The 136,262-nt window shown below is 45.9% G+C and overlaps 4 protein-coding genes and 1 non-coding gene across 7 annotated transcripts; 3 read left to right on the top strand and 2 right to left on the bottom strand.

Annotated features, from left to right (window-relative positions):
- Window positions 1-21,132: 21,132 nt before the first annotated feature.
- ERH (ERH mRNA splicing and mitosis factor) lies at window positions 21,133-33,372 on the bottom strand. The gene is given in 5 exon segments (XM_016223877.2): window positions 21,133-21,629; window positions 27,435-27,555; window positions 30,963-31,050; window positions 33,153-33,212; window positions 33,214-33,372. Coding segments are annotated over 5 exon segments (510 nt in total). The 5' UTR covers window positions 33,352-33,372; the 3' UTR covers window positions 21,133-21,526.
- On the top strand, window positions 27,726-27,832 carry LOC148094061 (U6 spliceosomal RNA). The gene has a single exon (XR_015716279.1). It is a non-coding gene; the product is annotated as a U6 spliceosomal RNA (small nuclear RNA).
- Window positions 33,373-33,626: 254 nt separating the features above from the next.
- On the top strand, window positions 33,627-69,062 carry SLC39A9 (solute carrier family 39 member 9). Its single transcript, XM_016223857.2, has 7 exons — window positions 33,627-34,414; window positions 53,528-53,636; window positions 58,304-58,501; window positions 61,796-61,864; window positions 63,779-63,864; window positions 64,378-64,512; window positions 67,277-69,062. The coding sequence occupies exons 1-7, from the start codon at window positions 34,319-34,321 to the stop codon at window positions 67,505-67,507; spliced, it is 924 nt and encodes a 307-aa protein (XP_016079343.1). The 5' UTR covers window positions 33,627-34,318; the 3' UTR covers window positions 67,508-69,062.
- A 10,673-nt stretch (window positions 69,063-79,735) lies between these two features.
- Window positions 79,736-100,870, top strand: PLEKHD1 (pleckstrin homology and coiled-coil domain containing D1). Of its 3 annotated transcripts, none has more exons than XM_016223785.2 (13): window positions 79,736-79,884; window positions 87,687-87,780; window positions 88,113-88,202; window positions 88,431-88,507; window positions 89,335-89,426; window positions 90,395-90,447; window positions 95,440-95,534; window positions 96,935-97,028; window positions 98,510-98,688; window positions 99,257-99,389; window positions 99,726-99,870; window positions 100,250-100,399; window positions 100,701-100,870. In XM_016223785.2, exons 1-13 carry the CDS (start codon window positions 79,736-79,738, stop codon window positions 100,868-100,870), a joined length of 1,521 nt encoding a protein of 506 aa, XP_016079271.2. The 3 variants fall into 3 exon arrangements, with proteins under 3 accessions (XP_016079271.2, XP_087670170.1, XP_087670165.1); XM_087814044.1 differs by having other exon boundaries at window positions 88,404-88,507; XM_087814039.1 differs by having other exon boundaries at window positions 88,404-88,507; window positions 100,250-100,405; window positions 100,677-100,870.
- Window positions 100,871-129,582: 28,712 nt separating this feature from the next.
- On the bottom strand, window positions 129,583-132,501 carry CCDC177 (coiled-coil domain containing 177). Its single transcript, XM_087814027.1, has one exon. It carries the CDS (start codon window positions 132,499-132,501, stop codon window positions 130,396-130,398), a length of 2,106 nt encoding a protein of 701 aa, XP_087670153.1. The 3' UTR covers window positions 129,583-130,395.
- Between the last annotated feature and the right edge of the window lie 3,761 nt (window positions 132,502-136,262).

The following is a 136,262-nucleotide window of genomic DNA, read 5'->3' as shown; positions in this document are numbered from 1 at the left end:
GAGGGTCAGTCACTGCAGTGGGCGGGAGGCTGGCTGGTGGCTCCTGATTGTGTTGAGAGGTCCCTGTTTCTTCTCACAACCACTGGGCCCTTCCCCTGCCCCATGGCCTGGTCTTGGAACCACTTCTGTTATTCCCCGTGCTCCTCTTCTCCCACCCCACTGGCTCAGGCAGTGTGATCTTGGGCAAAAGACTGGTGGTACCAGGTCCCCTAGGGGTACCCTTCCCAAAGCAAACCTGAGATCCCTTAGGAGTTCATGGATTCCAGGGGGCCTAGGAATCTCCTGAAATTGTCCCCCCAATAGTGCATGTGTGTGCATATATGCATTTTCCTGGGGAGAGGGTCCATGGACTCCCCCAGCTTCTTACAGAGGCCCTTGATCTCCAAAGGGTCTGAACCTCTGCTCTGGATCGGAGCTCCCATTCACCTGAGCTGCCACGCCCCATCTCTCTCCCTGGTGTGCCTAAACTACTGTCGCCTGCTCCTTCCATGCAGCCCTTGGGGCCAGGAGCCAAGCGTCCCTGGTCCACGGCACCCACCCTGGAGGGTTCTTAGTGGTTTCCTCTCACCCCCTGGCTCTCACCGGCATCCTCTGGGCAGTGCTTCTGTGCCCCAGCGTGCACCCTGTGCGTTCACCAGCTTGGGGGCCACACTTCTCCGGTCCCCTGTTGTGATCATCCACTGCCATCTCTATGGTGCGTGTCCACCCTGGCGGGCAGCGTGGACCTTTAGGGGAGTGAGGGCTTCTCTTGAATGTAAAGGGACTGCTGCTCAGAGAGCCATAGAGAGGCCCCTCCTTCCCTGTGGTCAGACTGGGCTAGGCACTTGTCAGCCACCATTTGTGGGATTCAGCCCTATTTCTGTTTTTGCTTTTCCTCTTCTTGACCAAAGCATGTGCCACTAGCTGTCCTTGAGGACCTTGTCTTTATGAAACACACACCTGGAATAAAACCACTTCTCACACATACACGTGCACCAACGCCTTCCTTTCTGACTCCAGAGTCCAGCCCTTCAGCGCCACCCTCCCGTGCCTCCGAGAGGAGTTGGGGCCTCTATTCTGTAAAAGTGAAACTGAACACTCTCAAGTCTAACCCCCTCCTGCCCCTGAGAGCTCGCTCCTCAGCCTGCGTGCCCCATAGTACCCCAGGGACTCCTGTACAACAGGCTGGCTGTTTTGGGGGCAGCCTGCAGGTGGCCCTGCTGCTGGGGCAGGCTGGGACCAGGGCCCAGGCTCCAGTGACAGACACTACTTGGGACTTCGAAATGGAAACCAAGGGGCTTCTCCAAATGCTTGCCTTTTGCCAGCACTCTCTTCCCTGAGCGCCAGCCCCGGCCCCTCTGAACTGCCCTTCGCCTCCAACCCCACAAGAAGGCTGTGATAAAACGCAGCTGGGGCCCTCTTCCTGGGTAGAAACAGTGAAATAATTCCAGACAGAGTCCTACCAGCCTAGCTTTGTTGGATTGGGTAGTGGATGCTCTGCCGAATGTTTCGATGGAAACCAATGGGAAGTCCTTGCCATTTGTATGATTAGAAACCAAACCTACCCAGGTAGAAATAAACACTTCAGTGCACATATGAACTGTAGGGGGCAGGCCAGTGTGAGACTAAACCTCTCCTGAATGCAGCCATTTTCATCCCTGTCACCACCTTGTCTCAGGGCTGCTCATCTGGATTCCCCAGAACTTATGATCACCAGGCCTGAGGGGCCTGGAGCAGAGTGCTGGCTGGTGACTGTTCCAAGCACACAGCATGGCTGCAGAGCCAGCTTGGGCAAAGCTGGGCAAGGTGGCAATTTGCTGTAAGACTCTAGCCGCAGTCTGTCCATCCATCCGTCCTCTGGAGGAGCACGGCCCACTGCCCACTGCCTTCTTGGGCCTCCCTCCTGGCCAGGCTGGGTCCGCTTTCCACTTTTTGTCCATTCTCACTCCCACCTTGCAGAGCCCTGGTGCTGCTTCCCCTGAGGCACGCTCTTGCCCTCCTCCAATCCTACCTTTCCAAGGCCCATTCTCCCTCCCACCTAACCATCCCCCCCACCCCTATTTTTCCCCTGGAAATGGAGGCTTATTAGCCTTTAGCCAGCTCCTGGAGGAATAAGCAAACGCCCTCGGGCTGGCCAGTAACAACAGGTCTTGCATAACCCAGCAGAAGAGTGAGCCTCCCAGAGCACCCTGGGGTGGGAAGGGCGGGAGGGAGACTGTATGGAGCCAATCTCCAGCAGGGAGGGCTTCCTCCATCCCTGGGCCTCTGTGACTTGGTTTTGATTTTCACAAAGGTTCTTCCCAGGCCCCTCAGCCTCCCCATTTGCAGTTGGAGAAATACCTAGCAACAGGATTGTCCTCTGAGGGGTCTGGCACTCCCAGGCCTGCGGAGTGTCTTCCAGCACTGAACGGGGTGTGGTCCTCTCCCACAAACAGGACAGGAAACCTGGAAGGGAAAAGCTGGACTTCATAATGTCCACAGCTTCATTCCCGACACTGTTCTCAATGTCTGGTATTTCTGTGTGTCCCCTGTGATGCTCTGAGTCAGTTTCCTCCAGAAAGGAGGTGACCCAGGCAGCTTCTCTAGTCTTAATTAAGAGGTCTTCACTGCCGGGCACTTAGCAAAGACCTCGAGGCGGAACAGGGTGGGGCCCTCTCCCCTCCCAGGCCAGGTGAGAGGGCCCCTCCCTGGGAAACCCAGGGGAACTGAGGCCCCAGAGCCACCTGAGGACAACTCTCTGCTGTAGAATCCAGCCCCATGAAGTGTGGAAGAGGGTCAGTCTGAGGAGTATGGACTCCAGAGACCTGATCGGCGGGATGGACCCATCCCACTTTGCCACTTACTAGCTGTGTGGTGTTGAATAAGTTATTTCCTCTCTCAGCCTCAGTTTTCTCACCTGTAAAGTGGGTGTACTCAGAGCCTTAGAAGGGTTTTTGTGAGGACTGATTTATTAGTCCCCTTCTCAGTGTTTAGTAAACAAGTGTCACTGCTATTGTGAATAAATGGTTTTTGAGTGCCTGTCGAGTAACAAGGCACTTTGCTAGGGGCGATGACACAAGTGTAAACAAGACAGAAATCGTCCCTGCCTTAAGAAATTGTCTCCTCAGAGGAGATGCACAAATGAGCAGGGAACCATCATACCACGTGATAGAGGCTACAGGAAGGCAAGAGCTATGGGAGCAGCTGGGTGGGCCTCTCCTGGTGAAGGGTGGGCTGGGTGCGGACCGGTGTGGTCAGCTGGCCATTCTAGCCCAGCTGGCAGCTCAGTGGGCCAGTGCTGAGCGACCCGGCCTTTATACCCCAGTGCCCACAGCGCTGTGGTGATGTAGAGCAGTCTGTAATCATAGAAGAATTCTAGAAGTAAGCTATGCGAGCCACTTAAACCCAAACAGATGTGACTTCTGCTTCTTGAGCCAGTGGCTGGTCCTCCAGAGCCCAGTTTTCTTTGTTTGGGACGATGAAAGAAAGGGTGGGGCTAGATGGCCTGGAGAACTCAGTGATGCAGATCTAGAGAGCATGGATGCAAACGACCGGGAGGTGTTCCAGAAGGCTTGTTTTCTCCTTCCTCCCTGGCTCAAGTTATATTGGACCCCCTCAAATTATTTGAAAACTAGGCTTGTCTTTCAACAATTTGTCTTTCAAAATAAGTGTCTCTCAGGGTGTGTTCAGATAACCTGCTGGGATCGCTTGAGGTGTTGTAAGCACGTCTATTCCTGGGCTCGGACCCAGACCTGCTAACTCCGAATTTCCATGTGTGATGAGTGGCCTGGGTGAGTCTGGTGTACATTGAGCCTGCCTCCCTCTGAAACAGGAGGGAGAGGAGCCACGCAGGGGACAGTCAGGACGGGCCTAGGCTCTGGACCGAGTACAAGGGCGCTCGACCTCACGGCGAGGGGAAGCCAAGGGCAAGGATGGTGGCCCCTGCGCTCCCCGTTACACTCCCCCTGGGAACCAGATGAATGTGGGGACCGTATCGAGGAGCCAGAGGTCTGAGTCAGAACCAGTACCCGAGGGGAGCACTGATGGAGAAGTTTCCCAGCGAGGGGACAGTTCCCTAGTTGGACAGGAAACCAGGGCTGCAGTCCACCAAACTGCCCTGCATCCTGTTTCTGGAAGCTTTCTGCCTTCTCGTTTGTGCTTTGCTGTTCCTTCTGCCCGCTACCTTCTCATCTCTATGGGTCAAATGCTACCCATTTTTTCAGATAAGGGAATCTACCCTGATTCCCCACCTGTTCGAAAGCACCCGTCCAGGTTATTTCTGCAACGTCACTAATGTTCCTCTCCAGCTCCAGTGAGCACCTTCCTCCTTATGCAGTGATGTGGACTTATCTTCTCTAGTCTTTATTTTTCCTCCCTTGTTTTCTGTGGCCCCTCGATAACACAATCTATGTTTGCTCCACCTTTAAACTTCCCACAGCTACAGCACAGAACCTGGTTCTCCAGACTGTCAGTAATTGTTGGCCTGCCGAGTGAATGAAATAAAAGATTCTAGGCCCTGACTGGGTAGCTCAGTGGGTTAGAGCGTTCTCCTGATACGCCAAGGTTGTGGGCTCCATCCCTGGTTAGGGCACATATGAGAATCAAACAATGAATGCATAAATAAGAGAAACAACAAATCGATGTTTCTCTCCCTCCGTCTCTCTCCTTCCCTCTCTAAAAACCAATAATTTTTTTTTTTTTAATTAATAAAAGATTCTAGCTGGGATTTTGTGTGTGTGTGATAAAGCATTTAGTAATTAGTGCATTGCATTCAGAAAGCACTCAATTTATATTTGTTCATTTTCCCTTCACTTCTTAAAAGCTTGGGATCTTCACAACTCCACCCTTCCTACTTATTTGTTGTCCCTAAGCCCTCAACAACCATGCATTGGTGCTGCTAAGGACCGACATGGATGGAGCATTTCCTGGGTACGCAGAACTTATACCACGTGCAATTCTCTCATTCCGTCTCCAGCACCTCAGGGTAGGTTCTGGTATGCCCCCTTTTTGGAAAGAGCGGAGAGAAGAAACTTGCCCAAGGACAAATAGCAAGGTTTATGCTCACTCCCCCAGAAGTGTAGGTCAGTGGTTCTCAAATTGAGGTCCCACAGACCAGCAGCATCAGGATCACCTGGGAACTTAGTAGAAATGCAAACTCTTGGGCCCCACCCAGACCAATTGAATCAGAAACTCTGGGGGTGGGGCTCAGCCATCTGAGTTTAAAAAGCCTGGGGTTGGGGAGAGATTCTGATATACACTCAAGTTTGAGAGCCACTGCTTTGGTGACTGAGGTGGGCCCTGGTTCCCTGACTGCAGGGCATGGGTCACCCCTGGCACAGAAGGCTCAGCAGATGCTGTGTGTTGCAGGCCATGTCTCTGCTAAGCAGGCTGGCTCCTCACTCTGGGCTGGGCTGGGTCCCTCCGGGGTGGAGGACAGTAGGCATGAGGCTGGGCCAAGGTTCACTGCTGAGCCGGATGCCACATGCCAACCTTGCTTCGTGTGATTTATGAGTTTCTTCCCAACACCAGCCACATGTGGCTGATTTCATTATAGAAAATCTTCCACCCCAGAAGAGTCATTAATCAAGAATCAGCCCTGCACCTCACAGCCCTCAGGATGGGCACACATTCCCATGAGTTATGTGGCTAAGTCCTTTCTATGGGTCATCCAATTGACGACACAGCCAGCACTGTCACATGTTCACCAGTCACTGAGGTTCACACATTTTAGCTTCTTTAATCCTTACAACAACTCTATCAGGTAGGTATTTTCATTGTCACCCCATTTACAAACTAGGAAACTGAAACCCAGAGAGGTTAACACACTTACCCTAGATTACCTGGCTAGTAAGAGGTGAAGCCAGGATTTCAAACCATAAAGTCTGACCCAGAGTCCATGCTCTTTCCTGCCCTTTATTGCCTTTTGCATATTAGTTTGTATACTCATCCCAACCCTGACACTTTTATATTGTTATTTCCCCGTCTTGCACTTAAGGAAATGGGGCCCCATGCAAAACTCTGTCTCAGGCTTGTCCCCCTAGACCCCACATCCTTTCATAAGTGATTCTCAGAAGCCTGAGAGGTGGGACGGACCAGGATTGGCTCTACAGAAGTAGAAATAGGCTGAGAAATAGGCCAATACGCCCGAAGCCACAGAGCAGGAAATTGGGAGAACCAGGACCTGGCAGAACCAAGAACATGACACACTGACAGATCCGTTGCCGAGGTGTCTTCTCCGAGCTTAGGAGGGTGAGACCCCCTGAATAATCTCACCCATGGGTGTTGCGCTCCCATGTCTGCTTTCTCCCACATCTCAGCCAGAAATCTTGTTTTCTGAATGTGTTCCTGGCATTAAGGTTCTCTGTTCTGCATTATTTCTCTTCAGATGCTAGTTTTGTACTTGTTCAGGTGGACTCCCCTTTTGCAGACCTGCCCCCGTGGCTTTGTCAGCCTAAGGTGGGGTCTTAAGGGTGTTTAGTGGAGCCCAATGGGTTCACCCACAGGTTTCACAAGGCACCAGGGACTTGCATGCTCATCAAGCAGTTGGGCATATTTTTATTTGTTTGTGTGTTTTTTTAAAATATGTCTGTATTGATTTCAGAGAGAGGAAAGGAGAGAGAGAGAGAGAGAGAGAGAGAGAGAGAGAGAGAAAGAGAGATAGGAACATCAATGATGACACAGTCATTGATTGGCCGCCTCCTGCATGCCCCCTATTGGGGATCGAGCCTGCAACTGGGGCATGTGCCCTGACCTGGAATCAAACCTTGATCTCCTGGATCATAGGTCGATGCTCAACCACTGAGCCACACCAGCCAGGCAGCTGGGGATATTTTAAATTTATTATCACCACATGTGTCCATCCCAGTTACACCTTGGCCACTTTACTGGGTGACAGCAGGGGTGGGGAGCTCTGGCCTTACAGTGAGATAACAGTTGCTCCTAGCCCAGCCATTTATGAGCAGGGTGACCTTCAACAAGTCACTTAGGCTTCCTGAGTCTCACTGTCCTCAACTGTAAAATGGGGGTGATGTGGGAGAAGATCAAATGAAAAAATGCTGTGGTCCAGCCTTGTGATCTGGTAAGCCTGTGCAGTGGTCCGGGAATGTCAGGGAATATTTATTTCTCTGACCCTGGGCCAGGCCAGAGCTGTTAGACCCAAGGCTGAGGGTTTTCCAGCTGCTCAGGACCTTCTCCAGCCATTAGGGCAAGGAAAGTAGATTCAGCTGGGGTTCCGATGTTGCAATAAGGCTTTGAAAAGCTTCAGACTAGTGGGGAGGCTAGGATGGGGGCCAGGAGGGAGGGCTATGAAGCAGGAAGAGTGGTTGCTTCTGGGGTGTTCGGAGCAGAGCTGGCCCTCTCTCTCATTTGCATCCCCTGCCCAACATGGATTAGGGCTCTCTGGGCCTGCCCCACAGAACAGAGGAGATGGGGGCTGTAATGACTGTCCTAGGCAGGTGGCCTCTGTCTGTGGAGACCACACAGGGCATGGCCTTGCTGCTCTCAGGAGAGCATCCTCTGAGGGAGGATGTCACAGCCACATTGTTGAAAAGGCTCCGCAGATATTCATCAATGACACAGAAAGCTGCGGTTGGGAGGCTGATTCCCAGCCCAGAGTCCACTCTGCCTGGCAGAGGAGAAAGAGGCAGGGCTGTGGAGCCAAACATGGAGCTGAAGCCTGGTTGCTTCTTTTACTAGCTGGGCAACGTGTGTCAAGTTACTTTACCTTTCTGAACCTCAGTCCCCTCACTCGTAAAAGAGGGATAATACTAGCTACTCCTTAGGGATGCTGTGAGATTTGAATGTGACATTTATGAATGGGCTGGAATAAAGAAAAGGGGACATGGTACCCAAAGGAATGCCAAACTCTGAGGACATACTTATCTTGTTTGCAGCTGGAGTACTAGAACTAGATCCACAAGTATTTGTGAATGCATGAGTGTAGCTTTGTGTGAAGCAAAAGAGACTCTCTGGAAGGCCTTGACTCCAACCCCAGCCTCAGCCCAGGGTCTCCCGGATTCAAAGTGGGCATGTGTTCAAGATAGGTGCATATCAGGCTTGTTAACCCTGCAGACAGAGGGGGCTGGTTGGGCATGGGGCTCAGAGTTGGACATATGGATGTAATTTGTGGGCAAGAATCACAACCTCAAGCTTCCCTGAGATTCCCCGCCTCCATCTCTAGCCATGGGTGAGGGGCTTCCTAGGGGTTCCCTGGGCGTCCATATTTCCTCCCTTTACCTTGCATCTACAGTTCTACACTCCCCTTAGATTTTTTTACTGCATGAAAAAAAGGACCTGTTCACATCAGCCAGTGTGGTGCCTAGCGCATGGCAGGTCCTCAGTGAATGTGTGGTGTTCTTCCTCAGTTCTGAGAGTCTGGTCTTGTGCAGGGTTGGGGATGCATGTTCTTAGCATCTCTTCTAACCTGGCTGCTGACTGGGGTTTTCCAGGAATCAGGTGAGGTTTGACCAGTGAAAATTCCTTTTCCTCAGGCACAGGAGACCCAGCATTTGAAAGTTAATGACAAATCAGTGCCTGATTAAACAGACAGCAAATGTGAAAACAAAAATCACACAGCAGAGATGGTGCAGCACATACAGGTGGGAATGCACCTACCTTGTGAGAAAACTACTTACATACTAATGAATTCGTTAAATTTAGGCTAAGGCAGTGAATATTGCAGCATTGGGATTATCTATGGTTTTAGTTTAAACTGGCAGCAAAGAGAAACTGATGAAGCCTTTTCTGTGGTCCAAGCCTCGGTCTTCTTGAAGTTTTTGCCCAGGGCCATGTCTCTGTTCAGATATAAGTCTTTAGTTTATTTGCATACAAATTGAAAACATCTACAAAGTCTTCAGCTCAAGCAATTTTTAAGTAAAATGTTATTGCTTCCCTGAAGGCTATAATTCCTTGTTTTTTTCTCAATATTCTTCTCATTTAGCAGCCACTAACGTTAACCCAGATTTTCCACCCCAGAGTGTCTCCAGGAGAGTGGAAGGAGCCAAAGGGAGGGAGAGCAAAGAGGGGGGTAGACAGCTGTTCCATCGAATCTGCTTTTCAGCACACCCAGAACCTGGCCCAGAACCTATTTTGTTTAATTCTGAAGCTAACTCTGTGGAATAGACACTATTATTATCTCCATTTGTAATGAGGAAATCAAGGTTAGATGTTATGTGAGTTGCCTAAGGTCACATGGCCAGGAAATGGCAGAGTCTGAACTCCAAGGGTGTCTGGCTCCTGAAATTATACTTTTTTTCTTCTTCTGCAAAAAGCTTTATTGTTTCCATTTGGTCCAATGCATGGGAGAGGGCTCCAGGATGGTTAAAAGAATGGCTAGTGGTCTCAGGGCGAGGCTCAGGCAGAAGCCAGGCACCCGGGGATGCAGAAGGGCCCCTCAAAGTCCTCTGGGCCCCAAAGGCTCCCAGTCGTGCTTGAGGGGGAGCCTTTCAAAGAGATACTCGCCCAGCCCGGCCTGGGGGCCGCCAGCTGTGGAGGTGAGGCAGGTGTCGCCCGTCTTCTTGATGAGTTTCACCTCCGGGAAGTGACTCTGCAGAAAGTCACGGAGATGAGGGTCTGTGCGGGCAAGCAGATCCAGAGGGGCCTGGCTCGGGATCCTCTCCAAGGCCACGCGGCTTCCATGGCGCCCTGAGTTTTGCCCCGCTCATCCTGGGAAGGCTTCAGCAGGTCCCGGAGAGGGTGAGGCCGCTGCACCCTCGGGCTTCTCCGTGGCCAACTCAAATACCACGCCCTGCGGAGCCACACTGTCAAGGTAGGTTAGGAGGCCCGGCGAGACGGGTTGACCAGGCGGCCTCCATCTTGGTGGGATAATTCTGATGAATTTGGGAGCTCATGATTGATCGGCAATAAGAAGTTGCACTAAAAAAACGGTGTTGGTTGGTCTCGGAGGCTGAGAATGGCTGAGGTGGTTCTGAAGGTGGCGACTGGAAAAGAGGTTGGAGGGTGGTCGGAGGCTGGAAGAAGGGGCGCCCCTGGGTCTGTTCTGTCCAAACACTGAAGCAAGAGACAGATCTGGGGGACTGCGGAGGGCACTGACCCAGAATTATATTTTTAAACTATACTATCTCTTAAATCACTTACTCTTTAGACAGTTTTAAATATATAAGGCACTCTGTTAAATTATTAACAGTAGTGTACAGGGTCTACTGACTTGTCCATGAACTGTTTTCAAATCTGAAAGTGCTAAGGAGGTTTCTGGAGTTATTGTCAGGATAGGGTTGGCTACATACTTCATGGGGTTTAGTGCAAGATAAAATTATGGGTCACCTGATTCATAAGCTATTAAGAATTTTTAAAATGATGGCAGGAGTGTAGGGCCCTTCTAAGCACAGGGCCCTGTACAATTGCACAGATTGGGGGCCCATGAGGCTGCCTGCATCGGGATTCTCAGGGGAAACATGTCCATTTTGTCTGGGTACCTGGCACTGGGTCTGGCACATGATAGACATTAAAAACCTGTTGACTAATTGAATTACCCAATGCAATAAATATTCATCTACTACTATATACCAAGCAGTGTTCTGGGCACAGGGCATATAGCAGTAGGCAATACAGACAAGGTCCCTGACCTCATGAAGCATGTACCCTGGAGGGACAGGAAAACACAAGGGCACTACTACCAGGTGGTGGGGATCACTGGGGGTCATCTTAGAGGCTTCCTACCACATAGATCCCACCCCTTCCTTAGGTCAGGTGATCCAAGGAAACATTTCCAACCAGAACATTTCTTTAGGATTTGTGAACTCAGCTAGAAAGGAGGAATCTTTCTAAAATGGTGAAAGAGGGAAGGGGGGTGGAGGGTGGAAAGAGATTAACTAAAGAAGTTATATGCATATATGCATAACCCATGGACACAGTCAATAATGGGGTGAAGGCATGGGGAGGGAGTGGGAGCAAAGTGGAGGGGGTCAATTGGGGGGAAAAATGGGACACCTGTAATACTTCCAACAATAAAGATAAATTTTAAAAATTAAAAAATAAATAAATAAATAAAATGATGAAGCTTGTCCCCCACTAAGTGGAAGAAGCTGGTCCATGGGAGGAATAAAGCTGACACTAAAAGGGAAGCAGAAATGGTAGGCATTCCTGACTAGCCAAACCATGTTTCTGGTCCATTTGACCCTGAGATTCACCTGTGCTCTGGCCATTCCTGTAGTTTGGTTACACGAGTCAATTAGCTACACCGCCTTTATTATTGCCGCCTAAGCTAATTCAAGGTGGGTTTCTGTCATTTTTAATAAGAGAATGACAACCAGCTAATGGACCCAGAGTCTCACCCTGAGGCAGGCAAGTCAGTTAGGAAACTACTGCAGTAATTCAAGTGAGAACTAACTGATGAGGGCCTGAACTAAGGCACTGGGAATGGTAATTAGGGCCTAACAGGAGAACATATAAGAACTAAAGGCAGGGCGCTTGCGGGACTGCCTCATTCACTATTGTATCCCAGAGGTTAACATTGTGTCTGGCACAAAGAAAAGTGCTCAGTATTTATGGAAATTAATGATTAAATGAATGAATGAAGGCAGGAAGACAAAAGTAAAAGGGAGACTTGCTGACCAATAGGAAATGGAAGATAAGAAGGAGGGTGTGCCCAGCCAGCGAGGCTTAGAGGTTGAGCGTCGACCTATGATACAGGAGGAGATCGAGGTTGGATTCCTGGTCAGGGCACATGCCCGGGTTGCACACTCGATCCCTAGCACAGGGTGTGCAGGAAGCAGCCGATCAATGACTCATCATTGATGTTTCTCTCTCTCCCTCTCCTTCCCTCTCTCTGAAATCAATAAAGATATATTTAAAAAAAAAAAAAAAAAAAGGGGAGAGCCCTGGCCAGTTTGGCTCAGTGGTTAGAGCATCGGCCTGCAGACTGAAGGGTCCCGGGTTCGATTACAGCCAAGAGCATGTACCTCGGTTGTAGGCTGGATCCCCAGCCCTGGTTGGGGTGTGTGCAGGAGGCAACCAGTCAGTGTGTCTCTCTCACATTGATGTTTTTCTCTCTCTTTTTCTCTTTTCCTTCCATTCTCTCTGAAAAGCAATGGAAAAATATCCTCCGGTGAGGATTAAAAAATAAAGGGGGAGAAATACAACCTTACTGGCTGGCTGGGAGCCCTGTTCAAGGCAGGAAGAGCGGCTCTGGAAGGGTCACTGAGTGAGAGTCCGTCACTGGGGTGAGGAGCTCTGTTCTGAACTACTGGCATGTGTTTTCAAGTCTAGTGGTTGGTCTTAGGGAACAGAGGAGTTAACCCATCTACATGAGGACATCCCTGTCCTTGGCCTCCTTAACTCTGACCATGTAACCAACTGAGTGACTCCACTGTGCTCACTCAAAGCCTATTCGCCAGCCGGAAAAAGACCTAATTTTGCAAATAGGCAATGATCACAACCGCCTCGGGGACTGGTGGTCCTTGATTAGGAACGGTCTAAAGTTAGCCTGACAAGATCAGCTGTCGAGTGTCAGCCTAATGAGTCCTCCCGACTCCCAGCACAGTTCTCTAGGGTCCCTGCATGACAGCTTACTTCCCAACCAGCCTGGGGGAGATTATGGACATGAGTTGAGAAGCTTAAAATTGGGTATTCAGAAAACACGTTTGCTTTTCTCCTTTGGGGATGCCCACACCGAGGCTGAGCGTAGATGGCAGCTATTTAAAAACTGGCGTTATGAAGCTGTCAGAAGTGGGAAATGCCCCTTATTTCGGCATTCCGTGTCCAGTCAGAAGCCGTCTAGGGACATGGTTAAGCAGAGGTTGTTAAATTCCACCAGAATCTAGTTTGAAGTGCTGTGTTTACATCCCTGGGCAGAGCTCATTAGCATGTGTCAGAAATGCAGCTTCAGCGGCTCCACACTCCCCTGCTGCTCCAGGCTTGCAGAATGCCAGCCTCGCTCCAACCAGCTCAGCTTCCTTAAGTTCCTCCAGCCTGAGTAGCCAAATAGTACAGAGCAAAGACTTTTGTGACCCAATTATGTGCCGCTTTGAGAATACCTCATTCCCTCTTCTGAGTTCAGGTTGTGGGGAGGGAGCTGGGCAGAGGATCCAGGTCGAATGGAGTAGTGACGGTGAGATGCTGTAATAAATGGCAAAGCACTCAGAGGGGTAAGGGACAGACAAGTGCTCATCGCCAGCCTCCAAAACGATCGTATTGGCTTCAGCATATAGCTACGCAGCAGTCCAGACAGGTTATAACTGTGTTATCATCATGGAAATTTCCAAGCATATAAAAAAGTACAGAGATTAATAACCCACCACCCAGTTTCAACAACTATCAGTTTATGGCTAATCTTGTTTCATCTACATATTTCCACTTGATTACTTGGAAAAAACATCACAGCTATGTCATTTTATCTGTAAACATTTCAGTACACACTCTTCAACAATATCGTTATCAAACCTAGAACAGTTCACAGTAATTCCGTAATACTGACGGAATCTTATACTGGAGAGAGGAGGTGGCTCCTGCACTACCTTCTTTACCCTTGATCGCTAACAGAAACAATGTGTCAGTTGCAAAGCCATGAAAAAGTCAAAGGATCAAGGCAAGGCAAGATGATGCCCATACTCGGGTCACACTGATGAGCTTATGTTTAAAACATTTCTTGAAGTAGCCTAATAGAGAAATTAAAAGAAAAACAAAAACAGCAGTCCTCACATTTTAAAAAAATATATATACCTTTATTGATTTCAGAGAGAGGGAGGGAGAGGGAGATAGAAACGTCAATGATGAGAGAGTCATTGATCGGCTGCCTCCTGCACGCCCCCGACTAGGGATCGAGCCCGCAACCCGGGCATGTGCTCTAACCAGAAATTGAACTGCGATCTCCTGGATCCTAAGTCGATGTTCAACCGCTGAGCCACACCCGGCTGGGCCTCACTTTTTTTTTTTTTTTTTTTTAAATATATCTTTATTGATTTCAGAGAGAGGAAAGGAGAGGGAGAGAGAGAGAGAAACATTAATGATGAGAGAGTCATTGATCGGCTGCAGCCCACAACCCGGGCATGTGCCCTGATCGGGAATCGAGCCCTGATCGCCTGGATCCTAGGTCGACACTTAACCGCTGAGCCACGCCCGGCTGGGCCTCACATTTTTAATAACCAGTTCGCATTTCCCAGTGCTACAGGACAACCCAATAGACAACAGAGAAGTGTTGGGAGGTGAACAAGATGCCTTCTCTGATTAGCTGGTGGCCATACTGCCATAGGGTCGTAGGCCTCTACCAAGATGCGGGGGTAACTCCATGGGAATATGAATTTTTTAGACTTTTTTCTGGTAGTGTTAATAACAGTATGAGATATTTCTGGGAAATAAATTTTATTTAAGTATAACATATATATAGAAAAGTACACAAAACTCTAAAGTTCCCTATTTTATAATAATCATCATCACTGAGCTCTATGCTTGTCCTGAAGATTAAGTTAAACACTGAAAATGAGATGTAAACAGAACAACCGCTATTAGGGCAGCCAGTCATATGTTTACCATGTGAAATCATCGCTATGGGTGAGCAGGATGGGAAGGGCGTCTCTGTGAGGAGTGGCCTGGAGTGGGGAGTCAGAGGATCAAGTAGGGGGAGATGTCTATGCAGAGGGTGGCCCGGTGGAGGATACCAGAGCCCAAGTGGGGTGAGGAGGCCGTCCATGTGGGGGACCGAGCGATCCTACTACCCATGTGCTCTCAGGACAGCATGCTCCGCGTTGAGCAGCAACACTGACTCACTTTTGGGTGGTGTGTTGAAGTAGTGATACTGAGTCTTTTATAAAAACTGTATAATCCCAGTGTAGGTTGCTCGGTTCCCAAAATTACTGGTCAATATTACAGAGATGGTGATTGTTCACATACAGCTCACACAGGCCTCAAATACTCTGTTGTTTAAGGAGTGATCATTAGCCTTTTACGTCAAGGAAAGATGTGATTTCGCAGTCCAAGCATTTGCATAGATCCTGAGAGCCTGGCTCGGAGAAGCCATGAAGGGGGCGTATCAAGGCTTTCCACCGGAAATCCCTCAGACCTGCGTCAGGACCACATGCTAGTGAGCATTTGCCCTCAACAGCCTTTTAGAACCTGTGCCTTCAAATCCTTTCATAACACCTCTCTGACAGGAGTATGAAGCAGCGCCCCTCTCTCACAACTGCAAACTCTTGTTGGGATTTGCTTAATAACTGGGAAGAGCATGTTGGTGATCCTTCCTGGAAGGAAGTGGGGTAACCACGCCTCTAACGGGAATCTGGGCTCACAGAGGGTGTCAAGGACAAAGTTATCTCTGGAAGGGCTACTAGGGCCACTGAGAAGAGGCCCAACGTTATTGGGTGTTCCTCAAACTGTTTATCCTGGAGCAGGTACTAAAAGACTCAACCATATTCTTTTTCCCCAAAGACTAGAGGGGTAATATAGTTGGCCAAGGCTGGAGGGTCCTGCAACAAACTAGATACTCCCCAACAAATGCCTTAGGTGAAGGGAGGAGTTAGCATTACCATGGCAACCCCTCCAATCTCAGGCTTCCAAGGAAGAAACCATGATCTACCCCATTTCTCTTAAATTACAATCTTCAGGCCTTAAATTCAAACATCTCTTGACAAGGATAGAGGGCCTATCTCAGCTAAGTGATGTAATCTGTCCTCATTAGCCTTCTCCCTCTCTTGAAAGGCATAAAGAAAATTACCTTTGGCACAGAAAAGGCCTTTAAACCAAACTCTTTCCAGTATGTCTCAAACTGAACATCCAGTTGAAACACATAATTACCAAATAGAAAGGAGTGTGCTAGATAAGTTGACACAAGATCTCTAAATGTAGCTGACGGGATGACTATTGCCTTTGAAGGTAAAATATCTTTCTTAGATCAGGCTTACAAGTCAAACAGTGTAATGGAGGAGACAGAAAAGTGAAGCACTAAGAAATTATGCCCCTCTAAGGTTTCTCTTGCTGATATTCCCCTTAGGCCATGATCTAGCTTCTTCCAACTTCCCCATCTCTCAAATGTCCTCATGATTTCAGTCTCTCAGGCCCTCTGTATCTCTTAGCTACCTGTTCTCAATGTCTGAAAAAGTCCCTTCACTGTTCGTCATTTTCCAGCTGTTAAGTCTGGTCCTTACTCTGTTATGGATAGAAGTAGAAGTCCTGGGGAGCTTTAAGAGAATTCTCATTTTCCCAGGTCCTGATCCAGATGGACTGAACCAGATTCTCTGGAGCAGGGGCTGGCCAACTACAGCTCGAAGTCCAAACCCAGCCTATAGTCTATTTTTATCTGGATGGCAGGCTAAGAATAGTTTTTACATCTTTGGAGGGTTATAAAAAATACAAAGAATGTGTGACAGAGACCGTGTATGGCCCGTAGTCTAAAATATTAAAATGTTTGCTGATGCCCAATCCAGAGGAAGGGTCTGGGAATCTTTTAAAAAGCTTCCAAAGTGACTGTTGGTAGACCAATATTTGGAATCCATCACTGTGGAGGAAAGGATGTGATCTCTGGAACCAGAGAGATCCGGACTTTACTTCTTGACCTTGGATAACTGCTCTTAAGTGGCTATTTCTACAGTTATAAAATAGCAATTGATATGAGGAAGAAAGATGAAAGGTAAGGCATTCAGGTGAAGTGCCTTGTATGGTACAGCCTTGGCCATAGTACGTGGTTATTCTATTTTACAGAGTAAGAAGCGGTCTCTCTCTTTTTCTCATTGGTTGAGTGCTTCCGGGGAGTCAGGTGTGCGGATTAATTCCACTAAGAATGAGTTCACCTCCCATTTGTTCTAAATGTTTCCTGCCATCTTCAAGGCCCCTGATATGTCTACTCCTCCCTTTCCAAAGATGGTGACTTATTCTACCCATTTAATGGACTGAGACAATCTAGCATAAACCCCTTCAACTTTCCATTTCAATTTCTCCTGTCATTATTGCATCAGTACACTTAAAACATTTTCCCTCTTCAACCAGCTTTGCAATTTTCACTATTAATTATCCAATTATAACATACTTATTGTCTTAGACCCCTCTACTTTTGTGAATAAAATGTATCCTTCCAACTTATCCCATATTACCACTTTTCTTTCCTAGTTTCTAGTGAACTTTGCTTTCCTTGCCTATACTTACTCCATTTCCCTTCCTCTTTACCTGCAAATTTTTTGTCTTCGTATTACACTACTGACAAAGACTTCTTAAACCCCAAAGCCTTTTATAATTCCTCATCTTACCTGTTTCACTGAAAATCCTCAACTTGACTTCTGGGACATTATATTTTTTCCAATCTAGTCTACACAGAACAGAGTTTAATCCTCTTAAATGCCAAGATTTGACGGGCAATGCCTTAAAAATCTTGACTATCCACAGCCTATGAAGTTAAACTCTAGCTTCATGGTCAAGGCACTCCAGTATTAGCTTTCCTGGCTCCTTTGCCCCTCCTCTCCTAAATGCTCACTTTACTCCAGCCATGGTGGCTTACTTGCTGTTCCTCAAACATCCTGTCCTTTACAACCCTCACTATTCCTGTCCTATTTTCTTATTTTCAAATTTCAGCCATTCTTCAAGGCCCAGCTCAAATGTTTCCTCCTTCATGAAGGCAGCTAGATATGCCATCTCACACTTCTTAAACCCTGTGGATAAAAGATTAACAAAGCTCCTGCTGTATGGACAAATCTGACCTTGGGTTAACTTTTAGCTCTGGCTATGTTCCTAAGGAGAAATGATGGAATGTACTAGGAAAGATTGCATATTGTACAGACAACTTCTAATGGGTAACTTGTACCTAGACTGAGTGAAAACTGTAAATATCTGGTGGGAAGAAATAGCTTTGTGCTTTTCTGATGCAGTGACTCATAACTGGAGTATATCTCTTACAGCAACCTAGAAGCTGTCTATGGAGTTATTTCAAGAGATTGTGGCTGCTGTTGTATACTAGGCTTCGAAGCCAGGGTAGCTCTTGAACTTCTCTTCTGAGCCACCATTTGTCGTGTGCGCAGAGAATAATTCTTGGATGGCTATGTTAACTGCCACAAGGACTACTCATTCCCATGAGAGAGAAACACAATGATGCTGGGTTGGTGAGCTGTCTTCTGTGTCTATATGCCTTCTTAAAAAAAATTTGTATTTTAGAAATTTTAGAAATAGATTTTAGAAATAGATTTTAGAGGGGGAGAGGGATAGAAACATTGATGAGAAACATTGATTGGCTACCTCCTGCATGCCCCTCACTGGGGATCAAGCCAGCAACCCAGGCATGTGCCCTGATCAGGAATAAAAAAGGCCTCCTGGTGCACAGGTCGACACAACCACTGAGCAACACTGGCCAGGCTCTATATACTTTTGAGTAAACGGGTGACAAATGTGACCTATTCAGGTCTTGTGAATCCAAATACTTGAATTTAAAGTTTCCTTTGATAGGCAAGAGACCCCATTACTTACCTCACACCTATTCATTTTGTGGGGCTCCCAATGCCCCTCCAGATCTTTTATTTTTTTAAATATATCTTTATTGATTTCAGAGAGAGGAAAGGAAAGGGAGAGACAGAAACATCAATGATGAGAGAGTCATTGATCGGCTAGCCGGCAACCTGGGCATGCGCCCTGACCGGGAATCGAACCCCGATCGCCTGGATCCTAGGTCGACGCTCAATCACTGAGCCATGCCCGGGCCGGGCACCCCTCCAGATCTTTTGAAGTTAAGACCATGTCTTTCTCATCTGCAAAGTTTTTGTGGTACTGCTGTGTGATCTGGGTGAATCACTTGAAGAATCTGAACCTGTATTTTCACCATTAATAGAAAAATAATTATTTCCTACTTCAAAGAGTTGCCGGCATGATTAAATATTAGCTTTCCTGGATTAAATATCAAAATGTTTCCTAAGCAGTAAATACCTGGTGGGAAGAAATGCCAAGTGGCAATGCCAGTATCATTATGCTAATATATGTTAATATTCCTTCTTCTAAAAGGATCTCTACAAATTCAGTAATATTTATTGAACAGGTCATATATTAATCCTGATTTTCATTCCAGTCTTCAAAAACAATCTGATATAAGATGGGCCACACTGGTATGAAGCTGATGCCATACTAACAACTGCCCTGCCCTCTTTCTTCCAACTCAAAGTCTGGTCTGCTTTTAGGACAGTAAAAAACTGTCTGCTCATCCCTTGTGAAAGTAAAACAGTTCACCACCATTTCCACCCAAACGGGAGTGAGATATATAACTTGTTCAAACAATGCGCAAGGCATTTAGTGAGTTGCTGAAGTATTTTAAGCAAGAGAACTGCAAGTGAAGTGAGCTGGTTAAAACCTCCCTTTCCCTGGGCAGTTCTTCTCAGTGGTTAGAGCATCAGCCCTCGGACCCAAGGGTTGAGGGTCTGATTCCTGGTCAAGGGCATGTACCTCAGTTGCAGGAGGCCAATCGATGTTTCTCTCTCTCCTCCCTCCCTTCCACTCTTTCTAGAAGTCAATGGAAAAAAATCTCAGGTGAGGATTAAAAAAAAAATTATAACAAAATAAAATCTCCATTTTATACTCCTGAAACCTCTTAGATCAAATGCTAAAAGAAAGCAGTATTGTGTAGGAAATATCTTAGAAATTTCCAAGCACATAAAATCAGGTGAATTAAGAGAACCAGGAACTTTTTAACTTGTCTGGTAGGTTTCACCTTTACATACCAGCATAAAATATCACTTTATAAACAGAAATCAAACCTATTTTACTTGTGGTCGGGGAAAGGCCACACAATCAATACTCCGACTCCCTCACATGGGAACAGTGGCTGTAGCTTGGCCAAACCACTAAGAGTTCCATCAGACATCACCTTAACAAAGAAAAGGCTTTTGCTTCTCCTCTTCTGTGTAATACTAGGTACAGTTAAATGTGTATTTCTCCATTATTTGTTACAGCTCCATTCTTCCTTAAGCCTTATAAAGTATGATTCAAAATGCTTACCTCCTTTTTGCTCTCATCACCCAACACCTAGGACCCAGATTCTTTTTAAAAAAAGTCTTTATTGATTTTCAGAGAGAGGAAGGGAGAGGAAGATATAGACAGAAACATCATTGATGAGAGTCATTGATTGGCTGCCTCCTGTAGGCACCCTACTGGGGATGGAGCATGTGCCCTGACTAGGAATCAAACCACAATCTCCTGCATCATAGGTCGATGCTCAACTGCTGAGCCAGCTAGGACCCAGATGTTTTCTCACATTCCACAAAAAATTTTACTTTCTTCTGTAAGCCTAATACCAGAAACTGTATTGTATCTAAGAATCAAGGGACCCCATTCTCTCCAGATGTGCTCTAGAGTATTTTTCAGAAATAAAAAAATAATCATATCTGTTAGAAAAATAAAACTATATTTATAGGAGAGGCCAAGTGAAAAGTAAGACAATCTCATTTGCTTTTGGATCTATTTTTTTTCTATGGAAACATTTTGGCTTTAAAACTGGGCTGGTTCACATGAAATAACTACAGCTATACATAATTTTGGTGAGGAACCCTAATTTCAATAATCCTTTGATACAGTGATGACATTAATAGAATTATTATTCTGTAGAAAAAGTGAGCACACACAAATACTAACTTATAACTTGATGCTGCATAAAGCAAGAATAATAGTTATGGCCCTAATGTAGAAGTGGGATTGGGGACAAGGGGAATATAGGGACATTCATGAAACCTCCAAAAAAACCCTGCCAAACTTCCAGCATATAAAGATATTATTGGTTAACAGCAGAATCAGGAATTGTCCACATACTCAGTGACTGGAGGTATAATATAGTGTATGTTCAAGTCACAATGTGACCACACTTTACATTAAAAGTACATTATCTTGTACTTTTCTGTGGTCTTTCCCTCATCCTTATACTGCCATACAAGAGTGGTAATCAGCATTCTACTGCTGAAGGCTATGAGAAGGGCACAAGGACTTCCCACAGAGAGTACGTAACCAAAGATAAGCCAGGCTGCTGCTACAGACAAGCCATGTCATCAGAAAGTCTTTCATAATGTTTTCGTCCACAGTGGGTACAAACCTTGGGTCTACAAATGAAACTCACAAGGCTAGGAAAATAAGGTGAAAGCTTGCTAGCTTCACATAACTCATAGCAAAATTAAAATTAAAATTCTGCAGCAGTCTATTGGTTTGACACTAATAATGCTTTGCAAGAAAATTCAATGCTCAGAGACAAAAAAAAATCAATCGGAAAAAATATAACTAAAGAACATTTATTTGTTTTTCACTAAGACTTTATCTCAGGACATAATTAAACTGTGTCACCACCTCCCACTCCAACTTGAAGAAGGGTTAGTACAGTGAATGTTATAAAGCAGATATGAAGTTTTTAAAGGATTGTAACCAACATTAACTGACAAAGAAAAACTTCCTTCTAAATCATAACAATGTTTAAGTAAAAAAAGAAAGGAGAAAAAAGGGGGGGATGGGAGTTCAGATTGAACAAGATCCTCACATTTCATCTAACACATTCAATCCTGGCTAGAGTGTACCAAAATGGAAACAGGGTTACTATAATACAAAACTTCCACTACAGATGGCTGTACACACCTGTGTTCCAAGCCCACCCCAAACCCCAATGCTTCCAACACAACTATTTCCCCGCCTGTTGGGCCTGCCGACGAAGGAGCACGTAGATCTTCTCTTTAATCCAATCTTTGTTATAAGGCTGGTATGTCTGGGTATCAGCTCGGTAACTGAGGAACAGAAAAGTAATAAGCAAAGTTATGATGACTGACTATTGTCATGTGTTGTTTTTTTTTTAAAAAAGAAAAAACCCAAATTACAGCTGCTAAATGCTGGCACAGATACACACATATTCATACATGAACTTAATAGAAATGTAAAAGAGCTGATTACATAACACATTAAATTTTTAAGCAATATCAACTGTAGATCACTTAGTACAATTTTTTTTTTTTTTTTTTTTAACATGTCTTTATTGATTTCAGAGAGAAGAAGGGAGAGGGAAAGAGAGAGAGACAGAAACATCAATGATTAGAGAGTTGTCATTGATTGGCTGCCCGCAGCCCGGGCATGTGCCCTGACCAGGAATCAAACCTCCATCTCCTGGATCTTAGGTCCATGCTCAACCACCTGGGTGGGCACTTAGTACAATCTTAATAGCAGAAAAAGAAACCAAGGCCTGGAGATCCTGGAGATCTTAAATGAAATGCTCAACGCGTTTATCCATCAACTTCTTAAAAGAGTATGAAGAGTATTACCAGAAACAGTGTTCTTTCTCCTACCTAGTTATTATTTTTATGGTTCCTTTAGTGATTAAAAAATAAAAACCAAACAGTAGTACCACAACTTCAGATTTGCTAACTTTTTTCCAAATTAACTAACAACCCTTTAAAAACATGTTACTGCCACAAAGATTTCTTCCCCAAAAAGAATTAACAGAAAGAACCTCTTAACCTATATTTTAGGACTTGCTTTTCTAAATAAACAATGCTAGAGGCCGGCCAATAGGGAATTATTAGAAGACATGGCAAGCTCAAAAATGGCTCTTATCAGTAGAGAAGGGTCAGGAACAGCATTAGCAATGACACTCCAATGGGACTCTAGGGTTTTAGGAGTGCAAAGTATCACTTAATAGCCAATAAGGTATCTTTAGAGGACTCAAAAGATAGAAACATTCATCTGATCTACAACTGAAAACTAGCTGGGTAAGCAATAAATTCATTTTTGGAGTAAAAAACTAAAAAAGATTGCACAAATAAAAAGCATATCCCAGTGTTTCAAAGCCATGTATACCATCTGGTAGAAACACTGCATGGCATCCAAGAGAGGTAAAGGTGCAGTTTGCCTAAAAAAAAAATACCATAGGGATACCTTAGGACAGCCATTTTTGACTGGTGTGCCGCAAGAATTTTTAGAACTTGCAATACCTGACTATTTTAGGGGCACTGACCTCTTTCCCCTTAGACTGTCAAATAAAAAAATGACAACAGCCAACAGTATAATAACCGTCTGGTGGGAATGAATCAAAATTATACTTTTTTTTTTTTGGTCAGATAAGCAAAAAGTATATTTTTTGGTGTGCCACAGAATTTCAGTTATTAGTTTATGTGTGCCATGAGATAAAAAAGGTCGAAAATCATGGCCCTAGGAAAACAAAAAATCTAATTTATCAATTATTATTTCATTTTAGCCAGAAGTTTCATTTTTTACCTTAGCAAAAAGTTACATAAATACCTATTAAGAAGTTGACAACTTGTGGGTATAGCTTTAAGTGCTTATCTGAATCAACTCAATCCTTTTTACAGCCCTGTGGGAGTAGATACAATTATTACCCTTTTATAAAGAGGAAACCAAGGCTCAAAGAAGTACAGTGACTTATTAGCTGACTTTGGGCAAGTAGTAGAAGATTCAATACTCCTGAGCAGAGTCCTCACTGATAACCACTGAACTCCAATTTTTGGTAAGAGAAACAAACTCCAAAGGCATTGTCATAGTCTTCCCCAGTGGGTTATTAAAAGTGCACAAGCTTTCTACTTTTACAAAATGCTTAATCAAATAAAAAGAAACATTTGGCTTTTTATTAATGCCTGTTTGTTACAATGAAAAAATTCTAAAAGGTAAAAAAACCAATTTTCTTTGAATATCTCTTTTTCATGCTTCCTAATTTAAAAAGTACTAATCTAGTCTACTTCAAGGAATGGTAGAATAGACAACAATATTTATATTAAAACTGGAAAAGAACTAAGATCACTTTAGTAGTGAACATTTATGAATCCATCAACTTGCGGGCTATTTTCCAACTCAAGAAAAAGCAATAATGCTTTCTTTATGGAAAGCTGTGTGTTGATGGCTGTTAACTGGTGCTTGAAAACGAGACAATTAAATGTTAAGTACATTTATAAAATCCCAAGCTGCTGACACAGATGAATCATTTAGCCTAGTGTTATGCTCAATGACCGCAGGTTCATAGAAGAACAGAAGCTATGAGGGCTAAGAGGTGAAACTAGCCAGTGTCTTCACTGCTATCAGGTTGTCTTCCTCATTAGGAGTACCTCCTCATTACAATAACTAAGACTAAAAATGTCCCTTTTATCTGTAAACAGATAAAAACAGCCTACATATTCAAACAGCTGTTATTTTCAGATGTCACCACCAAGTAAACTTAATAACAAGTACACAATAATTTACAAACCAAAATTGGACTTGCCCTGGCCAGTGTGGCTCAGTTGGTTGGGTCCAGTGCACCTAAAGGTTGCCGGTTCAATTCCCCATCAGGGCACATGCCTGGGTTACAGGCTCAATCCCCAGTAAGAGGGAGTATAGGAGGCAGCTGATGGATGTTTCTCTCTCCCTCTCCGTTCCTCTCTTTCTCTCTCTCTAAAAAAAAAGGAGTAATAAAAATATATTTATTTTTTTTTTAAAAGTCTATTGATTTCAGAGAGAGGAAGGGAGAGGGGGAGAGAGAAACATCAATGATGAGTCACTGATCGGCTGTCTCCTGCACGCCTCCTACTGGGGATTGAGCCAGCAACCCTCGCATGTGCTCTGACAAGGAATCCAACAGCCATCTCCTGGATCATAGGTTGATGCTCAACTGCTGAGCCACACTGGCTGGGCAATAAATATATTTTTAAAGAAACAACAATGAACAAACCAAAAATGGACTCAATTCCTGGTCTAAGGAGTAAACAGCTTAAGTCACAATCCCTGAAAAAGGGGAGGAGCAGGATGTGCTAATTATCATAATGACATACTTGCAGTGTATCTCTTAAAACCTTTTTTACTTTGTGATTTTCACTGTCAAAAAACCCCAACATAACTCCTCTTTATTAGTTAAAAGTACAATTTAACTCACTTGTGGCATTTGAAAACTATCATTCTAGTTGCGGCAAATTTTAAATAACCAATCGACCGGTAATTAAAAACCCTGCTCTGACTTTGTCACTCTATGTAAAAATAGAGTTCCTCCTATCTAGCCAATACTGCTGTGCTAAGCAAATACTAGATCCTCACAGGTAGCCCTGTGAGGTAAATGTATCTAAATTTTCCCAATGAGCAAATTAAGGATTAGCAATATTAAATTAACTTGCCCCAGGCAGCCAGCCAAAGACAGAGTCAGCATTCAAACACAGCTATGGCTAATTATGAAACTCCAGCTAGCTCTTAACCAAAACCTCAAGGTGACTAAACCATCATCCTTAGCTTTAAGTAACTCATCACCCCATTCCCTGTTCTCAACATTAAATTCTAGAAAGTATGTATGTTATGGGTGATTTCATATTCAGTAGAGGAGTCTGCCAACATCGGGCCTCTCAGTTCCTTGAACTCTTCTTTCAATGATCTTGTCCCTTTTCCTTCCTTGGTCAGGTTCCTATGCAGTGGAACCTTGGTTCTTGAACTTAATTCATTCTGGAAGGCTGTTCAAGAAGCGATTTGTTCAAAAATCGAATCACTTTTTTCCATTAAATAATGCAAATTGAATTAATCCATTCCAGACCCCCAAATGAGTCCGTTTTAACCTTTCTTGTATATAGTACATGTCTAATATACTGTTTATAATCTATAAACAAACAGTTATTTTCTTAAAATTATCAAACCCCAACCTACTAGCCTTAAACGAATCATTCAACACTCATTCCAGGGGTGTCTTTCAGGAGGTCAGCATGCAGCATTTTCACTTTTTCATATAACACTGCCTTCTGAATGCTATCACTAGTTGCTTTTCGTTTATCCAAACCAATTACTATTTTTCTACTTCAACTGCCAGTGATGTTTCATGAGGACTTTCACACCCTTAGCAACATCAGCACTCTTGATGGTTCTTTACCTTTTAAAATTGTGCCCATTGTCCATTTCTCCAGCAACAAAAAGAAGAAGAAAAAAAAAAAAACCACGAAAATATTCACAGCACATTTCCTGAGATGTTAGTTTAGCTGCAAACCAACTTGCATCCTCTCCTTTGTGGCCTGAGAGATGCCTTTTGTCATGCTAACGTATCAGCATGAAAGAGTTGTCTGGTCTTGTCCCACAACCAACCCCAAGTGAGACATTTTTTTCCGTGAACTTGGTGGAGAATCGAAGAGATGGCAGACCTTCGAAGACAGAGATTTGACTACCTTGTCATTACTATCAATTTCAATATCCCAATTTCAATCATCTCACATTCAACAAACCTTTGACCCCACTGGGACCTATAATTAATTGATCCTACCTCTGTCTCCACCCCACCCCAACCCCCACTTACATTTATTTCATGGTCACTCAGTCCCTTGCATATACCCTCAACTTTTAACAATGTATTTGCTAATTATCTACCTGTAACTATAGGGTTAAGAGTCACTAGGCCCTGGCCAGATAGCTCAGTTGGTTCGAGTATGGTCCTGCTATGCAAAGGTTTCGGGTTCAATCCCCAGTCAGGGTACATACAAGAATCAACCAATGAATGACTAGGTGGAGCACCAAGTTGATGTTTCTCTCTCTCCCTAAAATCAATCAATAAATAAAAAAAAGTGACTAGGAAAAAAACCATTATCACAATGACTTATTTCATTTTAAATTCATTACCAGATACCTCATAAATCACACATTTCCCTAATCCCTCCACCCTCCTAGATTACTTCCTACCTCTTTTCACAAACCTGTAACACCTCCTCCCTCACCCTTAACTCTAAATGGTGTCCATGCTTCCTATTTTCCTGATAACTAATTAACAATCAGAAAATAATTTCCCCAAAGTTCCACATCTGCCTGCACTCCCTACTTTAGTATTAATTAACTGTCCAAGATCCTAACTAAAGCCATCAGTCTCTCACTATCTACTAGATCATATACCATCATTTCTCTGCTCTCCTTGTTGGCTGCCTACAATTCTACTTTTCTCATTAGCATAACTGCAGCTTTGTTGGCCTCTTACAGCTTTCTGAGCTTTTTATATTAAAATTAGGCCCTACATATTTTTCACCACTGAAAAACATTTACTTCTAGCACAGTATCTGGCCCAAAAAAATTTTAATTTGACAAATTTCTGAAAATAGAAAACACATGGGTTTAAAAAGTCCCTAACATACCAAAATATACACGGTTAACATTGGGTAGGATTAAAATTAAATTCCATATCAGTCCTGCATATACTTACATTTTAAAAATAGTGTTATGAAGACAAAATAACCTTAGTTTAAATCCAAAGTCAACTGTGTTAAGGACAAAGACTATAAGGCGGAAAAAAACTAAGAAAAAAGATTGTTTGGTTTAAGAAACAAAGAATCAGGACTTTGAACTTCTTAGTTTGTATCCTCTCTGCACACTAACTGTATTAATTAGCAAAGTTCTTTAGATTTTCCTGTGTCTTTATCATCTTTATATTGCCAACTTAACTTATGAGCCATATGTAGATGAAATATTAATTACTACCTAGCAGTCAAAATGCAAAGATCAGTGTCAGGCATACAGTTAGCTCCCAATACCATAAACCACCTCAAACAGATGAATAAACAATAGAAAAATACAACTTAAGAGACATGGTGGTAAATACTTACACAAGACAGCTGAGGTCTGCCAGATCATCAATAAAATCAAACAACTGGCTGATATCGTATGTGATAGAGGGGCTGTTGGGATTCATTCTCTTCAGATGTTCTTCATACATTTTACAAACGCCTAAGAGAATGGGGGAGAAACCAAGATCTTACAATTGCATAGACTTTGGATATCAGTAGTGTTATATGATGGTATCACAATACTTATTTTGATAAACTTGGGCTGGGAAAAGAAAGTAAGCTGGTCACATCTGTTTTAACTGTTACTAGTAATTTTATAAAAAGTGTACAGTGCTTGCTTTGGCAGCATATATACTAAAATTGGAACGATACAGAGAAGGTTAGCATGGCCGCTGCGCAAGGATGAAACGCAAATTCATGAAGCATTCCATGTTAAAAAAAAAAATTTATAAATTCACCAAAATGTTGGTATTTTGTGCCTTGATAATAAAATAAAATGATTACTTCGAGCCACTGGATCTAAAAGGACTTTAAAGACTTGTCATATGATGGTTCAAACAAGTGAGGACTAAATTATGGGTCTTATCAGGTTTTTCAATAAACAAACATTCCTAAAGCCTCAGAGTAGAGAAAATTACCACACTTGGGAATGATAGATATTTTTCTATTTTGCTTTCAAAATTTGATGCAATGCAAAAAAGATACCACACAGACAACAAAAAACAACCTCCCAAACAAAAAACAAAACAAAATTGGCAATGAGGAGATTATCATAACAGTATCTAACATCCTTGATTCCAGATTCAGAGACTTGACTCCATTTCCTGAACCCTGTCAAACGAAGATAATAGTATCTTCATAGAGCTGTTGTGAAGAGTGTGAAATAATGCATAAAAAGCACTATCACATGGAATAAGCACGTAAGTATTCAAATGTAAGTAATAAGACAAAATGAGCGAAGTCACTGATAGAAATCTTACAGTAATATAATTATCTAAAGAGTACATTAACTTTTTTACTCAGTGACACATTCCTCTCATTCCTACAAAATGCAAGCGTAACCTTTCAGTCCATTCCCACTTCAAACACTTACACTGTCCCACAGCTACTATCGTACTTAATGGTGAAAGACTAGATGCTTTCCCACTCAGATTAGGAAGAACACTACAATATCTATCTGTTCTTGCCGCTTGCATTCAACATTGTACTAGAGGTGTTGGTCAGGGTCATTTGACAAGAAAGAAGACAAAATAACAGGCATTCAGATGGGAAAGGAAGAAGTGCAAAGATCTCTGTTCACAAATGACATGATCTTGTATATAGAACATCCTAAGAACCCCCCCCCCCCCACACACACAAACCTATTAGAACTAATGAATGCAGCAAAACTGAAGGACCTTTTGTAAGATCAATACACAAAAATCAATTGTATTTCTATATCCAACAATAAACAATCTGAAAAGAAAATAGCTCCAGGCCCTAGCCGGGTAGCTCAGTTGGTTAGAAGGTCGTCCCCATACACCAAGGTTGTGGGTTCAATCCCCAGTAAGGGCATATACAAGAATTAGCCAATGAATGCATAAATAAATGGAACAACAAATGGATGTTTCTCCCCAACCCCCGCTCCTCTCTAAAAAAAAATTAAATAAATAAAAAAAAAATCAAATTTTTTTTAAAGAAAAGTTTCATGTATAATAGTATAAAAAATGAAACTCTTAAAAATGAATTTAATAAAAGAAACAAAACATACAACAAGAACTACAAACTGTCATTGAAAGTAAAGATTTAAATAAATGGAACAGTATCTTGTGCTCAGGGATTGAGAGACTTAATGAATATTATGATGGTAATACTCCCCAAAATGATCTATAGCTTCAATGCAACCCCCATCAAAAGTCTAGCTATTTTTGTAGAAATAGACAAGCTGACGCTAAGTTTGATAGGAAATAAAAGGGACTCAGGATAGCCAAAACAATTTGTTCCAAGAACAAAGTTGGAAGACTCAAACTTCCTGATTCCTAAACTTACTATAAAACTACAGTAATCAAGACAGCATGGTAATACTTATGCATAAAGACAGGCATAGAGATCAATGGAATAGAAACAAGAGTTCACAAATAAACCCATATACTTATGGTCAACTGCTTTTTGACAAGGATACCAAGATAATTCAATGGAGAAAGAATGCCTTTTCAACAAAAGGTACTGGGACAACTGTATGTTCACATACAAAAGAATGAAGTTGGGCTCATATCTCACAGCATATATAAATATTCACTCCAAATGGCTCAGACACCTAAATGTAACAGCCAAAACTATAAAACCTTTGCAAGAATCCTCATGACTGAGTAAGGCAATGGCTTCTTAGCTATGATAGCAAAACCACAAGTAACAAGAAAAAAATATATAAATTGGAGTTCATCAAAATTTAAACCTTTGGTGCTTCTAAGACACTATACACTGGTGAACAAAACAGATCCAGAGACATTGAAGCATGCAACAGACTGATGTATTGGGTGGGTGGGGGGCCTCAGGTAAGAGATTAACCAAAGAACTTATAGGCATATATGCATAACCCATGGACACAGACAATAGTATGATGAAAGCCTGGAGAGGGGGCAGGAGGGGAGGGTGTCAATGGGGGTGGTGGTGGCAGGACATCTGTAAAACTTTCAACAACAAATTTAAAAAAGAAAACCTTTGCAATAAATATATCTGATAAAGAACTGTTATCCAAAATATACAAAGGACTCCTAAAACTCAACAAAAAGAAAACAACTCGCTTGGCTGGTATGGCTCATGAACCAAGAGGTCACAGGTTAGATTTCCGGTCAGGGCACATGCCTGGGTTGCAGGCTCAATCGTGCAGGAGGCAGCCAGTGTTCAATGTCTCTTTCTCACTGATGTTTCTATTTCTCTGTCCCTTTCTCTTCCTTTCTAAAAGACCAATAAAAACATATTGAAAAGAAAACTCAATTAAAAAACTGGCAAAAGGCATGGTGCCAGCTACCTAGAAGCTGTCTCTAATTATTAATAAGCAGCTTTTCCCCCATAGGTCTATCCATTGTTGGACCCCAAAGAACAGATTTTAAGTAGAATCCAGTTAGCTTTGGATAGCAACAAATTCAGGACATGCCTAGCAACCCAGCAGCAGCAAAAACAGTGACTATAAAATCTTTATATGAAAAGAATGGGCAATTTGTTAGGAAGGATGCAAGGCATACACAACTGGCTTAAGTGATGTAATGATTAAATATAAGAATGAATGCAATTAGTGATGATCTAATCTATGTGCTCTCATCTAATAGTTCACTAAGAGCTAATGGTTCTTTTCAGGATGGTGTAAGCTTATCAAATGCACAACAATTATACTAATTTGGTTCCATTTGCCTTTATTCTCTGATTTTTATTTTCTAACACCATTCCTAAATATCTACTTCCTTTGCTCAAATGAAGAATCCAAGAAATCTGAAGGAAAAAACAAACCCAGTTCCTAAATGAGATATATTCTAATAGTGAATGCCAGGAAAAAAAGATTTCTACCCCTTGACTAGTGTTTAAACTCACCTTCCATGCATTCATTCACTGATTCATAGTCAGCATAAGTTCTGCCTTCAGGCCTCTTCGTAGGCTGTACCAGTAAAATGGTGTGAGACTGCAAGGGAAAATGTTATTTCAATATAAGGTTCTAATTCATACTTGAGAAATGCATAGTATGATATAAAATCCTTCATGGCAAATTTCACTATTTTCAATATTTACTGCATAAAAGCAAGGATTATAAATTACTAAAAACAAATGACCAAATTTACAAAACTGTCGTCAAAATGATTATTTTTAAGTGGCAGTGCTTTCCTGTTACCAGTTTAAGATCATACTACTTTCCAAACCAGTTTTGGTTACTTTCTTCTTATTGGAGCTATTTTCGGAACATTTTGGTTTTATTAAAAATCCATATATACTTGTCTTACAGTTTTTTTCTTCTTCTGGACAGATTTAGTCCCTGATTTCCTTATGGTCCTCTTTCTTGGGAGAACAACCACTACAAAATATATGTTTTAAAGTTATAAATATATGCACAAAATATAAGTACATTTAGGCAAATATACATATTTATATAAACTTATTTGCCACAATAGAAAAATAAGATTGTGAAACCTGGTTAGAAAAAATTTTTTTTGCAGAATTACCTTAATGAAATTCCTATTCTCAGGTTACCAATCAGCTGTGATTCACTCCAATGAATGTTAATCTGGCTGTTAACTTTTTTCAAGTCTCACAAACATGAACCCTATATTCTCAGTAGTTCTACTGAGGAAGAAATACTCCAACACATTTTGCTCATTAGCTTTGAAAGAACCTAAAAAGTAAAAGTATTTAAGACTTTTGAACCACTAATAGTTCATTTTTTAAAATGATTTTAAAAAAAGTTTTTATTGGTTTCAGAGAGAGGAAGGGAGAGAAACATCAATGATAAGAGTCATTGATCGGCTGCCTCCTGCACGTCCCCTACTGGGGATCTAGCCTGCAACCAAGCATGTGCCCTGACCGGAATCCAATCGTGACGTCCTCTCAGCCACTGAACCATGGTGGCCGGGCAGTAATAGTTCGTTTTACATACGAATTCTAATTTTTAATCCTATAAAGAATTATCACTGGTATTTATCCAATGAGAATGGGTTGATATTAACTGCCGTCACTTTCTCAGATTTTAATCTAAGCACTTTAACACAATACCAAACAGTGACACAAATGGCAAAGAAGGAAACTCAGAGATAAAATGACTTGCCCAACGTCACATAGCTAGTTATGACAAAACAGGAACTGGAAACACTTAGTAGTCCTCTTAGACTATGTTGGGTCAAATATTGAACTATCTTAATTTAGAAAAGTACAACCTGAAAAAGTGCCTTCTTAACAATAGCTGCATAACTTGTGAACAGTAAGTAACTGCAGCAACCAGGAAACGAAAGTTGAAGTAATCTCTTCAAGTTGAAGATGCCCTATGAGCATCTCCTTTTTGTGGATTTAAAAAAAAAAAAAAAAAAAAAAAAAAAAGCCCCCTCACCCACCCACTCCACTAGTATTTGGGTCAGAGTCTAAGGAATCTGGGCCCTCAAGCTGAGCCTATCTTTTCAGCCTCCATTTCCAAAAGAATGCAAATGCGGGTAAGAACAGGCTTGAGGGCTGAGAGTAACTCCACACCAGGCATCTAGGGAGTATTGGAAAAGAGAAAAAAAAGTGTGTGTGTGTGTATGTGTGTGTGTGTGTGTATATATATATATATATATTTTTAAAGGCAGAGCACAGAAAAGTGAATAGTTGCGAAAGCACACTACAAAGCAAAGACGACCTTTCCTGGCCCACACCCTGGGTGCAATAAATTCAAACTGTTAGCTTTGGGAACAGGTTTTCAGACATTCCCTGGGCCATTGTTCCCACAGTAGGCTAGGGCGTTTGAAAGGAAAGAACAGCATCCCTACGTGTGCCTCTACCAAGCAGCCATCGGGAGAAAGCGCATCCTTGGCACCGCACGCCCCGCCCGACCCAGCAGGAGGGCGCGCAACCATAGGGCGGACCCGGGCTCCAGGGCCTAGTGCCAGGCCCAGAGTCTCCGCGGCGGGAAGGGGAAGGGTCGACCCACAAGCCCGAGGGCCGGGAAGCAGCACGCTCGCGCTAGATGGGTTGGGTAAAAGATGTAAGGGGTAAGGGGTACCGGGGAGGTTAGGGGTTCGGGGAGCCGCAGCCCTTTCTCACCATCGCGCCAAACTCTTTCGCTACAGCCGCCGCCGACACCACCGCCACACACGAGCTTAACCACAACGCCGCCAACAGCCAACCCCCGCGAGAGGAGCCGCCGGAAGTCGTCAGAAACGCGCCGTGAAAAGAGTCTTTGGAGCATAGAGTCCCACATACTTCCGGCAGCTAGAGGAGATTCCGGCTCTGTTTCAGCCATCTTGGATAAGGGCGATGAGATACACAGGAAATCTTTCGGAACGTGAAAAATAATTTATTTTCAACACTCTTGTCTTCCGTACTCTCGTTGTTAAACAGACGGCTAAAGTGATCACCGATGTAGACAGTGGCGCAAGTCAAGTAACTGAAAGATTTCAGCAGCCCTGCTCCAAAATGGCGGCAAGCATGAGACTCCCGGGCCATAGGTCGGTTGTTACCCGGAAGTACCCTGTTAAAGGAGGGGAGGGGAGGCAATCCGGAAGTGGATGTAATGAAGGGGTGCCACTTGGCGGCCATGGCTGCCGTAGTATCGGCGGCTCCGGGTCAAAGCCCAGCGGAGTGGAGTAATATGGGCAGCACCAGCTATAGGGCAGAGACAGCTTTGTATCGGATTCTCTGCTGAACCCCTAAGACCCTTCGTTAGAGACTTACAGGACTCCTTTCCTCATTCGAGACTCAAAGGAGAGTTTGCCGGGACTGGTGGGCTGGTCCCAGCCTGGGGGGGATCACCGGCAGGGTGCCCTAAAGAGCTAGGGGTGCCGGGAGAACGAACAAGTTCGCTTGGGTTTTCCTCCTTTTCCTGCTGCTACCTGCATCGTTGTCTGTGGAAAGAGTGGGTCCGTTGTGCCACCCTCATTCCGACCATAGAAGATAATCGTTCGCGTGTTTTCCCCATTGACTTTTCCCCATCTCTTTTAACCCACCGGAACCTAGTGACCGGCATCTGAAAACCCAGGGGCTGGGGACCTAAGGTTGCTGAAAGTTCTCTCTGGTGCTAATATCAGCAAAAAGGGGCTGTTCCCAGGTACGTTGAAGAGAAAGGTACCCCGTGAACACATCTGCTGTTGGAGAGGACGAAAGAACCGGAAAGCCCCTCCTGTTCTCTTGGAATCTACACACGCGTTTAAGAACCTTTTGAAACCACTGAAAATTTGTCCGGTGGTGGTGGGTGAATAAAGGAGGGCAGAATGGATGATTTCATCTCCATTAGTCTGCTGTCTCTGGCTATGTTGGTGGGATGTTACGTGGCTGGAATCATTCCCTTGGCTGTTAATTTCTCGGAGGTAAGAAATTCGCAATTTTTTGTCAGCTGTCAGGATGGCTGCTAGGAAGTAGTGACAGTTGTAAAGGGAAACTGCTTCCCTAACTGTATGTACTTGGGTAACAAACCCAAGTACATACAGTTAGGGAAGCAGTTCCCTCTGATCTCAGAGCTAAAGGTCTTATTAAGGAAGACTGTCTTTTAAAAAGATGCGTAACATTTAATAATAGAAACAAACCTCATATACAGCATTAGAGTTCTTATTTTGGGTGGGTGGATCCACTACAGATCCTGGAGTACTCCCAACTCTCTGAAATTGCATACAAAAATTTGGAGCTCTGCATTTTCCTGGAGAGAGGCACCGTAACATTCTTTTGATTCTCAGAAGTTTCAAGGAATGAAGATTCCGGATTGCTATGGAGACCTATAAATGGTTAATGTTGTTTGTTCATATGAATTAAAATCAATATAACTTCTCTTTGAGAAAATGAAGCATAGTATTTTTGGAGAAAGGTAGTTTTTTGGATACATGTATTAGGAAGAAGAAAAAGTACTCTAGAAAACTTAAATTAGGGCCTGGCCGGGCATGGCTCAGTGGTTGAGCTTCCACCTGGGATCCAGGCGGTCGGAGTTCGATTCCCGGTCAGTGCACATGCCCGGGTTGCGGGCTCGATCAATGACTCTCTCATCATTGATGTTTCTATCTCTCTCTCCCTCTCCTTTCCTTTCTCTGAAATCAATAAAGATATATTTTTAAAAAAATTAGGTTCTTAACTCACATTTCCTTTTTGTTGTTGTTAATCCTCACCAGAGGATATTTTTTCTCTTGCTTTTTCTGAGAGAATGGAAGGGAGGGAGAAAGGGAGAGAGAGAACCACATGTGAGAGAGACACATCGATTGGTTGCCTCCCACACCAGCTCCTACTGGGGCGGGGAGGGAATCTGAAACCCAAGTGCATACCCTTGACCGGGAATCGAACCCGCAACCCTTCTGTGCACAGGCCAAAGCTCCAACCACTGGGCAACACCACCCGGGCAACTCACATTACCTTTTAAAGAAGAGCATTAAAATGAATATTCGTAGTTGTTTTCAAATCTATTTGCTTAGAAATGAAAGTTTTGTTAATGTGTTTTGACATTTTGGGTAATTATTATTACTTGAACAAACTTTAACTAAGTGGGGAAAGAAAGATAGATGAAAGCATTGTTCAGTGAAAATGGAAATAGGTTCTTCAGGTTGCCATAAAGGGTGCACAGTGTGCACAGTGCTCAAGGATTTAGGGAGAAGAACTGCTACATTGGGGGGAACAGGATTTCATGAGTATGACCTGGGTTCAGTAAAACATGCCCTGGTTTTACTGCCAGCCCTGAAAATGCTTTCACAGGACGGGGAAAGAGAATGGCCTGAAGTAGAAAGGAAAGGTATAGACTAGGTTGAGGTAGGCCTTGAAGATAGCCTGTGGATGGGAAAGGTGAGACGAGGCCAGATGATTTTGAGACATAGTTAAGCCCACAGGCAGATGGAAGGGAGGCTTGAGTTGCTGCTGCTCCTTTTCCATTTCCTTTTTGTATCTTTATCCCTCAGCATCTAATACTAGCATTGAGCTAAATTTTTTGAGTACATACATTACCTAACTTCATTTTATTTATTAATTTATTTATTTAAAATAATATGTAATTCTCTTTCTTTCTCTCTCTCTCTCTTTCTTTCTTTCTTATTTCAGAGAGCGGAAGGGAGGGGGAGAGAGAGACATCAGTGATGAGAGAGAGTCATTGATTGGCTGCCTCCTGCACACCAGCCACCCTGCCATGTGCCCTGACTGGAAATCAAATTGTGATCTTCTGGTTCATGGGTCCACATTCAACCACTGAGCCACGCCGGCTGGACCCCTAACTTCATTTTAAAATTGCAACGAGATACAAATGAGGAAATTGAGACTCAGATTATGTAAATTGGATAAATTCATGAAATATGTTAGCGTCAGGGCTGTGTGTTGTGTTGTTATTTTTTTTTTACTTTTTTATTGAATTTATTGGGGTGACATTGGTTAATAAAATTATATATGTTTCAGGCATACAATTCTATAACACATCATCTGTATATTGTATTGTATATTCCCCACCCCGAGTCAAGTTTCCTTTCAGAGCTGTTTTTTTTAAATCTAGGTTTTTCAGACTCAGCAGTTTGTAGCTACTGTCCACTGTGGCAAAGGTAGCAGACTGGTAGCCCATGTACCGGATGTAGCTGGCAGACTTACTCTGTTAGATTAGCAAAGCATTTAAGTTGATTATTGTTGTTTTGTCTGTGTTCCCTCAAGACAACAGTTGGCTAGAGCTGAGTAGCGGTAGATTGTTGATGTACTCCTGTGAGGCCTGCTGAACTCCTTTCAGCTACCTGTCTGCCAAGTACTTTGTGAGCTGCTGTCCTTCCTCTCAAATGAACTATATTTTCTTATAACTACATTAGAATTGAATTGACATTAATAGGGCTGACATTTGTGAGCTTAAGTTGGTTCATATATTTAAAATTTATTGAGGTGACATTTATCAAGAATTATAATTCAGTCCTGGCCTGCGTGGTTCAGTGGTTAGAGCGTCAGCCCGAGCACCAAAGGGTGGAGGTTTCAATTCCCTGTCAAGGGCATGTACCTGGGTTGCGGGTACGATCCCCGCCCTGGTTGGGGAGCATGCAGGAGGCAACCTCTCAGTGAGTCTCACATCCATGGTTCTCTCTCCCTCTCTCTCTCCCTGCCCCCCTCTTTTTTTTCTCTCTCCCCCTCTCTCCCTCCCTTCCACTGTCTCTGAAAAGTAATGGAAAAAAGTATCCTCAGGTGAGGATTGACAAAACAACAACAAAAAATTATAATTCAAATAAGAAACTGAGAAAATTTCTTATTTCTGTAAAATGCTTAGGAGTTTTCCAATTTCAGTATTTTCTCTAACTATCTTGAGTGATTTTTGCAATATGCAGATATATACTATTTTCTTTTCCACTGAAAGGAAATGTGTACACGAGTGGTATGATTAACCAGGCCATTAGTAAAGATAATTAGTACATTATGTCATTCTAAATTGATGGTCCTGTGGTTTTTTCCAACTGTAGGTCTTAAAATGCTATAAATCAGCATTTGTAATATCTTTATTACAGCAGGAGCAATGCATTTTGAGCTGTTAGAATAAAATGAAAGTAATATATGTTGGAGACATTTTAGAACTTGTTTTCTATCTCCTAGGAATTAAGCATTTTTTCTAGATAAATTATACTATTATTATCGACCAAAGTATTGTGAGATTAGTGAGATGATAAATTTGTAAAAATAAACTTTGTTCATGAGTCTGGGAAGCACAATTTCTACCCTTAGAAAATAGCTCCCCAGATTTCTAGCATTTCTTAGGGATGAGTGTTATAAATAGGAAGACCAATAAACCTAATTTGTTTTACAGTTCACTTTCATTTACATGAAAAGATACGCTTTTTATTCATGTTCTTAAGCTAGACTCTAACCACTGAGCAACCCAGCCAGGGCAACCAGCACCTCAGTTTAAAACATGCAAATGTCTCAGCAACTTGTTTGTAATAGGAGAGGCCTTGCTGGGGCCTGGCATTCCTATCCGTGAATGTTACATTTGCAGTGGTCAGGGCTAGTCCTCTAGTCTCCCTGCCTGATAGTGCTTTTCTTAGTATTTAACTTTATTTTCTTCATTATACTTATTCTCATTTTAAGCTGTGTTTTGTTTTTCATGTGTAATAGTTTTGTGTCTAATTACGTTAACTGATTCATTCATAGTAAATATTATTAGGGCTTTGAATTACCACCAAATCAAAGGTTTTTGTCTAAAGAACAGATTTGTTCAGTATGCTTTTTTCTGGTATTTGGTTCATTTTAAAATAGGTTTGACAGAGTTGCACTTTTAAAGACTTTTGCATTGTCTGGTATGTTATCCTTTTATTCTCTTATGATCATGCAATAGATTTTACATCTGTTTGGAATTTGATTTCTAAATTCTAACATTTTAAAGTTTTCATTCTCTGTAGTTTACTCATTACTGGAAAGCAATCAGTAACTTTATGTCTTTTTTCAGATTATTTTCTTATAAGGTTATTGCTTCATAAGTATCTTTGCTTGATTAAGTTTGGATCAAATAAAATCTCAGTACAATCTGATTCAGTATTATTTTCCTGAAAAACTTTCTTTTCTCTAGGGTATTATATGGATAAACATCATTGAAACTTATGTGCACATTAGTATTAATAATAGTTATTGCTTATGGAGCTCCTTCTGTGCACCAGGCACTGATATGCATTATCTTATTTAAACCTCAGGATGAAACTGAGAGATACTTTTAAACCTCACCTTGCAAGTCAGCACACTTGGGGCTTGGAGAGATCACAAACACTAGTAGAGGTGGGATTAGAAAATAAGTCCGTTTGATTACCAATCCAAAGCACTTGATCATTAGATGACATTTCTTTTCCTAATGAACTCTTTGCAAAAAAGGAATGAAATGGATCTAAATTGGCACCTTTAGCTCCTCAAATTAGGAACTTTTAAAAAATATTCTAAAAACCTTAAAAAAGGTTTTTTTGGAGGTTAGTAGCCTGAAATGTCCAAGTGTAATACATCTGAAGCCCAGTAGGAAAACAGTCATTGACATTTTGGAGTTGGAACAAAACAACTGGTCATCTTCCCAGGCCATGATGAGAAAATTTTGGCTTACCCATCGGCTTAACCACAAATCTCCAAGCTGAAGCTGAGACCCAGGGGCCACATCTCCGTTTTTCTTAGTCGTTGCCTTTTCACTGAATTTAAGAGGCTCCAGAAACCTCAGTGGCGACTCCTTGTGGGCCTCGGTGCGCGATCACCGGTGGCGGGAACCAGGGCTCTAAACCACAGAGCCCATTTGCAGAGAAGACTGTGGGAAGCAGCTCCACGACCCAGATGCCTGGGGGTCCCAACTTAGCAATATTCTTAACATCACTATCATGTTATCTTTCACAATACCTCTTATGCGTTGTGCTTAGTGTAGCAGAATTGAAACTATAGAGGTAAGCAATCTTCAGTTAGCATTGAAGCCTATAAGAAAGAACTGTCTTAAATGCCCTTTAAATTAACACCTGCCAAACTGGAATCTGAAGCAATTTCTGTTTTCAACTATCCAAGATTAATTTCACACTTTATATTTTCATAGTCTAGTCATTTTTAAATTGTGCTGTTTAAGAATTGACATACTTTTTGAGGGTAGAAGACCTGAAATGGATTCAGAATGCTTCTGTATGTGACAGTCTTAACCTTTCCTTTAATTGAAGAATTCAGATGTGAAACTTTATTAAATGATAAGGTTTATGATCCTCAATAGCTCATTTTGGGATTCTAGGTAACAAGTAGTAATGCTAAGTGTATTTTAATCCTCCTTGAATACTAATATCCAGTGTTTAACTTTATTGAAATAAAATAGAAACAGGTGTCAGTTGGTCTGGAAATTGAAATTCTTCCCCAATTACATGGATTTTTAAGTGACAGGGTTTGGGGGTTAACTACTAGATAATTACATCAAACTATTGCGAACCTTATATTTACCTGGGGGTTAATTTTCTATTAAGCAAAAAATTTTACTGTAGCTTCTGCACCTTGTTGTATATTCCTTTCATTAATTCTTTATGCATTTGACAAAGGCAAGTTGGGGAAAGAAGACAGGTGCTAAGAGCAAAAAATGAAAGTGAAATGGGTTTTATAGAGAAGCAGTTTAGCGTATTGCTTGAGAGTAAAGATTCTGGAGCTAGACTACCTAGGTTCAGATTGCGGCTCTGCCATTTGCTGGCTGTGTGAATCTGGGCAAATTACTTGAACTTCCTATGCCTCTGTTGTGAAGTAGGGATAATAGAAGTACCTACCTCATTGGATTGAGTTAATATATGTAAAGTGGTTATAACAGAACATGCTTGGCATAGTAAGTACTTAATAAATATTAGTTATTATAATAGAGATGAAGGAGAAGAATATTGTTAGCACCTCTCTTGTGTAGAACTTGTTGATCCAGAAACCTCATTAATCTAAAGGGCTAGAAAAGTCTGATTAGCTAAATAGCCTGAAGAGCAAGCGTTTTCTTGCTCTCTGCTGTCCTTGGCACTCACTTGGTTCCTGTATAACTTTTTATGTAATTACAGTAGGCTAGTATGCCAGTCATCAATTTATTGCCTCTCAGCTCCATGTTCACTCTCTATTAACTACTTTGTAAAAATAGATATGGGCCCTTTAAATATTTTTCCTTTGCCAAGTGACACAATGTTGAGCCTTATCAATAGAGGATACTGGAGAGGAAGGGGTTTTCCTTCTTAGTTCTGCCTGCTTGCTCAGCAGACTCCTAGACAGCTTCTCTGGCACCAGTTCCTTCATACAGGCAGCCTCTACAGTGTTCACCTTCCCCAGTGCAGGCTTCTGCAGCACGTGTGGCTTCTCAAGCCTCCAGCTAGGCTTCTCCAGTGCCCAGCTCCTAGACTGCAGGCAGCTTTTCAAGCCCCTGACTCCTGCTGACAGTACCTGTCTTGGGAGGCATTATAGGAGTCTTTAGTAAGACATTTTACCATGAACAGCTTTCCCTGAAAGCCTAGAGTGCAGATTTCTAGCAAGTTCCACCACTGTGGCACCACAAAAACTTCTTTGCCTGTAATACTGTCACTTATAATAAGAAATATATATTTGGTCTTCATCCCTGATTTTGGCATGGAGCATCTAACATCCTTGGAATTTCCTAAGTGATGAGCGCCATGAAGGTGTCTTTAGTTATGTGAATGAGGTGACTTCTCAAAGGCCACTAGGTAACCTAAGGATAAGGGCTGGTTGGAGGACTGGGAAACTTCAGTCCCACTGGGGAGGGAAGAGGGGCTGGAGGTTGACTTGATCTCCAGTGGCTAATGATTAAATTAATCTCACATATGTAATGAAGCCTCCATTAAAAAAACAGCCAACCACCACCAAAAAATGGGGTTCAGAGAGCTTTCAGGTTGGTGAACACATGGAGGTCCTGGGGAGTTTCACACTTGGGGAGTATATAGAAGCTGTGTACCCTTTCCCCATACTTTGGCCAGTGCATCTCTCCCATCTGGATGTCCCTGAGTTATATCTTTTAATAGTGAACTAATGGCTAGTAAGTAAAATGTTTCTCTGAGTTCTGTGAGCCATTCTAGCAGATTAATCGAACTCAAGGAGAGGGGGTCATTGGAACCTCCAGTATATAGCCAGTCAATCAGAAACACAGTCGACATCCTGGACTTTTGACTGGCATCTGAAGTGGGGGGACTTGGGCAGTCCTTTAGGACTGAGTTCTTACCCTGTGGGATCTGATGCAGTCTCTAGGTAGGTAGTGTTAGAATTGAGTTGAATTGTAAGACCCCCAGCTGGTATCCCAGTGTTACTGGAAAGGGGACTGGAAAGAGGGTTGGCCTAAGGCTGGTGGTAGTGTGTGGGTTCTTGACTTCATGCAGGGAAGATTTCACAATACGAGTCCAGGTGATTTTGAGAGTATGTTTATTAAAGTTGGGGACAGTGAAACAAGGAAGGACCTAGGATAGAGGAAGCAACTGGAGAGAGCCTAGGCAGAGCTGCTTTGGCTCCCTAGAAATGCTATGGTAAAGAAGTGAGCTGAGGCGGGGCTGCTCTCAGCTCACTGGAGAGTCAAAGAAAAGGGGGCTTTGGGGACAGGTTTAGGAGGTTAGCCCAGGATAAACTGCCGCTGCCCGTTACTCCCCTGGTTGCAAGTCTTATGGGGTCCTTTAGAGTTTTGGAGATGAATTCCTGTGGAAGAAGAAGACGGGGGAGGGAAAGGTGTGGGCCTGCTCCCAGGAGGGAGAACAGGAGGGAGAGGCTTGCTGGGTCCTTCATCTTGCTGGGTCTCTTCATCTGAGAGTTTGCCTGGCCAGGCAAGGCTCAGTGGATGAGCTTCAGCCTAGGATCCAGGAGATCGCAGTTCAATTCCTGGTCAGGGTACATGCCCAGGTTTCAGACTCGATCCCTCGTGGGAGGCGTGCAGGAGGCAGCCGATCAATGACTCATCATTGATGTTTCTCTCTTTCCCTCTCCCTTCCTCTCCCTGAAATCAATGAAGATATATTAAAAATCAATCAATCAATCAATCAATCAAATAAAGGCTGGGAGTTTAGGGGAGATCTTAGGGGAGGTTCTCAATAGACTATTCATCAGCTTTTCCAGGTGCCCCCTTTCAGGGTCATGGTATCCACTGATTGGTCAGCACCAGGGCAGGGAGTCTAAACCTCATGATCAGCAATATGCCAGGGGAGGAAAGGCCACTCGGGGGGGTAAGGTCCAGCACCACTTTTGCCTGTTGCTAGGCACCCGGAGCTTTCTGCCCTGCTGACCTCCTTTATCTGGTTGTAAAATGCTTGGCCAGTTTGTACAGCTGCTCTGCCTCAGTTTCCCCATTCCACTTGCCAGGGAATTTTCCTAGTTTCTTACCTGCCTCACCAGCATTACTTGGTGTGGGGAAACATGCCCCTCACACGTGTCAGAATTGGTCCCAAAACCTTTCACTGCCGTTCGTTGAGCCCAGCCATGCCTTCTCCAGCAGGGTTTACACCTCAGCTCTGGTGGGATTTCTTTGAGCACTCTGTCTGGGCCCTAGGGTAGTCACTGCTCCTTTTATATGACACTCTTATATTCCTTAGAGTTCTCTCTTACAAGCTAATTTCTCATTACTTCACTCCCCAGTTATGGTTCTTTATATTAAATTTTCCCTGTTCAAATTACTTTATAATTTCTCTTTCTTGATTGGACCCTAATACAACTAGGTAATGGGTCATAAGATCAAATAACTACTGAGGCTGAACAGTGAATCAGGCCGGGAGTAAGATAAAACAGTTAAAGTTTAATCAAGATATGTGGTAATGCCCTAGCCAGTTTGGCTCAGTGGTTAGAGCGAGGGCCCGCGGACTGAAGGGTCCCGGGTTCATTTGCAGCCAAGGGCATGTACCTCAGTTGTAGGCTTGGCCCTGTTCAGGGTGCGTGCAGGAGGCAACCAATCCATGTGTCTCTCTCACTTCGATGTTTCTCTCTTTTGTGTCTCTCTTCTTTCTACTCTGTCTGGATAGCAATGGGTAAGGATTAAAAAAAAAAATGTGGGAGTTGGCTATCAGTGTCATTAGGGAATAGTGAGAACTGTGGTCAACTGAAGAGCATATGCCATTTGATGACACCAGTCCTGCTGTTGCCAAATCTTCCTACTTTTCAGAAGCTGGAAATAATGGATTTTTACATGAAACAACCCATGACTACATGATTTCTAAGCTCTTTAAAAATTAGAAACAGCAAACTAGAAGGGATAGGGGAACAAGTAAAGTACATAACAAAAAGGGGGAGATTATAAAGCATTTCAAATTAGTACAAAAACTTAAAGTGCAGTTGTTTAGAACCACTTAATAAAGGGGACAACATCTCTGTTTACATAGGGGCCATTGTGCTCTCTAGTCCAACCACAGTACAATATTTAATAATAGCTGCAGTGTCAACTTAAGTGTTAAGTTCTGTGTTTCTCTTCGCAGTAACCTTGGAAGGGAAAAATTCTTGTCCTGTTTATAGATGAGGAAATTGAGCCTCAAAGTTTACCAAGTTCAAAGTCTCTATATAGCTTCTAATTAAATGATCATTCTGTTTTTTAATAACACCTGATTATATAGTAGAAGCTCTTTGGAAAATTTAGAAAATATGATAATGGGTGAAAGAAAAATAAAATCATCTCCTATCCCACTGTCCAGTGAGAATCACTAGTAACATTTTTGTTTTCTTTCCATTCTTCTTTTTTCTGTGTATGCATTTTCAACATGGTTGGTTATGTGGTATATGTATAATTTTACATTCTCCCTTCTTTTACTTGGTAGTATATATAACATAAGCATTTTTCTTTATTTTGAATGTATTCTATGCATTTTTTTTTTTTTAATTCTCACCTAAGGATATTTTTTCCATTGCCTTTCAGAGAGAGAGAGGGAGAGAGAGACAGACAGACAGAGGAACATCAGTGTGAGAGAGACACATTGGTTGCCTCCTGCATGTGCCCTGACCGGGGCCAGGGACGAGCCTGCAACCGAGGTATGTGCCCTTGGCCAGAATCGAACCCGGGACCCTTCAGTCCACAGGCCAACGCTCTAACAACTGAGCAAAACTGGCTAGAGCTGTTCTAGGCATTTTTAATGCCTGCATTACACTCATTTATTGTGCGCTTAATTCGTTTTCATAATAGTGTTGAGTGAGTATTTTTGTGTCTGATGCTATCACCATATTTCAGATAATTTCTGTAGTGGTAGAATGACAGGATCAAAGGGCATAAATGTTCTTAAGAAGGTTCTTAATCTATATCACCAGGGGTTTTTTTAAATGTGTTTTTCCCCCCCAAAAGTGCAAATGACACTGTAGTCTCACTAACATTGGGTATTATTGTTAATTTTTAAAACTCTGTTTGCTAATTTGATAGAGAAAAATGTATTTTTGTTATTTTAGTTTTCTCAGTTGAACATCTTATATATTAATAACACGATATTTGTTACTAGTGTTTTCCCAGGTTCTTTTCCAGTGGGCTTTTGCGTTTGTTTTTGTAGTCACATCGAACAGTCTTATGGCATTTCCATTTTTGTTTAGTTCTTTTATATTTAGAAAGGAGTCTTATACAAAAAGAAAAGGAATTAGTTTTGTTTTCCAAAATTGGAGGAAGTAGCATTAATAAAATATTGCTTGTTATTACCTCTATGTTAAATGAATTAGGAAAGGGGAAGCCTATTTGATGCTGGCAAAATGGCAAATATCATGGCATTGTTCACTTGAACTTGTAGCCTAGTATCTGGGTTTTGTTTTGTTGTTGTTGTGGGGAAGGGGCTTAGAAGCTCTCCTCTTCACGCATGCTACTGATGGTGTTAAAGATTAGCAATAAAGGCAGTTAACTCTGTGCTAAGTGTGCTAATATCCTACTCCTACATGATGATAGTAGTAATAGTAGTCATCATCTCAGCTCCTTATAGAGAAGGACACTGAACTTGCTCAGGGTCACACATATGCTACCCAGAGGCAGGAAGCTTTTGACATCTTGTCTCAGTTGTAAGGAGTTGAAGAGCAAAGTTCATATTTGAGTTTCCTTCATTGCCCATTACTGACACTTAGCAGATAATGTAGTTAAGTTGACATTAGGAAGTATCTCCTTGAAGCAAGTTTGTGAGAATATGGAGAAAGCCTTTGTTGCTTCAACAAGAGTTCTCTGTACCCTATGTTTCATCTTTTCAGTGCTTAGAGCTTTGAAGGGATCAGTTTTATAACAAAAGATGCATCTTTAATTTTTTAGGAAACTACAGTTGATGATTTGAGTACTAAAGTGAGCATGGTACAAGGGGGGTTGAAATAAACTATTTTCAGTATTAAAAGCTTTAAAAATTATTTGCTTATACTTAGTGTAACCAAACAATTTACCGACTGTTTCTGTGAACAAGGAAAGAAAAACCACTTAACTATCTTGGTGTCTGCCGGAATAAACTGACTTCAAAGCTGCACTGATAGTTAACGGCAAGGAGTACAAGCTGTTGCTTTAAATAATACGTCTGGTCAGTCCTTTGGCTCAGTCAGGCTGCAGCTGTGAAGTTGTAAGATGAGATGCATAAAACCAATGCATTGCACAGTTCATACCTCTCTTGGGCAAATATTTCATTCCTCTGACAGAAGCCATCGTTCTGGGAACGCACTTTTCATCTTGAATTGCACTTGGAATTTGTAGTTTTTCCTTCAGATACACCCTTTTAGTGATTTACGATAAGCAAAGGAGAGACCCTGTCAGCATTTTAACTGTGACATACACACAGTTTTGAGATTGAGTCCCAAGTCGTGAAATTGTATGAAAGAATACAGCTATACAAATAACATGGAGCCATGTCTGTAGTGCTTAAAATAAGTCTGATTGCAAATAAAATGATTTAGGTAGTTAAGAATTTTTAAAAAATATATCTTTATTGATTTAAAGGAGATGGGGGGAGAGAAGTAAAACATCAATGATGAAAGAGTCATTGATCAGCTGCCTCCTGCACTCCCTTGACAGGACTGAGCCTGCAACCCGGGCATGTGCCCTGACCAACAATTGAACTGCCATCTCCTGGATCCTAGGTTGATGCTCAACTGCTGAGCCACGCCCGGCCAGGCAGTAGTTAAGAAATGAAAAACAAAAACAAAAAACTGAAATGACAACCCATGGCAATGATGTTTATTTTTTTGACTACTGATTCTCTTCATGAAAACTGTTGTCTGTAGTATTGGTCACTGTGAGGTTAGTAGACATTTACCAAGCTGATAAAAGTTAGATAAGATAAAAATGTTTTATATCACTTTGCTGAAGATTGAAACAGTGGCTGAACATGTTTTGAGCTCCTTGCCAAAATAGATGTCATTTAAGGTATTTGCATTAATGGGACAAAGGACAACACGTTTACTGTGATGGAATCCTGTAGTTCTTTATTATAAGTACTTGAATAAGCATAAATTCTAAATCAACCACTGAAAATTCTTGATATGATTATACTTAGAAGGAATATGTTTAGGCCTATTTTCCAGCACAAGTATTCTAAAGAGGTTCCACTATATTCATTTATCTCTTGATATCAGGGCCACTGAAGTGGTGGGTACCAAGTCCCTAGTGCCTTCCGTGGTGCTGGGCATTTAATTCTTTTTTTGTGTGTGTGTGTTAATCCTCACCCAAGGCTATTTTTTCCATTGGTTTTTAGAGCAGAAGGGAGGGAGGGGGAAGAGAGAGAGATATGAGAGACACACATCGATTAGTTGCCTCCCACATCCCACACATGCCCCGACTGGGGCCAGACATCAAACCTGCAATCCAGGTATGTGCCCTTGACCGGGAATCGATGCTCTAACCACTGGGCACACCGGCCAGGGCAGTTCATTCTTTTAGTAAATACTTAGGGAGAATCTGTTGTGCACCAGATACTATCCTATAAACTACGGGTTCAGCAGTAAATTCAAAACAAAAATCTCTGCCCTCACATAACTTAAAATTTTGGGGAAAGCTGTTACAGGGACATAAAAACACAGTGTTCAGTGGATGTTTACCTTCATTTGGTAAATAACTGTGCTGTACTTAATTTCAGAATAAACTGAAAGCATAATACAGTAATTTTAGCTCACATTGCTTTCCTCCAAGGAAAAGATGATTCACTCATGTTTACCTTGATAATCTCTTCCTACAAATTCTTATATTCTTTGTTTATAAAATTTGCGTATTATAACACAGTTCATGCTTACATTGTAGATCAGGGTTTATAGACCAGTAATATTTTTGAAATTGGGCAGATAGGGTTGCCAGTTTTTAATTTTGCCAAATAAGGACCCTAAAAATAAAAACTATTCTCATTATTTTTTAAAAGAAAGGATATTTTCAGATGAAAAAGTAGGTAGGACAGACGTAATCTTAGAATGAGGAGGAGTCCTCTGCATTGAAAAAACAAAGCCTTGTGGAAAGCACATCACATTGTCCTTATTTCTCTTATTTTGCCATGGCCCTTTAGAAACTATCAATAGAGTACAATTATAACTAGTTAAATTTTGGTTTTCGTCTTGGTGTTGCTCAAGGATTCTGCTGACTCTCACTATTTAAAGAGGTTGTATGAGTGAATGTTATCTTTTTTCAGAGGTAAATTTTATATGATGCATTGTATGTGTTGTGCCATGTGATGGACATTGTCTTGGAATGTACAGGGCAGCAGAGTGCAATGTCAAATCAAAATATGCCTCTACCTTTGAGTTTCCATCTATATATTGAGAAAGGGTTATTTCTTACATTTTCTTCTAGTTCTTAAAAACTTGGATTCTATTTTGATAACTTTGCTAGTTAGTTTTTTTAAAATATGTGTCTAAAGATTAATAAAAATTTTTACTCTGTCTTTCTAAAAATTTGCATCAAACTCCTGTTCATGTTCCTTCAGCTTAGCATTTAATTGTTCACACATGATTAACAGTGTAATTTTATGACTATGTGTCCTAAAGATTTACCACTATCTGTAATGACATTAGCTCCATATAGAGATTCAACTATTTTCTAGTGTGCAAGGGCCTTTGAGAAATTCTTATGAAATCTGTTGCAGTAGATAATAGTGAAAATTTTTGGAGAGACTTTTAGTATTCTGTGTAAACCTCTGACCTTGGTTTTAAAGAGCTGCCATGAAGAAACTGTTAAAATTGAATCGTTTTAAAATGAATCCTTTCAGAGGTTTTAGCTGAGTAAATTTCTACCCAGGAAAATTTTTTTTTTGGTATGTAATTTTGTAGAGTAAAAGGTACAAATCTTAATACAGTTTATGAATTTTGACAAATGTATGGAGGGATAACTCACATTCCAATCAAGATTTAGAACATTTCCATCATCCTGATGAAACAACCTGGTGCCATTTTCCAGTTAATCCCCCCTGTGTCCCCTCACTCATCCCTCCTGCCACTGTTGAGATTTCTGTTGTCATAGATTCATTTGGCCTGCTTTTAAACTTCATGTAAATGAACACATACAATATGTATTTTTTTCCTGTAAGGCTTCTTTCATTCAAACAACAAGATAATGTTTTTGATCATTAATGTATTTGTATGTAGCAGTAATTTATTTCTTTTTGTTACTGAGTACCATTGCTTTGTGTAAGTATACACAATTTGTTTATCCATTCTCCTATTGATGGACATTTGATTCAGATAAAGCTTCTAGGAACATTTTATACAAGTTTTTTTTTGTGGGCACACATCTTCATTTCTCTTGGTAAATGCCCCAAAGTGGAATCTCTGCTTTAACTTTATAAAAGATTGGCAGTTTTTCAAAGTGGTGGTACCATTTTATGCTCCCATCAGCATTGAATGAGAGTTTTAGTTGCTCTGTATACTTGCTATCATTTAGTGTTGCCAAGTCTTTTTTTTCCATCCTCATTAAGGATATTTTTTCTTCAATTTTTTCATTGATTTTCAGAGAGTAAAAGGGGAGGGAGGAGGGGGAAAGAGAAGGGGGGGCGGGGAGAGAGAAACATCCACTTGAGAGAGACACATCGGTTGGTTGCCTCCCGCACGAGCCCTGAGCACAAGCCCTCACCATCCAGGAATCGAACCTGAAACCCAAGTAGGTTTCCTTGAGTGGGAATCAAACTCTCGACCGTTCAGTGAATGGGCTGGTGCTCTAGCCACTGAGCCACGCTGACCAGGGCTAGTGTTGTCAGTCTTATGAATTTTAGCCATTCTGGTAGGTGTGAAGGGATGTCTCATTGTAGTTTAAATTTGCATTTTCCTGATGACTAAATGATGTTGACTAAATGAAGCCTTTTCATGGGCTTATAAGCCATTCATATATCTTTTGTGAGGTATCTGTTCAATGTTTTACCTATTTTTCATTGTTTTAAATTTTTATTTTACTAAGTTGTAGACATTTTTTATATTTTGAATACAAGCCCCTCATCAGTGTCTTAGGTTGGGTTTCCAGGGAAACAGACTCTGACAAGGAGCTAAGGCATGTGGGAAGTTCACTGGGGAGTGCTTTTGGGGGTAACACCTGTGAAAGAACGAGCAGGATGAAGCGATGAAGTTGAACAATAGCTCCGTTGCGGTAGTGCCCTCAGCTCGCCCCACAGCAGGCTCTGGAGCTGGATAGCCCATCAGAGATATCCTGAATTAAGGCAAGGGGATCAGGCTTTGCACCTCCCTCCAGATAACCCAGTGGACTAGTCAGTGGATGCGGACTGCCCAGGGAGAGGGAAGTCACTTCTCTTTGGCCCAAGGTCAGTTCCTTAGAGGGATTCATCTGTGAGCCATCAACACTCCCAGCAGCTGGAGGAACAGGTGTCTCTGAACTGAAGGGGGCTGATGTGGACAGTGTTACCACAGCATCCACCCCAGATATATGTATTGCAGACATTTTCTTCCAATATGTATTGTCTGTTCATTTTCTTAATGGATCAGCAAACATTTTAAATTTCGTTGAATTTTTTTTCTTACTGTGTGTGTTTTTGTGTACTTGCTAACAAATTTTGCCAACCCAAGATTGCAAAGGTATTCTGTCTACATTTTCTAGAAGTTCTTGAGTTTTAGGTTTTATATTTAGGTGTATAATCTATCAAGAATTAAGTTTGTATATGATGTGAGCTACCATCAAAGTAATTCTTGAGGACAGTCAGCTTTTTCTCTTTCAGGTACATCATCACTTCCCTTAATTTGCAAGAGCAGGGGCATCTTTCATTTCCATTGCCCACAGTAGAGCATAGCCAAAATGCTGACAGGACAACTGTCTAGCAATTTATTCATTAGTTTGAATTGTGCAGTTCTGAAACTCAGTCCCTAAAATGAAACGCTGTGCTCAGTCCAGTTCAGTTTTATCATTTTTTTGTCCTTCCTTAGGAGTAAAACTTTACATTCATGAATTTTTTTTTAAAAAGTGACTTTATGAGTTGATTGGGGAGAATGATTAAAAGATTAATTACCCTATCACTCCACACAGAATGGAGCTGTTTCTCCGTCTTGTGTTGTTCATGCTCTGAAAGTTTGTCTGAAATGAATGCTGTGATTAGCAACATTGGTGAGTTCAGTAACTTGGAAAAGGCAAAGACTCTTAGGATAGCTCAGTATTAAATATTAAAATAGTAACACCAGTTGTTTGTTTTCGTTTTTCTGAAATGCTTTAATCACTTTCTTCTGTTTCCTCTTATATCTTCACAAGACATCTTGAAGTATTGTTACTTTACAGGAGAAAAGTTGAGGTACTGAGTTGTTAACCACGTTGGCTATGGAGTCAGTTGTATCTCCCACGCCAGTGCCCCAGCCACTGGATGCATTCAGAATACTCTCCGTTTATTAGTTAATAATGGCCATCCTAAATGTATGAAGGGCTCACCTGGCCTGTGTGCTTGGATTGTGGGGATTCCTCTCTTGCTATATGGCAAGTGTTAGTTGGTGCTGACAAGCAACTGTACTTCTCTGGTTTTCAATAGACACACAGTTAGCTGTAGATCCCTTCCTTCTTCCCAAACGAGGAGGGAGTATATTTCAACCAGCCTTTCAACCAGACACACAGTTAGCTGTAGATCCCTTCCTTCTTCCCAAACGAGGAGGGAGTATATTTCAACCAGCCTTTCAACCAGACACACAATTAGCTGTAGATCCCTTCCTTCTTCCCAAACGAGGAGGGAGTATATTTCAACCAGCCTTCATTTTCCCATAAAGACTACATATATAGGGTGTCCCAAAAAATGCATACACACACTTTGAATCATTATAAAGGCGATGTTTATTAAAATACATTTCATTTTCAAAATTGAGCTATCAGCTATTAAAGTGTGTATACACTTTTTGAGACATCCTGTATATTTCCCCAGCTTCATAGACACAAGTTCAGTAGTACACCAGAGGTAATACAGCCACTATTATTTTTGCTAACCTCATAAAGGAAACTAAAATAGAGAAGTGAAGTACGTGATATACCATTAAATTATTGAAACTTTTTCATAAGCAGCATACATAATTACCTCATATAGTTTTTAATGTCATTTTTTACACTGCTAAGACTCCAGGAAGCCATATAGGCTGCACCATTGCTTCAAGAAATTTTGAAACGTAATCCTTTTTATTGTGTATATCAGATGGCAGTTCTCAAAGAAATCTGAATAAAAAGAAAACTTGGGATTAAGTTGGATTAAAACTCTAGATCATTTACCTCATTGCTTTTGATGATGGTTTTTTACATGTATCAAGTTGTTTGTCTTCATTAAATATCTGCAGCTTTTTGTATGTCAATCATACCTCAATAAACGTTTTTTTAAAAGACTTTGGAACATTTTAATATTGAACTAAATACAATTTTTTGTTGTGTGAGTAATACATGTTCATTTTAGATAAATTATAAATGTTTTATAAATTATGTTGTAGCCCTGGCCAACATGGCTCAGTGGTTAGAGCATCAGCCGGCACACCGGAGGGTCAAGGGTTCGATTCCTGGTCAGGGGCGCTTACCTGGGTTGCAGGTTCGATCCCTGCCCCCAATCAGGGTGCATGTGGGAGACAACCAGTGGATGTGTCTCTCTTGCATCCATGTTTCTCCTTTCTCTCTCTTTCTCCCTCTCTTCCCTCCCTTCCATTCTTTAAAAATCATTGGAGCCCAGCCGGGCGTGGCTCAGCAGTTGAGCATCAACCTAGGATCCAGGTGATTGGGGTTCGATTTCCGGTCAGGGCACATGCCCGGGTTGCAGGCTCGATCCCCAGTCAGGGGCGTGCAGGAGGCAACTGATCAATGACTCTCTCATCGTTGATGTTTCTCTCTCTCTCCCTCTCCTTTCCTCTCTCTGAAATCAATTAAGATATATTAAAAAAAAAAAATCAATGGAAAAAATATCCTCACTCCTCAGGTGAGGATTAAAAAGAAAAAAAGTTATGTTATAAATTATATTTACATATTATGTTTCTAAATTATAAAGAAATGTTAACATTTAGTTTACACTTGTACTTACATAAATACTTTTTGTTAAAAATACAAAAACCATGTTGTCTGCCACCAGCTTTTTCCTCATAGCAATACATTATGACTTTTTATAGCCATAAGTAGACCTATATCATAATTTTTAATGGCTGAGTTTTATAGTACTGTGATGAAATTTATTTAGCTAATCTCCTTTCTTAGACATTTAGGTTATTTTAGGGTTTGCACTCTTAAGTGTAGTGGTCATCTTTGCATAGTGATTTCTTCCTTAGGGCAAATTTCTAGAAGTGAAATTGCTAAATCCAAGAATTCACATTTTGAGACTTTAAATCTAAATTGCCAAATTGTGGTCCAGATAGGTTGCAGCAGTTTACATTCTTTCCAGTGTTAGACAAGTATGCTCATTTCTCCCTATCATGGATAGTAGACAAGTTTTCCTACATCATTGCCATCTGATAAATTTTAAAATAGCACCTCCATGTTTTTAACTGGCATTATTCGTGAAACTGACCCTTTTTCATTTTCACTGGCCATTGTAGATTTTGGTCTCACAAATGAGCAGAACTCACAGTCTTGATTAGATACTTCAGAAACTTTTTTTCCATGCATTCATCAATCTTTTCAACAGTTTCTTTTATTTTCTTTCCAGGAGCGACTAAAGCTGGTGACTGTTTTGGGTGCCGGCCTTCTCTGTGGAACTGCATTGGCAGTCATCGTGCCTGAAGGAGTACATGCACTTTATGAAGATATTCTTGAGGGTGAGAGGGAAAGGCCTTCTTTCAGATATGTTATTGACATTGAGGGTTGAAAGGAGCTTAATGATATTTTTTTCTGAAGTAGAATTGATATTTGCCATAAAAGTCTACCCTGAGAAGAGTTCTTAAAATATATCTTTTGACATCTTTGACATTGAACACATCCTTAGCAGTTTGTGATTTGAATGCCCCAATTCATGAGTAACATTTAAGATTTATTTGCAGTAATGCATGAATTTCAGGCTTTCAAAGTATGACCGACCTTTTTAAATGCCTACTCAAAAACTTCCCAAATCCTACATGATAGGTATTTTCAGTGTTTTTTAATTGAAAAACTATGTAGATATACACATTTGGATTTAAAGACTCTTTATAGTAAACTTTGCAGATAATTGGTGACGACCCCTGCAGTAAAGGACAACTGAAAAACTGAAGAGGACTCTCCTGACGCTAATAACAAGCAGAGAACAGTATAGCTGTGTGAGAGTAAATGCCGGACGGTCGGCTTGGTTCACTCACCTGCGAAATAATTTGGTCCTTCACACCAGCTTGAAAACATGACTTGATTCAAATTTGTGATTCAGCAAAATCAGGTTACTACTTGTCATGAACCTTCACAGATACCTGTGAAGGATTAGAAAGCAAAACTTTTAAATTGGTGAGCTGAATCTTCTAATGCCAAGAGTCTACTGGACTTTAAGAATAGTATAAAGAGGTGTGCACCTTCCAAATTTTGTGCTAGATACCCTATAACAAATAGTTTTTCAGATCTCAGTTGAGGAAAAGACCTGTGTCCTTTATCCAGAGTGGTGATGCTCTTATACCTGGGGTATGCATGTGGGCATAGTGGTAAAGTGTAAGGATTTGGGGGATCTTACTGCAAAGTAAGACTGAGGCTGAGGATTTGTCAGCTTTAGGGGGAGAGAAGTAACCAATCGGAAGCCTTGGAGCAGTGGTTTCCACTCTTTTTGATCACACATCCTACTGGGAAAAAATATATACATACACTATTCTATTGATTTACTGTGTACATTATAAAACACATGGCTAAAATTATAGAAAAATGTAAAGTATGAGATTTAAAGTAAATATGTATTGATCAGTATTTTCTTTCATATCCCAGTGGGTCAGCCTGACTTTTTCTGGGTGTGATTATTGCACTGTAGTGATCACATCCTGGTATACTAGGAAACAAAAAGGGGGAAAGGAAAAGAAGGGAAGGGACTTCCCTCCCCACCAATACCTCTCAGCAGCCCCTTTTCTTGGTCCTTGGGCCAGAAGGACAGGGTTTCTTTTTGCTGCCTTCTCTCCTCATGATATTGTTACTTTATGTAGTAGTCTTCAGGTACATTTTTTGAACACTTTTTGTCTTAATCAGTACATGATTGCGGCTATAGTGGATTTACTCCATTTGGACCAGCACCAAATGAGTCCCATCATTCTTTATTAAAAGTAAATACTAATACTCCACTCTATTAAAAAATTTTGAGGTAGCTCAGCCATGATACTAGCTTGCTTAAACTAAACTGTCTACAAATTTTTCACATCTCTCTTCATACTGATGAATTTAGTCGCAATCATTTTCGTCTCTGCTACTTTATCTTTTTCTCACCCCACCTTTTCCCTCTCTTTATTTGTATATCAAACGAACTTTTCTCTAAACTACAAGAAAGGAGTTTGTTTATATGTTACAACAGCCTATGGTTTAGTTCTTCCATGGACCTTGCAATTATGATAATTAACATTTTTTCAGAGCCCAGTATACCATGTTAATTAACTGAGTGCTCTGACACTTTAATAAGCACTATTAAATACTAATTTATGTAAAAAGGAATCTCTCACATGTTCTTCTCATAATTATAGTTCTAAAGCCACTGGAATTAGGTGATTATCATCATTCATGTGAGAAAACTGTTTTTTTATAGAAACAATTTTTAAGAACACAGTTTCTTGAGTACTGCAGTGCTTGTTTACTGTGGAGCTAAAATTTGAAACCACCATAATTCTTTGCAATGGGTTTAGGAAGGCAGGCTTTTGGGTCAAAGATCTACATATAAATGTGATGTATTCGTAAATAGATAATCATCAAAACTGTTGTCGTCAGGAATGATTCAGCAGTCCCACTAACTTCTCCAAGAATGCCACATACCAGATTCTTTAGAGAGGTACACTTACCATCTTATGGCTTTTCTTTTTTTTTTTTTTAGAAGTATGTGTCCATCAATTTACTTTTTTTGTCTTTATATATATCTTTATTGATTTCAGAGAGAGGGAGGGAGAGAAAGAAATAGAAACATCAATGATGAGAGAGTCATTGATTGGCTGCCTAGCCCACAACCGGGGCATGTGCCCTGACCAGGAATCAAACTGCGACCTCCTGGATCCTAGGTCGATGCTCAACCGCTGAGCCACGCCAGCTGGGCCATTCTTACCGCTTTTCTATGTCATTTTGCTCTACACTTAAAAGGATTGGGTTATATTTGCAATTGTATTTCATTCTTATCCTATCATTCATTAATAAAAATGGAGCTCTTTAAGAATCTTGTTATACTCTGCTCCAGCAGCTTTCTTTTTTCCCCCGTCTTCACCTGAGGATATGTTTTCATTGATTTTAGAGAGAGAGGAAGCGGGGAGAGAAAAAGGGAGAGAGAGCGAGAAACATTGGTTGGTTGCCTCCCGTATCGTAGGTTCCCTGACTGGGGATTGAACCTGCAAGCTGGGCATGCGCCCTGCCTGGGAATCGAACCTGCACCCTTTTGGTGAACAGGACAACACTCCAGTCAACTGAGCTACCCAACCAGGGCTACTCCAGTGATTTTCAACCGTTTTCATCTCATGTCACACATAAATTCATTACTAAAATTCTGCAGCACACCAAAAAATTTATTACATTTTTTGCCAATTTAACAGAAAGAATAGTTATAATTTTAATTCACACCAGATGGTTATTGTTATGTTGGCTGTTGTCATTTTTTAAATTTGACAGTCTAAGGGAAAAGAGGTCAGTGCCTTTGACTAAATAGGTATTGCATGTTTTATAAGTTCTTGCAGCACACCAGTTGAAGATAGCTGCTCTACTCTCAGGATGCTGAAACATGGATGATCATGGGCTAATAAGATCTATCTCCTCTACCTCTTATTTTGTCTGCTAAAATTTGTCTGGTGCCTGCTTTTACCCTGTCTACTCCTCTTCCTTTCCCCCAGCATTATTTTGTTGCTCAGTATTATATGTGACCAGAAATATTTAACACAAAATATTTAAAGATGATTCTCCCAAATGAGTTCCATTTAATAATAACTATGTTCCTGAACATTTAGTGAGCACTTAACATTTACTACATACCATACTGATTGGAGATAGATGGTGGTGATGGTTGCAGAACAGTCTGAATGTACGTAATACTAGACACTGCACACTTAAATATGTTAAAATAGTAAATTTTGTTATGTATATTTACCACATTAAAATAAGTTTTTTTTAAAAAAGCTATGGAAACAAATCAAAAATATCTTACAGGAATTAGAAAAATATATAGGTTTTTATTATCTTCAGATGACATGTACTTTGGTGCCCCTCAAAAATGACTTTTAAAGAATTAAGACAGGGTCTAAAATATTACAACAGACTTGTTCAATTTCTTTGATTAAAGGTAAAAATGCTTAATCTAATTATAACTGATAAATGTCTAGTATGTTGGTCTCTATTCATGAAACACAGCAAAGATGAGGATTCTGGCCTGGAAGCATTTTTCAGATATGAACTAGTAGTATTACTTGGCCAGGTGTTACTTACTATAATTCCAGATCTCCCAACAATCATAAGAATTCTAGAACTGAATTTAGATTGCAGGATGTCCCTTTAAAAAAAATAAAAGTTTTTATTGATTTTAGAGAGAGAGGAAGGGAGAGAGAGATGCCTCTGTTTTGGGGTTTTTTTAAATATGTTTTTATTGATTTTAGAGAGAGAAAAACATCCATGTAAGAGAGAAACATCGATTGGCGGCCTTCTGCACACCCCCTACTGGGGATGGAGCCCACAACCCCGGGCATGTGCCCTGACCCGGAATCCACCTGGCAACCTTTTGGTCCATGGGATGATGCTCAACCAACTGAGCTCCATCATTCAGGGCACATGATGTGCCTCTTGTAAACTGCTCTTCCCATTTGGTTTCTAGTTAGTGATTGCCCCCTGATATTTTTTAAAACTAAAAGTTTTACATTCGGTTTGCTCTTTGTTTGCAATTTTTATATTGACCTAGGTATAAAACTAGATGAATTTTATTGTAACTGTTTTTGTTACTGCTCTTCATTCACCTGTTTTCATCAGAATAAAACTTACTGTGGTTTCTGATGAGATTGGCATGAATTTCTCAGCCAAAAAGGAGGATTTGGGATTATGATTGCTTTCTTGCTTGGTGATTTGCTTCCATTTCCAAGGTTTTGAGATAATAGGCAGCTGAAAGGTCTGCATGCCAAAAGCAGGAGCTTGGGAATTTTTCATCTTGAGCTTTAAGTTGGAGGAGTTTATGACCAGCTGGATTACAATATAGGAAATGGATGATTTTGCGGTAAAGTAAGTAGAGCTTGAAATATAAAACAGTGGCAGCTTCTACATGAAAATGTTTTAAAAGGAAAACATTTTTTTCTCTTTATGGTTCATTCTGCTCTAGGAAAACCCCACCAAGCAAGTGAAACACAGAATGTGATTGCATCAGACAAAGCAGCAGTAATACCAGTTGCCCACGAACATGAACACAGCCATGACCACACACAGCTGCATGCCTACATTGGTGTTTCCCTCGTTCTGGGCTTTGTTTTCATGTTGCTGGTGGACCAGATTGGCAGCTCCCATGTGCATTCTACTGATGGTAAGTGATTCCAAGGCTTTCTGGGTAGTGCAGTAAATACGCAGTTTAGAAAATCACAAATGATTGAAAATTTTAATGTGTCACTGGCCTGATTTAGTGCTAAAACTTGTCTTCTTCAGGTTCCTGTGAACGTTTTACTCAGTTGGGGGAGCTGGTGAGTTGTGTGAACATTTTATTCAGTTGGGGGAGCTAGTGAGTTGTGACATGTAACACAAGAGAGTGTTTATTGACTATTACCCCCATTATCTTAAAACTGTCAAGTTTATTTATTTAAGAGTCTGGGGCAGAAGCTCTTAGATAGTCTAGAGCTTATGGACCTTTTTTTGGAATAATGTTTTTAAGTATGCAAAGCATAGTTCATAGGGTTACAGAGAAAACCAATTATATTGAAATATAGTTACCAAAACATTACATTTGTGACCTGCTAATGTATGTCTTTTTTACCAATGCATTAAATAATGAGATAATTTAAATCAGCAGCAAGATTAAGTGTTATTTTTTAGGCTATCTGTATGACAGCTACTACTGTTGCTTAGCTTGACTGAGAACATTAAATTGTGAGATGGGCTTTAACAAGGCAATATGAGTGTCAAGTTGAACATCCATTTCATTTGGGTGTGTTTTCATGGTTACTAGTGTAGAAAATTCTGATTCACAAGGATATTTTCTTACAAATATATGTAAGCACATTTGTAGCTTGCTTATCAGGGAAAGATAAGCTTCTTTCAAGGACAACTGGAATTCCCTAGGACTTTTTAAATTTACTCCAGTAATAGTAACTTTTTTGTCTTAAGATCACTGAATTCATCTTTGGTGAGGTCAACATCTTTGATCTGTGATACAACTTTGAATCCATCATAATATAAATAAATTTGAAAGAGTTATAATAGACATAGGGGTTTACAAATACCTCTTTTCAAATACACTGACAGAATTTTGCAGATAGGAACTGCTGGAAAGCAGCATAGATATCTTGATCCCCAGTGGGCAGCTATCCCATGACTTTTACTGTTTGGCGGCTGAATGACTGTTAGGTACAGAGATGCCTGATAGTTGCTCCGTTCTGTCACATGAGCATCCGCAGACAGGAAGACTAATCATGCAATATAGTGGCAGTCCTTTAAGCCCTTAATTTAAAGTAGTGATGAGTGAAAGCAATAATATCAAGAAATCTACAACAACTGTAAAATAATATGAAATTACCTGGGTTCTGGCAATAAAGTATAAGTAGTACAAATATTATTTATGGATTATTGTCTCTGCTCATAATGAAAGGAAATGCTAATTTTTAGTTAAAGGTTAGTAAAAATAAAAATGCATTTTTTTCCCAAGGTGAGGTTACAGTCACCCCTGCATTCTACCTTTGTTCTCCTTTGTTGACCCCAGGCTAAGAATCCTTGAACTAAAAAGAACTGTAGAAAGTCAGGCAAACAGATAGTTCATAAAAAGATAGAAAAATGATCCTTAAGCATATGAAGAAATGAGATGCTCACTTTCACTTATAATAAGAAGAATGCAAATCAAAACTTGACTGAGATGCCACTTGCTACCTGCCAGGCAAAAATTCAAAAGCCTGACAAACAGTTTATTGGCAAAGCTGTGGTTGAACAGAGGCTTTTACCTACTGCTGTGGGAATGCAAAACGACAGTCCCTGTACGGGGGAATTTGGCAATATCTAAGAAAACTACATATGCATTTACCCAAAAATCTCATTTTAGGAATTTAATCTGACCATGTGGCTCCAATATGAAAGCACTTATGCACAAGATTACTCAGTGCAGCACTATTTATCATTGTAAAACCACTAACCGTCTAATCCTGGAGACCAGCGGAGTGAAGCGCAGTGTGTACGTGTAAGGGAGTTCTGTGCAGCTGTGAAGAAGATGAGGCATCAGCCCTCTGAACCGATAGGGAAAGATGTCTAGGAGAGATTGTTAAGTGAATAAAAAGCAAAACTGTAAATTCACTTCTATTATATACTGTATTTTGTGTAAGAAAGAAGGGAAATTAAGAATATATATGTTTGTTTTTATGAAAAAGGGAAAGGATCAGCTAGAAAACAGTTGGTTACCTGTGTGGGGTGGGGTGGGGCAGGGCGCATGATAGGACAGAAGGGTTTTAGGAGGATGTGACACTTCCTGGCATGCCTTTTTGATATAGTTTTTAGTTTTGGAAACATTAATATTCTCCATATTAATAAAATGAATCATATATATATACACACGTGTACATATATACATATATATTTTATATATATGTTTATGTATACATGTATGTGTCTCCTAGCTCTGTCTGCAGGGAGGGTTTAGAGGGAGAGACACCCCACTAGCAATGAGCATACTAGGGCTCTTCATAGAAATGGCAATTCCAGGACAGGGGAAAGGTAGGTACAAAATGAGCTTGGAACATCTAGGGCTCAAAGAAAGCAGGAACGAAGAAGTTGGAAGCTTGTCACAGAATATATGAACTGGCTTGAAGGAGCTTCCACTTCCACTGGCCAGGTATAAGACAATTAGAGCACCAAAATAATGAGGAATAGTAATTAAGAAATGTAAAGCACTGAAAAAATGGGACTCAATGAGCACATCTGAGGGGGTGGGGATAGGTAGGTAGGAGATTGGTGGGGAGGAAAGGAAATCAAAGGAGGAGGGAGGGTATTTGCTCACAGTGGAATGCTACATGTGAACTGGTAAGTGTAGAAGGAATGCACGAGTTGGAAAATCATTTTTGCAGTCTTCATAGTAAAAATTGTCTCAGGAAATTATCACCAGTGCATATTAAATCTAGGGGGTACATTTTTATTTGCTTATTAGTTGTAAGGGAAAAAGAAGTAACTAAGTCAAGAAATCAGACAGTACCTTAACTAGATGAGCAAAATTAATGGCATTGGTGTTCTGCGCTCGGTGTGGGCAAGTAAAGTCCCATCAGACCAACCTCCCCACAGATAACTTTGAACTCTGGACAAAATTAAAAAACAACTTCCTAGAGACACAGGAGAATGACCTAAATCAGGCAAATTCTGGGGGGGAGTCAACACTTGAAATGGTGAGCAGTTTTTATAGCTTTGAGCAGTCAGCATGTGGGAGGTAGCTGGGTCAACTGAAGACTTTCCCCGTATGCACCTCTTCAGGACAGGGGAAGCTTCTAAGTGTGTGAAGCAGAAGGAAAAAGACAGGAGTGAGAAAAATAATATACTTTAACAGCTTTCAAAGAATTCTTCTACCTCCAGGTCCATGGTCTAATAGTTTTTGTTTCACATTGCTTAATGGCTGCCTTGCTTATTTTTACCTCAGATCCAGAAGCAGCAAGGCCCAGCAATTCCAAAATCACCACCACGCTGGGTCTGGTCGTCCATGCTGCAGGTAGGGAACCCTTTTCTTTTCTGTTGCACAGTGGGAGGCTTAGTGTTTACATCACAGGGACCATCCACATGAACCACTCTTGGGGCTGGCCTTCAGGGAAAGGATTGGTTAATGAAGTCCTCCAACATAAGCACAAGCCCTGGTGTACTTAGTGTCAGGTCTATAAGTTAAGAATGGTTTTTACATTTTTTAATGGTTAAGAAAAAAGATGATTTCATAGCACATGAAAATTACATAAAATTCAAATTTCAGTGTCCATACATAAAGTTTTATTGTAACAAAACCATGCCCACTTGTTTACATATTATCTGTGGCTGCTTTCATACAATAATGGCAGAGTTGAGTAGTTGCAGGAGACCAAATGGCCCGCAAAGCCTAAAATATTTCCTACCTGGCCCTTTACAGAAAGTTTGCTGATCTCTGCCCAAGTATCTCATCTCAAAGAGAGCCCCAGCACTTTTGTAATGAATAGCACTGCTGACCAGTGTATACCCAAAGTGTCAGTTTAGGCAAAGGCAGGCTTTAGAGTGCAGAAGTCTCACAGCATTGCTTACTGGGCATGCCTTAGAATCATAACCCAAAACTGACAGTAGGTTTCTGTCAGTGACAAAGACTGAAAGGTGGCAAACTATTATCTGGACCTTTCTAGTGTCACATGCTTTTCTAACAAAAAATTCACTCATCCAACCAACATTTACTCATTATGTATATATCAGCTATGCAGAGTCCTGTGTCTTTATTTTGTTTTTGCATCTGCAAGATGCAGAGATGCCTCCTTTGAAAGTCTTTGATATTTCTCTTATTACAATTTGATTATCATTGGATATTAAAAAATTGACTTTAGAAAGAGAGGGGAAGGAAGAGTGAAAGAGAAACATCGATTTCTTGTTCCACTCATTTATGCATTTATTGGTTGATTCTTGTATGTGCCCCAACCAGGGATTGAACCAGCAACCTCGGTGCATCAGGACGATGCCCTAACCAACTGAGCTACCTGACCAGGGCCTATCAGTGGATTTTTTGAGCATCATACTTTTTTCCAATAACATCAACAGTAGTGGGTAACATATTAATATTCTGGGCCAGGTGCTAAGCTCTTTATATATGTTATCTCATTTAACCCTCAGGAACACCCTAAGAATAGGGTGTCCCAAAAAAATGTGTACCTACTTTAACAACTGATAGCTCAATTTTGAAAATGAATGGTATTTTTAAATACGTTTTTATTGATTTCAGAGAGTGGAAGGGAGAGGGAGAGAGATAGAAACATCAGTGATGAGAGAGAGTCATTGATTGGCTCCCTCCTGCACGCCCCCCGCTGGGCATCTAGCCTGCAATCCGGGCACATGCCCTGACCAGGAATCTAACCGAGATCTGGATTATAGGTCGATACTCAACCCTGAGCCATACCGTCTGGGCGAAAATGAAATGTATTTTAACTTTTTTTAAAAGCCTCACCCGAGGATATTTTTTTTTCTAGAGAGAGAAACATTGATGTGAAAGAGACACATTGATTGGTTGCCTCCCGCATGCGCCTTGACCCGGGACCAGGGATTGAGCCTGCAACCGAGGTATATGCCCTTGGTCAGAATCGCACCCGGCACCCTTCAGCCCATGGGCTGATGCTCTAACCACTGAGCCACACCGGCTAGGGCAAAAATGAAATGTATTTTTATAAGCACTCCCTTTATAATTATTCAAAGTGTGTGTTTACATTTTTTGGGACACCCTATATACTTTATTGAGCCCATTTTAGAGATTAGAAGGCTAAGATTCAGAAAGGTTAAGTAACCTTTCCAGAGGCAAATCCAGCTCTACTTAACTCTGTAGCCCACACAGTCAGCAGTGCACTGTTGTTGTTATTTATAGTTGTTGTTGTTATAGTGTTTTATGTTTTGCTTTTTTCAAATTTAGCTGATGGTGTTGCTTTGGGAGCAGCAGCTTCTACTTCACAAACTAGTGTCCAGTTAATTGTGTTTGTGGCAATAATGCTACATAAGGTAAGCAAAATTTTGGTGTAAGATTTAATATTGAATATATCTATAATTAAAATTTCTCTTTGATCATGATGTTTTTCTGGAATGGGAAATTTGCTTAGTTATTTTTATGATTGCTGTTCATTTTCGAGAATCAAAGTCTGTCTTAGCTGGTTTTTTGCTATAATTTTCTTAAGCTTTTACTTGAAAGGGTTTTATTTTTTATGGTCATACACAAACTGTTCAAGTCTCTCTAGATTTCTATATTTTATGGTAATTTTGGTTTATAAATATTTTTTCTTATACCTTTTCCTTGACTATTTCTTTTTCTACTATCCAAGAAACGCACATACACACACACACACACAGAGGATATTTTCTTAGCTTAGAACATTAATTCCTAAAAGGCAGAGTCAGTCTTGGTACTATGCTTTTTTTTTCTTTTTTTGTACAAAAATTCAGTCAAATGACATGTTTTTCTTAATGTAGAAGCAGTTCACACTTCTGGAGTAATAAGGGGTAATTTTTCTTTTCCAGGCACCAGCTGCTTTTGGGCTGGTTTCGTTCTTAATGCATGCTGGCCTAGAGCGGAATCGAATCAGAAAGCACTTACTGGTCTTTGCACTGGCAGCACCAGTTATGTCCATGGTGACATTCTTAGGACTAAGTAAAGTAAGTCTGACTCTTTTCTAGCTTATCTGGACAAGTATCTAATTCTTTTGTGATCTACTAGAACTTATGGTCTCTTACATTGAATTTTTTAAAAATAAGTTTTTATTGCTTTTTAGAGAGAGAGGAAGGGGGAGAGAGAGAGAGAAATGTCAATGAGAGAAAGATCAGTCAACTGCCTCATGCACGATCCCCAGTAGGGAATCAAGCCCGAAGCTTGGGCATGTGCCCCAGCCTGGAATTGAACCAGCAACCACTTGGTGTTTGGGACATCGCTCATCCAACTGAGTCACACCAGCTGGGCTACAATGAATTTTTAATTTAATTATTCCCTCAAACTAAAGATGCAGTTAGGCCCTGGCTGGTGTGGCTCAATTGGTTAGAGTGTTGTCCCATACACCCAAAGGTTTCGGGTTTGATTCCCTGTCAAGGCACATACCCAGGTTGCGGGTTCGATCCCTGGTCATGTGTATAGGAGGCAACTGATTGATGTTTCTCTCTCACATCAATGTTTTTCTCTTTCTCTCTCAAATCAGTAAAATCAATCAATAAAAAAGATAAAATTAGGAGTAAAACCCTATACAAAGTAAATGTCTTAATTCCAAGTTAATCCTCTTTGTAAATTTAGCATTTCCTTAATTCACTTAATTTGAAAACTTTTTTACATCAGTTCCAAAAATATTTGCACAAATATATGACCTTTAAAGTAATATAAGTCAAACCTAATCAGACATGCTAATTTTATTTGACAGATACATAATAAGTCACAGTGCATATTTAATGTTTAAGTAGGCACATGAAGCGTGAGTGACAGGCATGCAGCAGCTTTGAGAAGAGTAGGGGATGAGCAGAGATGTCTACATTCAGCTAAGACTCAGATTCTTCTACTCCTAGCACTCATAACACTGAATATTAAATATCCAGTTTCTTGGGATCTAAAAAAAAACAAAAACAAATGAACAAACAAAACAAAAACAGACTCATAGAAACAGAGCTCAAACTGATAGTTGCCAGAGAAGAAGGGGTAGGTGGAGTGGTGAAAAAGGTGACGGGCAATATAAAGTCAATAATAATGTGATAAGTTTGCATGGTGACAGATGATTACCAGTCTTAGTGAGGTGATCATATTGTAAGCTGTATAAATGTTTAATCACTATATTGTACACCAAAACGAATACAATATTGTACACCAATTATACTTAAATAATAAATATCCAGTTCTTTTATCACTGTACTGAACATAGCTCCACACCTGAAGTGGCATGAGCCATTTGTCAGCTCACACCCTGTTGTTCAAGATGGACCTTCCCATGCCTTATAATCCTGTCTACTAGGGCTGTAGTTCTTAGCAGCTACCCTCCCCATTTTACTGAAATGTCAACTGACAGGCAATAGGAGGAAAATCTTAGAACCAAACTGACTCAGGGCTGGTTCATGGGAACTGCTTTCCCCCATACTCCCTCTGAAGGTCATTGATTCTTCTGAGTATCATTTGATTCATACTTGATATAGTAAAACTTACATTAAAAGGAACATGGTTAAAGAATGGTTAAGCTCCAGTTAATCAAGTTTGTTGATCTGGATTGCCATCAAATGAGGTGCTATAAAACCCTTTTCTGTTCACCTGAAGAGCCTTCTTTTTTTTTCAGTCAATGAACAACATATAGTTCCTTTTAAAAGAGTACCCTATTTATCACTTCATTGATCAGCGTAAATTTTCAGAACTTTTGACAGGAATGTACAATAATTCTGGAGGCATGGGGTTACATTTATGGCATGATCTTTTCTTAATAATTTTTTCCTTTTAATTTTTTTTTCCTCACCAGAGGCTATTTTTTCCATTGATTTTTCAGAGAGAGTGGAACGTGTGGAGAGAGAGAAACATTGATGTGAGAGGGACCCATCGATTGGTTGCCTCCCATATACACACTGATCGGTGTGAGCTTGCATCCCAGGTGCATGCCCTTGACCAGAATCAAACCTGAAACCCTTCAGTCTGCAAGCCAATGCTCTAATCACTGAGGCTAAATGGCTATGGTTAAAATTTTAATTAGTTATCTCAGTCCATCGGTCCACTTTTTAAATAGAAAAGTTGAAATTAGCTTATGAGATGTTTCTAATCTCTGTGAGGGCGGGTGGACATCTTGATTACCACTGTGTCTCAAGCACCTAGCCTGGTACATAGGCAGTATTTGTTAAATATTAGTAGCCTAAATGAATGAATGTATGAAAATTTTTTTATAAAGTTGTTTATAATATTCCCTTATTTTTTTAATATGTCTTTATTGATTTCAGAGAGAGGAAGGGAGAGGGAGAGAGATAGAAACATCAATGATGAGTCATTGATTGGCTGCTTCCTGCACGTCCCCTACTGGGGATCCAGCCCACAACCTGGGCATGTGCCCTGACTGGGGAATCCAACCGAGATCCCCTGGATCATATGTCAATGCTCAACCACTGAGCCACGCCGGCTGGGCTGAATGTATGAAATTTAGTATCTGCATTAGTAATGCTGTTGATTCCATCTTACAAATAATACAGGCCAAACCTGTTCAACCAGGCTTGAAGTTTGTACATCACTAGTAGTCTTAAATCCTTATTTGGAAGTTTCCCATAAATAACATAAAATTGCTCTGATCTCAAGATGTCTCCAGTGTCCCAGATAGCACTAGTTGTGAATATTGAGTGTTTTTTGATTGGGACGTCTTCCTAACCCTGAATTATACTTGACTTAATTTTTCTTCTCTCTCTCTTTCTGAATTCACAGAGCAGTAAAGAAGCCCTTTCAGAGGTCAATGCCACTGGAGTGGCCATGCTTTTCTCTGCCGGGACATTTCTTTATGTTGCCACAGTACATGTCCTCCCTGAGGTGGGCGGAATTGGGCACAATCACAAACCCGACCCCACAGGAGGGAAAGGCCTCAGCCGCCTGGAGGTGGCAGCCCTGGTTCTGGGTTGCGTCATCCCACTCATCCTGTCAATAGGACACCAGCATTAAATGTTCAGGTTCCAGCCTCAGTCCATGGCCGCTTGCCATCCAGTGAGAACAACCAGCACGACAGCTGCTCAGTTTCTCAGTCTCTTGTCTCACCTTGCCCATCTCCACCTGTATTCCTAGAGTCCGGAAGGAGGTGAGATTAAAACCTGGATAATGGAAAGCTTTTAGAGTAGAAACAACGTATCGCGACTGGATAGAGACATTCCATTGTGTTGTCTTTTAAAGGGCCCTGGCATTTGAAGTTTCGATGTTTCTCTTAACCCTATTCTCAGGGAAGATGGAATACAGTTTTAAGGAAAAGTGGAGAACTTCATGCTCACAATGAAATAGTAATTATGACAGTACAATGTTCTGTAATTAAGCGAAATCTCTTAGTTTAGAGGCTCTCCCACTTTATCCATTGATTTTTAACATGGTTCTCACCGTGTAAAACTGGTGCTTTAGCATCTATGCCACATGCCTTGATAGAAGATCATAACGCCTGCTGTCTTAGATGCTAAAGATAACTGTAATTAATTTGGGGCTAGAGTCAGGAAAATGATGGCAAGACACATTGAAAGTTGACTATATACTCGAGAGAGATCCCCTGCAAAGGGGATGTCTGGAGGACTTTAACACCTCCTTCTGCGTATGCCTCTTTGAAGAGAGCCTGCCATTCCACCAAATGGAGCAGCAGCAGTGGACTGGCTTCTAAAGAGGTGACTAGTATTTAGTAGCATTTCTTTCAAGTTCTCCTTTGCAGAACACCTGCCTCCGACACATTCTTATGAGGAGCCAAGTTCTAGTAGGTTCAGGCCTAGGCTTTCCTTCAAGAACAGTCAGATCCCAAAGTATCTTTGGAAATTAAGTGGTGTTAAATTTTAAGCGAATATGGATAGCTATTGATACCTTTGTAATAACCTTTTTAAAAGTAAGATTACCAAAACCGATGTCCTTTGATTCCTTTTTAAGTATTTATCTTAGCAGACCAGCAGTCCCTCTGGCAAAGTATTTGGTGTCTCTTGGGGGGTGCTCGGTCAGTGTCACCTAAGCACCTGTAGCAGTGAAGAAAGTCAAGATGTATCACCAGTGGGAGATGTTTTCCTGTTCATTTAAAGCTTATTGAAATCATGTATTTTGTCTCTTCATCTTTTCCATGCTTTTCTCCTAACTTTTCCCTCCAGTCCCTCCTCCCTACAATTTGCTGCTTACTGCTGGTGGCAATGTTAGTATTTGTGTGAGTTGAGTTCTCATCAGAACAACCACTTCTCGAGCTGTGATAATGAAGATAATATTGTCTCCATTCCTGTTCCCTTCAATGAAGTTCTTTTGTGTCAAATGCAGCTTCATCAAGCCCCTTAAAATAGCACTTTCTCAGAGATGACATGACACAATCACTAATATTCTGGTAACTTAAACAATTGAGATAGTAAAAGTGTTTAACAAAGTAGGATGATTTTTTTCTTTTTTGCCAATATCCCTGTAAACCTTATGTTAACAAACAAGTGTATAATATTGTAGTATTTATTTTGATTTTCTGTACCATTTCAAAACATTACAAAAAGAAGGAACCAGACTGTTTTCTTCAGGGCAGTGGATTTAGGAGTTTGTAAAATGTTTTATATGATGCATATGCCAGCATGCCTATGATTTCTTTATTTCCTCCCTAGATTTGTCACTGAGTCAGCAGCTGTGGAAACAGAACTCGTGAGCCCTCTGCTGGCTGTAGACCAAAGTAGCAGGAATAGGACTAGGTTCTGTGTAGCGGCTGGCAGCCATTGCATACAATATCAAAACCAACGGGAGATACAGTATGGAAGCCTAAGTGACTTTCCTGGTAACAACTCTGACTTATGAGAGTCATGGGGCTTCACTTGGTCCTTCAAAATGACACGGTTGCCTTGATTCTCCCTGGATATTAATTCATAAAATGAGTAGCATATTTTAGTGTCTGATTTGGATAGTAGCACTTTCTATCATATTGTTGTGTGCAATGACAAGAGATGTGTTCTGCTGGCCAAAGCCTCTTTCAGCAGTGCCTTGCCATCACGCTTAAAGGTTTGGCTAGAATATCTTGCTGGTTAAAGCCTTGAACTCTGGCAAGGATTGAACCATCTAACTTCCAAATTTGCCTTCCTCTCTTGACCTCACATTAACAGGCAAACCTTTCAAGGCCTATCAGCTCTCTGAAGCCATGGGCTTTCCCAAATTTTAAAGCTGCTGCCTCAGGAACTACTCATTTCTCTCCTGGTCAGCAGACAGAAATAGCCATACTAACCTAATAGGGCTCAAATGCATCTTCAGGCAGCAGGGGACGGAGCAGCGTGGCAGAGGCCTCCCTTCGGGGGGGGGGGGGGGGGGGGGGCGGATGGACTTGCTCATGGTGGGCAGTGTCCCAGGAGAGCCACATCAATGGTCACTTACTGACACACTTCAGTTCCATTTCTGTCTTGTTTAAAACTGCCTCCGTAGATGTGGATGCCTTAATGCTCTCACATATTTGAAAACATTTGTGATACTTAAGTGGCTGCCATGATTACAGATGGAATTATTGGCTACCAAAGATGCAATTGATGAAAAGCATAGTCCTTCCTCATAACCAAAGTTAATCTTAATTGCAATTTGACTCCCTTTTCTTGGTAGGGATAGACTTTCTTCAGATTCTTCGTACCCTCTTAAATGGCACGTTAAGTTGAAAAATACTACTGATTCATTCCCCTCAGCTGTTCTCCAGTGAGTTGTTTATCAGGCCCTGTTTCTTCTGAGCAGCAGTGTTTCGAGTCTGGTAGCTTTCCTGTACACTCTGTTGCCACATTTCTTTTCTTTAGGCAAAGGTTCTGCACTGGAGGTTAGAGTTAGAAATGGTACCGTCTACAGAGGCTACATGTTCTCTCTTCCCACCCCACCCCAAATCATTACCTTTTTATTTCCCTTTTCAAATCAGCTGAGTCAGCCCTGTTCTTGTATTTTGAATCATCTTTAGGAAAAAAGAGAGAGGTGGCCATTTTGTGTGGTCAGGTCTTTGTAGAAAGGAGAAATTGTTTTTTTACTGGCCTACTATGTGTCATTGCCTGGTTTTTCTCTTTTTCAAGGATTAGAACTAGGAGGACACACCAGCATCGAGTGTATTAAGCCCCTAGACACATGGTAGCTAGGTACTGAACATGGGAACTGTATGTCAACAGCACAAGGCCCCAAAGAATGTTCTTGTATATGGGGCCCCGGGACCCCTTGGGAGACCGAGAATAATGACCAGATTCATCCAAAACTGCCACAGTGCCAGGTGAGGACCCTCTGGGTGTTCTACAGGGGAATTTCTGCTCAATACAACATGGTTCGCCTCACCCGCAGAACACTTTTGGAGATGCTGTGAATTGAAATCAATAATGTGGCCCCTTTGTACCTGAGACATCTAGATTCACCTCGGAGACCTGAGGGAAATTTGTGGCTTGTCGGAAAGGACAAGACAACCATTAGGAGTATGCTCAGATATTCTCAGCCCAGCATAAGGACATTGGCTTTGATCTTTTGTCTGATAGCATCTTCTAGCAAGTTGGAAGACTCATGAGATAACACTGCAGTTCCCCTGGTTCAGTAGCCTGAACAGTGATTTAAATGTCCCATTTTCTGGGTCCTTTGTAAACATGAAATCATTCCATGGATGGCTGCCTTATAATTTTGTCTCTTTCCACTTTAATTGTGAATGGTTAAAAATTTTTTTTGCTGTTTTCTGATATTAAAATTTTAATAGTGCATACCATATGTGAGTAGCTCATTAATTATCCTCTTAGCAGTTTGTTTTTTCTGTTCGGTGACCAGACTCGACCCACATTTGAACAGCAGATAAAGGTAATGAAAAGCTTTGAAGGGCAGCAGAAAGATGTACCCATGTGTGCATGTCCTTTAGAGAAGGAGGGAAGGAAAGGAGGAGGGGACATTAAGGATTCCATACACTACCTGCCCCAAACGATACCAGTTCATTGATGGTTTTTCTTTCCTTTTTTTTTGTTATTTATGAAGGTTGCTATCTACTCCCAGAAAGGAGAAGCAGGCAAATTCCCAGTCACAGGGAATTTGTTTCAAAGCGCAGAGTTGCTATATGAGTACGTGGAGGCTGTGGACAGTTGACCCTGGGAACAGAGATTTATATAAAAGTGAAATTTGTAATTTGATGTTTTCTTTCTCTGTGGACTTTAGTATTGCAGCTCATTTTTATTTATTTTTATTTATTTATTTATTTATTTATTTATTTATTTATTTATTTATTTATTTATTTAATATATCTTTATTGATTTCAGAGAGAGGAAGGGAGAGGGAGAGAGAGTTGAAATATCAGTGATGAGTCATCATTGATCAGCTGCCTCCTGCACACCCCCAACTGGGGATCAAGCCCACAACCCGGGCATGTGCCCTGACCAGGAATCAAACGGTGATCTCCTGGATCCTAAGTCGATGCTCAACTGCTGAGCCACACCTGGCTGGGCATGCGGCTCATTTTGAAACTCATACAGATAAGCATTATATACAGCAATATATCACTTAAATACAGTTTGTATGTTTAGTCATTAGATTCCATTATTTATTACTGGTCCACTTTGTGCTGGTTTTCTTTATATATCACATGTGCTACAGTAACTTACAAAGATCGTGCCAAGAGTTATATGTTTTCTGAAAACCTCTCCTCACAGATAGATGAAAAGGACATGTACTTATGATTCCTGCCATCTCCTACAGAAGCCTTTGGGTGAAGTGCCTACATCCCTCCTGTGCCTTGAGCAGTGGCCTTTGAAATCTTAGAGAGCCAGCATTATTAAATAACAGCCCTTGCATCCTGCTCCCTTGAGGTCAAAATGTATATACAATATATAGGTTTAGCTCAAATAGCCAGCAGTCCTTATTCTGTTTAATTTCTCATCTAAGGTAGAGCTGTGTCTGACAGTGTGGTTTCTATGTAAGTAATAAGCAACCTTGTGTCTTATTGCCCCTATGTCTAGTATGCCTTTCTCCCAGCTCCCTCCCCTCCTTTAGGTCTGGATCCAAAGTCGTCTCCCATTAGGCCCCCTGAGACTGCCTTATTTATTTATTAATCCTCACCCGAGGATATTTTTTCTATTGCTTTTCAGAGAGAGTGGAAGGGAGAGAGAGAAACATCGATGTGAGAGAGACACACGGATTGGTTGCCTCCTGCATGCACCCATTCCAGGGCTGGGTGGGGATAGAGCCTGCAACTGAGGTACGTGCCCTTGGCGGGCATCAAACCTGGAACCGTTCAGTCCTTGGGGTTCAGTCCTTAGGCCAACGCTGTAACCACTGTGCCAAACTGGCTAGGGCATGACTGCCTTATTTAAATTGCAATCTGGCCCAGCCGGGTGTGGCTCAGCGGTTAAGCATCGACCTAGGATCCAGGTGATCAGGGTTCGATTCCTGGTCAGGGCACATGCCAGGGTTGCGGGCTGCAGCCGATCAGTGACTCTCTCATCATTGATGTTTCTAGCTCTCTCTCTCCCTCTCCTTTCCTCTCTCTGAAATCAATAAAGATATATTTTAAAAAAATAAATTGCAATCTGCCCCACCCCCACCCCAATGCTCCTCACCGTTTCATTTATGTTTCTATAGCACTGAAGGCCTTTTAATGTGCTTTATAATAGCTTTACCTTGTCCCTCTTCCTTGATAAAATATGAGCTCCTGGAAGCTAGTTCTCAACAAATACATGTTAAATGAATTGGTCTACCCCCAGGAGGCACTTCCTCCGTTCTGTGCGCCCCCCCCCCCCCAGCTGGTACCCTGATGCCTGGTGGAACCAGCTGCTGGCCTTAAGGGGCTGCTCCACCTTTGTCTCACACTGGGGTGAGGGCCGCTTGGGTATTAGCAAGGAGGTTGGGAGTCAGAAAAGACATGGGACTGAGTGTACAGGTGGAAAATTAACTGGTTTCATTTACTACTCCAGTACCAACTAACTATTGTAAGGTACTGTGAACTGATTTAGGAATCAGGAAATCTGGACTCCATTTTTGGCCCAGCTACTGCTCAGTTTTATAAATATTGGATAGGAATGTGAGCAAAAGCCTATGTCCCACTCTGATTGCCTCATTTATAGAGGGATCCTGACAAATTGAAGAGTCACCAGAGGAGGGAGCCCAGTGGAGAGGGGGTGGAAAGCCAGGACACTGGAGGAGGCCTGGAAGGAACTGGACTGTTTGCCTATATCTGGAAGGCTCTTGGGGTGCAGAATTTGATAGCTATCATCAGATCCTTAAAAACTGTCAGGTACAGGAGAGCACAGATCCTGTATTCTCCAGAGGGTAGAATGGGAAGCAGCCCCATACCTCCTCCACTTACTGTTCACCTTTTCATTCAGTTCACTGAGCCCTCCCTATGGACCAGGCCCTCCTGGGTACTGAGTGTATGTACAACAGGGAGTGAGGATCAGCACCGGTCCTTAAAAAGCTTGTGGTTCAGTGAGGGATTCAGACAAGAATTGCCAATAGGTAAGTACTGGGAGACAAGGTGCTCCGAGAACACCTGGGGGTAAGGAACCCAGAGTAGGGGGTCTTCAGGGAGAACATCCCGAGGGAGATGAGACCAGAGCTGGATTCAAGAAGGAGCCCACGAAGGTGGGAAGGATTCTCTGAGCAGGAGGACCTGTGTGGTCAGAGGCTGGTGGCACAAGGTGGATTCTGCATAAAAGTGCCATTGGCTGAAGGAGATGGGAGGCAAGAAGTGGTGTGCAGGCCGAGCCGGTTCCCTGGATGACATCTAAGTTTCCAGATTTAAAATCCTGCAGATAACTAGACCCCCAGATAACTGGATCCCCTTCCCAGGCATAGTCTTGGCTGGCCTCTGAGTTCCTGTCCCCGCATGGAAGATTCATGGATGTAGTTCAGTTTCCAGATCCTTGCACTCCAGTGGCTCCTCTGGCACCCCGAGGTGGAGATTGGTGACTTTTCTCCCTTATCCCTGTTTGTCTCCCCCAAGGACTCCGCTCATTCCACTTCTGAACACCCGTGTTGCAGTTGTATACAGAGGACCAGACCTGGCCTGGGAGGGGTGCCCACTCTTCTTCTATCCTCTGGTTCTCCCTCCCCAACACTCCTGTCCCTCTGGCCTCCTTTATGTAAAGGGACTTGCTCTCCTTTGGCCTCCCATCCCCTTAGTCTTTAGGCCTGCTGGCTTTGCACCTGTGTATGGCGCCTTCTACTCCACCCCCTCCCCTTCTTAGGTTCCCCTGGGGGCAGCCAAGCTCCCCAACAGATACAGGAGCCTAAGACCTACTCCTGGGCTTAGGAAATGAGCATGGTGGCTTCTCAGACCATTAGACCCAGTGTGGCTGGGGGAGATGGGGGCAGCAACAGGCAGGGGGGAGCCCTGGCAATGGGTCGGTACCAGATTGTGGAGGGTGTTACAGGCAAAGGTCAGGAGTTGGGAGCTGGAGTCGAAGGAATGGAGACCCAGCCATGGCTTTTAAACAGGAAGCTCACATGATCACCTTTGGGCCTTGAAAAGATCCCCTGAGTGATGGTGAGGAACGGGGGTTCCTTGGGGGAGCCTACTGTAGATAGATGGGAGAGTCATTTGAACAGTGGAAGAGGGCTACATGAAGCACGTCGGAAGGCTCAGGGACGTCCAGCAACTGTCCTCAGTTCACACAGTTAATGGCAGAGCCTGGACTTAAACCCATCTTAAGGTGAAAAGCAGGTGACAAGTCTGCCATCTAAAGTTTTCTCATAAATTCTCAGCCACCTCACAGATTCTGTTTTGTAGATGAGGGAAAACTGAGGGCCTGAGAGGGAAGTCTCCATTTGGTTGGCAAACAAACAAGAAACCGCAGCACCTGAACAGGGGCCCAGTGAAGACAATGTGGTTAAGCATTTGTTGAGCATCTACTACATGCCCTGGACCCCGACCTCAAGGAGCTCAGTCTGGAAGGGACGTAAACACATAGCTAAGTGAAAAGCCAGAAACAGAAAGACAAATACTGTATGATCTCACATGTGGAGTCTAAAAAAGTCAAACTCATAGAACCCAAGAGTAGAATGGGGGTTATCAGGGGCTGGGGAATGGGGAGATGTTGGTCAAAGGGTACAAACTTTCAGTTATAAATTTTGGAGATGTAATGTACAGTTAATACTGTACTGCATACTTGAAATGTGCTAAGAGAGCAGATCTTAAGTGTTCTCAACACCCAAAAACTATAAGAGGCGATGGATGTGTTAACTTGATTGTGGTAAGCATTTCCCAATGTATACGTATATTAAATCATCACATTATACACCTTAAAAAACACACCTTAAAATGTTGTACAACCTAAATATATAGTTTTTATTTGCAAACATGTTAATAAAGCTGAGGAAAAATAAAGATTATAAGAAAAATAAAACGTGTGTTCATTATTAGGAGTCTATAAACACAGCTGAGAGGCTGAAATTTCAGTGCAATTAGAATTGCATCTTCAGTTCTGCAGGAACTTTTAGGTGAGTTGGCAACTGAAAGAAATTACTAGAAAAAAAGGGAAAGACTAAAAAGAGAGGTCTAGCAATTTCCCAGCCTGCACTTCACATGGCACTGTGCTGCAGAGTGATGGCTGTGCGCTTGCGATTCAGACCAAATCAAGTAACTGAGTCTTCATCCTGCCACTTTCCCTCATTCAACGCATAGATGAGGGGCTATCGTGTTCCAGGAAATGACTAGCTGAGTGACCTTAGGAAGGCAACCTTTTTGAACTCCATTTTTCTCATCTGGAAAATTAAAAGTAATACGTACCTCACTGGGACTGTTTCAAAGGTTAAATGAAATAGGTAAGATGTAAATAATACATTTACAACATCAGTTCTGTCTGAGCATGTAGGGCTCTCAGGATCCCAAGTTTCCATCTCTGGATGGTTTCACTTAATTCCTGATAAGATTGGGCAGCCCTGGCCCACACTTGGTCTGGGGCGCTGGATTGGCACCCAGCTTGTTTTATCTTTCCAGAACTGTCTTCCAGGCATTCGGCACTCCCACCAGCTGGGGCAGAGAACACCATGGAAGCAGAAACAGCTTCTCCCAGGGCTGCCTCGGCATGATCTGGGCTGGTTAGTTGAGTGAAGCAAAAGCCACTTAAGTATCTAGCGGTCCTTCAAACTCATGCTGTGTTCCTCGGAGCAGTCTTTCCACCTGCCTTTCCTGCCATTAATTAAGGTCTATTCAGATGTCCTGTATGCAGAGGGGATGGGCAAGATTGGTTTCTCTTTGCTACTGAAGAAAATTGTGCTCTATTTCTTCCAGTGAAGACACCGAATCTTTCCCAGGAACCATCTGGGCTCACCAGCCCTTCTGCTCGGGAAGGACTCCCTTAAGTATGGGTTTTCCAGGTATCCTGCCTTTCTCCCACCTGTGGCTTACAAGCTCATCCCTAGTCCTACATCAAAAGCAGCCAAAGCTGGTATTGACCTGATTAAGCAGAAAAGGAATTAATTGATTAAAAGGATACTGGCAGGGCTACAGACCCAGGCCTGACCAGAGGTGGAACTTCCAGGAATGCCACCCAGAACCCTGCTGCCGCCATCACAGAGCACTTGATGCTGCCGTTTGTGCGCAGCCAGGAGCCCGCCTACTTGTAGCTGCCACTGCAGCCAGTGTAAATGCTGCTGGCTGCATTGGGAACACAACCTGGCAGCCACAGCTGACCCCCCAAAGCAAGTCAGATGCCTTCAGTACCACCTTCCCCTGAGAAAACTGATGCCTGGGCATGGTTTTTCCTCGTGTTTGTCAACTGCAAATTTGAACTTTGAGTTCAGAGTCCTGTCCTGGTGCCCCTGACCAGTGAACTCCATAACACAGGCACTAACACCAGTTTTCTAGCCTCCATCTGAGAAAAGCAGGACTCCCTCCCACAGTGGGAAAATTCTCCAAGCATTAGAACTTGTCAAAAGTAGCCAAAAACTTGTGAAATGTCTGTTTTACGCTCTACCCATGGGCTCTCATCTTTCTAGTCCTGTCTCCTTCTATTGATGAATCCAGACCCTGGGCCCTGTGTTAAGGCTGGGCCTGTAATTTTGTACAGGGACACAGGGAGTTCAGATGGGCCCCTTTGGACAGTGACCATCAAGAGGATGCTGCCTGGGCTTGGGAACCCCAGAGCTGGTTAGGGGGACCGTGTCAAGGTGTGGAGCCCTGTGTGAGGCCCCTTCCTAACTACACCCATAAAATGTTACACCTGGGAAGGCCTGGGAAAGCATCTAGTGAGGGTACAAACTCAGATGCCTACAAGGAGCCAGGCAGGCAATAAAGGAGGGAAGCAGGCTGAGCAAAGGGGGGTGGCTTTGCAGAAAATGCCATTTTAGACATTAAAATGTTAAACTGTAAAAAGGTGTGCAAATGTTAAGAATTAGAAAGTGGTTGCCTGAGAGGGAGTAGGGGACAGTGGAGTTGACTAGACAGGAGCAGCATGAGGGAACTTTCCAGAGTGATGGAAATGTTTTGCATCTTACTTTGGGTGGTGGTTACTCCGTGTACACATTCATCAGATAAACGTCATCAGATAAATACTTAAGATCTGTGCATTTTATCTTATATTAATTATTCCTCTTTTTTTCGTTTTGGTTTTGTTAACCCTCATCAGAGGATTTTCCCCCATTGATTTTTAGGGAGAGTGGTTAGGAGGGGGGGGAGGGAGAGAGAGGAGAGAGACATCCATGTGAGACAGACACTTCGACTGGTCGCCTCCCGCACGCGCCCCGACCGGGTCGGGTATTGAACCCGCAACCAAGGCACGTGCCCTTGACCGGGAATCGAACCCGCGACCCTCCCGTCCGCAGGCTGACTCTCACCGCTGAGCCACACCGCAGGGTATTTACCTCGTTTTTCAAGTTGGGCAAGTTTAAGTCTATCTGTAGGATGACTTGGCGCTCTGACGACATTTGCAAACGCCTGGCCGGACCTGAACACGCGCGGACTCAGAGCCGAGCCGAGGGGGAAGCGGTTCTCTCCGGGGCGCGCGTGGGTCCCGACGGCTGCGGCCGCCCGGCCCGGGAAGGACGACCGCGGAGGGCCAGCCGCCGCCGCCTCCGCGCAATCTCACGGCTTTGCCTTTGGAGCGGGGCCAGCGGGCGGCAGCGCGAACACAGCCTCCCCGGGGCGGGTGCCAGGGGGCACACAGACGTCTCCGCGGGACCCGAAAGCGAGACGGTCACCTAGAGCCGCCCGGGGGGGCGGGAGCGCGGGGAGCGCGGCGCCCCCGGGAGCTCGCGCCGGGCGCGCAGGTAAATCACCGGCACCGCGGCACTGACAGCTCGGGCTCGGCACCGAGCGCCAAAAGCCGACGCAGACAGCGCAGCTCCGGGAAAAGAAACCCGATCCCGGCGAGGCGGCGGCGGCGCAACGTGGAACCCACTGGAGGGGTGGGGGTGGGGGCGAAAGGGGGGGCGGGGAGCGGCCGCGGGCCGGGCCGGAGCCTCCCCTCCGGCGGGCGCTGCGGGCAGTCACCTTAGTCTTACTTGGCCCCGGGAGATGCAGGCGCCTACCTGCGCTTTCAGGTGAGAACACCGAGGCTCACCGCAGCGCCACGGAGCGACCCAAGGACTTTGCGGGGACTCCGCGCCCCGCTGTCTGCCAACCCTTGCTTCTGACTCTCCCCGACCCAGAGGCGAGTAGGGATCTGTGACTCCAAGCCCATCACTAAACACACGTGTTCCCAGCGCCGACGCGGGGGGCGCACGCGAGGGGAAGCGGGGCCGAGCCCAGCGCGGGAGGTGGGGGTGGGGGAGCGCGGCGGCCGCCTCCCCGCGGAGCGACCCGCCCGCACCTTCCGGACGCACGGAGCCGGGCCTTCCAGCGGCGCCCGCACTGATTGGCGCTCCGGCCGGCCCGCCGCTACTCACCTGCCCCGCCCAGCCAATCGGGGCCACCAGAATTGGGGCTGTCGCGGGAGGGGGGTCGGGGGGGAGGGGTGATGCTGGCTGGAGGCTGAGCCGCCCTCCCCGCCGAGTTCCCTCCGGGCCCGCCCCAGTCCCGAGCCTGAGCCGCAGGCTGCGCGCCCCACGCCCCGGGCCCCGTCGGTGCCGCGCTCCCGGCCCCCGCGCTTTAATGCTCCCGACCCGGCTGCGCCCCGTCTCCGCGGTCTGGCACGCGCCCCGACGGCGCCCGGAGCGGTCTGCAGACACCGCCTCCCCGCAGCCGCCCGCCGCGCGCCCGCCCGCGCCGGGAACCCCGCGTCCTCGCCGGCTCCGGGAGTGGGTGGGCCGGGCCCGGGGCAGGCCCATTGAGGCAGGATGTTCACGTCCAAGTCCAACTCGGTGTCGCCCTCGCCGTCCCTGGAGCAGGCTGACTCGGACGCGCTGGACATCAGCACCAAAGTGCAGCTCTACGGCGTGCTGTGGAAACGGCCCTTCGGGCGGCCGTCAGCCAAGTGGTCCCGGCGGTGAGTGCGCCCTCCGCGCCCCTTGAGGACCGCCCGGGGAGGGATCCTAGGGCCTAAGGGCTCCCTACCGCCCATCTCCTTCGTTGCCATTCGGCCTCAGCCTTTCTTTGTGACCTTGGCCTCGCCCCATTTCACTCCAAGCTGGCTCCCCTGGAAGCTGTGGATCCCAGATTGGCTGGGTTGGTCTCCGCCCGAAGGCTGGGGGAGCTGGGGAGTGACCCCTGGTCTGGAGATGGAGGTGGGGAATTCTCTGTGGGACGGATCTAAGTCTGGGTGGGGAGGTTAGGTGTGGGCTGAAGAGATCGTGGCCGTGGTAGGAGCCCAGCTGGGTCAGGTTGGGCCAGACTGCTGCAAAAGAAGCTCCATCTCCAGGCAAGGGTAGCCTCCTGGGACCCTCATTGCTAATTCCGTCGTCTTCACAACACCCCTCCCCCAGGCCATCGAGCAGGCTTGGAGGTGGGGCCCGGGTGCCCTAGCCCCCACCCTTCTGCCCACCACCAAATGGGGCACACTGAAGGAGCTTCTGAAAGACTCAGGCCAGGGGAGAAGGATCTATGCCCAGCCCTGGAGGAGCTGGCAACCCCTCCAACTAGCCCTTGAAATAACCTGGGCGGAGGGAAAAGAGATTCCAGCCCTGGCCAGTGTGGCTTCATGGTTAGAGCCTTGGCCAGGGCACCAAAGGGTCATGGGTTTGATTCTCTGTCAAGGGCAGGTACCTGGGTTGCAGATTTGATGCGGAGCAGCCCAGAGCTTAGTCTTTCAGCACCAGCTTCCTGGTCCTAACTCAGGGGAGTCAACTTCCCAGAGGTCAGTAGCCACTTTCCACTTAGAATGGGCCTGAAAGGTATAGAAGGAAGGGGGAGCTCACAACCCTGAACTTGCAGAGAGCTCCCAACGCTGGTTTCAGGAGCAATGGACCGTCTTCTGGACAGTTTCCACCTTCAAGCCAATCTTAGTTCTGAGATTCTCTGCTGGAATGGCTTATAGAACTGGACCCTGATCCAGCTCCCTGGAGGTGTGACCCTGTCAGGAAACTAAGAGTGTGTCCAGCTGCTCCTTCCATCCCAATCCATGAGTCTCCCCCTGAGCAGGGGCTGCAAATGTCCCCTGGACTGCACGGGATGTGGTCGTGGTGGTTCTGATGTTCTATTTTGATGAATAATTTAATATTTCTACAAGACCACAGAAAAAATGGAGCTGTGGATGGTGTTTCACATTTTACATTATTGGTTTCACGTACACAATTTTATTAGTCCTGCCAGGTTTCTGAGATTTAATGGGATATAGGCTCCTTGAGTTCCTCCAAAGTTAAGCTTCTCTTTGATCTCCTGATTGGAGGCCTGGGGCAGAATGGGGAGCATCCTGTGAGGGGCTTCCAGCATTGTGCTATCTGAGCTATAGCTCCCAAGTGCCAGGAGCAGCCTTGTCTCTAGCAGGACACTCCAGTGGGGGCAGGAAAGCTGCTTGTAGGTTCAGATACCATTAGCAGCATGCCTCCTACCCTTTTCTCTTCTGCGTCTGTTGCTCCAGGCAGCCAACACTCCTCCTTTGGGACTGGCTGTTGTCCTTGATATTGCTTCTTGGTCTTGTCATCCAAGACTTGTCCCGCCAGGCATTTTCATCTGATTGCATTCCTAGTAGATGCTAGGAGTCTGTGACCCTCTAGGGTACGTCCCTGATCCCTCTTCACCCACAGTTGTGGGGACCTGGCTCTTTCACCCAGAGTTGATTCCAGGGCTGGGAGGTGTCAGGGACAAAGGCTCCCAGCTAAAAACACGGTAGTGAAGCCAGGGAGGGCTTGGAGAACTGTAGCACCTCCCTACTCCAAGAATTTCCCTCAGTATCCCCACAGCCACTCAAAATACCATCCAGTCTAACAATTCTAGAGCTGCCATTTTGCAAAGACTCGTTTTCCTCTGGGGCTCAGGAAAGAACTAACATCCCATCAGCCCACTCTGGCCTCTGGCCTTGTCCGCAGTTGTGAAAGTACACCACACACAGACACACACACAGTTTAGTAGCCTTGGGTCAGCAACAGAGCTGACCAGAAAGAGTCTGGGGGTGGCATGATGCTAAGCTTAGACCTCTCACTTCCCAGCAGAGCCCCTTGGGCCCCAGTTCCCCATTTGTGAAATGGAGTCTCTGGGCCTCAGCTAATTAGCAGCCACAGGAAGGCTTGGGGAGGGGGCAGCTCAGGCCCAAACCGCAGAGCTGTGCCATTAGGGCGATCAATGCCCTCGCTGGGCAGCCGAGAGGAGGGGGCCTGGAAAGGCTCCCATGCTGCATAAATAAGAGATGGGCAGAATGGAACCGGCTGTGACCAGCGGGGTTTCATAAAACCTCTTTTGCTCAGGGTCTGTCTCAGGACCTCGAACCCCTATGTCCAAGCAGCCCTTCCCTTCCCGGGCTGGGAAGATGCCCTTGAGCTAAAGGGTCAGCTTTTTCCCCATGGGCAACAAAAGGAGACAGGAATCAAAAGCATTACTTAGCAGAGATAAGACCATCAGAGAGAGGTGCTTAGAGGGGAAGGTTGATGGCTGTCCTCCCCTTAGTCTGTGAGCAGTGGAGACACCGGTGCTGTTGGCAAAAACCTGGGCAGCTGAGACAAGGAAGAAAAGACTGGAGCGTCTCAGCCTCAGCTGGGGTCAGCCCCACATGGGCTGGTCCAGCACACAGGGGAACTCTTCACCAGGGTTTAGAATGCCGTCCCCAAAATACTAGTCCCTCTCCCAAATCCCTTCTGAGCACCTTCAAGGCCGGAGCCCCTGATGAGGAGGGCCCAGCCAAGTCCTTCCTACAGCAGAGGCATCTGTACTCTCTCTTGCCCCTCCTTCCCCCCAGGTGTAAGGTGGCCAGTGGGCCCTGCGTCCAGCCCAGCCCTGTTGGAACTGGTGGCTGCAACCCCCAGACATCCATTCTGTTCCCTTTAGTCTGGAATGCATCTTCCCCTTCCACTTTCTTCCAGATCCCTAAGATACTCCTATTCATTCTTCAAAACCCTCTTCTCAGAATTCCCTTGGCCAGACACCTAAGCCATTCATTCCTCACTGGTCTGCACTCTTCCTGTATCTCATACAAACCTACACTGTCTCAGGGTATCCTGATGCTTTACAGTGTCACTGTCATGGTGCTTTACAATGTCACAGTGTACATTGGTGCTTTACAGTGTCTCAGTATATCCTGATGTTTTGCAATGTCACAGTGTATCCTAGTGTCACTGAGTGTCCTGGTTCTTTACATTATTGCGATAAACATTTATAATTGCCCCAGCTCCCCACTTACCAGCTGTGGGATATGGGGCATATTATTTAACTTTGTGCTCATTACCTCATCCAGCTCATGTGAGAAATGAATGAGTTAACACACATAATGATGTTACTAAAACAGGGCCTGGCACAAAGAAAGAGCTCAAACATTAGTTTTAAAATTATTGATATCTACTCTCTTTCCCTCATTTGACTATACGCTCCTTGAGGGCAGGGACTCATCAAGCCCCAGGGCCCAGCATAGCACCTGCTGTATCAGGTGATTTCTTAATGCTTCCTGACCTGAGCCAACCAGAAGCTCGCAGTCACAATGCCAGGGGATGGGGGGCACAGCAGAGGAGAACAGGGGCTTTGTCAGCAGGCAAAAGTCCCACTTTGCCGCTTACTAGTAGCTTAATCTCTCTGTTCCTCTCTCAGTTTCCTCACCAGTAAAGTTGAAAAACAGGTATCTCCATCTTTAGAGTCATTGTGAGGTATTTACATAAGATAATGTCAATAAAACACTTAGCAAAGTATGTGTCTTGGCACCTTGTAAATGCTCCTTAATCTAGAGGTGAAAATGCCGCTTTTTAAGACTAGGGAGAGGAGGCAGCCAAGGTTGACACGGACCCCTTACCTCACACATACTCTCCAGCCTTTACCACAGCCTCGTGCATAGACAAGGAGAATCCTGAGGGCCAGGGCCAAGACAGAGCTTCACCCAGGACTGCAGTTGGGCAGGGAAAGTGCCGTATGTTTGGGTCACAGGGAGCTGGCCAGCTGGGCTGGCGCCAAGAGCTTCCGCTGGTAGAACTGTGGGAGCACAAATGAGAAAGGTCAGGGGAGGCTGCAGCAAGCACTGAGCTTAATAATAAGAAGTAATAGTAGTACTAATAAAAGTCAACATGTATTGAATATTTACCGTGTGTCACACAGTGTTCTGAGCCTTTATGTGAACAAGCTCATTTAAATATTTGGACAATCCAGAGAGCTGTAGGTACTATTAGTATCCTCAAGTTACACTGAAGGACCTGAGGCCTAGAGAGATTAGGTGACTTCTGGTCACACTGCTGGCAAGTGGCAGAGCTCTGACCCTTGACTACCTCAGCTTTGCTACCTATCACCTCTGGCCCATCTGTTTCCTGCCAGGTGCCAACACAGAGAGGAAGCAGCGCCTTAGGCAGTGTGATGTGAGAAGTAGGAGCAGGGACTGTTGTGGGTTGCAATCCTAGCTCCACCTCTGCCCTAGCTATGTGACTTTGCACTCATTCTTTCAACTCTGAGCCTCAGTTTTCTCATCTGTAAAATGGGAACAAAGAGCCCTACCTTCCAAGAGAATTACATAGATCGAATACTCTGATACTTGTAGAGCACTTAGCACAGCAGCCTGCACAGGAGAACACCTAAATTAATGGTGACTGTCTCCAGCCCTTGCACAGCCAGCCCAATTCTGCAGGGCCCATTCATCGAATCAATGAATGAATCTTCACAGCAGCCCCGAGAGACAGATTTTATAGAGGAGCTTGGAAAGGATGACTTAGCCAGGGAGCTTGCCTGAGGCTGTGGCTGGAGGGAGGGAGATCATTGGATTCCAGAGCCCCTGTTCTCTCCCTGCCCATGATCATCTCTCTGCCACCCCCACCCCCACCCCTACCCCCCAAGTCCCTGACACAGGGTTTTGCCCTGAGTGGGGAGGAGGCTCCAGAAGTATCAGGAAAGCAAGAAGGTATTTGTCTTTGTCAGCTCAGGCTCCCATAACAAAATACCATAGATGATCAACATCTGGTAAACTGTTCAGTTAAACAACAGAAATTCATTTCCTCAATGTTCTGGAGGCTCGAAGTCCAAGGTCAGGGTGCCAGTGTAGTCAGGCTCTGGTGAGGATCCTCTCCTGGCTTGCAGACATCTGTCTTCTCACTATGTCCTCATGTGACAGAGAAAGAGAGAATGTCTCCTCTTCTTATAAGGCCATAGTTCTGTCAGATTGTGGCCCCACTTTTTTGACCTCATTTAACCTTATTACAGTAGGTCCTCGAATAATGTTTTGTTCAGTGTCACTTCATTATAGTGTTGATGAGGCGCCATGGGAATGTAACTCTTGTTTATGTAAATTAGCCTGTGGTAAAAGGCTCTATTTCGATTCGTTTAGCTTCAAGTTGCAGAACCTATCGACAGCAGTAAGCAAGGACTTACTGCACCTCCTAAAGACTCCATCTCCAGATACTCTCACACTGGGAGTTGGGCTTCAGCATATGAGTTTGGGAAGGTAGGGGCATAGTTTATTCCCTAATAGTATTTCAGAAGCCATTGGAAGGGGAGGAGAAGGGCCCCCAAGAGGCCCCCTGTGCTGCCTGGCTCACAGTTCCCTGTGGGTGATATGATTTCAGACCATGGGATGAATCACTCGGCCCTGTCCTGGAGCCTCTGCAAGTTGGCAGAGTGGTAAGCACAGTCCCATTTGATCCTCACAGTGATCAGATGAGGTAGATGTTATCACCCCCATTCTACAGGTAAATAAACTGAAACTCAGAGAGTGAGCTTACTTGCCCAGGGCCCCCGAGCTGGGAAATGGCAGGTCTATGTGATGCCAAATCTGTGTTCTTTCTTTCTTTCTTTCTTTTTTTTAATATATCTTTATTGGTTTCGGAGAGAGGAAAGGAGAGGGAGAGAGAGAGATAAAAATATCAATGACGAGAGATTCATTGGTTGAGCCTGCAACCCGGGCATGTGCCCTGACCGGGAATCGAACCCTGATCGCCTGGATCCTAGGTTGACGCGCAACCACTGAGCCACGCCCGGCCGGGCGCTAAATCTGTGTTCTTAATGACGGTGATGTACCCTTGAAACAGGCAGAGGATATTTCCCTCGGCTCACAGGATGGAGGGGGCATGGCCTGTCCTCCAGGAGCCCAACACTGTCCTCGGGACAAGATGGGTACACTGAGTGTGGCAGTGACATAAGTGCCAGTGCACAGCCCAGTCAGCAAGTGTGGAAGGAGCTCAGCTGGCAGTGTGGGCCGGGCGGGTCACCAAGGGTGAGGAGTTCAGCCAGATGAAGGGGGGGGGCGATGCAGGGAGAACTGCATGGTGTTTGCAGAGTCATGCAGGACATAGGGAGGGTGGGAAGCACTGAGCTCGGTGTTCAGCTGAGCAGAGAAGCCGAAGAGCAGAAGTAGGAGGAAAGCTGATAAGGTGGGCAAGGGTCAGGTGCTGGAGAGCCCAGAATGTTCTCACCATCCTGCAGAGAATGATATTCAGGTGTTTTTCCCCCACTATGGCTAGAAAGGCCTGGGAGAGGAGTTGGTTTAGCCAGATGTCACCTCTGAGGTCCACAGCTCCATTTGGTGTCTGGCTGGGCCGGGAGGGTCAGTGTAAATAGAGAACATGGGTGGGCGTGAGACACACACCAGAGAACAAAGTGTGCTTCGCTTTCCTGGGGGAGGCAAGACGGCAGCTGTCCGCGGTCCCAGGGGCCCTCCCTGCAGCAGCTGTGGCCCAGGAAAATCACATGACTGGGGGACCTTCAGAGATTCACTGACTTCATCATCCCCTGCAGCAGCTTTGCAAGCCCTTCACAAGAGGTGTGCTGGTCAGTGGTTAACAACGGGCTCCCTTGGGGTGGAACAGTGTTTTGTAGCATCTGATGATTTTCATGGTGTAAATACTCCCACTGTGACTGATATCAAGCTACCAACACAATGTCACTGAACTCAGAGCAGAGGAGAGTCACACTGTTGGCTACTGTGAGCCCATCTGAACCTGCTTCACCACTGCTCCCAGCCCTCCCAGGCCCATCACTATAACAGCAGCATTAGCAGGGTCCCTGGGAGCAAGGAGCCAGCCACTCTGGGTGTCCCTGAGCCCTGGGGCTTTGAGGCACAATGGGATCATCTTATTCTAGTCAGCTTGAATCATTAGTCCTGCGAGGGTCCCAGGTGGGCCCACGTGCTCCACATACAGACATCAAGGCTGTCATCTCACCAACAGTCAGAATGCACCAGGGTCCCAGAAATCCTGAGTTAGGCCTGAGTCCCAGGAGGAGGCTGTGGAGCATCCGAGACAAAAGGGCATACAGATGTGACATGCAAGCTGCAGGCTTCGCCCCACAATCTTGGTTCCCACATTCATTTGATCACCAGCTTTCATGATCATTTGTCAAAAGACCATCTTGGAATCCTGTGTCTTCTTTCCTCCCCTCCTGGAATAGACCCTAAGGGACTGGAGACAATGGCTCAAGGGGCTGAAGGTACCCAGGAGGAAGTGCCATAGATGTCCTCCTGTGCTGAGGGTGGCATCTCAAGAGGGATGGAGGAGCCAGCTCTGGGGGCTACTCGGGGCCTCCCACTTTAGTTGCCCACTGGTGCAAGAGTTGAGCTGCCTAGGGCAGTGGGCAGCTGGCCAGCTGAGGCCTTTGCCCAGATGTGGGACTCGGTGAGGATGAGCCTTGGTATGCCCGTGGGCTCCCCATGTGAGTTCAGGGCCCCCAAGGATGCTCTTGTTGTCCCAAGAAACCTCACTCTTCTCTCCCGGTTGTCCCTTTCTTCACCACCTGCTCTAGGTTTTTCATCATCAAAGAGAGCTTTCTTCTTTACTACTCTGAAAGTGAGAAAAAGAGCTTTGAAACCAATAAATACTTCAATATACATCCTAAGGTGAGGGGACTCTCCCTAGAGCCACAATGGGGGAGGGCCCAGTGGGACGTTGGGGAAGGGTATTCTGTTAGGGTAGAGGACTGTCTCTTCTTGCTGTGGTCTAGCAGAGAGTCTGGAGAACAAATCCTTCCTAGGGCACAAGGCCCCCCTGCCCCTCCTGGGCTGGGCCCCCGACCTCCTGTGCCCTGGAGCTTGCCCAGCCCTGCCTCTCCTTTCTGGGAGAGTTCTGGTCTGGTGCCCCAGCAGAACCTGGCTTTGGCGAAGGGCTTCCACAGGCCCTGAGTGACCTGGGCTGGGCAGGGTGAGAGCTGCCTGTTCTGGTTCTTTCCCAGGGCGTCATCCCTCTGGGGGGCTGCCTGGTGGAGGCCAAGGAAGAGCCCAGCATGCCCTATGCCATGAAAATCTCCCACCAGGACTTTCATGTGAGTAAAGCTCTCATCACAGCCTGGGCTCAGCAGGGACAGAGCAGCTTCTCCTGGATCCCGCAGGTCCCTGGGGGCAACCCTGCAGGGGCCTGGCCTGGGAGGGGTGTCAGTGCGAGAGGGATGTGGGCCGGGGTGAGCAGAGCCGGGCCTGCAGGGGCCTGGGGCGGCCTCCGTGTCCTCAGAGCGGCCTTCTCTCAGGTGCACCGTGGCCCCTCTTCCTGGCAGGGGAACATCTTGCTGGCAGCGGAGTCCGAGTTTGAGCAGACGCAGTGGCTGGAGATGCTGCAGGAGTCGGGGAAGGTGTAAGTGCTCCCAGCAGGAGGGGGCCGCCTGCGGTCCAGAAGGGGAAGGGGCATGGGCTGGGCTGACCCTGATCTCTCTCTCTGCTGGGATCCCGTTGGGCACTGAGGGCCCCAGGAAAGGGCAGGGTGGGGACAACAGGGCTGTGGTTGGTTAGGGTGGGTGAGAGGAGGTATAGGCCAGGTTTAGAGCATCTGTGAGAGGTCTCTTAAGTGAGCTTTAAGCAAACTGAGCCTTGCTTGTCTAGAGTCACAGGTGGCAGGTGTGGACACCATTTGTCTCCAACCCTCAGAGTGGATCCAGCATCATTTGTAGGATTTGGCTGCCTCCCGACCCCTGTCTCTGCTCCCGAGGCCCACCATGAATCCTAGCACAGACCAGAGCTTTGTAAATCAGGGCCCACATCCAGCCCAACACAGTTCATTTTCACATAAACCCTGGTCCTGGAGCCTGCCTGTTCAAGTCAGGTTATGCTTTTAGTTCAACAAATAATACTGAGTGCATGCCTCGTGCCAGGCCTTGCTCCGGACGGTGGGCATTCAGTGCTGTAAAAAGCAGCCAGGAAGCAATCTCTGCTCCAAAAGTGCTGTTGGCCCAGTCCACGGTGGCCCACTTTGCAGCCTGGGCCAGCCTCCAGGGACTGTAACCGATCGATGCTGGTGGCATGCCCAGAGCCAGGGGAGCCAGAGTGGATGTGAGCTGGGATTCTGGAGAGATGGGATGGGCGAATACAAAACACATACATTCCCTTTCTCCTGTACCCCTCTTTTTTCATGATTCTGTGTTTCTCCCTCTTCTCTCCTCTGTCCCATCTGCCCTCCCTCCCCAGGACTTGGAAGAACGCCCAGCTGGGAGAAGCCATGATCAAAAGCCTGGAGGCCCAGGGACTGCAGTTGGCCAAGGAGAAGCAGGAGTATTTAGGTGGCTGGAGGGATGGTCTGGAAGCTGACATTCCCTGATGGTAGCAGGGGCTTGTTGGTGGACCCAGGCAGGTGTCTTGGGTGGGGCTTAGCAGGCTCTGAGGATCCAGACACCATTTTGGAGCCTGGAGAGCTTTATAATCAATGTCCTGTTGTGCAGCCTGACAGGAGGCAGGAGAGCCTGATGGTTAGCAGCCTGGACTCTGGGGCCAGCTTTGTCACTTCTCTGTCAATTCTGTATGTCTTTAGGAAGCACAGCCTCTCTAAGCCTCAATTTCCTCATCCTTAAAATGGAGACAAAAATAGTCCCTAGCTGTTGGAGGTGGTATGGGGATTGGCTTAAATGAGAACATGCCTATGAGCACTGTCAGGCTCGCAGTAAGGGCTCCATAAATGGAGTTGGTGGTGTTACCCTGCCCTGGGCCCCCAGGTCCTGGGCTTTCCTCCAGCTATCACACCCCAGCCCACTTGAAACCTCACCATAAGCTTCCAGGCCCTTGTGCCCCTGACGGACTGGTTAACATGCTGTTTGGGAAAGAAGATTCTGGGGTTTGGTCCTTCGCCTGGGACCCTCTTCCGTGCAGCCTCCTTACACGCTTGGGGCCCCAACACTGGTTCCCCTCTGCCTGTTCCAGACACCCCTCTACCCCCAGGACCAACCCTTCCCCACTAGCCAGACACTAGTGCAGAGGTTAACAGCACCCCTGTGGGTGCGGAGAGTCACTTTGAGCTTCTAAGGGTAAGGCTGTGCCTGACTTGTGAAAGCACAAAGAAGGGACAGTGACAGGAAAGGAGTGTAGCAGCTTCCATCCCCAGGAGCCGGCCCCACCCTTTGGCTGGCCTGCTGCGGCAGTGCTGACCTCTTCCTTGGGAGATGCTGGAGGTGACAGAGGTGACTGTGACACCAACCCATCAGGCCCGGATCTGGAGTGGCTTTTCATGAGAGTGTGTGTATTCTCACTTTGGCAGACAAACTGATGGAAGAGACCGAGGAACTCTGCCTGCAGAGGGAGCAGAGAGAGGTAGGCGCCCACTGGGGCCACTCAGAATTGCTGCCTTCCCCACCACCGCCCGCTCTGTGAGCCCCTGAATAGCCAAGGTGTACTGGCTCGTGTTTCTAGCATTAGGGAATGACGTAGGAGAGCTGTGCACCCAAGAACTGGCTGGAAAATCAGACTGGCAGAACAGGGAGGCCAGTGAGATGACAGTGCTTGAGATTTGGGGTAGCTTCTTGGCAAGAAGTGCATGTCTTCTGGCTGGCCCTGGGGAGGAAAGTAAAAAGGGTAGGTGACCACCTTCTAGAGAAAGAGCCATTCCAAAATTTTATTAGCCATGTTGGTAGGTAATGAGCTGCTTGCTGTTGATAATATTCAAAAGAGGCCGGGATGGACCCTCATTCATAGAGGGGTTTCTGGCACCTTATGGGTGACTGGGTTGGATAATCTCAAGGGTTTCTTCATTCTCTAAATGTCAATAATGCAGCTCCAGAGGGAGCCAAGCATTGGCCTGAGGCAGCCTGTGGGGTAAAGGAGACCGTTGCCTCATTTGAGGGTGGGGAGCCACTAAAGTCCACATCATTTGGAATCTTCATCCAACGTTGGGCCTCCTTGGAAGGCAGAGTAGAGTAGTGGTTAGCATTGTGGACTCCGGAGCCAGGCTGCCTGTGTATTGGACCTTCACCACTTCTACTGTGTGATCTTGGGCAAGTTACCTAACCCCTCTGAACACCAATATTCTCACTTGAACAATGGGGATAATAATTGAACCTATCTTATTAGGAATTGAGATGTTAGGAATTGTGAGGATTGAGATGTTAAATATGAAATGCTTGCCCAGCCGGAGTTGTTCAGTTGATTGAGCATCGACTTGTGCACTGAAAGGCTGCCACTTCTATTGCCATTCGTGTTTGATCCCTGCTCGGGTCATGTATGGAAGGCATTCAGTCAATGTTTTTCTCTCACATCGATATTTCTCTCTTTTTCTCTCTCCCTTCCTCTCTCTAAGCATGTCCTCGGGTGAGGATTTAAAAAAATAAAATAAAATAAAATAAAATGCTTGGCACGTAATAACGTGCTTAATGAATATCTGTGTTTGTTAGTTTATAATCATGTTGTTATTAATTACGGGCCCATCCTGCATGTGAACTGCCTGAGGCCCAAAGCTGCAGCGTTGCTGGCTTGCCCAGAGAAGTCCACAGAGGGAGGCCACTTTTCTTTGCCCATTTGCTTTTCCTTGTCTTCTCCCAGGCAGTCAGCCTCGGCTTAGTGCCTGTCTCTCGACCTGACTCTTGCTAACTCTTCACCCTCTCCAGCTACCCCGTTTATTGGGCTCTGAAACAGGCCTTAGAGTCATGCCCCATAGTACCCCAGACATCCCCAGGCCTGGCACGGTACCTGGCCCAGGCTAAGTACTTAAATGTTTGTGGAGTGATTCAATGAATGAACTTTTTTTTTTTAACTTTAAATATTTTTTTATTTTTCACTTATAGTTGACATACAATATCATATTAGTTTCAGATGTAAAACCCAGTGATTAGATATTATATAACTTACTAAGTGATCACCCCAGTAAATTTAGTACTCACCTGACACTATACGTACTTATTACAATATTATTAACTATATTCCCTAAGCTGTACTTCATATCTCTGTGACTATTCTGTAACTACCAGTTTGTACTTCTAAATCTTTTCACCTTTTCACCCCTCCCCCCAGTACCTTCCCATCTGGCAACTCTCAAAATGTTCTCTGCATCTATGAGTTTGTTTCTGTTATGCTTGTTAGTTTTGGTTTTTAGATTCCACATATAAATGAAATCATATGGCATTTGTCTTCCTCTGTCTTCTTATTTCATTCATCGCAATAACCCTCTAGGCCCATCCATGTTGTTGCAGATGACTAGATTTCATTCATTTTTATGGCAGGGTCATTCCATTGTATATGTGCACCACTTCTTTTTTTTTTTTTTTTTTTTTTTTTTTAGAGAGAGTGGAAGGGAGGGAAGGGGAGAGAGAGAGAGAAACATCAATGTGAGAGAGACACACATCAATTGGCTGCCTCCTGCCCCAATTGGGATGGGGAGAACCTACAACCCAGGTACGTGCCCTTGACCAGGAATCGAACCCGTGACTCTTCGGTCTGAGGGCCAACACTCAACCACTGAGTCAAACTGTCTTGGGCTGTGCACCACTTCTTTATCCACTCAGCTACGGGTGGACACTTAGGTTGCTTCCATATCTTGGCTACTGTATATAATACTGCAGTGAACATCTAGATGTATAAGTCTTTTTGATTTAGTGTTTTGGGTTTCTTCAGACAAATACCCAGAAGTGGAATTGCTGGGTCCTCCTTTCTCTCTTTGTTTTAAAGTCTATTTTGTCTGGTATAAGTATTGCTACCCCAGCTTTTTGTTTGTTTCCATTTTCATGAAATAACCTTTTTCCATCCCTTTACTTTCAGTCTGTGGGTGTCTTTCGGTCTGAAGTGAGTCTCTGTGGACAGCATATGGGAGGGTCTTGTTTTATTGTCTATTCAGCCTCCATATGTCTTTTGATTGGAGCATTTAATCCATTTGCATTTAAAGTAATTGTTGATAGATATGTAGTTATTGCCATTTTATTATTCATATTTTTAATCTTTTTTCTTGTTCTTCTTAAAGAAGACCCTTTAACCATGATTGAACATTTTTGATTCTTATAATTTTACATTACATCCTGACTTTAATCCAGTGGGATAATTCACCCTCATTTTTCTTCTTCCAACATTTTATCAGATATTCTTGCTCATTTATTCTTCCAGCTGGACTTCAAAATCATTCTGTTAATTAACAACAATAAAAAAAAATTCAAACCCAAACAAACAAAACTCCCAAAACAAAACTTGTTGAGGATTTGTGTTACGATTGCACGATTTGAGGACTGGCATGGTGACAGCGTTCGGGCCTCCGCATCTCCAGGTTCTCATTCTCGGTCCTGCATTAGAGTTTTGGCATTTTTTCCATACAGTGCTGTACGTTTTGAGAAGTGAGACTTCTGGTAGATTGTCAGTGACTTAAAGACACGTAACTCAGGAAGCCAGGGGATGGGATGGAGTGACAGACACAGCCACTAGCAGGGAAAGAGACAGACTTATCCATCAGAGAGGCCAAATCTGGGGCAGCAGTCAGCCGGAGGAAAATTTAGACACTCTATCTAGGTCTTTAGCCAGGAAATGAGGACAGTGGGGACCCACTGCACACAGGCCTCCCTTAAAGCCATAGCACGCAGAAGGAGGGAAGCCTCTCAGCTGTGAACTCCCTGTTTTTTTGGTTCAGAATATGAGTGAGACTCACTCAGGCCCAGCTGGTTCCTGTGGTGAAGGCTCTCTGGGCAGGCAGGAGGGAGAGAAATGTGCCCAGGCTCGCAGCCCCTTGTCAGCTGCTTGCTCCAGATCAGGAATAGAATTCACTGAGTCATTGTGTCAAGGTTTCTCCTTCCTTAACTTAATTATCCATATAATGGGTCTGCCTGTCCCCTGCTCCTTTCCTTTCTCCACTTCAGGTCACAGACATTAGCTGATTGTGCCTTATGCCGCTTAGAAAGGCATTTGGGACAATGGCCCAGTGATGAGATGGAGATTCTCTGGTCTCTAAGAGGCTGATTGGCCTAAAGGAAGACTCAGGGTCTGGGATCAGGAGACCCAGATTAGAGTCTCACCTCACCACTGACTTGTGGCCTTGGACAAGTTAGCCTCTTTTACCTTCAGTTTCTCCATCTGTGATACTCGGATAAGAGTAATGGCAGTGCCCGCCTAGCACCTGGGTCGCTGGGAGGCTCCGTGAAATAGAAAGCAGGGCGGTGCTTGGTGGACTGGCAAGGCCCATGCAGATGTGTGCTGTGTGATGGTGCAGCCCTGACGTCCTCCAGGTGGCAGAAAGGGCCTGGGACTCTGGAGCATGAGCAGAGAATGCAGGGACAGCCGCCCTGGGCTCATCTACCTGGAGCCAGAAGACCATGCCCTTCCTTGATCTCAGGCCCCTCTGGTGTCTCTGGCTCCCTGTGGCCTCATCTCTCACACCCCCTGGTGCGAGGGCAGCCTGCCTATTTTTTCTTTTCTGGTTGAACTGTAAGAGCTCAGCCTTGCACATTGGTGGGCACGTGGGAAATCAGAAATGCCTAGGGCCAGTCAGGCAGGGTTCTTGCCACAGGGGGGTGCTCCAGTCAGAACACAGGCTTTTGGAATCGGAAAGTACCTCCCACTTCAAGGTGAGGCTCTTTGCTGACCTTCCTGATGGATATTGATCCTGATCCTGTGATGGGCAGCTCACTACCTCTGGAGGTAACCTTTTCATTATTGCTCCATTATTTGAAATTTCTTCCTTTCACTGAGCTGGAATTTGCCATCTAGTGACTTTTTTCCAACCTTATACTCTTGCAACTTAAGTCAGGCCCAGGAGTCAGAAGCACTGTATGGTGGAGAAAGGCTTTAGGGGAAGCAGATCTTGGCTGACCTCAGTCTGTAGCGGGGTTGCTGTAAACACTCATACCATCCTGGGCTGTAGGAAGGTTCTGGCTGCCACCTGTGCTGTTGCTTTGCAGATGCCGTAAGAAAAAGGAGTTCTTAGTCTCTGACTTTTGGGTTGGTAGTGGCTTTTCTTTCCACTTCTAATAGATGTCGCTCCAGGGATCTTTAATGTAAATACACTCACCACTTTGTCCTTCAGGGCTTGAGGGCCAGCCAGCGTGCCTTCGGATGTGAGTGACATATAGAATTACTGCGCCTAGTTGCAGGAAATAACATTGGCGTCATTTCTAAAGCCTGCCTTCAGCTTGCTAAATGTGTTTTAAGTGAGCCCAGGTCACAGATTCGGTTATGTTGAGACTGTGTGTCATTGAGGGGGCCTGGACTCCGCAGGACTTAATTTCAAGTTTGGTTCAGCATATGCCCCAGGCTGTGCTGAATCCCAGAGGGCCTCCTGGGTTAGAGTGGGGGTTCCCTTTGCTGCCCGTGACTCCTCTTTCTCTCTGTTCTCTTCAGGAGCTCGAGCGCCTTAACCAAGTGCTGGAAGCTGAGAAGCAGCAGTTTGAGGAGGTGGTGCAGGAGCTGAGAATGGAGCAGGAGCAGATCAAGAGGTGGTGACAGTCCTGGAGGGAAGCGGGAGGAAGGTGCAGCTGGGCTAGGGCACCTAGAAACCACGTCCCTGATCAGCCCTGGAGAGGCTCCTGTCCAAGAGATCCTCACTACTTGTTGGCTTGGTTTGGTCTATCTTCTCAATGCTCCAGGCTTTGGGCTATGCCCGGAAAAAGCTGTAGATCCCACACAAATGTTAAATGATTTAGCTGGGGCATGAGGCATGGGCAGGTGCAGACAGACAGCACCCTAAGCAGTGAGCCCTCCTTCCTCTGTCAAACTTTCCTTACCCAGGGCAGACAGAACAAGCTAGTCTGGAGGAGCCACTAGCCAAGGCCCCAAGCATTCCCTGTGTTTCCTGCACAATCCCTTCACATTCTGACTAGTGACATCCCTTGGGATCTTTAGTCCTGTGTATGGTTTGCAAACCAGTTGCACATTATAATCATTTAATAGAATTAGAATCTCCTAAAGGGAGAGCCCAGAAATATATAGTTTTAAAAAGCTTCCCAGGTCATTCTGATGCAGCCTGTTCAGGAATTTGGAGACTCCTGCTCTGGGGACAGTCAGCATTATTATCACCATCGTCATCACTATAGATCATCAGTGGTAGCCCAGAACACTTCTTGCAACAACCTTGTAAAGGAAGTCATTAGACATGTAATTGGGGAAGGGAGAAGCTCAGAGAATCTTACCAAGTAAATAGAAAAACACCTGCTCACTTCCAGAATTATGCCAGATTCTGGAATAGACTAGTCCTTTCCCTTGAGGATTTGGTTGGGAAAACCGGACTCACACCCAGGAAACATCAAAACAATAATATATAACCAAGTGCTAGGAGGCATGGGGCAGATTCCCTGTATTACAGGAATTTAGATATATGCATAATCCATATGGGCTTAACAGAGATTAGATTGAGCTGGGCCTTGAAGATGGATTTGGAAAATTGAGCACGAGAAGGGAAAGATATTCCAAGGAGGAGGAGGGGAAACCAGGCATAAAGGCCCGAGGTGGCCCCGGCTTGTTAAGAAAGCAGCAAGGAGTTTGTCACCCCAGAGAAAGGCCTCAGCCAGGTCCCATGTCAGAATGAGTGTGGATTCTAGCAGGGACTGTCCAGGGAAGACAGGGTGAGGCTAGGACCCCTATTTTCCCCCAGTGCTTCTTGGCCTGTGGGGGTGGTCCTGAGTTTATTCCCACTGACAAATGCATGAGTACCTGGAGCAAGTGACTTCACCCCTGTTTGGCTGGGATCTCCTTTCAGCCCTGGGTCCCTACAGCTGCTGGCAGGACCCAGGCTTCCAAGGACCTCACTGAGCCTTATTGGGAGGTGAAACAAGCAATTCTGTGTACAAAGGGGGCTAGGAAGGGGGCACTACCATACCCATACCTTCTGTCCCCGCAGGGAGCTAGAACTGACTGCAAGATGCCTCAAAGGTGTGGAGCAAGAGAAAAAGGAGCTGAGGCATTTCACGGAGTCCTTGCAGCAGACGCTGGAGGTGAGGGGCCACTGGCAGGCTGGTGGACCCAGAGGCAGGCTGGTTGGTGGGGCCACATGATACTGTTTTTTCTAACAGTGTTTCCCTAGTTACTGAGCCATCTGCAAGGGTAACAGGGCCCGAAGGGGTGCTGACCTAAGGATCTCTTCTCTGTGGACCTTTGGGAACTACAGCCAACTTATGAGGCCCAAAGCAGGACCCAGAAGGGCAAGTTCAAGTTTGCCCTTGCTAAGACCGTGGCCTCAGGAAATCTACCTTCTTCAGTGCTTATGTTTTTGTACCAAATGGGGGATTGGTTAGGATGGTTGGCGGGGCTGCACTCCACTTCCTTCTTGTGGCTCATTCACTCAGCTGCTCCAGGCTGAAATTGAGCTCGAAGGGAAATAACTGCCAGGTCACCTCCATTTGATACCACAGAAACTGCAAGGGGGGGGGGGGGGTGGCGTGTGTCAAGGACAAAGTGCCAATTCTCCAGCATGGCATGCAAGTGCAAACTCTGGCGCCAGCCTCTCCTCCCGCTGCCCTCTGCTGCCCACTCACACCCCGATCAGACACCCCAGCCCCCACTCCACACTGCTGAGCTCACGTGCCCCCGGGAAGCCAAGCTCTCACCTCCCACCTTTGCCCATACTGTCCTTCTACACAGTGTCCTTTCACCTCTTACCTGCCTGGGGGCTCTTTCATCCTTCTAAGGCTCAGCTGGACATCACCTTGGTCAAACTTGCCCGACTCTCCTCGGCAGGAATTTGCTCTGAGCTCTGGGCCCCCACGGTGCTTTGTACATCTGTTACGGCACTTAACACGCTAGGTTGTGTTTTCCAAACTGTGAACTTCACTAGGCCGTATCTTAAGGTCTTTCCAAGCCCAGCACCGAAAGTGAGCTCGGCATGTTGCGGGGATCCTAACGTGTACTGAATCCATGCACTGCCCGGCCGACTGCGAGGGTTTCTGTTCTCCCTCCAGTGCCTGGGACTTTGTTTGTGGTGCCTTTGTTTATTTTTCTCCGTTTCCTAGCATGGGAGGTGGTTCCCACGGATGGTTTCAACTCCAGAATTTCTGGGGTTTGCAAGATCCTGGTCTGATTAATGGGGAGAACGTAAACCAGCTCTTGGTCTGTTCCTGTTGGGTGTTTTTCACATGAACCCAACACACTCCCTCACTTGCCCCTGGAGCAAGAAGAACCCCAGAAGGTCACAGTGCCCTTGGGTCTTGGGGCCCGGTTGTAGCAGGCGCCACCTCCCCTGGGAGCCTCACTGGGCTCCGCTCTGACTCCCTCAGTGGGGGGCAGCCTTGCCTTGTTGTGAGTTAGGAGGCCTTGGTTGGCCTTGTACCTCAAGGGAAGAATGGGGACATGTCAGGTGTCCCTCGTACGGGCCTGGGAGTGGGGGCACCCCTCCCTGGAGCCAGAAGGCCGGCGAGGGCAGCCGTGGTGGACCTAAACTAGGCTCCTTCTCCTCCTCCTTTCTCGCCCTGCGTGCCAGGAACTCTCCATAGAGAAGAAGAAAACCCTGGAAATGCTGGAGGAGAACGAGAGCCAACTGCAGACACTGGCCAGTCAGAGCGCGCAGCCCCCTCCCAGGGGGGGGCTCCACAGCAACCTGAGGCAGATCGAGGAGAAGATGCAGCAGCTCCTGGAGGAGAAGCTCCTGGCAGAGAAGCGGTGAGGAGCCCGGGGCCCTTGGCCCATGATTGGCTTCAGGGGTCAATCATTTTCCTTGAACTGGACGCCTGGACTTTTGGGTTCTAGTTGCCATTGCTCAGATAGGTCACACACTTCCTTTTGCCTCGGACTCAGTTTTCCCACCAGGCAAATGGGAAGAGAACCTTCACTACCCAGAACTGACTGGGTCATTATCTCTTGCGGTGGTGTGAGCTATACAGTCATTAGGTCCTTATAACAATGCTTTGTGGCCGGCTGGGAAGGACCTTTTAGCCCCTCCATACAGATGAGAAAACTGAGCCTCGGAGGGGTTCTAGGACTTGCCTGAGGTCATAGAACCGGCAAGACCTGGATCCAGGACTCAGGTCTTCTGACCCTAAGACTAGGGCTCCCCTCAACCCACCCACCACTCCCCTCATCACCTAGGTGACAGGACCCTGAAAAGTCAGGGGCTCTTGAAGCCTGGGTCTCGGGGCTCTCCAGCCAGGTCTCTGGGAGGGGCTGCAGAGCCCCGCTGGTGAGTGAGCCCTGACTGAGTGCCCCCCCCCCCCCCCCCCCCCCCGCGCAGGATGAAGGAGAACGAGGCGCGCTCTCAGGCCCTGGAGGAGGAGCGGGAGTTCTACTCCAGCCAGTCCCAGGCGCTGCAGAACTCGCTGCAGGAGCTCACGGCCCAGAAGCAGCAGGCCGAGCAGGAGCTCAAGGTGCCTCCCCTCACCTGGAGGCTCCCTCACATCCCTGTTCTTTACGAGCAGCTACCTGAATGATCTCTGCCGACCCACCAGCCAGGTGCAGGCGATGCAGCCACCTGAGGGGAAACAGTGGGCCTGCCGCCTCCGTGGGACATCGTTGCTGGGTGTGGGGGCTGAGTCCAGGCCATCTGGTCAAGGGTGCAAGACGGGAGGCAGGAGGTGGTAACTGCCACCCATGTTCAAAGGCGAATAAGCCCACTGGAGCCAGGGGTGACCAGGGAAGGCTTCCAGGGGAGGTGGCAACTGCTCCCTAGGACCCCACATCTCTCTCCTTCCCTCTCCCCGCAGGCTGAGGTGAAGGTCCGTATGGACCTGGAGAGGCGTCTGCGGGAGGCCGAGGCGGCCTTGATGAGCCTGGAACAAGGGCTTAACTCCAAGGTGCGGAACAAGGAGAAGGAAGAGAGGATGCGGGCTGACGTGAGCCATCTGAAAAGTAAGCCCTGCCCTCTGCCCCGCCCCCTAGCCTTGCCCTCTGGTGCCCTGCCCCTCAGTCCCCGAGCTCAGCCCCAGCCAAGTCCATGCCCGGTGGAGCCTGGAACAGGGCCTAGAGCCCCGCACAGGGCTGGTGTGCATTATATGTTCTAGATATTGATGGAGTTTCTCCAGATTCCTGCCTACCAGCGTCTTCTCGATGCGGTTTCCTTTTAGCTGTTGGACCTGGGAAGGGGCGTAGGGAGGAAGCCTGCAGCTCTGCCCCTCCAGCAGGTGGCTCTGGTCTCCCAAGGGGTGGGGTCTGCGTGTTTCTCACTCCACCGCACCTAGATCCTGGGAGGGGCGGGCGGGGCAGGAGGATGCAATGGAGCTTGGCGCAGGGTTCTTCGAGGAGTGCATCCGGAACGCGGAGCTGGAGGCCAAGATGCCGGTCATCATGAAGAACTCCGTGTACATCCACAAGGCGGCCACTCGCCGCATCAAGAGCTGCCGTTTCCACCGGCGCCGGTCCAGCACCTCCTGGAATGACAGTGAGTGTGGGCGTCTGTGCCCGGGTGCGATGGGGATGGTCACAGGCCACCAGTGACAGGGCAGGAAGAGGGCAGAGTGCAGAGTGGGAAGGGCTGGCCCGGCTCTGAGGCCCGACAGTGTGGCCTTGAACCTGCTCCACCAGCCTTGGGTTTCCCCAGGATTCGGGGAGCCTGTAGGTGGGAAGGAGCTGGGAGAAGCTCAGCAGCATGTGAGTGAAGGAGGTGGCCTGGGATTGGGGACAGGGCCAAGCCTTGATGGAGGAAGGGCTGTTCACAGCGGGTGGGGCCATCATCTCCCCAGTGAAGCCGTCCCAGTCCATCATGACCTCCCAGCTGGAAGCCAACAACATAGAGGAGCTGAAGGAGGTGGCCAAGCGGCTGAGCCGAGACCAGCGCTTCCGGGAATCCATCTACCACATCATGGTGACTCAGCCCGGACCGTCCTCAGCGCTTCCCCGGGGTGGAAAGTGATGGGCTCTCCTCCCTGCCTCCCAAGTCTTTCCTGGGTGGGGGCTGGGAAGGGGCAGGAGGGGAGGCTGACTACCTGGCTTCTCTCAGCTCTCCTCTGGGCCAGAGCTGCACCTCACCCTCAAAGGACAGGGACGCCACCTCCCTTACCACCCCCACCCCAGACCCTACCCTTGGGGCTATACCAGGCCCACGCAGGCTCCAGCTGGGTGCTGCCTTGCTGTCAAGATGAGGCCAGGAAGAGGCCTGGTTGCATGTGGAGGCTTTTTTCCGGTTGGGGAGTGTGGTGGGCGGGCCCACAGCTCTCTGTCAGGCCCACTCTACCTCTCTGTGACTCTGCCACCTGCCCATCCTGGTGTGTGAAGGCCTCCCCTCCCCACCGTGACACTTGCTTCCCCCCCCCCCCCACCCGGAGGGGCTTCCTAACCCTCTCTTTGCTTCAGCAACCCGTAGACATCCCTCCAGCAAGGGCCTTCACTTTGACCACATTGTGAGGTAGGGAAGAAGGGGACCTAGCAGCAGCTCTGGGTCCATGGCACCCCCCCCCCACACACAGTATCACCTTTCCCGAGGTTGGGCCCTGGCTGTGGGATCACCTGCTCACTCCCCTCCTCAGATGAGCTCACCCGCCTACAGCCTCAGCCCCTGTGAGGGTGATGTAACTCCTCTCCCCCGGCATCCATATGTACCTAGGGCCCTGGGCCCTGGCTGGTGGCTGGGGCAGCAGCGACACAGAGCTTTCCCAGAGGATGCGTAGCAGGTCAGGGAGTGTATGAAGGTGGCCCTGGTTCCTACCCTATCTTCTCCTGGTTAGACAGGGAGGCAGCTCCCTCTGGCTACAGTGGCCCTGCTGTTCCTTGGGGTCACAGATGACTCCCTCGCAGATGCCCCTGCTTTTGGTGGCCTTGTTCCCTCCTCTCCCTGCAGAGGCTTTACCCAGTGAAGCAGTGTGACCATGAACCCTGGAAGATGGGGGCCTGTGCCTGTGAAATGGCCAGTAGCCATTGGTTGGCCCCCTGTCATCAGGGATGAAGCTGAAACATCTGCAGCTTTTGTGGAAAACCATCACCCTCCATGAGGTTGAGGGCTGTGGGGTGTAACCCTCACCCATAGACAGTCTACCTAGTCCTCCCTCAAGGCCCACCCTCCAAAGCTTCCTGAGTCTGTTGGTCACTCCAGAAAGGAGTCTCTCTGGGATCAGGGTGCTCAGGGACACTGGTGGTATTAAAGGTGCTGATTCTTTGCTGCTTGGAAAACTGAGGAGCCCAATATGAGAGATGGACAGATAGCTGCAGGGGAAGTCCCCACAGAGGTGCAGGTCCCTGGAGACTTGAGTGGGACTGTTCTGTGGGAAGAGGAGTGTTGCTGACTCAGAACTCGGGCATGTCCGCTGCTCAGTGCTCAGACCTGCCAGGTGAAGCTAATCTCGGCTGTCCTTCCTCAGTGGTGGGTGGGCTTTGATGGCTTCAGCCAATCTCTTTGGAGTCTAGGTGGGGACAGAGGGGGAGGTGCTTCAGAGTCAGTGCATCTAAATGAATCGGAGTCTAAATGTAAAATCTCTAAACATGTAGCAACCTGCATAAACTCGCAAATAATTTATCTAACGTGTATGTAGGATGGACTTTGAAATGAGGGGGAAGATTGATAAAAACCAAGATTACTGTTTTATTTTTTTGTTTCTTTGTTTTTAAAGAATTCGATTAATGATGAATGGTTTGCCCATGGAGAAAGATCTTTTGGAAATTTTCAAATGAATTTTTTCCCCCTGGGCAAACTTAACCAGAAAGGAAAGTGTTTTCCACGCACATTCACCAGTCCCTACTTTCTTTCCTCCTGTTTTACCCTGTACTTACCATGCCTCAGGCAAGTCTGGATTATCTTCAACCAACTGGTCAATTCATAAGTATTTATTTGTTAAAAAACTCACTATGTATCTAGCTCTGTAAATAGAAAAAGAGCAAAATCCCTCTATGAGAATATGTAAAGGTGGAAATTGCTTACTGGAAATATATTGATCTGATTTTTTTTTTTTAAACAAAACCCTTATTCCTTGGCCAATTAAATGTTTCCTGCAATCACTTGTGGCTGGTCATTGCTGAAGAGCTGTTGCCCCCTGCAGGCCACACATGGCATTACAGAAATGCTGGCTTCTACTCTGCAGGCTGGAGCACTCCCTACTGCTAGCACCTCCTGGGTGTAGCGCTTAACAATTAACTGAAAAATTTGTTCCTCCCGGGAGGTCCTGGATGTCCCCACGTAACAAGGGCTATCAGCTGGATTTTCTTTCGATTTGAGCACGGACCAAAGGGACAGAGCACACTTTGCCAGTGAGAATAGACTCACGGGTTTTAAACCTAATTTCATGGCATTCTAGTTTCAGTATCCCCATCAAAAACTGACAGTTTTACCTGCTCTGATGAGGAGAGGTTTGTGTTTTCATTTCGTAATCGTGTAAGGGAGAGCAAGAAATGGTATTGACTGGTTTCTCCCATTTGGTTTATTTCCTGACGCAGTAGATGATCTGTCATCATGCCGGGACGGTCTTGGTTTGTGCTGTTTCTCAGAAAATTATGAATGGCTCCCTGTTTGCTATCCTAAGTGTCCCAGTTTGGATGATAGTTCCTTGGTCATCGGCTTTCCCCCAGTGATGTGTTAATGGATGGTGCATGCGATCTGTAAAACACTGGGTTCTGCCCCTGGGAAGGACATACTGGCTGTACTTTCTGGCAGATGTAATTCTGGCCCCAACCCATCCTATCCCACCCAGCTCCACACGACCTGGGCAGCCTGTAGGTGTTCAGAGACATCCATGTGACATTTGGAGCCCTTAATAAAAGATGACGGTGGCCCTGGCCATGTGACTCAGTTGGAGTGTTGTCCTGTAATCAAAAGGTTGCGGGTTCAATCTCCAGTCAGGGTGAGTTTCTCTCCCACATTGATGTCTCTCCCTTTCTCTCTCTCTCTCTCTCTTTCTCTCTCTCTCTCTCTCCCTCCCTCCCCCCTCCCTCTCTCTGCCCCCCTTCCTCTCTTTCTCTGGGGGGGAAAAGAAAGAAAGAAAGAAAAAGATGACATTGGAACAGAAACTTGTTTGAGTCTCAGGGTATGTCAGATTTGGTCTAACTAGAAAGTAGGAGTGTTTCTCTTCAGAATGTATAAATCTTTCGCATTTTACTAAACCCGCCAGATGAGGGATCTGCTCTGGAACCCTCCAGTAAAGGCCAGCAGCCCCTGGGGAACCTTATGCTTCTGTGATGAGCCAGGATGAAGCTGCTCAGACCCCTAGGCCACTGCAAGGGCTCCTGAAGGGCTCCCCAAAGTGAGAAACCCTGCAGCTTTGATAGGGCCGGGGTTTGGGCAGCAGCTGACTTCTCTTATCTCAAACCACCCCTGGAGATTGAGGGTGGAGGAATGTACTTTGCAAGGCTTTGGGAGAGGATACAGTGTTGTTCTTGACACTTGGAAACAGAGATCCACTCCCAGATATCCAAAGCAACTGGGAGAAACTGGTTGTTCAAACTTCCTAGCAGGTGTGGATGGGTTCCTGGCTCTTTGCACATCCCATTTCCCCTTCCCATCCTTAGACTTGGACTTCTGCTCATGGCTACCAACTCCTGTAACCCAGAAATGAGCTCCCTTCTCCATTCTGCTGGGTTAGAGGTGTTCAGGGAGAGTTCAGGAAGCACTTTAAGCCCAGGAATCCTAAGGGTTGTGGGTCAATAAATTAAATCCCCTTGTGAATTCTGCCTACAACTGTCACTAAATGTTTCAGTATGGTCTGTGTCCCTCTGGCTTTACCTCTGGGCGAGACTGGGGGATCAGGCAGGGAAGTTGGAGGGAGACAGGGCTGCTCAAAGGCTCAACCTCAGGGCCTCCGGGAGATATCCAGGCAGTTGCAGAGCCACCTGGCAGTGCTTTGGGGCTCATGTGCTCTTTGCACTCTCCCTTGCTTCCCCTGGAGGATATGACACCTGTCTCAGGGCTGAGGCTCAACTGCCCTCTTATCCCATGGCTGATGGGCCTCATAGAAGTGGAATTGTCAGCATTTGTCTTTTCTGTAACTAGCTTATTTCACTTAACACAATGTCCTCGAGGTTCATCCATGTTGTAGCATGTGTTGGAAGTTTCTTCCTTTTAAAAAAATTTTTTTTAATTGGTTTTTAGAGAGAGAGGAAGGGAGAGGGAGAGAGAAAGAGAAACATCAATGTGAGAGAGAAACAGCGATCCGCTCCCTCCTGCAAGCCCCCTACTGGGATCAAGCCTGAAACCCCAGGCATGTGCCCTGAACAGGAATCAAACCTGAAACCTTTCTGTGCATGGGACATGCCAACCAACCGAGCCACACCTGCCAGGTGCAATTCCTTTCCCTTTTAAGGCTAAATAATACCCTGTCACTTACTTTTCAAAAGAAAAATGTATTGGAATCTTATTTTTCTGACAAACTCTTGGCCAGTGGTGCGTGGGCTGTCTTAAAGTATAAGAATCACAACTGAGGGCAAGTGGGGTCCGGTGCTTCCCCCTTTCCAGGTGGTTCCTACAGGCGAGTATTAAGGAATGCTTCGGCGTTACTTCTCCCTTCTTCCCAGCAGAGGGCAGCATGCCCTGAGCAGGGCCAGCAAATTCCCGTTGGAAAGTGCGCCACCGCAGCTGGAGAAAGGGGAGGGCCCTGTGACACACTGAGGTTCTGCATGATTGGTGTTGAATCTCCCAGTTGTTCTCTCCTTTAAGATATGAAACAAGTCTTCACCTCAACAGTCATTTATTGAGAGTCTGTTGTATATCAGTGCTTTCGCATTGATTTATCTTTTTTGTTCTCACAACATTTCTCTCCTTGACTTGTAGATAAATGAAACCCACGGAGGTTAAGGGATTTGCTCAGTGCCACATAGCTTCTAAGTGGAGGTTCAGGTATTTGAGTTCAAGACCAATGTGCCCTCTCCCCCCTTATCTCTTCCCTTCCCTCCTGCCCTCTCCTCTCTCTTCTTTCTCCCTCCCCCCCCCCTTACTCACTGCCCTATCCATTACTAGCACAGACTGAAGAGGCTAAAGACTGTCACCTTTGACCAGGCATCTCAGGGTACTGTGAGAGATGTAGGCATATGGTTTATCTTGCCTGGGTCTACACAGCATGGAGCCCAGGAAAAATTTCCAGAAACAGGCTATTAGGGAGCTGCCAGGCCAAAGCTAAAGTAAAACTCTGAAATTCATCATTATATCTCCATAAGGACCAGAAAGAAAAGGGATCCAAACTTCTTCAGGGGATAAAAAGAAATCAAACTGAAGAAACTCCCAAAGTAAAATGTCCATCATGATTTTAGTTATATGTGGAATCTAATGAACAATGTAAACAAACAAAATAGAAACAGACCCAGAAAAGACCAATGTTCTTTCTAGCATATGCAAATATGCAAATAATTTTACATTAATATGTAAATTATTTTATGAACCTTTTAAATTCGTTTCCTCCCTCCTTTTCTCCCTCCTTCCCTCCCTTCCTTCCTTCCTTGCACAAATATATTGGACTCCTTTCCAGAGAACTCTTCCTTTCGGGAGGCCTGTCTAGTCCAACATAGCAGGGCCTGAAGGTTGGAGCCTCTCATCGTAAGGACTTTGCAAAACAGCCAGGCGTTTTCTTGCTGCCTCCAACCACTTTTAGGCTGGTAGTCTCTTGACCTTCGTATTCCTTTGCCCTGCCTGGCGCATCCAGTCCAGTGTCCTCTGGAACAGAAGAATCCTGTGGGGGAGGCGGGTGGAGAGCAGCCAATGGGAGTGTCCTGAGCTGGGGATCTAGAGGCCTAGCTAGTCCTGCAGAGCCCGTGATTAAACCTGAGAGAGGGGCAAGCCATCTAATGTCCCCTTTGTAAGATGAGGGTATAGAGAGGGATGCTCTCAAAACCCTTCTCCAGTTCTGGATTGCTCATCTCTGCTGGACATTGCTTTAGGAGTGGGCATGTGCCCAGGCTAGCCAATGAGATGAGAAGTCTGCTGGGGGACTTAGGGGAAAGGTTTTCTCACTTTTAAAAAGTCATAGGGAAGATACAATCCTTTACCTACAGTGGACATTTTGTGTCTGGATATGACACCTAGGACTAAGGCAACCAGTTAACTTATGACAATGAGGGCAGCTGGTCAGAGGACCAAGCCAGTGTGCCAAGGGTAACCAGGAGGAAAGACCATGAGGAGCTGTGGTCCTTACTGAGTTGTCCTGAGTCAACCAACACTGGATCTGCCCTATTTCAGGACTTCTTGTTATCTGAGCTAATTTATCTTTCCTTATTGTTTAGGCCACTTGGATTAGTTTTCTGTTATTTCCAAACAAGAGCTGCCTAATTGATAGTCACCTTAGGGTTTTCAGAATTGTGTGATCCCCAAAGTCTGAAGGCCCCCTTTTTTTTTTTTTTTTTAATTTATCTTTATTGATTTCAGAGAGAGGAAGAGAGAGAGATAGAAACATCAATGATCAGAGAATCACTGATCGGCTGCCTCCTGCATACTCCCCGCTGGGGATCGAGCCCGCAACCCAGGCATGTGCCCTGACCGGGAATCGAACTTCGATCTGGATCCTAGGTCAATGCTCAACCACTGAGCCATGCCCGGCTGGGCTGAAGGCCTTTTTTTAAGGAGGTCAAAACATATTTCAATCACAGACTGGGAATTAGACTTCATCTATTTATTCATTCGACAAATATTTATTGAGAACCTACCATTATATTTTTTAAAATTCTTTTACTCATTTTCTTCCCATAACTCAAAATGCCTGAAATTGAGATGTATCTTAAATAGATGGCATCTTGTGATCGCTGCTGGCCACGTGGCTTTCTTGGGGAGGTTGTCATTGCCTTTGCAGACATCAAAAGTTCCAGCACCAAAACGTGCAGAATGCATGTCAATATTTTGGCCAAAAAAAAAAAAAAAATTAAAATTAAAAAAATCCCAAATACTCACAGACCATGTTTTTAATAAATAAGAATTAAATGGTTGTGGGGAAGGTGGTGAATCAGATATGTTTGGCAGCACTTATGATATAGCCAGATCCCCAAAATTGTGAAGCTGGCTTATGAGCCCAGCACATATGATACCTAGTTCTTTTATGGATTCTTTTGAGAAATGCTGCATCACTCTGCTGCTTGAGCACAGCAGCGTGTGAAAAAAGCCGGGACTCAGATTTGTAATGAGAAGTTCTAGAAATATCTTAGCCCAGTTATTTCACTTCTTTTTCCCATTGCATTATGCACAAGAGTGATTTATGATGAAAATCTGTGACTAACCAAGTCTAAAAGAGCTCCTTCAATAACTGCAAAATAAAAATTCAGAGTGAAAGCATAGGGTCATAGCTTAACTGGCAGCATTTTTAGTTTCTTAGTGCTACATAAAATAATGGTGTGCCTAATGCTCAATGATGTCTTAAGTTGGATGATATGTAGTATGTGCCAAGCACTGTTCTGGTGCAGGGGATATGACAGTGAACAAAAGTCAGAACCCTGGTTGTTTGTTCAGGTTGTCTGTGGAGAGAGTGCTTCACACGTCATTCAGGGACCTACATGACAGCTGCTTTTCTGTTGTCAGCCGAGGCTTTGCTCTGGGGTCAGAGTCTTCAACCACCCATAAGGATTCCTTTCTACTCTTCATGGTGCCTGGAACTGGCTGGGAGCATCTCTGTTCTCATTTAATTGTCTGAAACTCAGTCACATGGCCACATTGCCCTGCAGGAGGGTCTGGGAAATGTAGTCCGGCTGAGTGCCCGCTAAAAAGGGTAAACATTGATGCTGATGAGCTGCCAGCAGTCTGCCGCACACTGTAAGCAACACTGTGGGAGTGGGGGAGAGTCCCAGCAGCCCAGAGCCTCCCTACTGTCTCTGAGGATGCTGTCCCGAATATCAGACACATCACTGAATAGGAAGATGTATAAGACAGAATATTAACCCCCTGGGTAACTAGATTTTAACAGCTAATGGAACCTGTGGGGCATATCTTAAATCACGAATCTCTGCTTCAGATATTTTGGAGCAGAAGAGTTTGAGGAGTGCCCGTAAGGCCCGGCATTTAACACTGCTGATCCCACCACTCCGCCTGCTCGGGGGGCTGGAGGGGACGGTTTGCTTGCTCAGTAGAGTATGTGTTAGACTGGAAATGCAGGGCCCCAGCCCCCAGGATACAGACCAGAGTGGCAACGGGTGCAGAGGTAACCAGAAGTCCTGCGGAGGAGTTCAGGTTTCACCAATTACAAGCTGTGTGACTTGGATAAATTAATGTTTCTGGCCATTGGATTCCTCAGTTGTAAATGTAGATTCCTCAAAAGCAAATGCAGCCATGATCCTGCCCTCACTACCTCACAGGCTGTTGAGAGGATCCAGAGAGCTGAAGTTACAGGAGATCTTTGTGGATGGCAAAGCTTTTTACCAACACTATCTCGTGTTGACGATGAGAGCACAGCGACTGCACCTAGGAGAGGCCGCGTGAACCCTCCTGGAGTGACCATGGTGGTCTTGCTTATGCTCACTGCATCTGATTTTCCATTCCTAGGGATTTGTTTGAAAGCATTTCCCTCTCCATCTGTCTGTCTGTCTGTCTGTCTCTCTCTCTCTCACACACACACACCCACAGTGCAGCCTGTTCCATTTGGTGTGCAGGGCAAAGCCTATAAGCCGGGGCCAAACCTCAGGGAAGGGAGGGAAGCTGGGGCTGGGGCTGCTTTCTCACCCCGTGTGATCACAGAATGCATTTTCTGTTAGCAGTGGTTGGCAGTGGCAGGCAGTGCCAGGAGGAGCCCACGTGCCAAGTGCCACGGCACACAGCTTTGCCTCCCCTCCTCCTCTCCACATGAACCATTGTGATCATTCCCTGAATCCTGTGATGTATTCCTGAGTTCTGGGTCCTTCAAGCCTTCCTGTCTCCTCTGGCTCCTTTAACAGTTACTAGAGTAAAGAGAGGCTGGGAACAAGATGCACCCTCCCCATTAGAGCTATGCAAATATGGCACAGCCAGGGCCGGGGATCTCTTCAGCCAAAGAGGTGGATGGCTGGTAACTGAGAAGAATTCACTTGGAAAGAGAGAGGACCCATCTGGAGCCTTCTGTTTTGATGACGGAACACCTGGCTTATGAGGCTGGGAAGGACTCTGAATCAAGGTATTATTGGCCACAGGAACCAGGACCTCAGGGCCTAGAACTGGGGACTCTGCCCCTGGGATGTGGGCTCTCTCTCTGCTTGTCTTTGCTTCTCTTTGTGTGTTGACCTTGCTCTCTCCCACTGCAAACACCTGGAGAGGACATGGCCACGGGCAGCCCCAGCTTGGCACCCAAGAGGAAAGAAAGAGGGCCTTTCTTGAGGTTCCCCATATCCATCCCAGGGAATAAACTGGTCCTGCCGCTCAGGTCATATGCCCACCACTTGGCTGAATCACTGCTGTGGGCGGGGAGAATGTGGATCTGTCATTGCCCAGGCAGTCCACCAGTGCAGAGGGACGTGGGAAGAATATGTGCAGAGGACGCACGCGGAGGAGTGTGAGAGAGTGTGTGTGTGTGTATGTGCGCGTGCAACCCATGGGGACTGGGGTGAGCAGTGTCGAGCAGCAGCAGCAGCAGCAGGACCACATCTTCCCTAGGCTCCAGCAGCTTCCCGAGGGCTGGGTCGGTCATGGCTGTCATGGCAACAGCCTGATGGGAGGGTCTGAAGGAAAAGAGTGAAGCAGGAATGTTTTGAATGACATTTGCCTATAGACGAGTCCTCTCTTGCCCAGAGCCAAAAAGTGACAAAGCCCAGCTATTTGGGTCCATCTCACTGAGTAGAGGGTTGTGGGGTTGAGTTTGGGTTTCCTTCCCTGAAATTGCAGGGAGGGCTGGCACTGGCACAGCAGGGTTGAGCAGAGCAAAAACCTTGGGGTCTTCACAGGATAATTAATAACGAGAAAACTCCCAGAAATGCTCCACCAGGCCTCCCAACTCTGCAGGAAAGGGACACTGTTAGTTTGAGATTCCAGGCTCTCATCTGCATTGTGAGGGGAAAGGCAGCAAAGGGCCGGTCCTCTAGAGGAATCGGGGCTCTGTGCAGACTGCAGAGGTGGAGCTCAGGGGTCCTTGCTTCCCTTCTCTCTCTCGGAGGCACCCGGTGCCTGGCCAGGGGACACCAGGCGCCCTTCTCCAGTAATCCTGGAGAAGGCCCTTACATTTCCTTCTATAGCTAAATAGATCTTCCTATATTCAGTGAGGTGCCACCCCTTACCCCAGATCCACCCTCAGAACTTGAAAACAGTAAGAAAACAACAACTCTGTCACTATTGCATTTTGTGCCTCTCCCCACCCCCTCCACCCACAAAAAGGCATTAGCCCAGAGCCTGCCACTCCCGATGCGCGTGGCATTGGTTCACCGTAGCGCAAGTGAGGCGGTCCATTTGAAGAGGTGACCCTCGAACAGTGATTCACAACGAAGTGGGAATGGAAGGGAACATTCTTCTGGGAGGGGGTAGGGTGGCACCATGTGGACTGTGTAGAGCAGAGTTTGAAAATACATCCAGTGTTCTAATATAATTTAAAATAAAAATAGTAAGAATCCAGCATTTTTGTCACCAAACCAGAGATAGTAGTAAAGCTTGACTGAATCTTTGTGGGTGGGCTGTGAGTTTTAAAATGTTGAGAATCGAGGTCTAAGAGATTGTTTGCCGGTAAGTCCCTTTGGGGGGACGGAGTCTCCCCAGAAGGGTAGAGGTGGCCCTTGGGACAGTGACCGCAGCTTGGCCAATTGCAGAAAGAATTGCTGCTCCTTGGGGCTGGAAGCCTGGGGACAGTGCCGGCAGTTCTTGGAGATTGGCTCACAGTAAATAAATCTCATTAAGGAGACCAATGTCCAATGTGGGCACACCACCAGGTGAACTGTGATCGACCTGGCTGTGTGTTTGCTCGGCAGAATGGTTTGTGGGGGACAGAAAAAGGAGAGCCACAGGACTGTCAGGAGAGTGGCTGTTCCCCTCCAAATGAGGACTCGGGGTTCCAAAGACGCCCAGAGAGAAAGAGGTTGCATGAGAAGGGCGTGGAAGGCAGTCACCGTGCAGCTGTGATGGAGCAATAGGTGATGCCCCGTGAGGCTGACCATTACCCCCTGGTTTTATTCTTTTTATGAGAAAACCCTTGAGTGGATTAGTGCCATCTCGGGAGGATGTGTGCTTTGTGCAAATGAGTGTGCTTGTCCACTGTAAACACTGCAGTGCCATCTGGACTGGGGGATGATTGACATGAACCTCTTTTCCAGGGCAGGTCAGTTTCTGAAAAGGTTTTTGGAACCGTGGAATTAAAGGCCCAACTGGGAGTTGTGGTGACTCTGCCAAGGTGTGGAGGATGCCAGGTGCCTGATTAGAGGAGGCCAAGGGACTCTAAAACAAATATGCTGGCCCTGCCTGGGTGGCTCAGTTGGTTAGGGTGTCATCCCAATAGGCCAAGGTTGTGGGTTTGATCCCTGGTCAGGGCATATACAAGAGACAACCAATGAATGTATAAATAAGTGAACAACAAATCTCTCTCCCCCTCTTTCCTCTCTCTCTAGAATCAATCAATAAAAAATAAAAATAAAACAAGCATGCTAACTGCATACAACCACCTGCCTGAAGCAGTGAACCTGCCCCAGATTGTCTGCCACCACGTATTGTTGCTCAGGTGTTGCAGGAGTGTGTTTTGTTCCCAACAAGCACTTAGCAGCTTGTAGGCAGGGGCTGTATTTCATAAGCTGTGTGCCCCTCAGGGGCCTGCTGCAGCCGCAATACACTCACTCTCCACCTCCAGCCCAGAGAGGGCTTACTGACACAGGGCCTGATGATAATATTGTGACGCTCCTTGCTGTTGATGGCACATTTTCACCTCCATTGCCTCAGCTTACCCTCCCACACCCACCAGTCACCCCATAAAGAAACAGGCTGGTGCTCTTACAGTTTCCATTTTAAAGATGAAAAACAGAGGTCAGAGACTGCTGGCTTCAAGAGAAGCTTGACATCCCACTCTGCCTAGCCCTAAAGAACAGGATGATGCCAGGAGTGATGCCAGGAATGCTGTAGGCCTACAGAGTGGGAAAGGAGGCCTCCTTGGGCCCTTCTCCATGCCCAGGACTTCCCTCCCGGAGTGAGAATGAAGTGTGCGGATCGGGCCTGCTCTGCCTGCATCTTGGACAGAAATTCTTACTCCCTTTCCCTTGACATGTTTTTCCTGGGACTCACCTTTCCTTACTATGGGAGTGTTAAGTAGTTTTGTGGATTCAAGAGAATCCACAAGAAAAATTGGCTCCTTAATTGAGGCTCCAGCCTACATTAAAGAGTTTCTCACAAAGGGCAGCTTGGCAAACAAGCTTCAGTAATAAGCAGTTTGCATTTTCTGCCCTGTGATAGGAGAGGGTTAGAGGGTACAGTGACTCTACCCGTATACTGCTATCCTGTCCTTGCCCTGCTCACACCATGCACTAGTCACCTGCCCAAGGTCCTGCTGCCACGAAAGGCAGAACTGGGGCTGGAACTCAGGCTTTGGACCCAGGTACCTGTCTCTTCTAGTCTTGACACAATGCCAAGCCAAGATGGGGGGACGGTCCTACAGCCTTGAACAGCCTGTGAGGAGCTTTGCACACCGATTCAGGGTTTCTACCTGAGCTCCACACTCATTTGTCAACTGTCCTGCAGCTGCCCTGGGAGACAGGGTGGCCTGTCACCTGAGACAGCTCCCACAATCTGACCACAGCTCTTTCCCCAGAGCCTGTTACCCAGCGTGACTTGAAGTCCCTGGGAGCTTCTAAAGCTGCTTGAAGCAGGAAATTATTCTATATCTAACTTTCCTTCTCCCTCCTCACCCTCCCTCCCTGTCCTCCTTCCTTATATCTTTCCTTCCCTCCCTCTCTCCTTCCATCCACTCAGATCTAAGCAGATGCGTCCCTGCAGCATGCTATCCACTATCTCCTGTAGGGTAAGAAGCACTAGAAACCGAATACTTCCCCTGAGTTGTGAGCCATGCTGAATTATTCATAGACCAAATCCGTTGCAAATTGCAGAGTGATTTTTCTTCAAGGTTGTGGTTGTGAGGCTACGGGGTGAAAGGATTAATGAATACACCTAACATTCACGGAAGTTAGAAATGCTGTCAGAAATCAGACAGTCAAAGGTCTCCATTTCATGATGCCCTAGGCCAAGCGCAGGGAAGAGAAATTCCCTGTGAGGGACTCACACAGCCTTGGCCTTGCATGAATGGACCCCTGGTCTTTCCGAACTCTTTGATCTGTGGGTTGATGAATTAAACACACCAGCAGATAGCTGGCTTCACTCAACCCCTACGTCTGTGTGAAATCCATCTTCCCCTTAGCTGCACCATTTAGAAGGGGGCCAAGGTACCCAGAGTTTTCTGACCAGCACTAGCTGGAGGTGGTGAGCTCCCTGCCCTGAAAGTGTTCAAGGTGCTGTGATGAGCAACCGTCAGGCATGCTGTGGGCGGGGCTCCTTCTTTGGGTGAGACTGGACTAGATGTCTGTGGATGGCCATTCAAAGCCATCCTGTTGATCAGCTTGGGGATTAATTAAGATCATCCCCACATTTGAACATCTTGAGATTCTAGAATTCAGCTACCTCTACTGAGAATAATTTGGTCTCAGAGCAAAATCTAAACTTTGATTCTCTTAGACTAAAAAATTGGTTGGCTTTATCAGATGTTGCTTCTTGGTTTCACCTGCCACCTGTTGTCAATCCCCTCCCTGCCTCCTAGTCTTCATTTACTCCCTGCACGCCCTACTGTTGGCACCATTCTGCCAGTGATTCCCGGAGTCTCCCACAGCCTCTCCTACCTTTACAGCTGTGTGACCTTGGAAAAATCACCTAACCTCTCTGACCTTTTCTATTCTGTAAGATGAAAATGGTAACACTCCTTATTTACAGGATTATGAGGTTTAAAGGAAATAGTATAGATAAGGCACTTAGTATAGTGCATAGCCCATCCTTCCCAAAATCCATTGTACATTCTTTGGACTTTGCCCTTGACTGTGATATATGCTGTTCCATAGACCACTCTCTCCTTGCTGTGGCAGAGACTTCTAATTGTCCACAGTGTCCATTCTCTCCTCTTAGTTTAAGCTTGACACATGGCTACTTAGCCAGAGACTGTATTCTCCAGTCACGCTGGCAGCCAGAAGTGGCCATTTGACTAAGTTCTAGCCAGTGAGATGGAAGCAAAAGCGATGTATGCAACTTCTACAGGAGGAAATTGTTGGCTTTCCATGTCTTCTTTTCTCCTGGAATGTAGAAGTTGTGCTGGAGGGTTAGCTTTGATCATGCAAATAAGACAAGGTAAGATAGAAGGAAGCTGGTCTCCGGACAGCCTCGTGCACTGGGACCATCTACCCAGCCTGGACCACCCACCCGCCTATAGACAATCATGCAAGAAAAAACTAAGCCTCCTCCCAGCCTTCTGCTCATCCCTTGGCCCTCAGCTCAGACATCATTCTCCCTAGGAAACTCTCTCTGACCCTCCTAGGACCAGCACTGCCTGTGAGCTTTAACCCACGTCTTCACTGGAGCACACATCACAGGGTTCTAGAAAGATTGTTGGCATGTTTGCAACCCCCACCAGACTGGGAGTGCCTTGAGGCAGGGACCATAATCTCACCTGCCTTCTCTTCTTAGGATCTGGAATATTGTAGACACTTAGTAAATGCTGAATGAATCAATGGTAGTACCACACACTTAGAAACTGCCTTGGCTTTTGTCTAGGTCTGTGAGGTGTAGCAGGAGTCACCCTCACTATTTTTGCCTTGAAAACCTGAGAAAAAAATAGAGTATCTTGGTAAACAGTGTGGGGATGGGGTGGAGGGAGAACCCATACATCAAATTTAATTAGAAAAGGTATGCAAACTCCTTTATAATTTGTCTTTAATTTATATACAGCTATGGAGTTCTGTTTACAAATCTGGGATGGGGCCGTTTGGTGAATTTCTCTGGTCACTGTGTAGAGGGAACTCTGCACCTTCCAATGGACCAAGGCCTTGGCAGCTGACTCTGAAAGCTGGAGATCTGGCCCCATGCCAGCCTTTCCTTGATGACACTTCCCGAGAGCATTGGCCTTGGCAGCAGTTAGATGCTGCTGCTTTTTATTAGTGCTTCCTTCTCTTTTGCCAGCTCCTTCTTTGGGGTTCCTTGTGCAGACAGCAGCTCTCACTGAGGCCTGAAAGTTGAGAAGAGCAGTCTGCCTGCCTCCCCACCCATTAGCCTTGGCTTCAGGACCTAATGCACAGCACCCCCCAAACCGACCTCCAAACATGCACAGTTGTGATGCCACAGCTCAGGAGGCTCAGAAACCCCGCCCACAGTCCTGAGGGCTCAGGGGGCTCAGGGACCCTCAGCCTGGGCTGTAAGCAGGCCTGGAGGGGTTGCATTTGCCCCAGAGCAAGGGGGCTGCATACTTTAGCCAAAGAAGAATGAGACCGATGCTTTTGAGAAGAAGGAACCACCACCTCAGAGCAGGGCATTCAAACCCCACATTTGCTTGTCTCAGGCATGTCCTCTGCTGTGACAAGTAGATTATGGTGGTTTAACTGACCCTAGTCTTTGAGCCAGAATCCCACCCATTTGTGGAGAGATATAAAGGGCTGGGCTTCCTAGGCAAGATTTCCTTGCTCAGATTACCTCCCCCATGGGGTACAGGGGAAGGTGGGTGTCATGAATCTTTGTGATCTTCTATTTTAAAATATTCAGGATATGTTGGTTCTATGTGGTCGCCATTTCACACTACATTCTAGCATAACTATTGAGAAACATGCACAAAGGTCTTAAGAAAAACTGCACCGGGGGAAATCTAAAATGGACAGTTTTATGCTTTAACTTACTTTTGTCTGAGAGTTAGAAATAGAACTGCCTTAATTCGGCTTTTGGGGCGCAGGTGCCTCCGGAGCTTAGTTGAGGGTGAGTGATCCCACCTAATGGACTGACTGACAGAGTGTGATTTGGGTTGAACATGGAGACCTGTAGCCAGGCTCTCTGCATCCCTTCCTTCCAGCACTTCCTCTCTGAGAGTGAAATTAAGAAAAATAGTTCACATGGTTGGTTACCTTTATCTCAACAGAGCTCAACTTTTAGAACCACCTAATTAAAAATAAGATTAAGAGACCGCTGTAGCCAGATGGCAATGGAGCGAGGGCCCATAGGCGGGGAGGCGCTGCTGCGGAGCATGCAGCCCAACGCCCTTCAGAGAGCACCCAGAGCCGGAGCCCTGGGCGCTGCCAAGCACGGTGGCCCAGGGGCTGCTGCCCACCCCTACCCACCCCGGCCTGGGCCTCGGAGCCCAGCTGGGCTGCATGCCTCGCCCATGCGCCCCTGGAAGCCCGCACACAGCAAAAGAAACCATCAACAAAGTGAAAAGACAATCTTCAAAATAGGAAAAAATATTTGCAAACCATATATCTGATAAGGGCCAAACTATATAAAGATGTTATACCACTCAATAGCAAAAACCCCCAGAATAACCCAATTAAAAAAGGGACAAAGGACCTGAATAGACACTTCTGCAAAGATTTACGAGGCCAACATGAGAAGATGGGCAATGTCACTAGTCATTAGGGACATGTAAATTAAAACCACAATGAGATACCACCTCACATCTTTTAGAATGGCCACCATCACAAAGATAGATAAATACTCCGAAGATGTGGAGACGCACTGATGGTGGGGATGTGAATTGGTGCAACTACTATGGAAAACAGTACAGAGGATCCTCAGCATATTAAAAGCAGAACTGCCATAGGGCAAGAGTAGGTTTATAGTTGTGAGTCTGTAAAACACATCGAGTTTACTCTTTTATTATTATAATCATAACCTACATGTGTTTTTCCATTCGAACAGCTGTAGGCCTACTTTAGCCCACCCCTGTATGATCCAGCAGTTTCACTTTTGGGGATATCCAAAGGAAACAAAAACGCTAACTGGAAAATATGTCTGCACCCCCATGTTTATGGCAGCATTATTCTGTGACAGAGACATGGAAGCAAAACCTAAGTGTCCATTGATGGTTGAATGGATAAAGGAATTGTGGACAGTGGAGTATTGTCAGCCCGAAAAAGGGAGGAAATGGTACCATTTGTGACAACATGGATGGACCTTGAGGACATTATGCTAGGTGAAATAAGTCAGACAGAGTAAGACAAATACTATATGATCTCACTTATATGAGGAATCTTAAAACAAAAATCCAAACTCAAAGAGATCAGATTTGTGGTGCCCAGATGGTGGGGTAAGGGGAGTTAGAGGGATGCAGTCATGAGATACATACTTCCAGTTATAAGGTAAAGAAGTCCTGGGGATGTATTGTACAACATGGTGACTATAGCTAACACTTAGGAAAGTTAAGAGAGGAGATCCTAAAAGTTCTTATCACAGGAGAACATTATTTTCTTTTTTCTTTTCTTTCGATTGTATCTATATGAGAAGAAAAATGTTAGCTGAACCGATTGTGGTAATCATTTCATAGTAAATGTAAACCAAACCTTTAAAAAAAAGAGCGAGAGAATAATAGTAAGAGCTTTTGACTGAGCACATATTAGGTGCCAGGCACTGTGCTGTTCCCTCCTGTGCTTTATTTCACTCAGCCCTCACCACAACCTGTGAAGTAGGTACCATTATTGTCCCCACTTTACAGATGAGGAAACTGAAGCTCAGAGAAATTATGTAATTTTGCCCAAGGTGACCCGAAGGCCAGATGCATCTGACCCTATAGTTTTAACCATTACACAATTTTCAAAAGAGGACTGATTCTCTAATATCTTATTATTTTTATTTTTTCCATTGCTTTTCAGAGAGAGTGGAAGGGGGAGAGAGAGACACATCGATGTAAGAGAGACATCAGTTGGTTGCCTCCCGCACGTGCCAGGGCTGGGGATCAAGCCTGCAACGAAGGAATGTGTCCTTGGCCGGAATTGAACCCGGGACCCTTCAGTCCATAGGCCAACACTCTAACCACTACGCAAAACTGGCCAGGGCAAGAGGGCTGATTGTCAATGAAATGGACAGAAACCAGGTTCTCCCACTTTGGGAAAGGCTGTGTCCTTTTCCATGCCTGGTAGTCATGGAAAAACACTCCCCAACCCTTGTATTCACGTGTAGGGAAGGAGCTGAAGGGGAATTAAAGAACGAAAAACAACAAAATAGGGTGTCTGCATTTCTTTGTCTAATATGAGACTGGCTTTGCCACTGTGAAAGTCCTATTCTACCAGGTACAATGATTTGGCACACGCCCTGACGGGGGCCAGGGATGGAGCCTGCAACCGCAGGATGTGCCCTTGACTGAAATCAAATACGACACCCTTCAGTTCTCGGGCCCACGCTCTAACCACTGAGCCAAAACGGCTAGGGCAAGGCCATGCATTTTCATTTTGCACTGGGACTGCAAGTTATGTAACTGGTCCTGTAATCTAGGAGATAAAAATAACCCTGTTTGACAACGAGTAGCCACAGCCATGAACTAGTTACCCAGAGCCAAAGCTGACATGCCTGCGGCATCCTTTGTCAACTCTCTTTGTGTGGAGTAAGTGACCATGGGAAGCAACCCAAAGGAGACATCCGCTGCCCCACCCTGCAGCGAGAGCTGGTGGTGACATCAGAGCAGGAGCTCAGCACTAACCCCATCAGAAGAGTAAAGGGGAACAGAGATGGAGGGAGCCCTGGTCCTATTTGAAAATCCCAGGAGAGTGGGGATAGGTGGCTCAAGGCTCCATGAGATTGGGTTTGCTTGATGCCCTGACTAGTGGCAAATGGTCTGCTTCCCATGCCTCTGACGTGAGTATGCCCTGCTAATTCCGTTGGAGTTGAGAGCCTTTAGTATCCCGTTTTGAAACCAAATCAGTGAAACACCAAACCATTGAAGAGGGCTCTGCAGTTTGAGGAAGGCAGGGGAAGCCCCTGGCTCCCACAAAAGGCTGCCCGCAGGTCTAGAGGTCCTGCTTCTGGTTTAGCCATAGAGAAACTAAACCAAACGGCAGAGTTGGAAAGGAAAATCCGTGCCATCTGGTTTGGCTCCTGTCTTCACCTCTGTTTCCAACTCAGAGATATGCCCCTACCTTGCTCCTTTGGCTTTCTCACTTGTTTATAATTTTTCTTTTTCCTTTCTTCTTATTTTTTAAAAAAGTTGATTTTAGAGAGGGAGGAAGGGAGAGAGAGAAGGAGGGAAAGAGAGGGAGAGAGAAAGGAGACAGAGAGAGAGAGAGAGAGGGAGAGAGAGAGAGAAACATTAATGTGAGAAAAACATTGATCAGTTGCCTCCCCTACATCCCCTGACTGGGGATTGAACCTGAAACCTAGGTCTGTCCCTGACCAGGAATTGAACCCAAGGCCTTCCAGTACACTGGACGATGCTCCATACAGCTGAGCCACACCGGCCAGGGCTATGATTTTTCTTGATGACCCCACACACTCCCCGCAACAAGCTGTCTCCTAGGAAGTTCCTCTGTGGGTGCTGGATCTCAAGCATCCATTTCTACTGTGCCTGACTTTCCACGCCAAGGTTACGTTGTCATTAAATATTAGGAGGGAAAGGAGAGATCCTGGTTCACAGGCTCTGGCCACGGTGAGAGCAGCTGTGACTGAGAGTGAGATGAGGGTGGGGAGAGGCGACATCTGTTGAGTCGCACCATCTGGACAATACTTGAGATTTATAAAGAAACTGTCCAACACAAAGCACTGGCAGCCAATTAAAAAGCCCAGGTTCTTCTTTTCTGGAGTCTCTTGATTTCCCACCTCTTGTTCATATGCAAAAGACCTTGTAAGAAGAAAGTCCAAGCTGCTCTGGACTATTTGGCTTCTGTCCTAAAGTCAAGGTTTATGAATGATCATTGTTGGGCATCTGTAGACATGTACTCACTGCTTCCCCAGAAGTTGGGGCATGTTAACCCCTGAACTGCCTTACTGCTGAGGCAGAATTTGGTCAACTCCAGCTGCCCTGTGCTTTCTCTATGTTGTCTGCCCCAGGGCCATTCATTGGCTGGCCCAGAGCTGGCAGCCTGCAGCCCTGCGTTGCCATGGAGAAAGTTTTAGAAACATATTGTTGGATTGTGGGCCTATTTCCACCACCTTGAAACAAGTGGGTTTGTAGAAAAGCCGCAATGGATGGAGATGAAGGGCTTTTAGAGAGCAGAGCTGGTGCCCGGGTAGCGGCTGTGGCAGGGACGGGAGCCCGCGCTGCTCTTGGCTGTCTGGTGTTCCAGACAGGCTGCGCCATGCTGATCAGCTCGCTTCCTGGGGGACTCCTGGGAGCATGCACCACACAGAAGGCCACAGCCTGCAGGAAAGTCTGCAGATTCTAGGGAAATGAACTGCCCTTCAGCCCAGTCTGTGGAGGGAGACTCCCATTTAGATGCACTAGCATAAATTTATGCTTCCTGCAGGCAGAAAAGCTGCCCTTTGCCTGTGCACGCCAGCAGGCTGCCCTTGACCTGTCTGTGCCACCCCCTTAAGGGACATCTTTTGCCATGTGAGACCTGGATATCCTAGCCATCTGGACATCTCCCTCCTACCCCCAGTTCCTGCAAGGGCTTCAGACAGTCCATTTAGGGCACCAGTCACCCCGTTGTCTGCTGCTTTGTAGGTCAAAAAATAGTTGAATATCAACAATTTCATATTGTTCAGCCTAATTGAAAGTTTCAGGTCAATCTGGCATCGAAAACCAGTAATCAATTTTTCTCTTGCCCAATAAATATAACCGAAATCATTCTAAATTCTAGCACTTTGTGTACATTTTGTTTTCACCTTCTCAATGATGTACCTATTACTAATCACTCCCTCAAGCAGACTGCCTTTCCCTTGAGCTTTGTGTATGTTTTCTGGTACTTGAGGTAGGAACTAGATCAATTTTGGTGCCCACAGAGAGAAAAGATATCTCAAAAGTACGTTCTAGAGGGTTCCATGGATTTGTTAACTGGTTTAATCACAAGCACAAGGAACTGTAGGTTTTTGTTACTTGTACATGCTTTTTTGGTGATGCTTAGAAAGCCCCTTAGAGTCAGCTTGCCTACCATTGTCTATGTGGACCTGAGACCTATAGACTGAACACATTTTGAGTTGGGACCTCAAGAGCAGCCGTCAATGTTTAAGGCACCTGCTTCCTTTTCTCCTCCCTGGACCTTGCTTCAGCTGCCTTAGATGGCTGCAGGAGGAGCCTATCATTCCCCCGCAGAGGCACTCACTTATTCAGCGGTGCTCATATGTGCTCACAAGATATATATCCTGCCTGAAGTTTTCTGTCTGCGGCTTCATCCTAGAATTCCCCAGCCTATCTCTCTTTTTACTTCCCTCCTTTATTTCTGTGCGCTCACTGCATTTCCTCCATTCTTGAGCATAATGATGCTTTTACTTATTTTAATAACCATTCATAAATCATCCCTTTCCCTTCCCGGGAAGCTCACGTCCCTCCCTGTCATTTGTTTTCACTTCTTTTAGTGGCTGTGTGGAAGGCAGTTAGACAGACAGGAGCTGAGCAAGGACGATGGGCCTGGTACAGAAGGTCACCAGGGTGGAAAGCCCCGGGTGCCTAGCAACGAGCAACCTGGGAAAACACCCCCAGGGTGACCTTTCCTTCCCTAGCGAGTTGCTGGTCATGTGGATTAGACCCCCCTGACCTTTCATATCGATGGTCACGCAGCTTTGACCCTCCCCTGACCTTTCCTCCCCTGTCATGTCACTAGTCATGTGGTAGAACTAGACCCCCTTGGAGAAAGACTGAGGGCTGAAGAGTGGCCTCATGTGACTCCCACGTGGGCCCCTGCATGACCACTCCCTTAAGCATTAACCCCCAGGGATGACATCTAGGCTGCAGTTGTGTTTCAGCTCCAGGCCCAGAAGAGCAGCAAAACCAGACAAGCAATGCCGTGGCTGACGTCAGGACCAGCTGCATTGGGTAGTGCCCCCTGCCCTGGTGGGGACCAATCGGTGGAGACCATGACCCTGAAAGGACACACCTAGGAAGCTGATGGATCTTCTATTGAGATCCTCCCCTGGGACCGCCCCTAAAATCCTGCCCTTAAAAGCCCTTAGGACAGAGGACCCAGCATGGCCCTCTCTCTATGGAGGACCAGGTTCATTTTTCTTTCTTTCTTTTTTTAAAGCCACTATATATATTTTTAATACTCACCTGAGGATATTTTTTAGAGAGTGGAAGTCTCGGGGAGAGAGAGAGAGAGAGAGAGAGATGCATTGATGTGAGAGAGACCCATCAATTGGTTGCCTCCAGCACGGACCCTGACCCCGGGATCAAGCCTGCAACCGAGGTATCTGCCCTTGGCTGGAATCGAACCTGGGACCCTTCAGTCCAAGGGCCAGTGCTCTAACCACTGAGACAAACAGGCTAGGGCTGGTGCATTTTTCTTGCCTCTCTCTTTCTCCTAAGTTCCAAGGGCCCTTCTTTTACCTCTGTAACTTGTTTCCTAAGCCCACTTCTAAGGCTCACTTCTTCTACCTCTGTGACTTTCTAGTTAAATTTTCTCTTAGTGTTGAGTCTTGGCTCTGAGTTCTTTCTTAGGCAGAACTCAAATACTGAGGTTACTGAACTGAGGTCTAACACCTGGTGCCGTTTCGCCGCCAACAGCTGCCGGGAGTGGGAGCCCAGGCAGAATTCTCAACCTTCCTAGGGCAGTGGAGACAGACTATGAAATGTAAGGTCAGAGCTTTTGGCTCAGCCAAGTATACTAGTCATAAGCATTTGCTGTACAGCCAAACTAACAAGTCCAAGCTCAATTCTGCCCAACACTAGGTGTGTGACCTTGGGCAAGTCACACACTTGGTGCCTCAATTAAACTTGGTGCCTCAATTTTCTCATCTGTAAAATGGGAATAATAATATACCTACCTCATAGAGATCTTGTGAGGATTCAGTTCTTAAGACAGTCATCTGCACAGTGTAAGTGCCTAGTACACGTTAACTATATTAGCACTGCAATCCCAGCATTAGCAAATCGTTCCCTTTGGCTATATGTTTTGCTCACCCTGCAAGTTCTCTTCAAACAAGCAAATGTTCCTGGGAGGCACAGTCTGCCTACCTTGCTGAGGGCTCAGGAGGCCTCTAAGGTCCACTGGGGCCTCCCCGTAGGGTATCTAAAGGGAATAGAAAGATGACAAAGCAGAAGAGCTCCCTGAAGCTTGCCCACTCTGTGTCCTCACTTCCCGATGCACAATGAAAGCTAGCACGGACCTGTCGGCCTGTTCAGTACCTCTGTGCACTGATGCGTGTCCAGAGTGGGGAAAAGACTTCTACAAACCCCCTCCTGCAGCTAATCTCCATGCAGCTGTCTGTAGGCCGGGGGGTGGGGGGCAGGAAAGGAGGCTGGGGCAATTTCTGAGCCTTCTCAGAGAAAGTCATTTATTGAGGATGAAGTGATGCTCCAGCACACCCACCTCTCTCCTTCCTGCCCCAACATCTGTTCCTATAGTGAGCCCATCAGCCCTCTCCCACACTGGGCTTGTCCTGGACCCTCTTCCTCATTCCCATGTGGCCACAGCAGAGATGCCTGCTTGTCCCTGATTTCCTGCCACATCCTGCAGTATCAGAGCCCCCAGAACAGTGGTTCTCCCAAGGCTATTCCCACTTGGTTCTGCTGAAGTTGCTTCCATAGAACTTGGTGTCATCGGGACCAAAACACACCCTCTTTCCCCCAAGAAAGATATACAAATTTTAAAACATCATGTTATTTGAGACATCATTTAGGAAGTCGTAGAATAAAATTTCAAATATAATCATCGGATGTCAATTTTATTGCCAAACATTTGGTAAACAAGGTTCACCCTTCTCCTCCCCCTAGCCACAGACTACAGCACATTCCTGGGGACCCATTATTCCAGAGCCCCTTCCTTTGGAATGGCTGGGGGATGCCACACAGCCAGGGATACAAACAACCACAAAGGGCTGCCACCCAAGCCTGGTGTCCACCAGTACCATCTTGCCGAAGGTCAACCTACCCCATTCTTTCCCTTACCACCCTCCCAAGTTCAGAATAACAATATCCACAAATTGAGTGCTATCTGCCAGGACTGTGCTGCTTTCTAAACATTAGCTAATTTAACAACCCCCTCCCAAGTAGAATTTATTGTCCCCACTTTACAGATGACGAGAGAGGCATGTGGAACAGCGGGTAAGAGTTTGAATAAACCAAGCCGCTTGCTCCTTTGCCTTGAAGGTATGGTGACCACATGGGCTGGATTTTCAGAATTTTGTAGATATTAGCATTCTGTCACACTGTGTTCCGAATATCAACATTTTGGCTTTGAAATTCCGTTTCCCAGTTGGCCTCTCATACTAAGCAGAAGGAAGGAGAGGTGTAGTGACAGCATGAAAAGTCTTTGTCACCACATGGCTCAGTGCTGGGACTTGGGAAATATAGACACCATGCTTACAGGCCAGAGCCTGCAGTGGCCTTGGGGCTGGAGGTAGGTGAATCAATGGCCCCCACCAAGGGGCAGCTCAGTTTTACCAGAGCTTACCATTCCCTGCAAAAATAAGATGGTTACAGGTTTCCTTCCTCTGCAAGAATGCTGATGCTGGGATCAGTAGGAGTGTGTGCACGCATATGCCTGTATGTGCACATGCAAATACAGCAGATACACTTTCTGCCAGTCCCATGAACTGTGCAGGTGTCTGACACAAAAATGTGCTATTGAACACTTCAAAATGGCACCTAATTTAAAAATCACTTTGAACTAGGTTTTTGTGCTCATGCTGGACGTGACAATATTTGATGACTCACACTGAAAACAATGATTACCAGTGTTCATCAGAAAGAAACCACCCTCCCCTTCTATATCCTAACATCTTCTGCTAACCCCACCCTCTGCCCCGGGCTGACCTATGTGAAGCCAAAGCAGCACCAGGGGCAGTGGGAAAGGCTGGGGGTGCACGGGGGAGGCACAGGGCTGGGAGGAGGTGTGTGTGGAGACTGCATGAGAGCTCAGTGGGATAGAGCACATATGTGAGCAGACAAGATGCTCTTCTCCAAAGCACGTGATCGGGTGTAATACTGTAGGCGCTGCATCTGACATCCAATGCCAAATGTGTCACACATAAGGCCTAAACAACATTTCTAGAACTATAAGTTCTCTGCTGGGTCCCTGAAAGCCCCTATCCAGCCTGTGTCAAGAAATACCAAGCTTCTTTATGTTCCTTTGACCAGAGTGCAGATACAGTCATCCGGTGAAACAGAGCAAGTCTCCACAGCAACCTAAGTGTCACCTTAATCACCTGTAAGTCTTAAGAAGTGGGATATTCTGATTCACTAAACTTTTTCATCAATTTAGTGTTGAGCAGAAATGTCTTTTTGTTGGGACTTTAAAACTGGAAATGCTGAATTTCTTGTCTCAGCAAGAACAGTTGAATGATGGAGCTGGTCCTGTTTGGGTAATCTGGGACTCTGCTCTGCCTGAGGCGCGGTTCTCTAGGTCTGGATCATTAGTTATGGTGCCTCTGCTAAAGGCAACGCAGATAAATGCCCTTGAAGGTAATTAAGCTCTCTCTTTTTTTACTGTAATTTAAAGCTGATCAAGTACATGACCTATGAATTTGACCTGATTAATCAAGACTCTTCAGTGGGAAAGAGAACAACAATGACTTAGGTGATGGTTGTTTGGCAGATGAAGTGTCCTCAGGGAACTGGAAATGCTTGAAATTAGTGCTCGAAGGACCATCAGGTCTGCCTGTAAATAGACACCAGGGTGGGAAGGTAGCTAAGCCCAATGGGGAAATTAAGGTGTCTACTCATGGCATTACAGCATAAATGGTTCCCAGGGTCAATGATCAGAGACTGTTTCCCCAGCAGCAAGAGTAGTGCCTGGCACATAGCAAGTACTTAGTACAAATTTGTTAAATGAATGGAGGCATGTCCATGTGACCTATTTTACACAGATTTACCCTTGTCCCCACTCATTTGCCTGTCATCCATCCATTGTCTATCCCTCTCTCCATCCAGTGGTTATGTGCTTACCTTATATGAGGTGCTAAACCATGGGCTACAGGGGAATTAATGGTAAACAAGATATAGCCCCTTATGAAAAGTCAATCATTCCTGTGTTTCAATGGACTTTTGAAAGGTGAGGGAATAGCATGAACACGAGCTGCACTCTCATATGCCTTATAACCCCCAGACTCTTCACCTTTGGCAAATCCTGCTTACTGCTCCCATCGAAGACCACAGTCTGTGTGCTTCCGAAAGGAAATTTCCATCTTCCTGTCCAGATGTGGTGTAAGTATTGGTCACCGTCTGAGCAGGACACTGGGCTAGCTTCATGGGTGATTCCATCTAAAACAATGCCCCGCTTGTTTCCTTGGTAATGAACCAAACTAAAGTTTCTTCCAGCATTTTCCATTCCTCCTCAACTCACTTCACAGGATGTTCCAAGGGGGCAAATGTGAAGGTCTTGGGCCACTTCATGGTAAGAACTGGATTGTAAGAAATCCCAGCATGGTGCCCTGAGGCAAATTCTGGGCACTTGTTGCAATGTTCACATCAGGAGAAGCAAGTCACTCCCCACCATCATCTCTGCCATACCTCCACCTCCGATTTTCTCTTGCTGGTTTTTAGAATAAGAAACACTTCTCCTCTCTGGCACCATTTCAAAGAGAAGACTATGAATAAAGGGCCCAACAAGGAATCTTGGAAATTGCTCCTCCTCAAAGAGCAACATGACCACTTATGCTAGAATATAGAGGTGTGTCTATATTGTAGAGGATGGTCTGAAATTTGGAAGAACCATTCTTGAATATTACTAGGTTTGGCTTCTGTGTTTGCTTTAATTCTACTTAGCTATATGGTGTGTTTTTTCGTTGTTGTTTTTTCATTGATTCCACAAAGAGAGGTAGGGAGAGAGGGGAGAGAGAAACATCAGCTGGCTGCCTCCTCTTTGCACCCTGACTAGGGATCAAACCAAAACCTGGGCATGTGCCCCGACCGGTAATGGAACTGGTGAACTTCTTGGTGCATGGGAGGATGCCCAACCATCTAAGCCACACTGGCTAGAGCTGGTGTGTGTGTGTGTGTGTTTTAAGAATACAAAAGTTCTTTCCTTTATATAGCACTTTTCTCTACATGCAAAACTCTCATTTGGTGACATTCAGACCTGGGCCTTTGCATCATGTGACACTGATCTGCAATGTGCTTTTCGAGACCATTCCTTTCTGCACTAAGTCACAACAGTACAATAACTCTCTAGGCATAGTACAGTCACATGATCCTCTCTCTTTACAGTGACTGCACCTACAGTTCCAAAGTCATAGCACTGAGAGCACCATTTGATTCTGACTCACACTCATAGTGTTTGTGTGAGAAGAGGGCAAAGATCATGATCTCCTTGGCCATGAAACCAAGGCACAGAGAGGTGATCTACCAAGTCACTCAGTAAGTCAGAAAAAAAACCTGAATAAAGGGCCAGGTAAGATGCCCTATGTACCTTTCAGTGTCTTATCCAAAAAAACCAGATTGTGTCCTGCTCATATGAATGCACCTACTTTGGAAGTAAGTAGTTTTAGGTAGAACCTCCTATTAAGGTTTCAAATGCCCTCTAGCAAATCAGGAACCACAAGGTAATAACCAATATCACATCAACATTTTAGCTGAAAACCCCTGACTCACAGACAATGCCAATAATTACAGCTCACTGACATCCTGGTTACTGATAAGAAGAAAATTTGAGGAAAAATCCACCCACTCAAGAAATAAACCTTGGCACATCTCCTTTCCTGGTTTTATAACATCTTAAGTATAACACCTAAGCACAGCTTCCTTCTACACAATATTCCTGCGCCTGTTGGCACATGATTGGGGGTGGGGGGAATGATGAAGCGTGTGTGTGTGTGTGTGTGTGTGTGTGTGTGTGTGTAATACCAGACATTTTAAGGACAGTTCTGCCCAGCAGAATATACATGAAATATGCCTCACACAGTATTTCTCTACCCTGATTTTTTTTTTTTTTTTTGTAACTTTTATTTCCTGATCCTGATTTAATGTAAAAAGTAATGTTTTACTTCCCACCTTCCCTGATGAAGGTAGAGTCAGTGAGTGGATACTGCTGAGGGTTGATTTTGGCTTCATGAAAGGGAAACACCTCTAAGGGTTAAAGTTGCCTGAAGACAACTGAGCAGGACTTTCTGGACCAGGAAGTGGCCTGGTCTTATTAGTATTTTCCCTCAGAGGCTAAATGACGGTATGTCTGTGACGCACTGCTCCTTCCAATGCTAGGAATGCATATTCCCAGCAGCAAACCAAACCAACAGCAGCCCGCCTGCTTCCCAACTCCAGGTCAAGAAAGGCACAAAGAAGACCAACAAATAATACTGAGGTGGCGCTTTGGATCTGGGAGACCTTGAGGTACCAGGAGAGGAGTACTGGCAAATGGGAAGGTGAGGCACAGAGAGACCGATTACATACTTTCAGTCATAGGTGAGAGGGAATTTAAAGGGGGAGGAGAGGAGAAGATGCATTACCAACAGTAATGAAAAGACTCTCAACAGCAAAGAGGCAATTCCAGCTCTTCAGCCACCACAGTCAATTGCCTTCAGAGCCATTGTGAAGATTCCTTCACAGAGGGAATCCTACAGTCCAAACTCCCTGGGGCCCCACACCTGGGTCTGCATCCAGGGCTGCAGATTTAGGCCTGGGCAGGCACATAAGGTTGCTCTGCTTCTTAAGGCATGGCTGCTATCGGTGAGGCGTGAGCTTCACACTGGGAGGTGAACATCAGACACCTCCTCCCCTGAAACTACCCTGCAAGAATCCGGTGGAACACTGCTGCCTAAGGAGCCCGCCTCCCCAGGGGCTGGGGGCCTTCACTAAAGCTAAACAGCATTACCAAATCAACTGATTTTTGTGTGTCAGTTGGGAGAATAGGAGAGAGAAAAAGAAGTCACAAATTGATAATTATTTGCAGATGATTGTCTAACTAGAAAACCTGGGGGGAATCAAAAAAACTATTAGGACTAAGACCAGGATTTGCTCAAGTGGCAGATTAAAAATCAAGCATACAAAAATCAATCGCTTTTGGGGTCACTTGGGTGTGGCGTAACACCTTCAAAGCACTGTGCTTTTCTGTGAGGCCTCCAAGGTTCGTGAAACTTGCCATATTTTAAAAGACGGAGGTGAGCTGCAGTAAGGGCAGTGGTCTCAGACACCAGCATATGCAAGGTGCCTGGGGTGACTGCTGCAGAAAGGGGTAATCACCCCTGCATTCTCTCCTAGGGGGTCCCAACTCAGCCCCTGTCTCCAAGCTCTTTTCTATTCCAACGAAAAAGACACACAAGGAAGCTTGGCAAAAGCCGGTGTGGGAGCCACCAGGAGTGGACATGGTCAAAAGATTGTGCTATGTCGTTTCCATACGAAGTCAGTTTTCAAAAACAAAGGTCTCAAACGGACAGGTCTGGCGTGTTGGTCCTCTTATTGCCTCATTGGTAGGAAGCTTTGAGAGGTGTGCGTGCTACGACCGGACCGGGGACTCCCACGGTCCGGTCCAAGTGGTCAAGGGAAGCCCCACGGGGCTGAGTGTGGCAGTCTGGCCCCCGCAGCACGGAGGTCATTTGCGGTCCAGGCTGGCATGCAGCTGGGCCTCCCGCACCATGCGGTCGAAGGAGCGCGTGTTGGTTTCCTCCCGCACCTTCTCCCGCACGTGGAAGGAGGCCCGGGCAGTGGAGCGGGCGCTCTCCAAGGCGCTACGCCGCTCCCTGGACAGCTGCTCGCTGCGCTCCAGCTTGCGCCCGATGGCTTGGAGCAGCTCCCGCCGGCGACAGTCTTCGTCCCTCTCTACCTTCTCCTTTTTGGCGCGCTGGGCTCGCTCCTTCTCCAGCCGGCTCTGGCCCACGCGCCGCGCCTTCTGCTGCACCGCCTCCTCCGCCACTTGCGTCGCGTGCTGCAGCCGCCGCTCCCCGGCCCGGGCCAGCGCCTCCAGGTGCGCCTGATGCTCGCGATCTTTGCGCTCGGCCGCCTCCTTGGCCCGCCGGCCCTGCAGCTCCTCCTTCCGGGCCCGCTCGCGCAGCTCCCGCGTGCGCTGCTCCACCAAGTGCTCGTAGTTCTCCTGCGCGCGACCCAAGCTGGCCTCCAGGGAGCTCCGCAGGCCCTCGCGCTCCTCGCGCTCCTGGCGGGCCCGGCCTTGGAGCAGCGCCTGGTGGCGCGCCTGCTCCGCCCGGCTCAGCTCCCGCTTCTCCCGCTGCAGCTGGCCCTCTTGCCGCTGCTTGGTACAAGCCGCGCGCCGGGCGCGCTCCCTGCGGACCTGCTCGGCCCGCTCGCGCCCTTCCTGCAGGCCCTCCTCCCGCTGCCTCAGGTTCTGCTCCTGCTGCGACTTGCGCAGCCGGTCCTCGCGGGCCGCGCGCTCAGCCCGCTCCCGCCGCAGGAGGCCCTGGCGCTCGGCCAGCTCCCGCCGCCGCTCCTCGCTAAGCTCGTACTGCCGCTGTCTTCGCCGCGCCGCCTCGCGCTCCTCGCGGCCCCGGCGGCCGCGCCGCTCCTCCACCTGCGCCGCCCAGGCCCGACGGCCCCGCTCCAGGGCGCGCTGCTTCTCGCGGCCCTCGCGCTCCCGCCGCAGCTCGGCGCACACGCGCTGCCGCTCCCACTGGCCGTGGGCCGCCGCGCGCTGCTCCAGCAGCAGGCGCTCCTCCTGGTGCCGCGCCAGCATCAGCGCCGCGATCTTCCGGTCGCGCTCCGGGACCCCGCGCAGGCCGCGCTCGGCGCGCACTTGGCGCACTATGCGCTCCACGTGCTGGGCGGTCTGCGGGGAGTGGCTCAGGTCGCCGAGGCTGAAGCTGCGGGCCGTGAGCGGCACCAGGGCCAGGGCGGACGGGCGGCCCAGGGGGTGGGCGGCGGAGGACAGTGATCCCGCGGGGCAGCTGCTCCTGGCGGATGCCCGCGGTGGCCAGCGCAGCTCCCGCAGGCTCTCCCCGCTGTAGGACGACGACGACGCGCCGGACTCGGAGCTGAGGGCGCCCTCGCGCCGGCGCGACAGTGAGTCTAGGGAGTGGCTCTTTCTCCCGGCCCGCGAGCCCGCGGGCGGAGGTTGGGGCCGGGCCGGGGACGGGCTGGAGGAGGCCTTGCGGGCCGCACGCGGCGCGGGCGAGGCCGGGAGGCTGGCGCTGCTGCAGCTGCTGCTGCTGCCCGCGCTGGGGGCCGCGGGGGCGGGGGGCGCGGCGGCCGCGGGGCCCAGCGGGGTGAAGAGGCGCCGCTTCTCCTCGCGCACGATCCGCTCGCGCTCGGCCCTGCACTGCTGCAGCTTCGCGCGCCGCTCCGCCTCGTACGCCTCGTACAGGCCGGTGGCCACGCGCATGGAGCGTCCCGGGGCCTCGCGCACCAGGTCGGCCAGCGCCCGCGGCAGCAGCTCCACGGGTTTGACCGCGCAGCGGGCGCAGGCCTCGAGCGAGCGCGGGCTGGTCAGCACGTAGCGGCTGCCCTCGGCCTCCGGACAGTCGAAGTTGAAGAGGTCGAGGTGCAGCAGCGGGGACTGCTCCCGCCGCGCGCCCTCGGCAGCGCCCGGGGCCTCAGCCTTGCGGGGCAGCGCCACGGAGGCCGAGGCCAGCGAGGCCGCGGGCTGCTCGGCGCCCTGGGCCTCGGGGGCCGCAGCCCCGGCCGCTCCGTTTCCTCCGGAGCCTCCGGGCCCCGCTTCTGCCTTCTCCTCTTCGGGGATGGGGTCCACCATGGCCGAAACGTGTCCTTTTGCGGGGTCTCTGCGAATGACAAGTGAGAGACATCGCGGGGTGCGTCTGAGAGCAGCTCCCCCCTTCTCATTCATATCCACCCAACCCCCACTTAATCCGCTTTGGGATTCGGTTTAGAGGCCCAGGGGAACGTAAAGCATAATAGGATGCCCTGAAAACCCGGGCAGCCCCGGCGCGGCGGGGGGTGGGTCCCGGTGCACAGGGAGCACCCTCAGGCTCCCTGCGCCCCCGGGCGCGGGCGGAGGCCGCGGCCCAGCTCCCCGGGCCGTCGGGCCTGTCAGACGCCTCATCTTCCTGCTGCAAGTCCGGGTGGAAAAGCCGCGGTGCGGCGGTGGCGGGCCAGGGACGCGCTGGAGGATTCCCGCGAGGATTAGCCTGTTTGTTTGTAGCTTAGGCGGGCAACGGGGGATGCGGCTTTGCAGGAACAAAAAGGAGAGGCCTGCCATCCCCCACCGCGCATTGCCGCCGGGACCCCGGCTGCCTGGGGAAGAAGTTACGGCTGATTTCCCGCTGCCAAAGGAGACCCAGGCGTGGGGCCCAGGGGTGAGGAAGGGCTGGGAGAAACGCCTCAATCCCAAAGGGCCTCTCCCAGGGGCAGTCGATCTTGCTCCTGCCTCCTGGGTAGGGTTTGCTAGGAGCGGTCCCGGGCCCCCCTCCCCCGTGTTTGCCGGGGATGGCGCCTCGGTCCTCCCAGAGGCATCCAGTCCCCTCCCAATCTGATGTGCTAAAGGCACCCCCCGCCCCAGGCGAGGCTCAGACGCCTGCCCCCAGATGCCCTCCGAGCCGCCCCCGCCCCCGTATCCCCGCGAGGTGGATTCCTGGGCCTCACGTAGCCCCGCCGCTCTGGGTCCCCGGGCCCGTTCACTCACCGCACGTCCCGGGATCGGCCCGCGCCGAGGGCTTTTGTTAGCAGCTCGCTTCCCTCCCGGGCACCTCTTCAGTCCCCGCGCCCGCGGGGTCGGATTACCGCCGGCTGCAGCGGCGATAGGAGCCCCAGCTGCCACCGCAGCCACCGCCAGCGTCTCTCCATGAGGCCCGCACCCCACGCGCTACCTACACGCGGGAGGGGCAGAGCAACAAGGTTTCCCTAAAACAACGCAGCTCTGCTCCCTTCCCTCTCACGGATTCTTAGAAAAAGAAGCGGTTCCATCGCTGCTGCACCAACGCTGCCTCTCCAACCGTGAAAGTACCGCAGGTTTTTAGGTACCCCTGGCTCCTCCTGGTGGACGCTCAAGGGTGTTGGTTTGTTTGCTCACAGGGTGAAGAAGAGAAATTTAAATATATATTTATATGCACACACATGTATACGTATATAATATACATTTATATATTATATGCTTCTTTCAATACCTTAACTGGGTCGAATGAAGGAGCAGCTTGGTTTGTTTCTCTTTTTTTTTCTTTTTCCTTCGTGTTTTTTTTTTTTTAACTTATCTTTATTGTTGAGAGTATTACAGGTGTCCTATTCCCCCCCCCCCAATTCACCCCCTCCACTTCGCTCCCACCCCCTCCCCAGGCCTTCACCCGGTTATTGACTGTGTCCATGGGTTATGCACATATGCATATAACTTCTCTGGTTAATCTCTTCCCACCCTCCATCCCCTTCCCTCTTTCCTCTGAGATATGACTGTTGCATGTGTCAGTGTCTCGGGATCTATTTAGTTCGTCAGATTCTCTTGTTCATTAGCTTCTTCTTAAAGAAGACCCTTCAACTTTTCCTGTAGTGCTGGTCTGGTGGTGATGAACTCCTTTAGCTTTTTCTTATCTGTGAAGCTCTTTATCTGACCTTCAGTTCTAAATGATAGCTTTGCTGGGTAGAGCAGTCTTGGTTGTAGTTCCATGTTTTTCATCACTTTGAGTATTTCTTGCCACTCCCTTCTGGCCTGCAAAGTTTCTGTTGAGAAATCAGCTGACAGTCATATAGGGGCTCCCTTGTAGGTAACTAATTGCTTTTCTCTTGCTGTTTTTAAGATTCTCTCTTTGTCTTTAACCTTTGGCATTTTAATTATGATGTATCTTGCTGTGGGCCCCTTTGGGTTCCTCTTGTTTGGGACCCTCTGTGCTTCCTGGACTTATAAGTCTATTTCTTTCCCCAGGTAGAGGAAGTTTTCTGTCATTATTTTTTCAAATAGGTTTTCAATTTCTTGGTCTCTCTCTTTCCCTTCTGGCATCCCAATAATATGAATGTTAGGCCTCTTGAAGTTGTCCCAGAGGCTCCTTATATTATCTTCATATTTCTGGATTGTTTTTTCTTTTTGCTTTTCTGGTTGGGTGTTTTTTTCAAGGGGATCTTTGAGAATCAGACTTAATAGCAAAGAATGGGGTAGACACTGCAGTCACCCAAAGCAGGAATGATTGGGACCTTAAAGGGAACAACCGTAGGAGCAGCCTGGTGAGAGGTGGGGGTACAAACTCCTAAAATAGAGAGTAAAGCAATACTCAAAAGGTAGATTGGCTCTGGGGTGTGAGGAGCAGTAAGGGGTCAAGGATGACTTCCAGGAGCAAATTGGTGGCTGGGTGTATCACAAATGGAAAGTGTGGATCCGAGAGGGAGGATTAGGTGGTTGATGTGGAGGGCCAGGGAAGGATGGGTTCCTTTAGCACCACTTGAGTTGGAGGTGGTGTTGCTCAGTAAGTGGCTGGGTAAGTTGTGTCAGAGGCTTGAACTGGATCTAGAGTTTAGGGCATCATCACCATATTTGAGGTTCCTAAAACCAACAATGTGAGTGAGATCAACCAGGCAGAGCAGGTGGAAAAATGGGGAGGTGGGCAGGTCATTGATGGGGCTGCTAAGGGACAAGTAAGGATAGGCAGGAAAGCGTCATCTCATGGAAGCCAATGGTAGAGCACTTCAGAAGGAGGGTGTGCCCAATGTTAAGGCAGCAGAAGTCCAGAAGATTTTTCCTGGAATCAAATACCCACTGAAGCTGGCAGTCAGAGTGTTATTGGTGACATCAGGAAAAACAGCTGCAGTATTGTACTGGGGGCTGATGCCAGACCACAGGAAGCTGAAGTGCAGTTGGAGATGAGAAAGTAAGAGTTGATGACTCTTGACATTTGGATGAGAATGTTAGAGACTGTGAAGGGTTTGAGATTTTGTACTACTTCCATGAGAACAGGGTCATAGATGCTGGCAGAAGACATGAGACTCTTGGATCAGAAACAAAGGACTTGGTTACATACCTCAGCAGGCAGCATGAGGTTAATGGTTTTGTTGGTTCACCTTGCTCCCCAAGTCCATGGAGCAATGAAAAGGTGGGCTCAGAAAAATACTGTACATATAATGGGTGTGTGTCACACTTGAATGATACTAAGCTTAGTAAACCCTAATCTTTTTAAAGGGGGATACTAGCAAACCTGTTCAACCTTTTCTCCAGGGAGAGGCTTATAAGTTAGACACATTGTTCGACTGCCAGCTCAGCCAGGCTGTGTATTTTGAGGCAAGTTTCTAGCCCCTATGAGCCTCAACTTCCTCAAAAGAGGAATGAATAATATAGACAGAAATATACCCCTAGAAATACTAATTTATTAAGTGCCATGTTAGATCCTTGAATGTAATAGTTCACTGTTGGTTTGGGCTGCTGTGACAAATTACCATACACTGAGTGGCTTAAACAACAATTTATTTCTCACAGTTCTGGAGACTGGGAAGCCGAAGATCAAGGGGCTGGCAGATCTGATGTCTGGTGAGGCCTTGCTCTTTGGTTTTCAGATGGCCATTTTCTTATTGTATCCTCACATG

Source organism: Miniopterus natalensis, chromosome 1 (assembly GCF_054644295.1).
Source record: "Miniopterus natalensis isolate mMinNat1 chromosome 1, mMinNat1.hap1, whole genome shotgun sequence".
Taxonomy (NCBI): Eukaryota; Metazoa; Chordata; class Mammalia; order Chiroptera; family Miniopteridae; genus Miniopterus; species Miniopterus natalensis.
The sequence above is the reverse complement of the archived record's forward strand: the minus strand, read 5'-3'. Positions and strand labels throughout refer to the sequence as shown.

Coding starts and splice junctions, on each gene's coding strand:
- SLC39A9 (XM_016223857.2), top strand. CDS start 34,319: ATGGATGATTTCATCTCCATTAGTCTGCTGTCTCTGGCTATGTTGGTG. Junction 34,415..53,527: donor TGGCTGTTAATTTCTCGGAG/GTAAGAAATTCG, acceptor TTTTCTTTCCAG/GAGCGACTAAAGCTGGTGAC. Junction 58,502..61,795: donor CCATGTGCATTCTACTGATG/GTAAGTGATTCC, acceptor TTTTTACCTCAG/ATCCAGAAGCAGCAAGGCCC.
- PLEKHD1 (XM_087814039.1), top strand. CDS start 79,736: ATGTTCACGTCCAAGTCCAACTCGGTGTCGCCCTCGCCGTCCCTGGAG. Junction 97,029..98,509: donor CCTTGCAGCAGACGCTGGAG/GTGAGGGGCCAC, acceptor CCTGCGTGCCAG/GAACTCTCCATAGAGAAGAA. Junction 98,689..99,256: donor AAGCTCCTGGCAGAGAAGCG/GTGAGGAGCCCG, acceptor CCCCCCGCGCAG/GATGAAGGAGAACGAGGCGC.
- CCDC177 (XM_087814027.1), bottom strand. CDS start 132,501: ATGGTGGACCCCATCCCCGAAGAGGAGAAGGCAGAAGCGGGGCCCGGA.